The 142,664-nt window shown below is 45.9% G+C and overlaps 9 protein-coding genes, 1 long non-coding RNA gene and 1 other non-coding gene across 20 annotated transcripts; 5 read left to right on the top strand and 6 right to left on the bottom strand.

Annotated features, from left to right (window-relative positions):
* The first annotated feature begins 32,958 nt into the window (after positions 1-32,958).
* On the top strand, positions 32,959-34,014 carry LOC125556159. 2 transcript variants are annotated; one of them, XR_007305023.1, is made up of 3 exons: positions 32,959-33,290; positions 33,368-33,441; positions 33,518-34,014. It is a non-coding gene; the product is annotated as an uncharacterized LOC125556159 (long non-coding RNA). The 2 variants fall into 2 exon arrangements; XR_007305022.1 differs by having other exon boundaries at positions 33,368-34,014.
* A 901-nt stretch (positions 34,015-34,915) lies between these two features.
* LOC125509559 (disease resistance protein RGA5-like) lies at positions 34,916-41,815 on the top strand. 8 transcript variants are annotated; one of them, XR_007284144.1, is made up of 6 exons: positions 35,084-35,255; positions 35,343-36,247; positions 36,945-38,847; positions 38,980-39,075; positions 39,163-39,267; positions 39,372-39,755. XR_007284144.1 is itself a non-coding variant. In XM_048674548.1 (4 exons), exons 2-4 carry the CDS (start codon positions 35,430-35,432, stop codon positions 38,986-38,988), a joined length of 2,730 nt encoding a protein of 909 aa, XP_048530505.1. In that variant the 5' UTR covers positions 35,084-35,255; positions 35,343-35,429; the 3' UTR covers positions 38,989-39,755. The 8 variants fall into 8 exon arrangements, 1 of the variants encoding a protein (XP_048530505.1); XR_007284148.1 differs by having other exon boundaries at positions 39,144-39,267; XR_007284145.1 differs by lacking the exon at positions 35,084-35,255 and adding an exon at positions 34,916-35,072 and having other exon boundaries at positions 38,980-39,267.
* On the bottom strand, positions 39,897-41,323 carry LOC125507093. The gene is made up of 2 exons (XM_048671787.1): positions 41,262-41,323; positions 39,897-41,162 (listed from the first exon to the last, which is right to left on the bottom strand). The coding sequence occupies exons 1-2, from the start codon at positions 41,321-41,323 to the stop codon at positions 39,905-39,907; spliced, it is 1,320 nt and encodes a 439-aa protein (XP_048527744.1). The 3' UTR covers positions 39,897-39,904.
* On the top strand, positions 41,322-42,904 carry LOC125507092. The gene is made up of 4 exons (XM_048671786.1): positions 41,322-41,413; positions 41,732-41,891; positions 42,029-42,248; positions 42,527-42,904. The coding sequence occupies exons 1-4, from the start codon at positions 41,322-41,324 to the stop codon at positions 42,688-42,690; spliced, it is 636 nt and encodes a 211-aa protein (XP_048527743.1). The 3' UTR covers positions 42,691-42,904.
* On the bottom strand, positions 42,878-46,003 carry LOC125509560 (probable LRR receptor-like serine/threonine-protein kinase At1g67720). 2 transcript variants are annotated; one of them, XM_048674549.1, is made up of 9 exons: positions 45,531-45,995; positions 44,884-45,436; positions 44,336-44,805; positions 44,081-44,216; positions 43,924-43,995; positions 43,770-43,838; positions 43,557-43,628; positions 43,336-43,404; positions 42,878-43,220 (listed from the first exon to the last, which is right to left on the bottom strand). In XM_048674549.1, exons 1-9 carry the CDS (start codon positions 45,607-45,609, stop codon positions 43,187-43,189), a joined length of 1,554 nt encoding a protein of 517 aa, XP_048530506.1. In that variant the 5' UTR covers positions 45,610-45,995; the 3' UTR covers positions 42,878-43,186. The 2 variants fall into 2 exon arrangements, 1 of the variants encoding a protein (XP_048530506.1); XR_007284150.1 differs by lacking the exon at positions 42,878-43,220 and having other exon boundaries at positions 43,928-43,995; positions 45,531-46,003.
* A 792-nt stretch (positions 46,004-46,795) lies between these two features.
* Positions 46,796-46,869, top strand: TRNAN-GUU. Its single transcript has one exon. It is a non-coding gene; the product is annotated as a tRNA-Asn (tRNA).
* A 917-nt stretch (positions 46,870-47,786) lies between these two features.
* Positions 47,787-49,798, top strand: LOC125509558 (galactoside 2-alpha-L-fucosyltransferase-like). Its single transcript, XM_048674546.1, has 2 exons — positions 47,787-48,054; positions 48,157-49,798. Exons 1-2 carry the CDS (start codon positions 47,856-47,858, stop codon positions 49,629-49,631), a joined length of 1,674 nt encoding a protein of 557 aa, XP_048530503.1. The 5' UTR covers positions 47,787-47,855; the 3' UTR covers positions 49,632-49,798.
* Positions 49,799-49,994: 196 nt separating this feature from the next.
* On the bottom strand, positions 49,995-62,078 carry LOC125509557 (protein WEAK CHLOROPLAST MOVEMENT UNDER BLUE LIGHT 1-like). Its single transcript, XM_048674545.1, has 3 exons — positions 61,408-62,078; positions 52,063-52,702; positions 49,995-51,975 (listed from the first exon to the last, which is right to left on the bottom strand). Exons 2-3 carry the CDS (start codon positions 52,630-52,632, stop codon positions 50,173-50,175), a joined length of 2,373 nt encoding a protein of 790 aa, XP_048530502.1. The 5' UTR covers positions 52,633-52,702; positions 61,408-62,078; the 3' UTR covers positions 49,995-50,172.
* Positions 62,079-69,546: 7,468 nt separating this feature from the next.
* On the bottom strand, positions 69,547-70,545 carry LOC125556157 (ethylene-responsive transcription factor ERF109-like). Its single transcript, XM_048718942.1, has one exon. It carries the CDS (start codon positions 70,488-70,490, stop codon positions 69,759-69,761), a length of 732 nt encoding a protein of 243 aa, XP_048574899.1. The 5' UTR covers positions 70,491-70,545; the 3' UTR covers positions 69,547-69,758.
* A 12,822-nt stretch (positions 70,546-83,367) lies between these two features.
* Positions 83,368-84,758, bottom strand: LOC125556156 (GDSL esterase/lipase At5g33370-like). The gene is made up of 2 exons (XM_048718941.1): positions 84,336-84,758; positions 83,368-84,249 (listed from the first exon to the last, which is right to left on the bottom strand). The coding sequence occupies exons 1-2, from the start codon at positions 84,705-84,707 to the stop codon at positions 83,515-83,517; spliced, it is 1,107 nt and encodes a 368-aa protein (XP_048574898.1). The 5' UTR covers positions 84,708-84,758; the 3' UTR covers positions 83,368-83,514.
* Positions 84,759-98,363: 13,605 nt separating this feature from the next.
* LOC125509554 (alpha-amylase isozyme 3A-like) lies at positions 98,364-100,200 on the bottom strand. Its single transcript, XM_048674543.1, has 4 exons — positions 100,012-100,200; positions 99,791-99,923; positions 98,891-99,696; positions 98,364-98,800 (listed from the first exon to the last, which is right to left on the bottom strand). Exons 1-4 carry the CDS (start codon positions 100,102-100,104, stop codon positions 98,522-98,524), a joined length of 1,311 nt encoding a protein of 436 aa, XP_048530500.1. The 5' UTR covers positions 100,105-100,200; the 3' UTR covers positions 98,364-98,521.
* Between the last annotated feature and the right edge of the window lie 42,464 nt (positions 100,201-142,664).

Genomic DNA, 142,664 nt, shown 5'->3' with positions numbered 1-142,664 from the left:
TGTATGCATTCCTCGCTAACTGTCTCCAATTAATGTGTGTTTCATGCGGGGTTTTTTTTTACTTCTCAAACATGTATAATGTGTTTCACACACGCAACATATAGTGTAATCCCGTTTATACATTAATTGCATATAAACCATGCATTGTTTGTAATTGAAGAATCTATGGATCACCAATATTGATAAACTATATAACATTACACGTGTGCCCAAATTCAAATGAATATGCATGTTTGATACACCAATTTGCGTTATGATATTATCGATGTCGTGATCTCCAGTTTAAATATTTGAATCCCCTTTAATCCAGATATTCGTCTCATATAGCTATTACTCATGCTTATATAGGACTGTCTCTCTGGACCTATACGTGTTCATCGTCTCTCAGGTATCTCTCGTGCTACCTGTATGTCGACAATGATCTTTTATCTTTGTAACACACTGACGGTACTCTCTCCCTCGACCTTCATCACTCTATCTCTCTCTAAGTATATCTCGCTCCCTGCTATGTGTCTCTAACTATGATTATCCATGTGGAATCTCTTTCTCTCACACAAACACAAAACTTTGTCTCCCGGGGTCTCATTTCTCTCTACTATTCCCATGTGTGCCACTCGCACACCCCTCATACAGAGATGTCTTTCGCTCCTTAGATATGGGAACCTACGACTCTTCCTCATCAATATCTCTTTCTCACACACAAACACAAACTCTGTCTCCCAGGGTCTCATATTTCTCCATTGTTCTCTTGTATGTCGCTCACACACACCCTCTCTCCCTAGAGATATCTTGCGTTCCCTCGTATGTCTCTCTAGCTATCACTTTAGTTGTGAAATATCTTTCTCTCTCGCAGACACAAAACTCCGTCTCTCTAGATCTCATTTCTCTCTGATATCTGTTTGTATGTGACTCACATGCACCCTCTCTCTATCTCTCTCACACCCACACACATAACCCAGCCTTCTGATCCACTCGACTCCTATCTCTAACGCACACTAGCTAGCATCTTTATCTTTCTATTTATTTGTTTATCCATCAACCTTCTTTCTCGCCCTCACTCTTGATTCCTATCACGCACACTACATATGTTTCTCTCTACATGCAGTCAAGTGCCCTCTCACACACATATATAACTTCACCCTTTGAACCACCCGACAGTCATCTCCAACACCCAAACTAGCGGATGTCCCTCTAGCTAGCATCTCCATCTCTCTATCTATCTGTAGTTTCTCCGTCAACATTTCTTTCTCGCATGGAGTCTTGCTTCCTATCACCCACACTATATATGTCTCTCCATACATATGCATTTATAGGTTGGTCCCTTTTGCACAATCGTTGCGCCTCACTCCCTCTGCTCGCCATAGATGCATGCTCCAGCCCACGCCACTATCTCTTAAAGACAAAAGCACATGCTCAATTGTCGGGACTTCTTCCATGCATTCTCACATGCATGCATATTGTCATATCGATCCGTCTCTCCCATGTCGTTGATCTTATGACTTATGTCTTCTTTCTTTTATCTCGATCATGCGCGCGCACACACACACACATCCCACGTATACATGTATACCTCTCACACATGCACGTTCAAGGTCTCTATGTCTCCATACGTAGTTAATTACCCTCAATCCTAACGCCACATCGAATCGTTCTCCTCTTTCGTGCACATAACTTTCGCCTGGATGGGTAAAACACACACTCACACTTAACAATCTCCTTCTAGCTACCCCCCCCCCCGCCTCTCACTCTTCCCCTATATCCCTGAAACCAATAAGACCATCCCTTAGTTTAATTCCCGCCTACATGCACCATCGATATATAGTAGTCTTCCTCGGTGTCTCTCGAACAAACACGTTCTCTCGAAGTCGACTCCTCTCACGCACACACACCTTCTCTCCGCTCTCTATGGGCATTTTCTCTCTCACACCCCATCATTGGTGGCCTCTACCATACACATCACCTCTCTATGATGAAAGCCATGCACACTTAAATTATATCTGCCACAAAGGACCCCGCGACACACACACAAACACACACGCACCCCCCCAACACACACACACACACTAAGACTCCATCTCTCTCTATCTCACACACACACACACAAACACACACACACACACACGCAAGCACGCACGCCCCCCCCCCACACACACACTAAGACTCCATCTCTCTCCCTCTCTCTCTCACACACACAAACTAAGACTCCATCTCTCTCCTCTCTCTCTCTCTCACACACACTAAGACTCCATCTCACACACACATGCTCTAGGCGGAGCATTTGTTCCAACCACCCTTCATCCAACCCTACCCGTATGATAAACAATCACCTTTATTTACTTGCATAACATGGACAAATTCCACTTTACTTTAGTAGTCAGCAAACTTATCGTCTGTACCCTTATAAACAAACGAGTTGGTGGTGATGGTGTGCCTGCCATCTTGTAATACATACCATATGATCTATATCTGAGGATAGAAAGCAAACTATGATAATTTTACAAAAGATACTGGCACCTCTCTCCACATCATTATCTCTCGCAACCTCATTGCTCAGCAATTCAAAAAGGAATAAGTCTCTGGAACAATCTAGCATGCATGGTGGCCGCTACCGCCTGCCGGCGCCGTCCATCCCCATGCCTCCACCCATTCCGACCACCAGTCACCACCACGCTCCACTCCTCCTCGCCTTATCTCTCATCTTTCATTTTTTCGATGACATTCTCGAGATACCAGTTTTCTGATAAAATTCTTGAGATACCACTAGTTTTTACACATGGGATTACTCCTGCATGGGTCAATCACAACAGGTGTTCTGTAAACAAAATGCATATTGATGTTCCGTGCAATGCACGACAATCTTGCTTGTAATCATATAACGCAAATCACGAGCAGGAAGTGACATTTTTTTGACACAACCACGTTAACATGGCCACGTAAATCACTAGCTAAAGTAAATACCATTATACTTATATCCCGATGCAAAAGGTTGAGTACATGTCCGAAGAGTAGAGTCGCACACACACACACACTCTGTCTCTCAGAATCTCTCTCTCACACACACACCAGTTACATGATGCCCACTTAAGAAGACACGTATGTTACAATTTGTGCACCCGCGGGTACACGTGATGCTGCGCATTTATTTAAGCCGGAAGGCGAACCCAAACAGTAGCTGCATTCATTCCCCTCCTGCCGCCTCTTCTCTGGTCGCCATCGCCCGGTAGCCATGGGCCGGCCGAAGGTAACAACATACGCCATACTCCCGCTGGAGCGGCGCTTTAATATGGAAATTTTAGTGGTCATGCATGCATCTTTTTGTGCTAGCACTCCTATATAAGGGTTGACCGGTCGCTTCCCGTGGACGTGCGCGAGCGGTGGAAGAGGAAGGAGAAGGGAAGCAGGCTGTGGAGTAATGTTTTTTACCACAATTTCTTAGGAAACTGAGTGCAATAATTGAGTAGTTTTGCAAACTACCAGTACTACACCTGAAACGGTTCGAAACCTATACTCCCTTGCCAGCGCGCGCTTCCTGCATGAAACGGTCAGCGTCCCCCTGGAGCGTCAGTGCCGCATTAATGCCCGGCCAGAGCGGAGGCGACCTCTCACTGGTGCCGGCTTTGAAGTGGCGCGACGGCCGAGAGAGCGCCGCTTCCCGGTGCACATGACTACTCCGCGTCAAGACTGGCCATAGGCCCTGTTTGGATCCATGGGTTAGAGTTAGTTTGAGCTAGTTGGGGCTCAAATAGCCCTAAACTATCCAAGCATGAGGGCTTAAATTGGAGCAAGTTGCACCGAACCCACCAAAAAAAATTATCCCACCCAAGAGGTGCTAACTGGAGATAGTTCTCATTGGGACCACTGAAAAATCACTTTTCTCTCTCCATGAAGTGCATTTATTGTCAATCTAACCCTGTCGCCCAAACACCTCTTTGGCTACAGTTAGTTCAGGGTTAGTCATGAGTTCGTCTAACCTCTAGCTAAGTTAGAGTATCAAACAGGAGCAGTATAGAATATGCAAGTTGCTCAAAGCATACAGGCAAATTCGTACGTGAAAGGATTTTTTCTTTTTGAAAACGGAACGTGAAAGGAATTTTTTTAGAATGCTCTTGGCATGTCGCTAACATGTGATAGTTAACCGACCTCAATAGATGGCAGAAACGCCAGCCCGCCGCACTTTGATAGAGACGAGGAGGGAGAAGCGATACAGGCTGCTGGATTACTAGAGATAGGTGTCGCATGGAAGCCAAGAAATATGGTGATAGCGTGGGTTAGCCATGTACTAGTATGATACTACACTAGGCTGCCGTGTTTCGTACTCTTCCAGTCCATTGTGGAGATGATTGGTTAATTTTATATCGCTGAATAATATTAAATATTATGAGTGCAGACGCTCCACCACGAGGTTCCTTGCTCCTTCTCGGTCGTCCGGAATCTATGTTCTTCCACTATTTTTTTTACGTGAGCTTTGTTCATCCTTTTGCCAACACGTGAGACATCTAGCATCAAGGTGCACGTGTTATGCAAGGATAGTTCCATCTATATGAAGAACACGTGGGACTGGAACTATGAGACGAACATGTACCCAGGAGTGGACATATGAACCTGAGTAATGTAGCGCAGTAAGTGAAGTAGAAAGGCACAAATGGTATGAACATGCGTGGCATATAGGGTGTGTTTGGTTGCGTTCTCGTCTCAGCATAGTTGTTCCCTCTTCATGCATGCTCAACTCAACACCCCTCTTCATACATGCTTCTAGTGTATTTGTGCTAAACTAGTGTGGACTCATGCACCCTCCATACACTCTACCAAACACCCAAAAGTAGGTCGAGAAGGGAACTCTTGGGCGGCATTTGTCTCTTACTACGTGCTACCACTAAATGTTGTACGTGCAATGCACGGTGATGTTATGGAGTACGTGCCTAAGTACTCTACTACTACTATATTAGTTGGAGGCACATATTAACTTTTATATTTGTTTACGTGTATGCCCCGAGACCTTCCAACTAGACGTGTCTTTGTCTCCAGGTCGCACTTTGTATCGTTCATACCACTAAGTACTACTACGTGTGGTCTCTGACCCAGAAGTGGAAGAAGTGGAGACGCTCTACCACGCTGTTTTTTTAGGCTGGGTTCTACCACGCTGTTCATGTCCCACTCCTTTCACTGACGTGTGGGACATCCAGCACGTGCCGTGTTTGGCACCCTTCGTTGTACGAGTTGAAACGCTAGCATTCATCAGAAATAAAAAATAATTATAAATTGGCAGTGATACTATTTTTTGCAAACCAATCAGCAATGATACTATACCACGCGGTTTCCTTGCTCCTCGATATCGGAAAGAATACTTCCGTTCGCCAACATGTGGGACGTCGACCATCCTGGTCCACTTGCCATGCACGCATAACTCCAAGGGAGTCACCCATGTTGTGCCCCGCAGTAACAATGACTAATGAACCGTCAAATCATAGGCCCACTTCCCACTTTGAAGTTGCTTGGACGAAGGAACCATCATGACTTCGTTGAATTCCGCTTCTTGAAGAAAACTACTGTACCAGCAGTACTGCTAGCTACAGTAGTTACTCCAACAGAGGCCTCCTTTCGTTCATAGGATAGGAATATGAAAATCATAGGAAGTGAGATGACATGCATCTCAATTCCTATAGAGAAAGAGATGCCATTTGATGCTTAGGATAGGAATTTTTCCATTTAGTCTAGGCCAATGTACTGGTAATTTGCTCTAAAAACTACAGTAGTAACTAGTAGTACTGGTACATGCTCGTACTCAGACACACACACACTAACTACTAGTACTACTACTTCTCACATGCTGGCCAGACGCCGTCGTTCTCCTTCACGGCTTTGTCGGCGACACCCCACCGTGCTTGGATCTCCGCCGACCTCTCTGCAGCAGCGCGTGCGTCCTTTTCTTTCTTGCGGCGGCGGGCCTCTCTTTTCTTAAGTGCTTTTTGACTATTCCGCTTCCTCTGTGCGGCTTTGGCCGCTTCTTGCTCTAGCGCCCATTCGGCCTTGGCATCTTCAAATTCCTCCCACATAGTTGTGAGGTCGCGAGCGGCGATGAACTCGGCACGGCAGGATGCCATCGCTTCCCTACCATTTTGTGTGCGGTCGTGGGCGGCGAGGAACTCGGCGCGGTGGGATGCCATCGCTGCCTTACCAGTTAGTGTGCGGCGCGGTGGGATGAATGACGCTTGGTGAGAGCTCTGGGGTGGAGTGGCCGGACAACCGTATAGTGCATTGGTTTGTCAAGAGCTCAAGGACAGAAGACAAAGCAAATTTGGATTCCCCTTAAATCCTGGTCATTTATTACCGAGTAAAATGCATTGGCGGTCATCGAACTTGTCTTGATAGCTCACTTTGATCATTGTATACGAGATATGGTAATTATACGGTCATTGGCTCAGCGTATAGCTCCGTATTTGTCTGGTTGACCAGTCAAACAGTCCGCATGCGCCTCATCAGCTCGTGTTCTTTATCTATCTATGCGGGCCTACCTGTCAATGGAGAAAGAAATACTGTAAAAACCAAAATTATGCTAGAGTCCGGACCGCTTCCGGAGCCCGCTCTCACCGCCCTGGCCCCTCAAGACGCCAGCTGCCCGCCGCATGCATGCATAGCAAGTAGTACTCCTTATGTGGAGGAGAGAGAGGCATTGACAAAGTCAAGGAGTGGGCTCTGCAAGAGCCCGTCTCTACACGTGCTCCTAGGTACAAAAAAATAATTCTAAAAAAGGCATAAAAACAATTGTGTCTTAAAAAAGAAAGGTAAAAACATTTGAGAGGAAATAGATAGAGAGAAAGTGAGAAAAAGCTATAACATGGGCATTACATGAGGAAGGAGGGAGTGGTGCACATGCCAAGTTCACTGGGCTGCCGTGTTTCACACTCCTCCGTCGTAACAGTGGAGACAATAGCTTTCATCAAAAATAAACAATGAATACTCGTTGCTCGTCCTCTATATCGGAAAGAATACTTTCATTCGCCGACATGTGGGACGTCGACCATCCTAGTCCACCTGCCATGCACAAAATTATCCTGGTCTACCCCGGTCGTATCGCAGGCCCAACCTTTCCCACTGTAAGTTGTTCGGACGAAGGAACCATCATGACCTCGTTGAATTCCGCTTCTTCACGAAAACTTACTGTACCCGCAATACTGCTACCACACGCGAAGACTAGATGGCACTGTACCATGTCATATCACTGAAACCCACTAGGGCAAACTAGCCCGCCTAGGTCATCTATTTTGGAACGGAGGGAGTACGTCTCTGCACTGCTATGATTTTGTGTTGCATGTCATATCACTGAAACCCACTAGGCCAAACTAGCCCGCCTAGGTCATCGATCGCTAAGCCTACAATTTTAGGAGCTAGGGCTATTGGTCGATCAACGAGGGATAAGTATAAGCGTACCACGAGCTCATCAGCCCCAACGTTTCTCTTCTGTGAGAGTTTTGCAAGTACTATAGCTCGCACAGTAGCTAGCCTACTAACACCAAGAATCATTAAACAAGCCCTGCTGATATGATAAACAGTTCAAACTTACATCTAATCATGTCATATATTACATCAAAAGCTGGTGAGGATACATCTGTTTCCATAACTCGGAGAGGGTTCACATGATTCATCGCACGATTCACTATCAAACAAAAGTAGCAAGATCCGCCCACACAAGACAGTGCACTAGCCCTAAGATGGTTTGATAACACGCATCGTTCTGGTAATTAAACACAGGGCAATGCAAACTACCCTGAAGGATTAGCCTGACCAACTATTTCTTGTCATCGATCTCTCGGGCAATGACCACAGCACGGACAGCGGCATGGGAATCGATTTCTGGGGTGATGTCCGCAGGACTGACCGCGACATCGGAATCGATCTCTGGGGTGATGTCCACAGGATGGACAGTGGCATCGGAATCGATCTCCGGGGCGATGCCAACAGGACGGGCCACGACATCGGAATCATCAAGGACGTCCACCGGCACCTGCACAACCCTAACATATTAGCAAGCACATTGCAAATAATCAAAAATGACAACTATGGTAATAAGCCATTATTTTTTACCTTGTGCAGCTCACCGGGGGATCTCATCCCTCCGGGGGCCATCTCCTCGTCCTCGATGGGGGCCATCACCTTGCCAGGGGAATACTGCTTCTCAACGGTGACTATCTCCTCAAACTCGGTCTTGAGCCTCACATAGGTGGCAATCAGAGTTCCTGGGGTAGGCACGGTGGGGCCCTTGCCGTTCTTCCAACTTCCTTTGAGGAGTTCGTCCGCCAACGTCCTCAACTCTTTGGCCAATGCTTGTTTCTTGGAGTTCTTCGTCTCCATGGGTTGGCCCGCCAACATGGTCAACTCATTGGTCGGTGCTCGCTTCCTGGAGATCGTTGTCTCCAGTGGGTTATCCGCCGGCAACTCTTTGCCTAGTGCTCCAGGATCCATCAATGAACTGACAAACAAAAAGCAATCGAAAGGAAACCACAATCGCAATGAAAACGGGAAAACAATAGGATGTGAGAATCGGTCGGTGCTTCGCAAAAATAAGATTCTTGGAATCAAAATATAGCAGCATAACTGATTCGCCCACCTTTCCTTCGTCGGTACAGAAGAAAAATGGCAGAAGTGAGTAGCCTGGAGCTTCCCTTTCTTCAAGAAAGGGAAGAAAGGGCTTGAACTAGCGTTCCAGTGAAATGATGGTTGCTTCGTCCAGTCCAACTTGGAGGCCACCTTACCACTGCTGGTAAAGGTGTGGGTTTTGTGATATGAAGGGTCATGAAGGCCACACGAGGGTTATAGGTGAGTCTCGACTGTAGCACCTCGCTGTGATTTGGTGGATGGCACGCGGGCCCGGATGCTTTGAAATGTCCCGCATGTAGATAGACCGGCTAGTCATATAGGAGTGCTCAATATTGTGCACCGCGACCAAGGCGGAGAGGAAAACGAGAGAACTACGTAATTAATGCATGAGTTTAATTAGGGTAGTTTTGTAAAGTACGAGATACATTCCTCCAATCGCAAAATGCCTTGGTTCATGAGATTTGAGATTTGAGCCCTATAAACCGGAAGGGAGGGAGTACTGCACACGGTGTAGTCTAGTCACTTGTTGAAATCTCTAGAAAGGCAAATACTCCTTTCCGGTTTACAGGGCTATACTACTCCCTCCGTCTAGGTGTTTAAGTCATCTTAGGCTAGCCATTGTGGGAGTAACTTAGCTAGTAACATAGGGCACTCCAAGAATTTTTTGCTTATGTGGCAAGTAATTAATGAGAGGTGGTAACATAACATGTTACTGTAACATAGCGCTTTTCAAGATAAGATGAGTCTACAAGCTAATAAATGAAGCCATCTAAAATACTACTATTATGTTACTTTGCATTATGAAGGTAGTAATTTAGGCTAGTGTCATATGCATGACACTAGTCTAAGTTACTCCCCACTATGACCAGCCTTACGAAAACCAAAGAGTCCCAAAACACTTAGGCGCAGTGCATTAACTTCTACCTTGTTTCTTGTTTCTTGACATATCAACCAATAAGAGATGAGAGGTGTGCATGCTTTTAATGACTTGCAATGGCTAGTCCATTGCATGCAATGCTATTAATTAGCAAATAAACATTGGTGACCCTAGGAGGAAACGGTGCTAAGCGCATGGACCTATGCAGAATGAGTATCAACCAATGGATAATGGAGTTTAATTGTTAAACAATATCAATTTTGTCTCATGCAAGAGCTTGGCTAGTACTCCAAGGAACCGCACCACGCGAGCGTTCGCAACTGCCACGTTCGGGTTGCTCTTGGCTCTTCGCCTCTTCGAGAAGACGAACAATAATGATTACTCCTACTTCTACAGTATCGGATGCACTGATGCATGTCTGTCCACCTTGTGCGGGAAGGATAGCGAAAGCTTCAACTTATTGATCCTGCCTTTGCGTCCATGACAGGTGGGCCCAACAGGTGCTTGGCCCTCCTGTCATGCAGCCAAAGGCAGGTGCAGTTAAGGCACCGGAGCTCAGTCCGCGAGGGAGAGGGCGTTGAAGTAATGAAATTTCTCGGTCTTGTATCAGTTGACGAAGATAGGGGTTGCTTGCTTGCTAGGGTTGCTCACTACGTATATATAGGCCAGAGCCTCCACGCTTGCTTGCTAGGGTTGCTCTATTCACACACTCTCATCCTCGCCAGATTTAAACAAGATAGGGGTAGTAACACCGTCTTTCCCCCTTCAAAAAACACTGGCTTTCTATCCTCACCGCTGGTTATAGATCCGGACGTATCCCCCTCCGCCGGTGAAGGGGAGGTGGGGCAGCGTTTAGGCCGTCGTCGACAGCGAGGGAGGAGACCCACTGCCTACCGCACCGTTATCTCTGGCCGAGTGCCGGCGTGGGAGGTCCTCCGATCCCTTCGTCATTGCCTGTGGGCGGATCCGGCCTCCCGCCGCCCACCTATCCACATCCCGACGACCTTCAGGTATATCTTCGTTCGAAACCGCCTTAGCTCTACGTCCCCAGCTCGCTACGTCGCTGCATGTGCATCATTTTCTACCTCTCAGCCCCTCTCGATCGGATGGTCCAACGTCACATATTTTTTCTTCTTCTATTGTTAGAGGTAAAGCTACTTCATGGAGTCGAATCTTGTACTCCCTCCGTCCGAAAATACTTGTCATTGAAATGGATGTATCTAGATGTATTTTAGTTCTAGACACATCCATTTTGATGACAAGTAATTCCGGATGGAGGGAGTACTTGGTTCAAACAAGAAATAAAGTGGGGGTGGGGGAATTTAGTATGTACATCCAGTGGTGGAGCTAGCACAGGATCATTGGGAGGGGCAGTGGCAAAATATGGCTTTATGAAGGGGTAAAAGTCCCTATTTTTCTCAATCTATGCCATCTTAAAAAAATTCTTCACAAAAGCTACCAGGTTTGGGGGGGCACAGCCCCCTCAGCCATACACATAGCTCCGCCTATGTGTACATCGGACTTGGTACAAACAGGAAGGAAAGGGGGTGAAAGTAGTACAGACTGGTCATCCAACCGGTCTCTTGGTCGAAAAGGGAAATATAGGGGTAACACTATACACAGTGGTATGACCAGGACTAGATTTGCTATCCACACATAGGAGTAGGTGGCTAGAGTGAACAAAAATGGGACCAACCCAGATATGTTTCTTGGAAGTTTGTTTCTCGGGGCAACAAACTATGAATCACCACTTTATGCCCCTGTTTACGTACATGGTGCTGGACTGCTGGTGCACCCACTGTTATAAGCCATGACAAGTTTAGCCAAATGTTTTTGCCTGTAATTGTTTGACTCTGACTATTTCCTTTGTGCCTTTTTGTACAAACAAGGATATCCAATTCACCTGGTTGCTGTTGTGACCTTTTGGTGCACTGCACAAAACTCTTCTTAAAAGAAGTGACTTTTGTGCTGTTTAACTGGAATGTCAGAATGGAACAGTTGGTTCATTTTGGTGGAACTGCACAAAGGGATATCTGTGTTCCAATCCTCATCATCCATATTGGCGCCATAACCTTCCTTTAGGTAAGAATGATATTTAATGCATGTGTTCATCTCTATTTTCCGACTGCCATGAGAAAATAATGCTGTTTTTACTAGTACACTTGTACTCCCTCACTGACAAAACCAATTCTGAATTAGAAGGCCAATCATGTACTTGGTTTCACCAACTGGTGAGGAGAAAGAGAAACAGAGCATGAAGAGGAAGACGAAGAAGAATAAATAGTGCCAAGGCGATCTTGCTGAAGCCAGAGGCCCCAGTCGAGGCCATTCAAGGGCTCCGGCAATGACTACGTTACATGTGAGACGATCCTCGAGGGAGCCCTTCCACTTCTGTTGTCTCACTTAATTAATTAGGAGTACTTAAGTACCACTAATTTATTACTGCCTAATTTTCCTATTGGAGTTAAACAAATCTTTAGTAGGACCCTATGCTGAATCATGTACGTGTGTATTTTTGTCTATGGAGGTGAATCATGTGGTGCAGCAGGGAGGGAATATTATTAGTGTCATGACATAATAGTGCTATTGTTTTGCATGTCAATTTATTGCCATTGGTTCAATGAGGCAATGTTTTGCGTATTGTCCATCATGAATTTGATGCTACTGGTTGAGTAATATGCTAATGTCTTCCTATCCTTTCTCACTAAGCTAATGAAGGTTTCACCTTGTTCCTACTTGTGCAAACAGGGATCATGTTGTGCCAATCATACATTAAATGGAACTACACAAGACAATACAATGAATTGTATCCCAGCCAGTGCTTTAACTCTACTAGAAGTTCTTGATAATCTTTCGATATAATCTCAGCACTGGTAAACAAGAGTGATTTCAACCATACATTTGAAGTGCACAAAAATATATACTATTGTGTGATTCCAGTGAGTGCTTTATCATCTCTTATGGGACTACATGAATAAGCTTTTTTTCTCAGGTTGGTACGGGCCTAAGGCCTTCATCCATATTAGTTTGCTGTCATCTCTATTTGTATCGTGCTACTGTCATGAGAAACTCCTTTATCTTTGCACGTTAAAGTTTTGCAACCTATGATAAATGGCAATGCTTTGAGTGTTGAGTTGAGCTAATTGGCACTGATTAAATAAACTAATACCTCTCTTTAAGCAAGACTTCTATGTTGCTAACTTTACCCATTAAGATAATGAGGGTGCTTCTATTTGTTAGTGTATGTTTCATAAACTAGTCCCACTATTACAGTAATCTCACTCTCTCAATATATGTGCCAACAGGGATGCTCGATTTTGGTGGAACTGCACAAAAACTTTGGGTGCTTCATTGCCTCGACAGCTTCCATCCTTTCATGTCAGTTGCTAAACTCCGCATGCTTTCTTCCTTTGCTGTCAGTTGCTTGGCTTATCTCGGCTTCCAGTCAAAGGAAATAGTAATTGATATGCTACCTCACACCAGTTGGTACTGGTCTTTATCCTGATTACTGTGCCTGTCATATGTATTGGTAATTTGGTATTGTGCTACTGTTTGCCGATTTCATAAAGGAGTAATTTGGAGCCTGAACTCGCAGGCAAATCATTACATTGGGTGATTTCAGTAGAACTGCACAAAATGATCAGATGGACAGGTACTTATGCTGCTGCTATGTACTCCAAAGTTCACTCAGACAAGCATCGATGTTGACAAGAAGTGCCTATATTCATTCGAGTATCAACTGGCGTCAACCAATTGTCAAACTCCAAGTGTTAGGAGAGTGAATGCCAAAAATATTGCTTGGTGCATATCCCAGAAAAACGCAGTCCAGTCTTTGGTCCCAACTTGTGCCTTTTGGTTATCGGCACATATGGTAGCGAACTATATGGCATGGAGTCTAAAGATTCTAGACAAGTTGGTTGACGCGTATATTCATCTGGCACTTAATCAGTCTGCATGCCAAGTATGCTCCATTTCAGTTGAACTGCACAAAAAATTTGGGTGGTTCATTTTCTCAACCGCCTCCTTTCTCGTCTTCAATGTAGAATTTTGGCGAGATACAGGACCAAGATGACCCAGTAAACTGGTTGGATGAAAGTAGTGGCCAAGTTGCTCAAACCTCCCTGGGCACGAGGCCACTATTTGAGGATAAACCTACAAGCAAAGTTCAGATTGTCTGTGCTGCCTCTTATGTACTCGAAAGTTTACTCATACAAGAACTAATTTTAGAAAGAAGTACCTCCGATTGAACACCATTTACGAGTCTATACCCTAGGTAATTATAGTTCGTCCATGGATCATATTGGTTGTGATCTCAATCATTTGGATGCATAAACATACTGAACATGCGTATATCTGAATCTTTTTGTAAATTATGTATGAATATTGTCGTGTGATCTATCAATCATTTGGATGCATAGATATGATGAGCTTGTGTATATATGAATCTTTTGAGTTGTTGATTGTGAATGTTGGCTATGGATATGAACGTGTCCTGTGAACCTGAGTTTGATATGAATGTTTACCTTTTCTATTGTATTTGTGTGTGAACTTGTTAGTATGCCTACTGTGGGGTATAAAACACAGGTCTCTTATAAAAGTAATGCCGTGTCCAATTTATGTTTTCCCTTCTAACCACCGCGGCTGTGCTGCCGCGCACCCGAACCAGTGCAGTTTCCCACTCCTCTCCATCTGCGACTCCACTGCAGCTTAATAAATAGTAACGTCTTCGGTTTTAGCCCGGTTTTCCGTAGATTAACCAAACAATTCTCTTCTTCTTAATTAATCGATGAGGCAATTCTTTTGCCTCCGTTTCGAAAAAAAATAGTAACGTCTAACTGAGCCAGTTAGTTAGATGTGTACACTTGGTGTAGTAGGATCTTTATTTAGTTTGATGCATACGCTTGTTCTTTTGTGGTAGCCCTTTTGTAATGATGCCTGATGTTTGGTTTGGAAGAGAGAGCTGCGTCTTCACTCTTCTGGCCTGCTTACTGCTTCTGTTGCACCCCCAGCCCTGGTTGCTGCTGCTGTTTTCAATGTACAATCAGTAGTATATTTCGTCTGTTGGTTGAATAAATGTGTTGTTAGAACGACAAACACATTGTTTTGGAAGTCGTTGCACGGTTCGATCCTTTAGTGCCCCGTACCGTATGTAGCGCATACTATTTATTGTACGGAACACATTTTTTTTGAAACTCGGAACACATTTTCCACTTGTTGATAACATGCAGCCCACTGATGAAGGCCCAATAGAGAAGCCCATAATTAACTGGAAGGGAGGCTCTCACATGAATCCGGTCGAGGTACATGCTCATGGTCCCCTAAACATAAATAAGTAAATAAATAAATAAATAAAGCTAAATGCTCATGCACCAGTTTTTTTGAAAAATAGGTAGCCCAGTATTTCTTTTTGAAGAATACCCAAGCTAGGCCTATTTGTTTTCTCCGAATTACTAGGCTGCAAATCTTTCAAGACAAGAAGGGATGCATTCCGGCCTGGCTTAAGAGTATGGTCAATGTCTGTTAAAAGTAATATCAAAAAGGGTTGAAAATTCCAAAAAAATTATAGCAAATGGGATATAAGTTTCTTTTTTTGTTTTTGTTCTTCACTGATATCTTATACGTATTTCATTGGATTTAACATAACATAGTACTAATTTATTTTTAAATTTGTTTTAGTATGGCTATTAATTTTTGGATTAAGAATATTTCGTTTCCCAGCAAAAATTTGCGAATTTTCAAAATTTCCCACATATTTAGTTAATTTTTTGACCCTCGTACTGACCAGAAAATGGCCAGCAATTCTAAAAATGGAAAATAGGCTGCAATAAATTCCATATGAATTAGAAAATAAGAAAATTATAAAAATAATAGCAAATGGGCTGTACACGCAACAGATTTCGAGGCTGACTTGTTTATGCAAGGCTTTGTCAGTGAACACACGATTCTAGCAGCAGTGACAGTTGGATGTCCATCCAACGGCCGACGTGCTTCTTCAATCTCTGATCTTCCTGCTCCAGCCGCCTAAACTAGCACCGACGGGACTGCCTGCTCCCTCCTCTTGTGGCCCGCCGTGATGCCGCGTAGGCTTCCCCGGCCCACCCTACTCCCTCCGCTGGCCTGGCTGCACGCAATCAACTGCCTCCTTATTACGCGAAAAAAATGATTCCTCCCACTGACATCTGGGGCGCACCGGTTGGGAGGCTGACCTGTGGGCCTACTAAGTTGACGCGTACGCATGGCTTGTCAACTTAGTCAACAAACGATTCTAGAAGCGGTAACTGTTGGATTTGAATCGAACGGTCCTGCTGCTTCTTCAATCGCTGCTCTTCTTGCACCAGCCACCCAAACCAGCACCGGGGAGACCGCCTGCTCCTGCCTCCAGTGGCCGGCAGTGCTGCCGATGAGGCCTCATCGCCCCCTACTATTCCCACCGCTAGTCAGGCCCTGCGGCGACGGCAGCCTCACACCGCAGCCGAACCAATAAACCCTCGTACTCCTATCCGCATGGGCATCCACTGTCGCGTCTTCCCTGGCTCCGTGTCGTCCCCTTCCTAGGCCTCGCCGTCGTCCACAGCCTTGGTGCTCTCGGCGCGGCGTGGTCAACGTGCTCAATGACATTCCATCGGAAGAGTACTGTACATGGAGAGGCTGACAGCTGGGTCCACGGCCACAGCCCAGTTTTTTTTATTTGCCAAGTAAGTCGCTTTGTCAGGCCTGTTGGGCTGCAAATCTTTCAAGACAAGGAGAGCTTTCATTCGGCTGGTCGAGAAAATGGCCCATCAGTAATGAGAAATGGGCTGTACATTTTTAAAACACATCAAACCGGCAATTAGTTTCAAATATCTTTTCTTCATTTCGAGATTTGAAATTACATTAATTTTTATGCGTGGAGAATTTGTTGGATTTTATATTGATATACATATATTTTTAAAATCAGTTTGAATGTGAGTCGAAATTTCGGGATTAAAAACAGTTTGGACCGCACCAAAATATGCAAAATTTCGTATAATTTTTTAACCGTGGCCACAATATGGGCTGTAATGCTAACAAAAAGAATATGGGCTCCAAAAAAACATTAATAATTAGCAAATGGGCTGTAAATTATTAGAAATAATGGCAGATGGGTTGTATGCTGTTTTCCACAGATTTGAGGCTTTCCTAAAAAAAGGTTGACGCACAAGCAGTGATTGTTGGATGGCCATCCAACGGCCGTCGTGCTTCTTCAATCTCTGCTCTTCCTGCTCCAGCCGCTCAAACAGGCGCCGGCGGGACTGCCTGCTCCCTCCTCCCCGCGGCCGGCTCTGCTTCCGCGCAGGCCTCACCGCCCCACCATACTCCCATCGCTGGCCTAGCCATCCCTCTACTCACCCACACCTGCTGTTATTCTCCGGCGATGGCAGACAAACCAGTAAACCCTCGTATAGTCGTACTCCCCTCCGCGTGGGAAACAACTGCCGAGTCTTCCCTGCCTCCGTGTTGTTCCCTTCCTAGGCCTCGTCGTCGTCCACCTCCCTGGTGCTCCCAGCGCGGCCTGGTCAACGTGGTCAACGACCGACATGCATCTGAAGTGGACTGTACATGGAGAGGCCGACAGCTGGGTCCACGGCCGCATGCAAGGAAATGTCTCCTTATTACGCGCAAAATAATGATTCCTCCACCTGACATCAGGGACCCACCGAAAGGGCCTCTGTATTTCGCGAAAAAAAGTTACCGCCGCTGACAGCTCGGACCCACCAGCTATATCTTTGCACGCAAGGAAGTGCCTCCTTATTATGCTCAAAAAAATGAATACCCCCCTGCTAGCTGGGACCCACCTTGGTGGGAGGCTGACTTGTGGGCCTACTAAGTTTACGGGGACGAAGGGCTTTGTCAACTTAGTCAATATGCACGATTCTAGCTCCAATGACCGTACGATGTCCATCCAACGGCCGTAGTTCTTCTTCAACCTCTGGTCTTCTTGCTCCAGCCGCCCAAACCAGCGCCGGTCGTGCCTCGTGCTCCTGCCTCCCATGGCCGGCTGCGATGCGGCGGAGGCCCCACCGCCCCCTACTACTCCCACCGCTGGCCAGGCCATTCCTCTACTCACCCACACCCCCTGTTATTCTGCGGCGACGGCAGCCTCACACCGCAGCGAACCAGTGAACCCTCGTACTCCTCTATGCGTGGGCATCCACTGCCGCGTCTTCCCCGGCTCCGCGTCGTCCCCTTCCTAGGCCTCGCCGTCGTCCACCGCCCTGGTGCTCTCGGTACGGCGTGGTCAACGTGGTCAAGGAACGGCTTCCATCGGACGTGGACTGTACGTGGAGAGGCTGACAGCTGGGTCCACGGCCGCAGCAAGGAAGTGCCTCCTTATTACGTGCAAAATAATTATTCCTCCACCTGACAGCAGGGACCCACCGGACGGGCCACTGTATTTCATGAAAAAAACATTTCCCCTGACTGCTGGGACCCACCAGCTACATCTTCGCACGCAAGGAAGTGCGTCCGGGCAAAAAAAATGATTCGCCCCCTGACTGCTGGGACCGACCAGCTACATCTTCGCATGCAAGGAAGTGCCTGACAGTCAGGACCCATCTGGTCGAAGCGTACGTAGCGTTGTCATTCTAGTCGCGAACGTGTACGTACATACTGGTCGATGTAGAGGCGTGCACGTGTCATAGTAGAGGCGCGCACGTGTCGTAGTAGAGGCGCGCACGTAGCATTTACACGTACGTACAGCGGGCAGGGTGCAAGGAAGAAAATACGGCCACGTATGTGTACATACGGGCGGGGTCTCGAACGCCTACTCGCGCATACGTATGGCCAGGGCTCGTGTACATGGCTGGGTCGGAACGAAGAAACAGCGTCGTCGTCGTGTTCATGGGGAGGCAACGGAATGCGTCGTGTTCACCGGGAGGGCTTGGACGAAACAGGCAATGGAAACGAGGTCTGGCGTACCGCAGAACGGAGGAAACGGCCTTGTGTTCGACCGGCCACGTTTGAAACGCGATCCTGTTCATCGGGAGGGGTCTGGCGTACCGCAAAACGGAGGAAACGGACCTCCTACGGTCGAAACGGGGGTCCTGTTCATCGGGAGGGGTGTGGCGTACTGCAAAACAGAGGAAACGGACTTGTGTTGGAGCGCTACGGTCGAAACGGGGGTCCTGTTCATCGGGAGGGGTGTGGCGTACCACAAAACGGGACTCCACAGGATACTGTTCATCTCCACCGTCGACCCCCTCCAGCCTCCACGAGCTACTGTTCATCCACCATCGACCTCCTCCAGCCTCCACCTGCGACTGTTCATCCACGGGCTCCTGTTCATCCAGCCTCCACCGCGCGCTACTCCACCGGCTACTGTTCAACCAGCCTTCTCCACGGGCTCCTATTCAACCACCCCTCCACGAGCTACTGTTCATCCTGCCCTCCACCATCTACTGTTCATCCTGCCCGCCACGGGGTGGTCCTGTTCATCCAGCCCTCCACGGGGTTCTGTTCATCCAGCCCCAACTGGCCCGATCGATCGGGGTCCTGTTCATCCAGAGGCAACACCACGGGGTCCTGTTCATCCACCCCCACTGGGAACTGTTCATCCACCCCCCCCCCCCCCCCCCCCCCCCCGCAACGCGCTCACTGTTCATCCAGAGGCAGCATTGATCGGCTTCAGTTAGCAGCAGTAGCGAAGGAATCGCTCGATCGGGTTCAGTTAACAGCCATCGATCGATCGCTCAGGTTCAGTAACGCGTAGCCTGCAGTGCCATCGCTCGGGTTCAGTTAGAGCCCAACGCCTCGCTCGGGTTCAATTAGAGCCAACGCCTCGCACACACGCGCGTACGTGTACGAGAGAAACGCGCATCGCTCGGCCCCCGACCTCCCACAGTAACCGGGAACTCCCCGAAATTTTCCTCCCCCTCGCTTCTACCACAGTTTTTTCCGTCATGGACGGCCCAAAGAATGTCATGCAGCTACATCTCCGGCCCACCCAGGAAGAAAAGCCCATTTTCTGTCATGATTTTTTGTCATAGAAGTAGGAGCCCACCACATCTATGATGATACCGGGTTTTGTCACAATTATCGTCATAGAAGTGTCATATGTATGACAGAAAAAAATTTCGTTCGGCCCAAAATGTCACGAATGTGTCTTTTTTTGTAGTGTAGGATACAGAGTAGAAACATGAATTCTACCACGATTTTGAACAGGAAGGACAGAAACACATACGGTGCAACAGGAGCAGCACCGTTGGCGTTGAGGTTGTCGCCCATGTCCAAACACCACGTAGACACGGTCTTTGAGCACGGTTCGTAGTCGTTCCACGCTCGGGCATTGAAGTTTGTAACTATTTTAGATTAGAATATACTACTCCTCCGGTGCTAGTAGTAGAGCAGAGTCCTACTCTACTACTTACTCAAGAAAGTTAGGGCATAGCACTGTAGGGAGTACCAGTACTGTGATCACTCAAGCAAGTTGGCTGGCATCGACATGACCCTACGCTGCTAGTATGTGTCTCGTAAGTCAAGCGGCGTGTTGTAGTCATCACCACCCGTCCACTTCCCGCAGCACATATTCGCTTCTCCATCTTTGTCCGCACATAATCTCATCCAATCTTCCATCCCCGCTAAGGCGCCTCCCCCCCCCCTCGTCCGAAACCCAAGCACTAACAATGGCAGAACCGAGCAGCGTCCGCCAAAAGAGTGGCTGGAATTTGCTCCCCACAGAGGTAATCAAGCTCATTGTTTCGCGTGTGGACAATCTCAGTACCATGCCGCTCGCCGCGTGCTCGTCGGGGATGTACCATTTACTCAAAGCCCTCAGGCCGGAGCTTTTTAAGCCAGCTCCTTGCTTGCTGATGCCGCCTGATCTTCAGAAACGGCGTGTCATGCAGCATAACGATCGTAGGGTGGCGAGCATCAACCCCCTTGACTGCGATCCGATCCCTGTCAGCCTCAACTACATTAACGGTATGCACTGGGTCGGCATGAACACGTCTTGGATGGTGCTCGTCGATGGTCGCGGCAGCTGGATGCTCGTGGAGGTCTACACCCGGCGATTGATCCCCCTTCCTTTAATTAACACTACATTGCTTTGTCACCGCGGCCCAGAATACTCAGAATCTTACAGTAGCCAACACGATACCAAGTTTGATTTGCTCAAGGTTGTAATCTGCCAAGTGCCCACAAGATCTGCGAACTATAAAGACTTCAGGCTAATTGCGTTCTTCAACCGCGGTCTCGCCTATCTGACAGGTCACTGCGGTAAGTGGATAAATATGCACGTCCATCGCAGGATCATACATCCTCCATGGTTCTCTGATGCCATTGAACACAAGGGCTTCATTTACACTGCCGACTCCTTCTATGGCTGGACGTATTGCTGGCCTACTCCAGTCATCGCTACAAACGGTTGTTACAGCAGTATGTTACTTTCCTATGATATCATGATGGCTTGCTTATATTACTGTCAACATTTTCTGAAAAAATATTCATGCTCATAACATGCTGTTCTTAAGATTGACTAAATCAAGAGCCCTTTTTTATTTGACTCCAACTTGATATGATGTTGTAGGCCACCTGGTGTCCCTACCCTTCCTAATCCCAGAACCTTTCAAAGAAAAGCGGCATGGCAGTTGCAGGTGGTTCCTGGCTCGATCAGACAACGGCGAAAGATTGATGATCGTTCGCACGTACCGGACGTGTTGTTTCGCGGAATACAATCACAGTCACTGTAAGGTCTTTGAGCAGGATCCCAGCTTCTCTAGGCCTTCAGGAATTTTTGACTGGAGGCTGGTAAGTAGCCTTTGTACACGCTCTCTGTTTGTCGGACTGAATTATCCGATTAACCAGGAGATAACTGACGGCAAGGATCATGATGGCGATGCAGTTTCGTTCATCGGGAAAAACTGTGTGTACACAGCGTACCATGCGTCTCTGCATGCACCATACCCTGATATGTGCCACCACGCTCTGCAGCCCAAAGTAGGAGAGAGGGTCGCAAGTATCAGACTTCGACCTGCTGGCTGGAGTTTCCCCCGTCAGGCACCCATCTGGTTCAAGCCGTCAGCCAATCTCCACAGCTTAATAAATAGTAACGTCTAACTGAGCCAGTTAGTTAGATGCGTAGACTTGGTGTAGTAGGATCTTTATTTAGTTTGATGCATACACTTTGTTCTTTTTTGGAAGCGCTTTGGTAATGATGGTTGATGTTTGGTTTGGAAGAGAGGGTTGCGTCTTCACTCTTCTGGCCTGCTTACTGCTTCTGTTGCACCCCCAGCCCTGGTTGCTGCTGCTGCTGTTTTCAATGTACAATCAGTAGTATATTTCGTCTGTTGGTTGAATAAATGTGTTGTTAGAACGACAAACACAATGTTTTGGAAGTCGTTTCACGGTTCGATCCTTTAGTGCCCCGTACCGTACGTAGCGCATACTATTTATCGTACGGAACACATTTTTTTCGATCGGCTTCAGTTAGCAGCAGTAGAGAAGGAATCGCTCGATCGGGTTCATTTAACAGCCATCGATCGATCGCTCGGGTTCAGTAACGCGTAGCCTGCAGTGCAATCGCTCGGGTTCAGTTAGAGCCCAACGCCTCGCTCGGGTTCAGTTAGAGCCAACGCCTCACACACACGCGCGTACGTGTATGAGAGAAACGCGCATCGCTCGGCCCCCGACCTCCCACCGTAACCGGGAACTCCCCGAAATTTTCCTCCCCCTCGCTTCTACCACGGTTTTTTCCGTCATGGACGGCCCAAAGAATGTCATGCAGCTGCGTCTCCGGCCCGCCCAGGATGAAAAGCCCATTTTCTGTCATGATTTTTTATCATAGAAGTAGGAGCCCACCACATCTATGATGATACCGGGTTTTGTCACAATTATCGTCATAGAAGTGTCATATGTATGACAGAAAAAAATTTCGTTCGGCCCAAAATGTCACGGATGTGTCTTTTTTGTAGTGTATTGTTAAAGATCTCTTGGCTGATAATATTGATGGGCGTGTTATTTATTTCTGTAATGAAACTGCTAGAATTGCTAAACCTTGTGCTAAAGATAAACATAGACCTGTGGTAGGCATGCCTGTTATTTCTGTTAAAATAGGAGATCATTGTTATCATGGCTTATGTGATATGGGTGCCAGTGCTAGTGCTATACCTCATTACTTATACAAAGAAATTATGCATGATATTGTACCCACTGAGATAGAATATATTGATGTTACCATTAATCTTGCCAATAGAGATACCATATCACCCATTGGAATTGTTAGAGATGTTGAAGTCTTGTGTGGGAAAACTAAATACCCTGCTGATTTTCTTGTTCTTGGTTCCCTACAAGATAGCTTTTGTCCCATTATTTTTGGTAGACCCTTCTTGAACACTGTTAATGCTAAGATAGACTGTGAAAAGGATGTTGTTACTGTTGGTTTAGATGATATGTCTCATGAGTTTAACTTTTCTAAATTTAGTAGACAACACCGTGAAGAAGAATTGCCTAGTAAAGATGAAATTATTGGTCTTTCTTCCATTGCCGTGCCTCCTAGTGATCCTTTAGAACAATATTTGCTAGACCATGAAAATGATATGTTTATGAATGAAAGAAGGGAAATAGATGAAGTGTTCTTTAAATAGGGACCTATTTTGAAACACAACTTGCCTGTTGAAATCTTAGGGGATCCCCCTCCACCCAAGGGTGATCCCGTGTTTGAGCTTAAACCATTGCCTCATACTCTTAAATATGCTTATCTTGATGAAAAGAAAATATATCTGGTTATTATTAGTGCTAACCTTTCAGAGGAGGAGGAAGAAAGATTATTGAAAACTCTGAAGAAGCACCGTGCTGCTATTGGATATACTCTTGATGATCTTAAGGGCATTAGTCCCACTCTATGTCAACACAAAATAAATCTGGAGAAAGATGCCAAACCAGTTATTGATCACCAACAACGACTGAATCCTAAAATGAAAGAAGTGGTAAGAAAAAAATACTAAAGCTCCTTGAGGCAGGTATAATTTATCCCGTTGCTAATAGTCAGTGGGTAAGCCCTGTCCATTGTGTTTCTAAAAAGGGAGGTATTAACGTTGTTCCTAATGATAAAGATGAACTGATTCCGCAAAGAATTACTGCAGGTTATAGGATGGTAATTTATTTCCACAAATTAAATAAGGCTACTAAAAAAGATCATTACCCCTTACCATTTATTGATCAAATGCTAGAAAGATTATCCAAACATACACACTTTTGCTTTCTAGATGGTTATTCTGATTTCTCTCAAATACCTGTATCAGCTGATGATCAATCTAAGACCACTTATACTTGCCAGTTCGGTACTTTTTCTTATAGACGTATGCCTTTTGGTTTATGTAATGCACCTGCTACCTTCCAAAGATGCATGATGGCTATATTCTCTGATTTTTGTGAAAAGATATGTGAGGTATTCATGGATGATTTCTCCGTTTATGGATCCTCTTTTGATGATTGCTTAAGCAACCTTGATCGAGTTTTGGAGAGATGTGAAGAAACTAACCTTGTCTTGAATTGGGAGAAATGTCACTTTATGGTTAATGAAGGTATTGTCTTGGGGCACAAAATTTCTAAAAGAGGTGTTGAAGTTGATAAAGCTAAAGTTGATGCTATTGAAAAGATGTCGTGTCCCAAGGACATCAAAGGTATAAGAAGTTTCCTGTCGGTTTTTATAGGAGGTTCATTAAGGATTTCTCAAAAATTTCTCGGCCTCTAACTAATTTATTACAAAAATATATTCCGTTCGTCTTTGATGATGACTGTGTAGAAGCCTTTGAAATACTTAAGAAAGCATTAATCTCTGCACCTATTGTTCAGCCACCTGATTGGAATTTACCTTTTGATATTATGTGTGATGCTAGTGATTATGTTGTAGGTTTTGTTCTAGGGCAAAGAGTTGATAAGAAATTAAATGTTATTCAATATGCTAGTAAAACTCTAGACAATGCTCAGAGAAATTATGCTACTACTGAAAAAGAATTCTTAGCAGTTGTATTTGCTTGTGATAAGTTCATACCTTATATTGTTGATTCTAAAGTAACTATTCACACTGATCATGCTGCTATTAAATATCTTATGGAAAAGAAAGATGCTAAACCTAGACTCATTAGATGGGTTCTCATTAGATGGGTTCTCATTGATATGGTCTATCATTCCGGTGCCATAAAAATCAACAACTTCAAAGGCACAAATCCGAAGGTGGTGAACGGTCAAAGAATCAAACATTATATCTCAGGTAATCCTATAAATGTTGAACCAATGTTATTGAATCCATAACCCCAGAGGAATACATAAGTGACACTTTCCGAAACGTTTCAGACTCCGAAAAGGAATAGGTATGTGGTACGATAAGTAAACCGACTCCAAAACAGTTATTATGGCAATTTTCCTCTGTTTTGGAATATTTAGAAAAATAGAAGAATAAGAAGCAATCCGGGAAGGACACGAGGGCTCCACGAGGGTGGAGGGCGCGCCCTACCCCCCTGGGCGCGCCCCTGCCTCATGGGCACCTCGTGTGCTCTCCGGACCCCGTTTTCTTGCACGTTACATATTTTGGTCGGTAAAAATTCACTATATAATCTCCCGAAGGTTTTAACTCCCGTATCACACAAATATCCTTTGTCTTTGTTTCGAGTTGTTCTTCTGACAGATCCAGGTCGTCATGTCATCTTCAAGTGCCCCCAAGGACCAGCTCTTCGAGAAGGTCATCAACCCCTACCTCGCGGAAGTGCTGCAACACCCTCAAACCATTGAGATGCGTGAGGGATTGTTGCACATCCGCGATGCTGAGGGACCAAGGAAGACCGGAAGCACGGAGGAAAGGTTGGAGGCATTGGATCAAGAAGTTTTCAAGTGTCAAGAGATGGTGGAGTGTGGACTCGATTCCAATCACATCATGATCACGGAGTTCACCAACAACCACAAGCTGGACGTCAAGGACATTGGGGAGGCCATCTTCAAGCTTCATGAGAAAATCGAGCACCTCCAAGCCCAGATCTATGACCTGCAAAATCAAAACTGTGAGTATGAATATAGATTCAAGAGGATGAGTTTGGCTGCAGATTTGAGGTTTCAGGAGACTTGATCATCCTTCTATGATGGTGAACCTATGCCTTGGAAGAGGGACGACAAGCCTACGCCATCAACAAAACGATCAACTCCTTCACCGGCAAAAGAGACATAATCACATGGGTATGGGCACTCCCCTTGGCAACTGCCAAGCTTGGGGGAGCGCCCCGGTATCGTATCACCATCACACTCCTATCTTTACCGTTTTTCTTAGTTTGATCCTTTTGGTAATATCTTGATCTAGTAGAATAAAGTTTTAGTATGATCTAGTTGTGAGTTTTGCTTTATGATCTCTTCTATGTAATCGAGTCCGTAAGCTATATATATAATAAAGATTAGTGTTGAGTCAAGAGCTTGATTATTTTGCTATAATCTTGAGTGAATAAAAGAAAAGAGAAAAAGAATAAAAAAGGAAATAAAAGAGATCATATGGATCTTATGGAGAGTAATGAGTTCACATAGAAAGAGTATGATGAATAAAAGTTGTTGAGAGTTGACAAACACAGTTTTGGTCATCGCTGCAATTAATAGGAAGTAATAAAGAAAGAGAGGTCTTCACATATAAATACACTATCTTGGACATCTTTTATGATTGTGAGCACTCATTAACATATGACATGCTAAAGAGTTGACGTTGGACAAGGAAGACAACGTAATGGGTTATGTTTTCTTACATCTGAGATAAATCATATTGTCTTGGATCATCCAACATGTTTGAGCTTGCCTTTCCCCCTCATGCTAGCCAAATTCTTTGCACTAAGTAGAGATACTACTTGTGTTTCCAAACACCCTTAAACCAGTTTTGCCATGAGAATCCACAATACCTACCTATGGATTGAGTAAGATCCTCCAAGTAAGTTGTCATCGGTGCAAGCAATAAAAATTGCTCTCTAAATATGTATGACTTATTAGTGTGGGAGAAAATAAGCTTTATACGATCGTGTGATATGGAAGAAATAAAAGCAACAGACTACATAATAAAGGTCCATATCACAAGTGGCAATATAAAGTGATGTTCTTTTGCATTAAGATTTTTGTGCATCCAACCATAAAAGCGCATGACAACCTCTGCTTACCTCTGCGAAGGGCCTATCTTTTATCTTTATCTCCTACCTTACATAAGAGTCATGGTGATCTTCACCTTTCCTTTTTGCATTTTATCCTTTGGCAAGCACAATATGTTGGAAAGATCCTGGTATATATGGCTAACTGGATGTGAGTTTTCATGAACTATTATTATTGACATTACCCTTGAGGTAAAACGTTGGGAGGCAAAACTATAAGCCCCCATCTTTCTCTGTGTCCGATTAAAACTCCATACCCATAAGTATCGCGTGAGTGTTAGCAATTGTGAAAGACTATATGATAGTTGAGTATGTGGACTTGTTGAAAAGCTCTTATATTGACTCATTCCTATGTTATGATAAATTGCAATTGCTTCAATGACTGATATTATAGTTTGTTAGTTTTCAATGAAGTTTATGATTCATACTTGAAATTGTGATTGAATTGTTACTCTAGCATAAGAGATCATATAACAAGAATTATATAAGTCGTTATTCTAAGAATGACATGATGCCCTCATGTCCGTATTTTATTTTTATCGACACCTCCATCTCTAAACATGTGGACATATTTTTCGATTTCGGCTTTCAATTGAGGACAAGCGAGGTCTAAGCTTGGGGGAGTTGATACGTCCATTTTGCATCATGCTTTTATATCGATATTTATTGCATTATGGGCTGTTATTACACAATATGTCACAATACTTATGCATATTCTCTCTTATTTTACAAGGTTTACATAAAGAGGGAGAATGCCGGCAGCTGGGATTCTGGGCTGGAAAAGGAGCAAATATTAGAGACCTATTCTGCACAGCTCCAAAAGTCCTGAAACTTCACGGAAGTCATTTTTAGAATATATAAAAAATAGTGAGCACAAGAAGTTCCAAAGGGGGCCACACCCTGCCCCGAGGGTGGGGGCGCGCCCTACCCCCCTGTGCGCGCCCCTTGCCTCGTGGGTCCGCTGATGGCCCTCCGATGCCCATCTTCTGCTATATGGAGTCCTTCAATGAGAAAAAAAATCATAAGAAAACTTTCGGGATGAGACTCCGCCGCCACGAGGCGGAACCTTGGCGGATCCAATCTAGGGCTCCGACAGAGCTGTTCTACCGGGGACACTTCCCTCCGGGAGGGGGAAATCATCACCATCGTCATCACCAACGATCCTCTCATCGGGAGGGGGTCAATCTCCATCAACATCTTCACCAGCACCATCTCCTCTCAAACCCTCGTTCATCCCTTGTATCCAATTCTTGTCTCTAAGCCTGGGATTGGTACCTGTGGGTTGCTAGTAGTGTTGATTACTCCTTGTAGTTGATGCTAGTTGGTTTATTTGGTGGAAGATCATATGTTTAGATCCTTTATGCATATTAATACTCCTCTGATTATGAACATGAATATGCTTTGTGAGTAGTTACGTTTGTTCCCGAGGACATGGGAGAAGTCTTGCTATTAGTAGTCATGTGAATTTGGTATTCGTTCGATATTTTGATTAGATGTATGTTGTCTCTCCTCTAGTGGTGTTATGTGAACGTCGACTAGATGACACTTCACCATTATTTGGGCCTAGAGGAAGGCACTGGGAAGTAATAAGTAGATGATGGGTTGCTAGAGTGACAGAAGCTTAAACCCTACTTTATGCGTTGCTTCGTAAGGGGCTGATTTGGATCCATATGTTTCATGCTATGGTTAGGTTTACCTTAATACTTTTGTTGTAGTTGCGGATGCTTGCAATAGAGCTTAATCATAAGTGGGATGCTTGTCCAAGTAAGGGCAATACCCAAGCACCGGTTCACCCACATATCAGATTATCAAAGTACCGAACGCGAATCATATGATCGTGATGATACCTAGCTTGACGATAACTCCCATGTGTCCTCGGGAGCGCTTTTCTCTATATAAGAGTTTTTCCAGGCTTGTCCTTTGCTACAAAAAAGTATTGGGCCACCCTTCTGCACTTTATTTACTTTTGTTACTTGTTGCTCGTTACCAATTATCTTATCACAAAACTATCTGTCACCTACAATTTCAGTGCTTGCAGAGAATACCTTACTGGAAACCGCTTATCATTTCCTTCTGCTCCTCGTTGGGTTCGACACTCTTACTTATTGAAAGGACTATGATAGATCCCCTATACTTGTGGGTCATCACTCATAAACTAGGGTTTGAGCTTCTGTCACTCTAGCAACCCATCATCTTCTTATTACTTCCCAATGCCTTCCCCTAGGCCCAAACAATGGTGAAGTGTCATGTAGTCGACGTTCACATAACACCACTGGAGGAAAGACAACATACATCTCATCAAAATATCGAACGAATACCAAATTCACATGACTACTTATAGCAAGACTTCTCCCATGTCCTCAGGAACAAACGTAACTACTCACAAATCATATTCATGTTCATAATCAGAGGGGTATTAATGTGCATAAAGGATCTGAACATATAATCTTCCACCGAATAAACCAACTAGCATCAACTACAAGGAGTAATCAACACTACTAGCAACCCACAGGTACCAATCTGAGGTTTTGAGACATAGTTGGATACAAGAGATGAACTAGGGTTTGAGAGGAGATGGTGTTGGTGAATATTTTGATGGAGATTGGCCCCTCCTGATGAGAGGATCGATGGTGATGACGATGGTGATGATTCTCCCCCCCGGAGGGATGTTTCCCCGGCAGAGCCGCTCCGCCGGAGCCCTAGATTGGTTCCACCAAGGTTTCGCCTCGAGACGGCGGCGCTTCGTCCCGAAAGCTTCCTTCTTATTTTTTTTTCCAGGGCAAGAGAGACCTTATACTAGAAGATGGGCATCGGGGGGGGGCTTACGGGTGGCCCACGAGGCAGGGGGCGCGCCCTCCACCCTTGTGGATGGTGGGTGGCCCCCTTCTGGTGCTTCCTTCGCTCAATATTTTTTATATATTCCAAAACTGACTTTTGTGGAGTTTCAGGACTTTTGGAGTTGTGCAGAATAGGTCTCTAATATTTGCTCCTTTTCCAGCCCAGAATTCTAGCTGCCATCATTCTCCCTTTTCATGTAAACCTTGTAGAATAAGAGAGAAAATGCATAAGTATTGTGACATAATGTGTAATAACAGCCCATAATGCAATAAATATCGATATAAAAGCATGATGCAAAATGGACGTATCAGGACACTATTGGCTTAATGGCCATGCATGCGCCCATGGTGAAACCGCTGAGCTGGAGGACCTGTCCTGAAGTTAGGCTCCTTCTAGAAGTGATATCGTCGTTGATGATGAGGCGAGCCATAGATCGCTTTTCGTGACCACACAACGGAGCTCTCAATGAAAGCACCATTGTCGGTGTCAAAACCGGCAGATCTCGGATAGGGGGGCTCAAGCTGTGAGTCTGGGATCAATGGTAACAAGGGACAATGGGGACACGATGTTTACCCAGGTTCGGGCCCTCTCAAAGGAGGTAAAACCCTATGTCCTACTTGGTTGTATTCGATGAGTATAGGGGTTACAAGAGTTGATCTACCTCGAGATCGTAATGGCTAAACCCTAGCAGCCTAGCCTATGATTATTCAGATGCCCTCTACGGACTAACCTCTCCGGTTTATATACATCCTGGAGGGGCCTAGGGTTATACAAAGTCGGTTAAAAGGAAAGGAGTATTATACCCGGACACCAAACTTACCGTTCTACGCACATAGGAGTCCTACCCGGACACGGGAGGTGGTCTTCTGCTTCGTCTTCACGACCCATCAGCCTGGCCCATATCGAATAGGCCGGACACCTGAGGACCCCCGAATCCAGGACTCCCTCGGCAACTACTCAAGGAGGAGACCGACCGCAAGGCTTCCATTGAGGAGAGAAGAGCCATGGCTGACGAGAACAAAGCCATGGCCAAGCTTCTTGCTGAAAGTGCAACTATCCCTGGGTGGTTTTGGTAATTCCTAACAACATATAGCCCATTGAGCTAATGCTATTTCAAGATGAATATTTCAGGAAAGCTCAATGATTGGCATGGCATGGATTAGAAAGTGGACCCCTCAAAATACTAAGAACACATGTCGGCTCAAGCTCAAGACTCTACATTTTACTTTTAGCGATCCAAGATCACATTGAATCCATAGGAAAAGCCAATACTATTAAAAGGGGATGAGGTGTTGCTTAATGAGTTACTTGCTCAAAATGCTTAGTGATATGCTCCAAAACCCTCAACTACTTTCTCATATCCACATATGTCCCAAACCAAAAGTCAAACTCGACCCCACCGAAATTTCCTACCTGGCGCCACCGAGTTCACTTGACATAGCCACTACCACAAAACCCTAGTCACTTCGGTCTCACCGATTGGGATCTCGGTCTCACCGAGATGGGATTGCAACCTCTCTGTTTCCCTTCATAACGTTTTGGTCCAACCGAGATGAGCGATCGGTCCCACCGAGATTGCAATGCAAACTCTCTGTTTTCCTTCGTAACGTTTCGGTCTAACCGAGATGAGCGAATCGGTCCCACCGAGTTTGCCTGGCCAACTCTCTGTTTACCTATTACCAAAATCGGTCTCACCAAGATTACGTTATGACCTAACCCTAATGAAACCGGTCCCACCGAGTTGACATGTCGGTCCCACCGAAAATCCTGACATTCACATTTTGAACTAAATCGGTCTGACCGAGTTTCATGATTCGGTCCCACCGAGTTTGGTGATATGTGTGTAACGGTTAGATTTTGTGTGGAGGCTATATATACCCCCTCCACCCACTCTTCATTCATGGAGAGAGCCATCAGAACATGCCTACACTTCCAACATACATTTTCTGAGAGAGAACCACCTACACTTGTGTTGAGGTCAAGATATTTCATTCCAACCACATAAATCTTGATCTCTAACCTTCCTCAAGTTGCTTTCCACTCAAACCCTCTTTCCACCAAATCCAATCCTATGAGAGAGAGCTGAGTGTTGGGGAGACTATCATTTGAAGCACAAGAGCAAGGAGTTCATCATCAACACACCGTCTATTACCTTTTGGAGAGTGGTGTCTCCTAGATTGGTTAGGTGTCACTTGGGAGCCTCTGTCAAGATTGTGGAATTGAATCAAGGAGTTTGTACGGGCAAGGAGATCACCTACTTTGTGAAGATCTACCCTAGTGAGGCAAGTCCTTCGTGGGCGATGGCCATGGTGGGATAGACAAGGTTGCTTCTTCGTGGACCCTTCGTGGGTGGAGCCCTCCGTGGACTCGCGCAACCGTTACCCTTGTGGGTTGAAGTCCCCATCAACGTGGATGTACAATAGCACCACCTATCAGAACCACGCCAAAAATCTCTGTGTCTACATTGCGTTTGCTCCCTCCAAACTCCTCCCTTTACCTTCATATGCAATTGTTTTACATTCCGCTGCTATACTCTTAGAATTGCATATGTAGGTTGTTTACTTGACTTGTGCTAAGTTGTTAAAATCTGCCAAGAAGTAAAATTGAGAAAAGACTAGATTTTTATTTGGTCAAGTAGTCTGATCACCCCCCTCTAGACATACTTTTGATCCTACACTTGCTGAGGATAACAAGATCATGATGATGAACCGGAATGAGATGGACGAGGTCACCAAAGAATGACATGGCATGGCATGGTTGGAGATCTTAGAGAGGAGGAGGCTAGCCAGAAGAGGCCATGAGGTGCCAAGGTTCGATGAGCATGGTGGTTAGGCAAGTGGTGATGGCAATGGTGGCATCTTGTGATGATGATGATGATGATGATGATGATGATGATGATGATGATGATGGAGTGATGACGGATGGTGTGGTGATGTATTTTGGGTTGTGGTACAAAAACTATGTTCAAATGTCGCCAAAACTGTGTGGTAGTGTCAAGATCATGTTTGAATTCTCAACGTTTATGTTTTATTTGCTCAAAATCTTGGTCAATTAATTTGTGTGCTTTTACAGTTTGCGGGACCGAAATCGATGGCAGCGGAACAAAACCCGCAAACCCGAGCGGTAAAAGAGAATACTCGAAAACGTGATTTTCTCAACCCTTATCCCGCTTTTAAGGGTCACGATTTAAAGGTGTCTGCTAGAGTTGCTCTTAGTACCACATGTTTAGACCAATTTATAAGGAGGCATCTCATGCTTCACATAGATGAAGTGACAGAGGAAAGCTATGCTAGATGTACATCATATCTAACATTCTTAAGAAGTTGCTCTCCACTTTTACCTATTCTCTCAACATGCACACTATCCACATCATCATCATGCCACATCATCGATACTAAATAGGAGCAACACATGCAACATGTCCACGTCAGAATCTAGCCACCTCAGCAATTTTCCCACCCATGCCTCTTCGTTATTTTCTGTACTCCACCCTCACACCCGATCGCTTGCTGGCTTATTCCTTGATGAAGTGTTTTCCCATCGCGTCCTTTCCTTTAATCTTCGAGCCACCATACCTTTATTCCAAAGGATTAATTGACAAGGCAGTCGAGCGGCCGGTCGGCCGGAGATCGTACTTTATAGCGCTATGTTCCCAATTCCCATGCGTCTTCCTCCCCGGCTCACGCCAGTGAATTTCTACTTCGGCAAGGAGATGTCAATCCCATATTTGCACTACATAGATCGACTAAATTGAATATGTGGAGCTGAAGCAGCCGCTGGTGTGGAATTAGCCAGCCTACCTTCTTAGCGCTCTGGTTCTCGGACCGCCCGTCATCATCGTCGCCGGCGAGCCCCTGGTAGTACTTTCCTCCGAGTCATCAGCTTTCATATTCCTTTCGAACGACCGGAGACACGAAAAATGATGAGCGAACAGACATGCAGGCAAGACAAAAAAATCACTGGCGGCGCTGGCGAATCAACAACGGCGTGAAGGCTGAGCATGGGCAAGTCTGTTTTTGTTTCCTTTTTCTTTCATAATGTTGGCGTTCGTTTTTGAAGGGTCACCTCTGACTTCCCTTCTTAGCATGTCAGGGGATCTGATGGGTGCTACAACATCCAGTGCCATCCTATCAGCCTCAAAGATCTTCGTCATCTGCCTTAGAAGTTTATGATTAATTTGTTTTCTCCATTCACTAATGGTTGTGACTTGGGAGTACTAATCATTATGTTTGCTTCAGCTCAGGATTCGCCATGCCAAGACGTTTGGCAGCGGTGCTGAAGCTGGGAGTGTTTAAGTCAGCTCAAAGGATGGGATGTCCCATGGGGATACCGTCGACGGGTGTCCAGGAGTTTCTGTTGGATGTGTTCTTATTCCAGGACATGAAGCAGTTCTGTGAAGTGATTAGCATATCAGACTTGCAAACCACGTGCTTGCTTCTTGAAATGAAACTTTTTGGTGTTAATACTCTCCTTCCGTTTCTCATATGTGGCAGCTAAGGGCACACCTCTTTTTAGTTCATTCAAATACCTTTGTCTTAGTATATTCTTATAAATATTTTTCGAACAAGATCCTTATCAATATTCAATCAGTAGAATTTGCATGGATTTGAAACCAGGCTCTTCATATATATGTTGCTAGGTCTAGGAACAATGGGCCAACCTGCCAATATGTATTATGAATACAGGTACCAAAGTACTTTTATGATACTTTAGGGGAACACTACTTTCAGGTATCATTAATATCCAATATGTTCTCAAATTTTTGGTGCACTGATATATAGTGTTTTTTCGTATGGAAATGGATCTTAATGCTTTCACCCCTTAAATATGATTATTCTATCCGAAAATAAGTGGTTGGAATCCCGCAGCAACGCGCGGGATATCTTCTAGTTTGTATAAAACGCTTGGCGCGACCGACCCCCCCCCCCCCCCCCCCCCCCCCCCCCCCCCCCCCCCCCCCCCCCGCCCCGCCCCGCGTCTTATATCAACCTTCTTATTTTATTTTATTTTTTGCGTCTACTATCCATTCATGGGGCGGTGGCGGATGCCTTATTCATAGAAGCTTTGATTCAACCTGAAGATGTTGGGAGTTGGTAATAAAGCGAGCACTTATCGTGTATGATAGTCTGCTTGACCTCATCACCTCCCTTTCAAGCCAAGAGAACTTCGTGACAATAGTAGGTGGTTTGCGTTTTCATTTTCATTTTACTAATTTCTGTTTTCATTTTCGTTTTCATATTTCCTCTCCGTTTCTATTTTCACCGCTCCATTTTCTTTCTTTTTTTTCTTTTTTTGAGGGACACCGCTCCATTTTCACACCTATCACAACGGCACGGCGACCGGTGCGGTTGGCAGCGAGTCGCGGCGAGAGGCGAAATTTCTCTTCCCGCAAAATAAAAAAAGAGAGGCGAAATTTCTCACGGCCGCAGCCCGCAGCCGCACGATAGATATCGCCAAGTCTTTCTCGGTCACGACTATTGTGTCTCGTGTTTCCACCTAGTGAAAAAACATCACTTGGCTCATTGGGTGGTGGGCCCTAGGATTGGACCCACCGCCGGAGTGGTGGCCGGCAGATCGCACCATGCGGTCGCCGTCGGCGGCACTGCTCGCGCGCGGGACGACTTCCTCCGACGATGTAGGTAAGGTACACCTCCCGCTTGGCTCCATTTATTGCCATCCCCTGCATCCTTTCCTCCCACCCATCCATCTAGTCACGGACCACCCATGTCCTCGTGCTACCGCGTGTGCCGCCGTCGCCGATAGCTTCGCCAGCAGGCCGGCGAGCTTCCCAGGAGTCGCGACCGCCGCTTGACTTGCCACAGGTCCGGTGGTTTCGATCGCCGCGTTGTCCGTTGCGCCTGTACTCCTGTCCCCATGGCCTGATTTCGGGTTTTCTTCGGATTTTGCAGCTTCCCCTCTCTGAACTCTGAAGCCGCGTAGGGAGGTGCTCCAGGAGGGCCACCTGCGCACAACTCAGCGCGAGCTAGCAATCGAGGATGGAGGTCGTGACGGGGGCCATGAGCACCCTCCTGCCCAAGCTGGGAAACATGCTCAAGGATGAGTACAACCTGCACAGGAAGGTCAGGGGCGAGATCCTGTTCCTCACGGCCGAGCTGGAGAGAATGGAGGCTGCTCTCATAGAGGTTTCGGAGGCCCCGATTGACCACCCACCTAGTAAACTTGTAAAGCTTTGGGCCAAGGATGTCAAGGACCTGTCCTACGAAATTGAGGACAGCGTCGACAAATTCATGGTGCATCTCGGCCGTGCAGAGGAGAAGGCGCAGAGCTTCATGGGTTTCATCCACAGGAGCATCGACCTGTTGACGAGGGCCAAGACGCGCCACAAGATCGGCACCGAGGTCAAACACATCAAGAGACGCATCCAGGAGGTCAGCGCGCGGCGCGATAGGTACAAGGTTGACAAAGGTGTTGAACGGCCTGTTGTCACGAGTGTTGATAGCCTTCGCCTGTCAGCTCTCTACAAAAAGGAGACAGAGCTCATTGGCACCGAAGAGAAGATCCAAGAGCTAGTCAAGACGATGACCGAGGCGTCTAAGCAGCAGCTGAAGATAGTCTCCATTGTTGGTTTTGGGGGATTAGGCAAGACAACTCTTGCTAATGCGGTGTATCAAAAGCTTAAATCACAATTCGATTGTGGGGCTTTTGTTTCCGTGTCTCTTAATCCGGACATTGAGAAGATTTTCAAGAACATTCTTCATCAACTTGACAAGCACAAGTATAGTAACGTCAATGAAGCGGTGTGGGGCGAAGCACAGCTCATCAGTGAGCTAAGAGATTTTCTTCTAAAAAAGAGGTATATATCTTAGCATCAACCGCACTATTGAAGTGGTCAAACTTTACGAGTTTAGCAGGTCATCGATGTTTGCTCAATTGTTTGAATAACAGGAGTCGAAGTAGACTTAAAGTTTTTACAGAGCTATTCCATGTTACACAAGTAGTTAATTAGTGGATATATCTAATATTTGCTTGACACTTTTCTAATCAAAGACATTCAGTCCATAAGTATATCACCCAAATAAGCAAGTCACAGGGTTTGAGTGTTCTTATCATTCTTAAAGTATGATCCTTTACTAATATGATATTTTAAATAAAATGTAATCCCTTAAGCACGAACGACTTCTAATTTAACCATGAATAAGAGGATCCAATTCTAGAAAGATGATATGCTTTGTTTCCTCAGTTTGTATCTTCATTATTCTGATGTTTCTAATTTCTTTTGTTCTAACTCGGAGGCTCATGTCTAAGCAATTAGAGGTTGACTAAATACTGATAATACTCCCTATGTCCTGAATTACTTGTCGCAGAAACGGATAAAATGGGTGTATTAACTAAAATACGCCTAGATACATCGTAATTCCGGACGGAGGGAGTACATCACAGCTAACTCCCTTGTTTCCTTTCTGTTGATATGCTTTCACTTGTGTGCACTCGAAAAAAGAGAAGTTCACATATAGGTTACTAATGTATGGTCCTTCGGTATCCCCTTGTAGGTATTTCATTGTGATTGATGACATATGGAACATTTCTGTATGGAAAACAATCAAACATGCTTTCATTGAGAACAGATGTGGAAGTAGAATAATCATAACAACTCGTATTCTTGATGTTGCCAAACAAGTTGGTAGTGTTTATGACCTAAAGCCTCTTTCTCCTATCGACTCGAGAAAGTTATTTCACCAAAGAATATTTGGTATCGAAGACAAGTACCCTCCTACTCAATTAGCTGAAGTATCTGAGAACATTTTAAAGAGATGCGGTGGAGTACCATTGGCTATAATGACAACAGCTAGTATGCTAGCTAGTAAAAGAGGAAATGATTGGCCCAAGGTGTACCAATCTATGGGTTCCGGGCCACAAGATAGTTCTGATATGCAGGACATGAGAAGGGTATTATCAGTGAGTTACTACGACCTACCTGCACATCTGAAGACATGTTTATTGTTTATCAGTGTGTATCCAGAGGATTATACCATTGTTGCTGAAGATTTGATATGGCAATGGATTGGTGAAGGTTTTGTTCAGGAAGAGCATGGGAAGAGCTTGTATGAAGTAGGAGAGGAATACTTTGCTCAGCTGATTAACAAAAGTTTGATTCAACCTGTAGATATTGGGAGTGGTAATAAAGCGAGGGCTTGTCGTGTACACGATATGGTGCTTGACCTCATCACTTCCCTTTCAAGCGAAGAGAACTTCCTAACAAAAGTAGGTGGTCTGCAGCCTGTGTCTGCATCAAGCAAGATACATCGACTGTCTGTACAAACCAGAAATGAAGATGATTTTAAAAAGCTGGCAACCATGAGCTTGTCTCATGTGAGATCACTTTTTGTATTTGGGCAAGATATCAATTTACTGCCAGCCCTCTCAAGCTTTCCAGTCATACGTGAATTGGATTTAAGTTACTGTCTGAATGTGGATAATCATCATGTGAAGATTATGTGCAATCTGCTTCACTTGAGATATTTACGGCTGTGCAATACATCCATAACTGAGATCCCAGAAGAGATCGGGAATCTGCAGTTCTTGCAGGTACTGGACATAAGTCAGACTGGAATAGAAGTGTTGCCGCCGCAATTTGTCCGGCTAACGCAGCTAGTGTACCTGCATATTGACAGGCGGACCAAGCTGCCAGATCAGTTTGGCGATCTGAAATCCTTGCAAGATTTTCCAGTTATCCCCACTATAACGTCTCCATCCATGCTGCATGATGTAGGGAAGCTGACGAAACTGAGAAACCTTCTCATCAGTTTCGATGAATGGAACGAGAGCTACGAGGGACCTTTCTGCCGGTGTCTCTCGAATCTGGTCAATCTCAAAACGATAAAAATAATTGGTGCCCATCTCGGCTTAGACTCCGGAAGCGACTATTTGTTGCCGCGGCCTCGATACATTCAGACAATTCATCTGATCAACAACATCAACTGTGCACTGCCAAGATGGATGTCGTCCCTGTCCTGCCTCTCCTTCCTCGTAATCCATGGCCTAAGAACGCTGCGAGCGGAGGACCTTCGAGTGCTTGGGAGCATACCATCGTTGAGTTATCTTGACATATGGGTTGTTGAACCCACACAAGAGAGACAAGATAGGTTATTGATCGACATCGGTCATCCATTCCCTTGTCTAACAACACTCAAGGTCGCCAGTCACGTCATGGAGTTACGGTTTGCCCAGGGAGCCATGCAGAAGCTCCAAACCCTCAAGCTACGGTTCTCGGCGTGGCAAACACTGGATCAGTTTGGCGATTTGGATTTCGGCCTGGAGAATGTCTATTCGCTTGAGCATGTGTATGTCGGGAGGTGGTCCAAGCCTGAGCCCGGGGAGATGGAGGCTGCGGAGACTGCAGTCAGGGAAGCGCTTGGCATGAATCCCAACCGGCCGACACTCGAGCTCAGCAAGGTAACTGTACTGATTCACCCTTCAAAGTACGACATATTTAGATGGTTAGCTGTGTCAGCAATTCGTGTTTCTTTACCTTGGGCGTGTATTAATTTCTTACTTCATCTACTTACTTTGACGTCCCATTTGAAGTGGCGATGATGGCGTCCAAGTATCTAGCTGGCCAATATATACATAAGAGACAGAAAGAAGAAGCGATGAAGTAAAGAAAGATGTGGAGCGAACGAGGTACAGAGTTGGGAGTATGTGCTTAGTTTTTTGTGTGGTTAAGCACCATGGATTATTTTAGTTTGTAGCGTTCTGTTGTCGCTGTAGGGCAAAGAGGAAATACCCTCTTGTGGGGGAGGTGAACCCTTTGGCGTGCATGTGGCTTGTTTTATCACATTTTCAGTGATAAAAATTTGGAGCGATGCACCTCGGGTAAAAGAAATTGTAGCAGTGTTGACGTCCAAAGTGCCGTCCGGTTCAGAGGACGCCGGCCACTCTGCTTGAGGCACTGTATTTACTCTTTTTTTTCTTTGCAGTGGCACTGAATTTACTACTGCAAAGAAGGAAGTTTGCATCTGACACAACGTCGTTACTTGGATCGGCAAAAAGGTGAAACCCCCAAGTCTGCATTCTCCGTCAACTTTACTCGGCTGGGCTCGGTTGAGCTCCTGCACAAGGCGCTCCATCGCGGCCAAGGATGAGTATATGCAGCAAACACTATCGATTCAGCAAAGCTACAGAATGATATACGACAGAAACTCCAGAACCACACAACTCAAAAGTGTCAAAACCTTTCTCGGTTTATTGTGTAATCTAAACAGTACGCATGGACAAGATTTTAGAGGAGAAATGAGAACCATGGTATGCAGCAAACATAATTAATTCAACACAACAATGTAAAGACGAACTTCAGAGCGACACGACTCAACTTTCAAACCCATTCGTGATGTCTTACATATAAGCTACACAGTATATGTGTGTTAATCCATATAGGTAAACTATGCAGCAAACATAACCGATTCAGAAAACCAAACAATATTATCTGGCGCAAACTCCAGAATGACATAGCTCAAACTACTAATACATTCTCGATTTCACATGTAATCTGGGCAGTATAAACGGATGGCATTGTAGATGAGTAATGGTACCTAGACTTTGTGGCACACAAAATCAAGTCAGCAAAGCAACACAATAACTCAAACGGTAACAAGTAATGCCGAGCAGTTTGCAAAAACACAACATTTATATCACCTGATGATGAAACTACCGATGTCGGAAGATTCCAAGTGAGAACAAATTGCGAGGACCCCCGGTCTATTTTCAAATTTGTGGTAGGGCTGAAAGCCACACACAGCTCAACTCTTTTGGCACAAATGTTAACTTCGAGGGGATTACCCTCCAAAACGAAGTAAAGCACCTCAGGATCATCAGGGTTGATGGCTACCAACACAGGCTTCTTCTTCGGCAGTCCAGTTTCTTTGTAGCTGCTGTCAGCCCAGATATCCGCAAACTTGAATTCGTAATCGCGAGTCCATTGCCCTTGATTGCCCAACTTCCACATCTTAACGAGCAGCGCACGGCGGTGGTGAGTCATCTCCACTAACCACAGCGCACCATTGCTCAGATTTACGCAGCGACGGTTGCCGACATCTCTGTCTCGAGTGTGTGTATCTATATCATCAGGGAGTGGCACGAAGAGGAGCTCCGGCTCTTCAGCAAAAGGATCACAGCAGAGAAGACCTTGCGAGAGATCCAACCACCAGAGCTTCCCTTGGTGCGAGAATGTACGGGCACCAGACCACCGGCATTTGAGGGGAAAGGGAAGAATTTTCTTCACCCATTCACGACCGTATGACCAATAGCAGAGTAGAGTGGCGCGGTCGCCGTCGCCGGCGGGCAGGAGCTCGGCGACCATGAAATTGTACTCGTCGCAGTCTCGAGGGGCGACGACGAGGCCGACGTTGCCGGTGTGCTTTACAGAGTCCTCATGCGGCGGGAGGCGGTGGGTGTAGCCGATGGCGGCATTCCAGGCGAAGTAGTTCGTCGTGTAATTCCCCGCCTGCTCGTCGGCGGAGGGAGGGCCAATGGAGCAGCGGCCGTAGGTGGCGGAGACGAGGAGGATTCCGGACGGATCGGCGGCGTGGACCAAGGGGAAGCAGTCGGTAGAGACGCCGTCAGGGGCAAGATGCGGGGACACGGCGAGCTCGGTGAGGCGCGGGGGCTCGCCGAGCGTGAGGGAGAAGTCGTCGTCGAGATCATGGCACACTTGTGGAATGCGGCGCAGTATAACCCACCTCGGCGGCGCCGGCCGGAGACGGCGATCCCATCTGGGCCAGCATATAAACGCCTAGCTAGCGGCCGCCTTAAAATAGCCTCGTCCCTCGTCCCGATGAGTTCGTTTCTGTTTCGTGGGATCTTCCTAAAACGAAACCCTCGTCCCTCGTTCCCCTTCCACTAGACGAACCCTCGATTCCGCGGCGTTCGCCATGAATCGGCTGGCGGCGGCAGAGCCGCGCAGGAGCGCCCGACTACAGTCTAAGCGTGCCCGGGATGCGTCCCCGCCGGCGGGCCGTTCCGTGTAAGCTGCTGCCCCTCCGTTCAAGTTGGGCCGTTTGGTCCACCCTCTTCCCTTCGGTAGCTAATATCAGGGCTGAAACCTAACGACGCCAGATCATACTATGGATGTTGCGTGAAAGCACTCAGTGCTTCAAATAGTATTTTAGGAAGGAAAACAATAAGTTTGCTTTTACCTTTGATTATAAGTTCAGAAACTCTCAGTCTTTTGATTCAAATTTCCACCATTAGCTGCCTTTATCCAGATATTGAAATTGCATCATATTGGTGCCTGCAGCAAACCTGTAACCGATGCAGAAACATCAGGAGCCAAACCTGCCTGAGAGAGCGAAACAGAGGAAGGCGGTGCATATGATGCCGGAGCAGAGTTTACGGGTCTTCAGCTACTCTTTTTGACACCGGATGAACGGATATCCCGTTGGAGGCGTCTATACAAGAAGAGAGCTAACATGTCCTTGGTTTTCTATCATAAGAGTCACCCTGTAAGCTCTTGTTTTGCTTCATCTATTCCTACATGTTTCTTCCTTCATCTGCACAAAAAAAAAAAGTTCTGTTCATATCCGTCCTTTTCGCTCACATTCTCCATTTTGACTTCCAACTTGTATCTTTTCATCCGCAGGATCGCTATGAGTTTACACACGTGCGCTTGAACAATGTTTTTGATTTCATCGAGGGCTACTTCGCCTATTTGCACATGAACTTCAAGGCGAGGAACGTTGCCACGGGGTCAGAGCAAATCTTCTTTTCTGAGTTGATGGCAGAAATGGATAATAACGACAATGCCTCCAATGGATATTATCGCGTCAGCGCATGCGAGATTGTTGATGATAACTCTGCTGGTAAGCTCCTTTTCTTTTTATCCGCAGGCTTTGATGCCATCACATTATTTTTATTTTATTTGCAGAAACTCTGGAATATGCATTGCTCTTGTACTAATTATTATGTTTCTGACCGTTGTGTAATATGCTGAACTAGTTTTGGACTGAAGTAGACCCTTTTTCTGTACCTAATTGTCATGAAAGAATACTATTTCCTTGTAGAGTACCATTGATGGAATGTTTGGCATGACTGGTTGTATTTACTTCTTGGAACCCTAACGCGGTTATTTTTTTCATAGGTGGCCGTAAACAAGAAGTTGAGTGTAAGTACATCCCAGGATATAAGAATGACATGGAAAATTGCTATGTATGTGCTGAGAAAATCAAGCACCCTGTCGGAAGTACATACAAAGGAGGCCATTCTGTTTTGGACTATGATGTGGAAGAAAATTCTACCGAATGAACCATACAAAACTGCATTGAGGAAGAGTGCCGTAAGAAGATGTGCACACGGTGTCAGATCGTTTCGACGCCAGCTGCATCAGAGCAGAGAACTTTGTTATGTGTACTTGGGTCCGTCTTCCTTGTAATCGTGAAAAAATGAGGCCTTAAACTTTCTTTGAATAGAGAGGTTGCCTCTAGCATCCACATTGATAAAAAAAAGCATATTATCTTCATGATTGCCTCTCTAACAAATTTACAAATTTACATATACACATAAATAAATGGAATCAAGTGCGACGAAGTTCATAGTGTACAGTTGGCATATACAATAGTAACACCTTTGTCTCCCAAAAAAATTCAAGAAAGAACAAAAACATTGGCAATACCGAAAGAGAAATAAGCCAACATTGTCTTCTGCCAATTAGATATGCATGTGCAGTACTCATTCTCACACTGTTGTCTGTCGATGGCTTCTCACTATCCCATGAACATCTGATGTTCTGTTCCTTGCGACGTTATTGTTGGTTAAGGTTATTCCCAGGTGTGTACCTGTCAAAGTATGAATTCGTAATTCGCTGCAAGACTATATGGTATCACAAGCTCTCCAAAAATAGAATGCTCCACTAAAATATAATACTGTAGTACAATGTCGGTGATCACTCACTTGAATGTAATGCTCGTTCTGTTGAGGCCGATCGGAATGTTGCCCTGTAAATTGTTGTTCTGCACAAACCTGTTGAACAAGAATTCAAGTTGTCAGAAATTGCAACAGAGCTCAATTGTAACATAGCTCAATTGCAACATGTATGTCAATTGAGCAGCATCATGACTGGATAATGCAGCAACAGCCTGGCAAAGCATGGACTGCATGTTGAAGCCACTTACAGCTCCTGAAGTCTTGGAAGTTCTCCGAGCGACGGAGGAATCGGCCCTGCCAATTGGTTGTCCTCCAGGTGCCTTCAGGTCAGAAATGCAACCCGGATTAAGTAGTGAAATGGAACAGACAGCATCTTCATTTTGTCGACCAGTAGTAGTATAATTATGAACCTACAAAAATTCATTTTTGCGCAAATAATCATGTAGTATGTTTCTACTTACAGAGATGCCAAATGATGCAGGGAGCTCATAACTGGAATTTGTCCTGTCAGATTGTTCCCCACAAGCCAGCTGCAGCAAAACATTTCTTCAATCAAAACACTCAATCTTTCATTTGGCATGCAGATCTGACATCAGTTTGTGTCAAGAAGCTTACACACTGGAGATTGCAGTCAGATTAGCAATGTGGTCAGATATCGACCCTTCAACACTGAAATTGGTGAGGTTGCTGCAGCAGCAAATGCACAAAGCTCATTCTCCATAGTTGAGAGACTGAAATTGGCAAGAACATACTGATCTTGTTTGCAACTTACAGAGCAGTTACTCGAGCAAGTGCGCCTTGGCTGCAGGAAACACCGGTCCACGAGTTCCCCACGGGCAAGCAAGGATCGCCGCTCCAGTCCGACGGCGGGTTGGCGAAGCCTCTCGCGAGCCCCTCCATGCCGATCACTGCAGCAAATCGTTCATAAAATGCACGAATGGTTTACAGAGTTGTCGTGAGGAAAGGGACTGGATCAGCCATGGCGAATGGAAGGTGCTGCTGCATTGATCGGATCTGTTAGTACTACCATCTCTAGGATGCGTCCTCCCTCCGAGCGGAACAACCATCATGACCTCCGCCGCGTTGATCACCGGCCCGACCGGCGACCCCGGGGCGGGCGTCAGCGTGATCTTGGTCTGCCCGGACAGAGGCCATGCGGCGCCGTACAGCATTGACCCCGCCGTCGAGACATTCAGGCCGGCGAAGAAGGCCTGGCCGTTGACGGCGACGTCGAAGACCCTCCAGCTGAGCGGGCTCGGCGCCCGGTTGTCCTGGAAGTAGAGCGCCAGGTAGTAGCTGGCCTTGGGCAGCGGCGCCGGCGGCCACTGCAGCTCGAGGGTGTCCCCGCGGCTGGCCGTCAGTCCTCGCCGGAACACCTCCTCCGGTGGCTTGTTCCAGAACGCCGCCGGCGCCACGCTCCCCTGGCTCTCCACCACCGGGGCGCCGTCGCTGTACGGCTCCCAGTACCGGTTGAACTCATCTCCTGCATCTGGATGGCTGCAGAATCGCGCATTTCGCATGATCAAGAATTCATGATCGAAGAGAAACATGGCGGCCATGGTGACTGACCGTTACCTGAGGACGTCGGCGTGGTGGCCGAAGCTGTGGCGCGCGATGGTGCTGAGGGCGTAGGAGGAGAAGTCGGTGGCGTTGTAGACCGAGTCGTCCAGCGGCACCACCTCGAGCGCGGAGATGAAGGGGCTGGACGTGGCCGCGGTGGCCGCGTTCCTGGCCAGGCACACGCTGACCTGCCGGCCGGTGGCGCGCACGACGGCCTCGAAGAAGGTGGCGCGGCCGCGGGCGTAGTCGGCCGCCGTGTCGACCTCGCTCCACCGCGTGCCCTCGATGATCTGGTCGAACACGGGCGGCCTGTCGCCGCCGTCGAACCCGCCGTAGTAGTACGTGGTGCGGACCAGGTACGTGGCCTTCCTCGCGGCGGGGAGCACGTAGCAGTGCTTCCCGGCGGACGCGTCCGGGAAGTAGCGGAGCGAGGCGAGCATCGGCGGCATCCCGGGCGGCGGGGACGGGACGGCGGCGGCGTTGCCGGCGCGCACGAACGGCCCGTCCGGGACCCATGTCACGTTGCCGGCCACGCGCTCGCCGCGCGCGCCGCAGTTTATCTGGTACCCTGCGGCGAACGAACGAAGGAATGCCGGTGAGGTCCATGAACGGATGCCGATGAGGCTGGAGCAAGAACCTGGGATGATGGCGGATTACTCCACCTGAGAGAGCGTGGGCGGCGTGGACATGGAGGCCGATGACGAGGAGGGCGGCGAGGACTCGGGAGAGCGGGGCGACCATCGGGGGGAACGCGCCAACCGCGGGGGCGGCAACTGCGATGAGGGTCGAGGAGCCGGCGACGACTGGACAAGAGCTGTGGGCTGCCGGCTCGCGACCCCTGCGTCGTTTTGCCTCGGCGGGGCGGCAGTTTCTTCAGAGGTTCTCCGTCCAAATAAACAGAATATTTCTCGGTGGTTGGTGGCCCACAAGTTGAGACCCGTTCCGGGTGAGTGCGTCCCACAGCTAGGAGTCTGCTGCCGTGCGACGCAGTGTCCACGCACGATCTGCGCCCAGTTGGCGTCTCCCTGGTGTTTGCTGCTGCTGTGCGTGTGACCGTAACGCTGGGTTTGGGTGTCGTGGAATCGCCATTTGCCGTGAGGGTGAGGGTGAGGCTGCTGGGGTTGATTCGTTGCGTCTGGCGTTCCTCCCTGGACGTGGGTTTTTTGTTCCTTGCTTGTATCGATGGAGCCAAGTCCATGTGTATTTTCCCCTTGCTTTTCTGTGATACGTATATGTGTAGAGGGTGCTGGTCCGATCGTTGGTTCCGTCTCAGGAGCAGGGCGACGTGCTCGCATCAACTGCCCAACGAACCTCCAGTGACCAAGGCAGGCAGGGCGTTCGCCGTGCGCGCGGCAGCCGAATCTCTGTGAAGATACTAGACGCGGATAAGACTTTGCACAGGCAGGCAGGCAGCAGCACCGGTTCGGCCCGCTGTACGCGGCGCGGAGATGTGTCAACACGACCCCCAGGGGGGTTCCATCGGTTCAACTGAACGTGGCAATGATTGGCACCGCAATCTCAGCCCCGCTGCCGCCGGAAACGCCGGACTAGGGCAGATTTTTGGGGCCAATTCAGCCTTGGACCCTCACCGGCCACCACGAACCCACTTTTTCCTCTTCATGCTTCTCCTCTCCTCTACCCATTAGACAAGCGGCCGACCTTTGATGAACTAGAGGGAGGGATCCAAATCAGAATGAGGCAGGTCATCAGTAAGAATGCTAGAAACACCGGCATTAGAGAGGTTGCCAGAAATCTAAATCTTATACATATCAAAAGCATCAAATGCATACCCATAAGTTTCAGAAGGGCCACGAACCCTTGAAAGAGCCACGTGTCCTTAAAATGTTGAACGGTAAACTTTCGAAATCATGCAAAACAAAAATGTCTCGGCTATCAAAAGTCTTTAAACATAAAAAGGGAAACTAAAGCTGGAATAGCTCAGTTGGCTAGAGCGTGTGGCTGTTAACCACAAGGTCGGAGGTTCAAGCCCTCCTTCTAGCGTTTTTGCTGGTCCAATATTTTACCCCGCAGAAAAAACAGTTGGTCTTATAAGTAAATGATTTTTTCTCCCAATAAGAAACATAAAAGTTGCCCGCAGAAAAAACAGTTGGTCTTATAAGTAAATGATTTTTTCTCCCAATAAGAAACATAAAAGTTGAAAATAATGTCTAAAGAAACTGTAAATAGTTCTTCAAAGGGCCTTAGTTTCATGAGCCGAACATTCCAAATTATGAGCAGGAGCATACGAAGGACTGTATTCTAAATCAACATGAGTTCATCCTGTAGCTGTGCTAATGTCCAGGGAGAGGATAAATAATTTATCAGCAAGAACTTAGACCATAAAGTGTTTCCATAAAGTGTCCAGGGAGACCATAAAGTACAGCTTATGCCATAAAGTACAGCTAATTGGCTGCCGATCGATTAATTGATCTCTGTTTACTCGTATCTCTGTATGATTGCTCAGTGATCTTGTGGAGCGAACGTGGATCCACGCTGGAAATCATTGATCTTGTGGATATCATTTCGTGATGAAATTTGTCAAACTTACAAAACATTTGTTGAAGTTTGCCCAGAAGAAATTTAGATTTTTTTTTCTTTCTTCATTTTTATTATTTTACTATTCATCCCCGAGCTCGGGGGCGCAGAAGAGGACTTTCACGAGCTTTGGCCTTTTTGAAGAAAGAGAAAGCAACTGCGTGCGACATGACAGCAGCTCGATGTTCACAGAGAACACCGGCCACTCACTCAGCTCGAGGCGCTGAATTCACTGCGAAGCAGTTGAAAGAAGAGAAATGCGAGAGTCTACGCATAAACAACGCAAGTTTGCATCTGACACAACGTCGTTACTTGGATCGGCAAAAAGGTGAAACCCCCAAGTCTGCATTCCCCGTCAACTTTACTCGGCTGGGCTAGTGACTTCCAAGCATGCTCGGTTGAGCTCCTGCACAAGCAAGGCGCTCCATCGCGGCGAAGGAAGAATCCGATCAATGGAGAGCAAGCCGGCGACGACGCGGGTGTCCCGCCGGCCGCCGCCGCCGCAGCCACCGGCAGCCACGAGGAGCGCCGTGTGGCTCGTCGTCGGGCTGCTCCTGGCGCTCTGCTTCTTCTCCCTGCCGCTCTTCCTCGCGCTCTCCCCCAACCTCTCGGACGTGTGGCATCTGGGCGTCAGCGTCACCTCGCGCCACGGTACATGACACAACGATCGCATTTTCACACATGACCATGATCATATGGCATATATATGTCCACTTACTCACTCACTCCTTGACGAACGATGGTTTCCTTCAGAGAATGCGACGGCTCAGCCAGAGTCTTCAGCGGCGAGCCGGGACAGGCTGCTCGGCGGGCTCCTGTCGCCGGACATCAGCGAGGGCGCCTGCCTGAGCCGGTACGCGTCGTCCCTCCACCGCCGCAGGGCGTCGCCGCACTCGCCGTCGCCGTACCTGGCGTCCCGGCTGCGCAAGTACGAGGCGCTCCACCGCAAGTGCGGCCCGGGCACGCTCTCCTACAACAAGTCGCTGATGCAGCTGCCCTCCCCGCACAGCATGGGCCTCGTGGAGTGCCGCTACCTCGTGTGGGCGCCCACCTCGGGCCACATCGGCGACCGCGTGCTCTCCATCGCGTCCGCATTCCTCTACGCGCTGCTCACCCGCCGCGTCCTCCTCCTGCAGCTCGCCGACGACATGGCCGGCCTCTTCTGCGAGCCCTTCCCGGGCGCCACGTGGGAGCTCCCCGCCGGGGGCTTCCTCGCCGACCGCATCAAGGGGCTCCGCCGCGGCAGCGACCGCAGCTACGGGAACTTCATCCGGCCCGCCAACAAGGACAAGAGCGACGGCGAGCCCACCGCCGGCTTGGGGTTGCGGGCGGAGTCGCTGCCGCCGTACGCGTACGTGCACCTGGAGCACGACTACCGGCAGGCGGAGCAGCTCTTCTTCTGCGACGACGACCAGGCCGTCCTCGGCAACGTCAACTGGGTGATCCTGCGCTCCAACCTCTACTTCGCGCCGGGGCTGTTCCTGGTGCCGCGGTTCGAGGAGGAGCTCCGGTGGATGTTCCCGGCGAGCGACACGGCGTTCCACCACGTCGGGAGGTACCTCTTCCACCCGTCCAACGAGGTGTGGCAGCTCATCACGAGCTACTACACGTCGTACATGGCCAGCAGCTTCCAAGAAAAGATCGGGCTGCAGATCACCACCTTCGCCTGGAACCCCGTGCCGTTCGAGGAGTACTTCAAGCAGGTCTCGGCATGCACGACGAGCCAGGAGAAGATCCTGCCGGCGGTCGACACGACCCCGGGCGTCCTCCATGAGGCGGCGGCGTCCAAGGCGGTGCTCGTCAGCTCAGAGCACCCGGAGTACGCCGAGAAGCTCAGGTCCACGTACTACGAGCACGCGACAGTGACCGGGGAGACCGTCAGCGTGCTGCAGCCCGTCGGCGGCGGCGCTGGGAACCTCTCGCGCAACCAGAAGGCGGTGGTGGAGATGTTCCTGCAGAGCTACTGCGACGTGTCGGTGGTGAGCGGCTGGTCCACCGTGGGGTACGTCGGGCACGGGCTCGCCGGGGTGAAGCCGTGGCTGCTGCTGGCGCCGAGGAACCAGACGGCGGCCGACCAGCCCTGTGTGCAGGCGGCGTCCATGGAGCCGTGCTTCCACGCGGCGCCGAGCTACGACTGCAGGGCCAGGAAGAAGGGGGACCTCGGCGCCGTTCTCCGGCACGTCAGGCACTGCGAAGACGTCGGCGATGGCCTCAAACTATTTGACTGATTTTTCAAATGGCCCCATAAATTTACAAGCAGGAAAGGGCTGCAGAGTGATTCAACGGTGTTGTGTGAACTTCTCTTGTTCAACCAAAAATAATAGTGTAGTTGTTTTGCTAAATGTTCTTACTTACTTTAAGCAAAAGGAATATAGACCCAACACATTTCATTTTATTATGGCTTTATAAATTCTCAGACAGCTCTGATGCCTTACTGTTTTTTGGACTTATTAATTTGCATTCTGGGAGCAGTAGAGCCTCTGGAAACCATCAGAGACAGAAATGCTCATGTGAGAGATAACAAATCGTCAAGCTAAATGACGAAAAGAAAACACTGTCAACAGGTTCAGAGGTATGCTTCTTCTGATTCTAACGAAGACAGCTTCATTGACAAAGAGAAAAGATTGCAAGGTTGGTGACAAGCTCAGACCGACGAAATCAGATTTCATTTCTGAACGATAAGTACAATCGGTGTAAAAAAAATTGTGTAACCTACTTGATACATGTACAGAGGGATCATACCATAGGAAATCAGCAAACTACGGAGGTTCACTTCGAATGTGTCTTCTTCCTATTCATGAACATCATCGCTATGGAGCGAGGGAAGAAGGACTTCCGCGCCTTTGGCTCTGCTGCTGCAGTTGTCGCGATGGTGTCGGCTCTACCTAGGCCTCCTCCTTGCGCATGAGAAGCAGACGATCCCGCTGCATCAAAAGAGCATGCACTATCATTCAGAAGGCAGACACCGGGAATCGCGAGATCGGCATCGCCCGCCGTGTAATGTTGGCCATGCTTGGCTCTTCTTTTCCTCAGCTCGTTCTCCATTGTCAACTTGTTGTCTTGTGCTGTGATGACTTTCTCATGCGCGTCCCTCAGCGCCTCCCTCCTTTCATCAATCTGTTTGGTCAGCTGATGCAACTTATCCAAGCTCCTCACCTCTCCCTCCTTGGCCTCCTTGATCTTCTCAACTGCCTCCATAACCCGCTTCTTAGCTCGGTCATCGGCTTCCTTTGCTCTCTTGTTCAACGCATCGTAGTCTTCAAGTGGTACCATCATGCTCTTGTCACTTCCTCGGTTAGCTTGGGGATCTATTTCTCCCTCCTCTTTGTATTCTTGCAGTGCATTTGCTGAGGCCATTGCAATCTCTTCTGATGCTTTAACCGCGAGTATCTCCCTTGAAACTGCTTCTTGCTTCAACTGGACAATGTTGACGTCTGCCTTAGCTCGGTCTGCCTCTTCACTAGCCCTTGTAACCTCATCGCAGGCCAACCGAGCCTTCGCCTTTGCTAGTTGTGTTTCTTGAGTAGCCTTCTGTAGCTCTATGGGCATTTTAGCCGCTTCTGTTCTCTCCTGTACAACGCTGAGTTCACGCATCGTCTTTCTCAGTTCTTCCTGGAGAGACGAGACAGAAACTGTTGCATGATGCACTTTATCTTTCAATGCTGTGAGGTCTGCCTTCTCCTTCTCTAGATCAGCTCGTAATGCAGCAGCAGTATTCCACAGCCCTTTCACCTCATCCTTGGCCGTTTCGATGTTTGTCCTCATATCGTCAAGCTCTTTCCTGGTCTTTGCCAGCTTCATCTGGACACTAACCATGGATCGCACTTTCTCTCCAACCTCGCTTTCCTTCTCAGGCAGTATCCCTTCCATATAAGCAGTAAAGTCACTTTGCAGATTTGCCAGCAACGCAGAAGCAGCTTCTAGCTTAGACTCAAGATCTTTATTGGCCGAGATCTCGCCATTCAGCTTTTGAATCTCCTCCTCAGCTTGCTTCAACTCATTCTGCGAATCCAGCTTTTCTTGCTCATACGCCAAAGCCACATTTATTCTTCGCTCCTCTGCTATAATGTGGGTAGCGTGCGAAGAGGTAAGTGACTCTTTCAGTGAGATGAGCTCAAGGGTAAGGTCCTCCACGATCTTCTCAATCTCCTGAGACGCGGCAGTGGATTCATGTGCTCTAATCTCAGCATTCTCCCTATGCGTAATTAAAGCTGTGTGTTCCTTCTCAAGCTGCTCTAGCTCCTCTTTAACTGACTGCAAGTCTGCTAAGGCAGTCGCGTAGCGTTCTTTGGCAAGAGCAATCTCTGCCTTCACTGCAGCACTCTCTTTGCGAGCAATACCCTGTTGTATCTCTTTGTATCGTATCTCAGCGAGCTCTGCATCTTGCTGTGCTTGCAATGCTCCAGTTTGTGCTTTCTCCAGGCTTAATTTCAGCCCTTCTATGATCCGCCTGGTGCTACACAGCTCCTGCAGAACTTTGCTTTTCTCAACTTCTTCAGCTATGAATCTTCTCTGGTACTCGGGGCCTTCTTCCCGCACCTTGTCAAGTTTGAGTTGAACATTTTTACGCCTCTGAAAAAGGTATTAAAATCATAAGCTTGTAGAGCCAAGACAAGGCAATAAGAAGTACAATAAACATTTGAGAAAAAGAGCCATCACCTCTTTCCAGTCAAGAATCCCTCCAAATTTACTAACAGCATCTTTAACAGATTCAATCGGTGCTGCAGTTTCAACAAGAACTCTATTATCTAGAGCCTGAATGAAACGTTCGGCGATCTCCGCTGCCTTAAAAATGTTTCTTTCAGCTGAGTTATGGCGACTAATTTGTTGTTGTTCCTTCCCTTCAAGCTGGTCATGACAATTTTCCTCTACTTTGTTTGCACGACATTCATTAATTGTAAGGGAACCTATATCTTCACTGAAATTTCTATTGTGACCATTCCCCTTAGATTGGTTGTGGCAAATCTCCTCCCCATTCACACGTATATTATTAATTGTAAGCGAACTTAAATCTTCACTTAAATGTCTGTTATGACCATCTGGGGAACTTTCAGTAAAAACAACAGAAACAAGAGGCTTTGAATCAGTCAAGTTTTCCAGTGAGCCGGCAGTGTCTGGAACAACAGCTACTTGATGTACCCCTTTAACATTCAGTTCCTCCTCTTGCTGCACCCCTTTGACATTCAGTTCCTCCACTTTCTGCGCTCCTTCAACATTCAGTTCCTCCATCCCACGGCATGCAGGAATTACGCGATGGTGAGTTCAAATAATTATCATGGATAGCATTACTATTGGGTACCTGAAAAGTAACTAGCAAGTTAATAAATGAAACATTATGCTGATATATGTTCAGGAATCATGACTACCAAAATTATATGAGGTAGGTTAGCATTGCTTGACTGGCAACCAGAAAGGACGCATACACTTATAAATCTTAATAATTTCGTATGAGTTCAGCACTTCTCATATATCAAGTCAATTTATGTCAACTTTCATAAGAGGACAAGAGCAGTAGAGCTCTACCAGAAAACTCCATGCGCACTTTTAGTATTTACATCAATAGAATTAATCAAATATATATATATTTGATGGCAGAGCGTCTGCCCAATTCTTATTTGTGTTGTTAGTTGGCCCTTTGTGCTGGCAAAAATACACATCTAGTCAAGTTGCTAGGTGAACTGCGTGCTGGCCATCTGATCTCCAAGCAGACGAGATAAGCTATGCATCTCGATGAACTCAGGATAAGGCACTTATATTTTGCAAATACTTTAGTTTCTAAGACGATAGCCACCATGACCTTTTGAGGGCTACTCTGGCTTATCTAAGCTTGTGCATCCACTTACATAAGATTGTGTAATACCAGGTAAAGAGCTTATAGTTTGAAAAGCATCAACCTGTACAGTGTAATATCGTGTGCAATCCTCATCTATCATTTCACATTCTTCCTTACACTTAAAATTGTTACCGAGATTGTTAATTTTGTTTGAAAAGGACTAACCAGGGGTCCTAGGCCGAGTGTTTGACAAAACACTACCACTTTAGGGGTCGTCGTCCCACAGAACTACCACTTTTTAAAAAGTGGTCGAAAACTACCAAAAAATCTTAATTTTGTGACTAAAAACTACCAGTTTCAGGTAATAGACAGTTTAGACGATTTAAACATGTTGACCGTTCAGTTGACCGTTATTACAGGTGGGACCCACACGTTATTCTTCTTCCTCCTCTCTCTATCTTTCTTTGGCATTTTCACAAACAGCTTCTGTGCATGGGAGGGAAGGAGGTCAAACTCCGGTGACGCGCCCGCCGGGGAGACGCCCCTGCTGCACGCTGTGGTCGCCAGCTCCTTGCTGCCCGGCGAGGCGTCCTCCACGTCGTCGTCATCCTGGTTGCCGCCGAAGGCCGGCTCTCCCTCCCCCGGAATCAGGACCACCGTCGCGGCGAGCCCTTGCTGCCGGAAGCTAGTCCGTCGGGGCTGGCGGCGAACAGGTTGAGCAGCTCGTCGCCGACCAGATCCGCTGCCTCGCGTCCGCCGCCTCGCCGGAGTTCCCTTCGGTCGCCCCTCATCTCCGCCTCCCGTCGCTGGTGCCTAGCGCCGTCGCCCGCTTGTCTTGGTGCGCGAGACAACCCATGCCCCTGCGCCTGGAGAGCTATCGCGTGTGGGCACTGGGCGGCGGCGGCAAGTCATCGGACTCGCGTCCTTGGCAGCCGGTCCGGGCGCGTCCGCTACAGGCCGGTGGCGCGCCTGCTTCTTGGGGGCCTTGGGCGCGTCCGTGACAGAGACGGGAGCAGGCGTCGGACCCCGGGAGTCCATCGGCGGCGAGACGGGGGGACGGGTCCGGCGGCGAGACGGGGAACAGGTCCGGCGGCGTCGATCTGCAGCGCGGGTGGGGGTGAGAGGTGGGAGGCGACGGCTGCGGGTGGGCCAGTCTCCCCTGGCATTGACTTTTCAGCCACATTAGCCCTGACGGGTGGGCCAGTTTTGTCAGTTTTCTATTTAAATCGTCTAAAACGATCATCAAGTGAAACTGGTAGTTTTTAGTCACAAAATTAAGAATTTTTGGTAGTTTTCGACCACTTTTTAAAAGAGTTAATACATGTTTTAGTACATAAACTTGTGGTGGTGAGAACAGTTTCATACAAAAACTAAAAAACCGCAAAAAAGTAGTACATGAACTCTACTGCCGTAACAAACGCATACAAATCTGTCCGAACTAGTCCGCGTGGAGTGCCACGTCAACAACCTGCATTTATCTAGAAACCCCCCGGACTTGTCGCAAAATTCAGTCTTTCGTCCTCACTCGCGCCAGGCTGAATAGAGTTAAACAAAAACACCCTCGACGGTTCAGATATACAGCCGACGCCCTCGTAACCCCTCCCCAAACCCCTCCCCTGTCTCGTCCTCGACGGCGACCCAGGGTGACACCGTCTTGGGCGTGGCGGCGCCGGCGATCGATGGAGCCGCGGCTTCGCGAACCAGGGGAGTTCCCTCCCGAGTACGGTATGTACCGAATCCCTTCCTCTATACCGCAATTGGGAACCTAATTGGCCTGGGTTTGGTTAGGTTTAGGTGGCCCAGATGATCAATCCATGTTCGTCATATTTAGTGCTGAACAGTAGGTGTTTCCTGTGTGGATTGGTATGAGTTTCCTGTGCGGATTGATGGTAGACTAGGTTTTTGGGGATCGAGGCTGCAATCAGGAACCTAATCGGTGTGGGTTTGATTCTGTAGTTGATGTGCTGCTGTTGTAGTTTGTCTGGTGCTGTTGATGGGGATTAAAGAGGTGATTTTAGCATTCAGATGCCGTTGAAGATACCAATATGGAAGTGTAGTTTGTCTACTACTATTGATAGGAATCCATGCCTCTGTACTGCTGTTTATAGCATTGTAATGCTGTCCATGTGTTGAGTCCATGTCTGCTGATGAAAACTTCAGTTTTTAACTGCACATGTCTACTGCAATTTCAGATCAAAAGAGTGTGTACTGCAATTTCAGTTCCAGTTTAAAAGAGTGGGCAGAAAACTAAACTTAAGATCACTGCAAAATGAAGTGTGTACTGCAATTCCAGTTTAAAAGAGTGGATTTTAATTTATGGAAGTGTGCATTTGTCAGAAAGAGTGCATTTTTAACAAGTGTTCATTTCTACTGCATTTTTAAATTACTAATATGTTCGGGTGCACATATCTTCAGTTACAAATATGTTAGTACATTTACTGCCATGTCTCTCTTCATTTAGAGTTATCTTCACTGCCTATGTCCATTTTCACTTATATATTTCTCCAGTTACAGTTTTATTCAGTGCATATGTCCACTTATGTGTTGAATTGCATACATAAGTAATTCAGTTGCTGAGTTTTGAAATGTTCCGCTTTGTGCAGTGACAAATGGAGAAGACACTCAGTTGTTTTCAGTTGAGTTTGAGCACAATGGGATATTCATAGGGCAGGGTACAACTACAAACAGATCATATACAAATATTGGATGTACACATGATGCTTTCGACTGCTGCCATGTTGATACATGGTCATTGGGCATGGTGAAGTACTGTTTGTCCAGGTTGGATTATGATCCCACTGATCCATTGGTCAAAGTGTATTGGGTTTTGCCAGGGAAAGATATTATGGATGGCCTTGTCTGTGTGGACACTGAGGAAGCAATTGCTGCTATGGTCACTGCAAGCAAAGAAGATAAAACATTGGATGTAATAGTGGACGAGGAAAACAAAATAAGGACTTTGTATGGCGACGATGTCATACTCAATAGATGCCCAACACTACCTAGAAAATTGCCAAGGTCTGGTCAGTTTGGAGAAGGGACTTCTGGTTCATATGCAGAGGAGGCGAGGGAAGAGGAGGAAACAGGGGAGGAGGAGGAAGCAGGGGAATCAGGGGAAGCAGAAGATGCACAGACCGACTCGGACTTTTATGAGAGTGACTTTGACTGCGAAGATGGGGATGATGATCTGTTTGCTGAGAATGTGGATCCAGAGTTGAATGACAATAATGAGAAGCAAGCTGAAATATTTGACGAAGAGGACCCATTAGATTACGATGACCTCAATCTGTCCAAGGAAGAGCTTGAGAAGCTTAATTACAGATTTAGAGTATTCAATCCAGAGCTGGATAGCAACAACCCAATGTTCAGGGTTGGCTTGGTATTTGGAGAAATGAAAGAACTAAGGGCTGCACTCACTGCATACAGTGTCAAAAATAGAGTTAAAATCTATAAACCAAGGAATGAGGCAGAGAGGTTAAATGCATCATGTCAATCTGATTGTCCTTGGAAGCTTAAAGCTTCAAAAGACAATAGAACAGGCAGCATTGTTGTGAGAGAGTACAATGGAGACCACACATGTCAGAAAATATGGAACTCCAAGTGCTTGACAGTTAAATATCTCACACAAATGTTCATAGATGAATTTAGAGACAATAAGAAGATGGACTTGGTTACATTTGGAAGAAAAGTTCAGAAACAGTTTAAGTTGCTACCAGACAGAATGAAGTTGGGCAGAGCCAGGAAAGAAGCATTGAGGATCATTAATGGAGATGAAGCAGCTCAGTATAGCATGCTATGGGATTATGGCCAGGAATTGAGGAGAAGCAACCCTGGAAGCAAATTTATAGCTTGCACAACAAAGGTGAAGGAGAAGGATGACCTAGAGCCAAAGGATCATCTATCATCACTATATTGGTCTTATGATGCATGCAAGAGAGGCTTCTTGAATGGTTGCAGGCCAATAATCTTTGTTGATGGATGTCACTTGAAGAGCAAGTATAAAGGGCAGTTGCTTACAGCTGTGGGCATAGACCCAAATGACTGCATCTTCCCAATTGCCATGGGCATGGTTGAGGTGGGAGTCCACATTTACATGGGAATGGTTCCTCACTACACTAAAAAATGATCTAAATATTCTCAACACTTCTCCATTCACTATCATGAGTGATAGGCAAAAGGGATTAATCAATGCTGTTGAAAAGGTCTTCCCAGATGCAGAACACAGATTTTGTGTTAGACACTTGTACCAGAACTTTCATCAAAAGTTCAAAGGTGAAACAATGAAGAATATGCTTTGGGCCATTGCTAGGTCTACAAATATGGACAAATGGAAATTGAATAGAGACAAGCTCAAGGAGGAGAATGAAGCAGCTTACAATTGGTTGGATGGGAAGCACCCGAACCAGTGGGTCAAAGCATTTTTCTCAGATTTCCCGAAGTGTGACATACTACTGAACAACATGTCAGAAGTATACAATAGGTGGGATTTGATTGAACTTTAATGATTTGTTACTTGAGCATTTGTGTTGTCACTTCAACACTTGTTACTTGAGCTAATTATGTATTGTGTCATTTGTATGTACTTGCAGCTACATCTTGGATGCAAGGGAGCTTTGCATTGTGTCTATGCTAGATTGTATAATGCACAAGATGATTGTAAGGCATGAGAGTAAGCAGAGGGAAGCAATGGAGAAGTGGACAAGAAGAATCTGCCCCAAGATCAGGAAGAAGTTGGACAAGAATGCGGAGTACTCTGGTAACTGCTATCCAACTCATTGTGGTCTTGGAGTATATTCCGTTGAGTCTGGAAACAACACATACATTATAGACATTCCTGCTAGGTGTTGTGATTGTAAAAGATTTCAACTTAGTGGGGTGCCCTGCAATCATACAATTGCTTGCTGTAGAGCTGATAGGATAGATCCAGAAGAGTTGGTCCACAAATGCTATAGTATAGAAACCTATCTAAAGGCATATGGTCACAACATCATGCCTATGAGAGATAAAGCTCACTGGCAGAAAATGAATGGGATTAGAGTACACCCACCAGTTTTCACAAAGGTAATGGGCAGGCCACCAAAGAATAGGAAAAAGACCCCAGAAGAGAAGAAGAAAAAAGATGGTAGTATATATCTCAACAAGAAGGGTGTGACCATGCATTGCTCTATCTGTGGAAAATCCGATCATAACAAGAAAGGGCATGACAAGTACATGGCAGCAGAAGTTGAAGCTCAACTAGATGAAGAAGAAGAAATAGAAGATCCTTCAATTCTTCAGGCAAGTCACTGAATTTTGCAACATATATACTTTTTGCAAGTTACTTAATTATGCAACATAGACAATTCTGCAAGTTATCCAACTTAATTATGCATGCATTATCTTTGCAGGACATAATGCCAGCAAGACTAAATCCCAGGTTGGACCCAATGAATGTTAGAACTAGCATGGTGTACATGATGGGCCATGAGGTAAAATTCATAAAGCAAGCACTTGTTTTTTTAGTATCACATAACTGTATTTCTTGCACTTCTCCTAGCACTTGCACTTGTATAAATCTAGTTATTTCTCTTGCTTATTATAAATCCAGTTATTTTGTTTGCATCTTCACATTTGCAGGATAGAGCATATGTGAGCCAAGTGACACCACCAGGACCGTTGCCAGAGCAAGCAGCTTTTGTGCTTGATGCTATAGACTCAATTCCTCAAAGGACAAGAACGACCACGACAACCAACAGAGGAAGGGTGAGAGCCAGAAGAAAATCAAGAACTATAAGTGAGCAAACACATCTAGATGAACCTGGTTCTAGTGCACAAGCAGGAAGACAAAACAAAAGAAAAACAACAACATGCAGTACTGAAAGTGGAGTTGGGAGAGGAGCTGGCAGAGGAGGAACAAGAGCAAAAGGAGCTGGGAGAGGAGCTGGCAGAGGAGGAATAAGAGCAAGAGGAGTTGGGAGAGGGGCTACCAATGGAGCTGGCAGAGAAGTAGATGCCAATGGAACATACATTGGAGGGGCTGGCAGTGAAGCAGGCATAGGAGGAGCTTGGAGTGGATTTGGCACAGGAGGATTTGGAAATGGAGCAGGCATAGGAGGATTTGACAATGGAGCAGCCATAGGAGGTGCTTGGAATGGAGCAGGCATAGGAGTAGGGGGGGCTTGGAATGGAGCAGGCATAGGAGGATTTGACAATGGAGCGGCCATAGGAGGAGCTTGGAATGGAGCAGACATAGGAGTAGGAGGAGCTTGGAATGGAGCAGGCATAGGAGTAGGGGGAGCTTGGAATGGAGCAGGCATAGGAGTAGGAGGAGCTTGGAATGGAGCAGACATAGGAGGAGCTTGGACTGGATCTGGCATTGATCCATCTCAGTATCCACTATATAGACTCATGTTTGGAGATGATGGAGCTAGGCACATGATCCCAGACCTTAATGCCACGGATGAAGTACCAGTTTCACATAATGCACCTCCAGGAGATCAGTGCTAGAGTGCTTGAAGTTCTTAAATAAACTTCAAGCTACTTTGTAGAAGTTCATGTATGAACTTTATTTTTTTAAGTGCTCATTTTGTAATGGTGTAGCCACTATTTTTGTAATGATGCACCCACTTTAGTGTTGTGTGCAATCTGCTGTGATCAAAATTCAGTAAAAACTTGATCAGTTCTGCAATATACTGTGATCATATTCAACATTTAAATGTTGTCTTGCTTACTGAATTTTTTAGATGAATGTTTCTACCAAATTCAGACTTGTCTGAATTCAGTAAAAACTTGTTCTGGAGATGCATGTTTCTGCCAAATTTACTGCACTGGACTGAATTTTAACATCTATTTTTTTGCTGTCAAATTCAGTGCAAACAGAAGTTTCTACATCTGTCCAATTTTAACATCTATTTCTGACAGATTTTGCTTCTGCTGTCAACATGACTGAATTTTGCTTCTGCTGTAACATGACAAAAAAAATTGTAGGTACTGGGACTCGAACCCAGGATGAGCAGTGACATGCAACAGTCAATATACCAGTACACTATCAGTGGATTTCGCTCAAACTACGTGTTATATCTCTTTTCTACGCTGAGGACGCGACCTCACTACAGCCTTCCACGGCCGCGTACTCCAGTTTTTAGTGAGCACTGCAGCAAGCAAGGAGGCCACCCGGCGTTTCGTCTGCGACGCACGTCCAACAAGGGAGGAAGCTGTACTAGCGCTGCACGTCCATGTTACGGCCGCACACTCTGACCGTGTGTGTAGGGTGGCGGCACACCACGAGGCGGCGCGTGACGCATATATGGCGCGCCAACAGTTTGACCAGCAGCTGAGGATGGTCGCACGCAAGCCGGCGGCGCACGACGGCGAGGCTGGCTGTACCCGTGCCCTCATGCCCTGTCGTCGGACGACGAGGAGTAAGCATCTAGTCTGAACTTTCGTCAGTTCAGTTAGTGCAGACGAAAGCGCAGTTACGTCAGTGTAGTTGTACTGCCATCAGTGAGTCTTGCATCAGTAGTTTGTGCTCTCGCCGGCGATGAGAGATCAGCGGTGTTGAATGAGAGCGACAATGGCGGCGAGGGCAAGGGGCGAGAGAAGTTATTAGGGACTGAAATTAGGGAATCGCCGCGAGCAGAGGATTTGGAGTTTTGTGTGCTACTGACCAGGGGACCTAATAACATAAATAATATATATAGTGGGGGGCTTTCTAAAAAATAACAAGACACCGGGCGCGTGCCTTTATCCGACGTGGCCTGCCAAATGTCACGTTGTGAGCAATTTGTATGCGTTTGTTACGGCAATAGAGTTCATGTACTACTTTTTTGGGGTTTTTTAGTTTTTGTATGAAACTGTTCCCACCACCACAAGTTTATGTACTAAAACATGTATTAACTCTTTTTAAAAAGTGGTAGTTCTGTGGGACGACGACCCTTAAAGTGGTAGTTTTTTGTCAAACACTCGTCCTAGGCCCAACTGAACAATTCCCATTAGGCCAGTGAAACGGCCAAAGTTAACAACAAAAAAGAGCAATTATAGCACAAAAAGGCAAGATTGTTAACTTCGCATGGGTCTTGCAACGATTTGACAGTTTCCAGCAAGAGAAAGCCCCACTCTATCCAGGTGAACTGCACAAATTCATGGAATTTGTGCCCGGATTGAACAAATGCAGATCATGTTGTAACAGAAAACTACAACGAGCAAACAAATCAAGCTAATAGAAAGGCAGGACATGGAGAAAATTGCAATACCTCACATGAATCCCTTCTCCTTCCTCCCCATCTTGCCAAGAAGCTCCTCGATGGATGGGGAAAGGAGACGATTTTGGGACTGGAATCGGGGCTGGGGGAGGACGGGCGGAGAAAGAGAGGGGGATGGTGAGGAGGCAATGCCGCGCGCCAAGCATGGAGGCCCCCGAATCCACCAAAAGATAAGCGTTCGCCTATTCTTGGGGTTCCACAATTTAACCATGCGAATATGGGCAGGAGGCTGCCTTGTTCGCCCGCTTGTTCCATGCTCGAACTCCACCACAAGCCTAACCCCATGTGCGGAGCGAACGGAGACCTTGAGATGCGCCGCCGCTTCCCAGGCCTTCGCCGCCGTCGCCACCCCCCTACAACATTAATCCCTCCTGTGCTCTCCGCCGCTGCTGATACTGCCCCCCGCCGCCGCACCTGCTGCCGATGGGTGTAGTGGCGTCTGTGCTCGGCATCGGCGCCGATAGCGTCGGCGAGGAGATTTGATGGGTGGACGGGGAGAGTGCGGCTTTAAGAAGTGCAACATCGGGCGAGGCAGCAGGCCGGCGTCGTGGGACGGCATGAGAAACATCGGCGGCGGCGGCGGCGGCCCTCGCTCCCTTCTTCGCGATTGGGCGATGTGGGGGAAAAACAGGACATGGAGTCGAGACGCTTAAGGTCCACACTGTTTTTTCTTTTGGCAACATAGCCAAAAATATACTTCTACCACTCCAAAATATGTCTATATATTCCTAAAAATATTTGTCTTTTTAGATATTTTAACAAATGACTACACACGGAACAAAACAAAACGAGAAAATCTACACTCTAAAATATGTCTATATAAATCTGTATGTGGTAGTCCATTTGAAAATTCTAGAAAGACTTATATTTAAGGACATAGGGAGTAATTAATTAGGGTGAGCTGATAATGTGAATTTAGTTGGCCTTTTAAAAAGGATTGAATAAATAAAAAAGTTATTTCCATTTTGTTAAGTTATTTCTAAATCCATCAAAATTTACACCCTCAATATTGTTTTTTTTTAAACGAAGGCACAAGCTTCACCCTCAGTACCCATATAAGTCAGGGCTAGGCTAGTCGATAAGAGAAGAGCCATATAGTTAATACTTAATCTCTCCATCGTTATTGTACAACCATATACTCAGTCAATACATGCGAGAAAGAAGTAGGGTTTTACCTCCATCGTGAGGGCTTGAACCTAGGTAAATCTTCTCATGTTCCCTCTATGCTCTACTCGCCTAGCCATAATACCATAGCGAAGGATCTACCAAAAAATATTTCGACAGTGGCGCTCCAGGAACGAGATGTGCTAGGCGAGCTCGGAGATCAGATGAGTTATACAATTCACGTCGGCGTCTTCGCGCTAGGGCAGATGTTTGCGTCCAACGTGATGTGCTACATCACTGATTTGGTGGGCCGTATCGGGCTCGCCAAACCCTTCGTTGTAGGCTGGATTGTCGACTTCGGCAATCAGGAGTTCATCGCGGCGAGCTCATCCTCCAGGGCATAGCTTCTAGTCATGGCTAGGAGGAGCTGACAACCTTCAGAGTCTAGAGGGAACCAACAGGGTGGTCAGTGCAGTCCTAGTGGTTGAATGCGAGGAGGAAGGACACACATACAAAGTCTAGAGACCAGTACTATGTTTTTAGAGATGCTTTCTCCGTGCAAAACCAGATATTTACAATATTAAAAGATCACATATGTGGAGTTTATGGCATCCCGAAAACTGTAGCACTTTTTTTCAGGCCTGCCCCATAACGGTAGAAAGCAAAGTCCCCCTGTCTGATGTAATCAACAACAGGGATGCGGCTGGCCTAACCGCTAAGTGGGCCTTGGAATTTCTGCCTTTCGAGATCAAACTTCTGGATATACTCAAAACCTAGAATTTTATCTCTCTGCATTTGCCATGGCTAATTTACGATAACAACATTTTATAGTTTGCCAAGTGACCCTCTTTTTCTCAAAATATATACATTTACCATGTCACCAATGATTTTTATTTCCCCATTACCATGTCCTATATAGATTATTTTTTAAAAAGTTGCCATATCTATTTTGTGATCTGTTTTTCCTAATTTTGCCATCATGTGTCCTACTCACATGGCAAAATTTACAATTTTTTTGTTTTCTACAATTGGCATGGCAATTTTTTTAAAGTAGCCCATGTGAACCTATTTGTCAAAATTTATACATTTGCCATGTCATCGATCGAATTTTTTTCCGCATTTGCCATGACTTATAAATATTTTTTTTAAGTTGCTATATCTTTATTGTTATTTTGTGTTTCCTAATTTTGCTATCATTTTAGAGAACATAAATTATAATGTTGGATTTTTTAAATAATTGTGTACTACTCAAATGGAAATTTTCATAAATTTTCCACATGGCAAAAATTATTTCCATAAATCATTGCAATTTGTTTTGTGTTCTTTTGTGTGTTTTGCTCAACGTATGAGTTCTATAGTTTTTATTACATATATAATGGAAAATTAATCATCACAATGATGGCAACTATTATTTCATGGCAATGTCCTTGTGCATGTTTTTTTGTATCTACTGGACCACGGGCAAATTATTTGTAAATAACATGGCGATTGATTTATTCATACCATGGAAATTGCAGATATCATAGTAATAATTACTGCATATGTCATGTTTTTTTTATAGGGCATAGTTTCAGATATATTTGTCTTGTCTATTCTCAAAATGAACTTCGGGAAGGGTGAGAGGGGGAGAGGGAGGGCAAGAGTTTTGGTGATGGCAATTTTTCCTTGAGATCGGGCCCTGGTGAAGAATAGATCAGACAAAAATAATTTTACATGGGCAAATCTCCCATTTTTCCCAATGGAAATGGCTTTTTGTAGGGAGTAATCACCTCCATGCTACATTTTTCAGGGATGATTAAGGGTGTGTTCGGATACCCTATAAGTTCACAAAACTTCACAGATCCAGCTTCTCTTCGTAGCTTCTCACTCCATGCAGCGATTTCCTTCCGTTCAACAGCTAAATCAGCTTCTCCAACTGGCAGTGGTTGCTGAACTGTCTAGCACCATTTTGGACCGGACAGCCCCAGACGACCGTCAAGGAGAGATGCGGTATCGATTCGTGGCGATACGTGGCCGGTGAGGTGTAACGCCCTCGATGCGGCTATATCTCCCACGTGTCGAAGCACGACTTAGAGGCATAACCGCATTGAAAGCAATGTCGCAAGTGAGGTAATCTTCACACAACCCATGTAATACATAAGGGAAAGAGATACATAGTTGGCTTACAATCGCCACTTCACACAAATACAAGAATAAAGCATTACATCATCCAGATACAATCAAGGTCCGACTACGGAACCAAAATAAAAGAAGAACCCCAAATGCGACAAAGGCCCTGATCGACCCCAATTGGGCTCCACTACTGACCAACTAGAACGAAACAACACAAAGGACAAGATCTTCATCGAGCTCCCCCTGAGCCTGGTTGCGTCATCTGCACGAACTCATCGGCACCTGCAAGCTGGTTTTGGAAGTATCTGTGAGTCACGGGGCCTCAGCAATCTCACACCCTCGCGATCAAGACTATTTAAGCTTATGGGTAAGGTAAAGGTATGAGGTGGAGCTGCAGCAAGCGACTAACATATATGGTGGCTAACATACGCAAATGAGAGCGAGAAGAGAAGGCAAAAGCACGGTCGAAAATCTATGATCAAGAAGTGATCCTAAAACAACCTACGTCAAGCATAACTCCAACACCGTGTTCGCTCCCGGACTCCGCCGGAAAGAGACCATCACGGTTACACACGCGGTTGACTCATTTTAATTAAGTTAAGGTTCAAGTTATCTACAACCGGACATTAACAAATTCCCATCTGCACATAACCGCGGGCACGGCTTTCGAAAGTTCAAATCCCTGCAGGGGTGTCCCAACTTAGCCCATGACAAGCTCTCACGGTCAACGAAGGAATAGACCTCCTCCCGAGACATTCCGATCAGACTCGGTATCCCGGTACAACAAGACACTTCGACAAGTTAAAACAAATCCAGCAACACCACCCAGATGTGCCGACAAATCCCGATAGGAGCTGCACATATCTCGTTCTCAGGGCACACCGGATGAGCAAGACGTCGGGTAGGCCAGCCCAGAGTTGCCCCTGGTAGCCCCGGACATCGCTCGGTTGGACCAACACTCAGAGAAGCACTGGCCCGGGGGGGTTAAAATAATGATGACCCTTGGGCGCGCGACCCCCAAGGGAAAAGAAAAAGCTAGGTGGCGAATGGTAAGACCAATGTTGGGCATTGCTGGAAAAGCTTTAATCAAGACGAACTATCAAGGGGTTTCCATTATTACCCAACCGCGTAAGGAACGCAAAATCCGGGAACATAACACCGATATGACAGAAACTAGGGCGGCAAGAGTGGAACAAAACACCAGGCATAAGGCCGAGCCTTCCACCCTTTACCAAGTATATAGATGCATTAATTAAATAAGATATATAGTGATATCCCAACAAGTAAACATGTTCCAACAAGGAACAACAACTCCATGTTCCGACAAGGAACAAACTTCAATCTTCACCTGCAACTAGCAACGCTATAAGAGGGGCTGAGCAAAGCGGTAACATAGCCAAGCAACGGTTTGCTAGGACAAGGTGGGTTAGAGGCTTGGTTCAACAATATGGGAGGCATGATAAACAAGTGGTAGGTATCGCAGCATAGGCATAGCAAAAGAGCGAGCATCTAGCAAGCAAAGATAGAAGTGATTTCGAGGGTATGGTCATCTTGCCTGAAATCCTGCAAGGAAGAAGAACGAGTCCATGAAGAAGACAAACGGACGTATACGAACGGGTCCTCACAAACGCGACGTTACCGGAACCAACCCGAAGAAGCAAACACCGGAAAGAAGCACACAACATGGTAAACAACCAACATATGAACATGGTATGATATGCGGGATGCGGTATGCGATGCGTATGCATGATTTGCAAGGAAATGAAAGAACCTGGCCTCAACATGGAAATCCAAGTGTGCCACTGGAAAGATGAGATGAAATCGCTTGAAAACGATATAAAGAACGCCGGGATCGGAGTTACGGTTTGGAAACGGCAAGCAATTCAAATATGACCACGTACTGCGATTTACAGCAAGTAGCCATCTAAATGCAACGAGATGAACATGCTACACCACTCAAACATGGCATAAAAATACATGGCAGGGATGCATTCAAGATGCTTAACAAAAGATGAACACTGAGCTACAGTCAATTCATCTCTTAACAGGTTCAAACAAGCATGGCAAAAATGCAAACGGTAAACAGATCTCAGACTTTGTGAAATTAACACTTGTCTGGAATTTCAGATCAGGTAGCACACTTTGGAGCATGAAAACTAGATGCTACAGGAACTGAACATGGCAAAGTAAAGCATGGCATGGAGCTACTCAAAGAGCTTAACAAAATTCTCTCAGTGACCTTGAGCCAAAAGGGATCAGAAAATACATTTGCAAGCATGTGGACATGGCAAAAACACAATCAGTTCTCACACTTAGTGAAAACTGGAGCATGCTGAAACAGATATCAAGTAGATATGTTTACGAGCTCGATGCACTCACTACAGAGCAAGTCATGACAATCTAAGCATGCACCCATCAAGAATACACAAAATACAAGCTAGACATGGCAAGAACAATAACATGGCATACACGGATCAACTACAACATCCTCAGCAAAATCGCTAACAAGTAGACAATCTGCCCAGATTCACGAAATAGCAAAAGTAGAGCTCGATTGACTCAAGCTAGGGTGATCCATAATTGCAAACAAAGACATGGATGGATAGAGCACTACAAGATTAACAAAACATCCTTACTGATCATCCTCAAAAGAGGCACGGGTCACTAGGAAACAACATGAACATATGGCATAATGAGATAAACAGATCAAGGACTTAGTGGAAATGCCAAGTCCCTGAAATCAGCATTACCAAGTGCCTCACTTTGCAAGCTTGTGCTAGTCACCACACACATCACAAAAATACATGGGTTGCACCTCTGGAAATATGGAAAAACCCTTAACAAAACATATGTAGAGCTCATGGGCATATCATGCACACAATAATCATGGCAAAAATGACAAATATCTAAATGGAGCAGCAGATCTGACAAATAACTCAAGTAGCACTCTTATAACAGCATTTCGGGCATCAAAATGCACTCAAATGAAAATGATGCAATGAGATGAAATGATGTGCTCTCTGAGACGAACATTTTGATATGCTATATGCCCAAAACGGAGCTACGGATGCAAAGTTACGGCACGATGAACAAGGGCATATGGATCTGGGAATTTCAGGGACTTAGTGGGATTTATACCTCCGCGAAAGTCAACGCGGGACGGAGGGATCCGGGACATGGGGAAGGAGCCGTTTGGTTGGAGGGATGGGTGGATCTGATCCATCCCGACAAAATCTCGCCGGAGTTGGCCGGAGTTGCGCCGGAGACGAAGGAGGAGGCCGGAGACGAGGAGGAGGCCGGAGGAGGGCCGGATCCGATGGCCGGAGAGGACGCCGGCGACGAGGAGGTTGCAGGCGGCCGTGGCGAGGCCGGGCGGCGCCGGAGTAGCGCGGTCGGGGCGGCGGATGGCCACGCCGGCGATGGCGCCCGAGGCGGCGAAGGGGCTCGCCCGCGAGCGGGAGGCGGCGCAGGCATGGGAGCCGGGCGGCGGTGGTTGCGGGCTCCTCCGCGGAAGGCGGTGGCGGCGGGCCACGGCTCCGGTGGCGGCTGGCGGCGGCGGCGAGCACGAAGGGGCGCGGTGGCGAGGCACCCCGGCGAGCAGGCGGCGCAAGTCCGGCGAGGAGGCGGCGGGTCGAAACGGGCGGGCGACGGCGGCGGTGTGGGCTCGCGCGGGCCCGATCTGGGCTCCACGGGCCGGCGACGCGAGGATGGCGGAGGAGGACAGGTGGCGCGACGCGATTCGCTGCGGCGGGCCGTTGGACGTGTCCGGCCGCCGGGCGGACATGTCCGGCGGCGCGGGGAGGAGTGGATCTAGGGTTCATCCGCGAAATGATCTGAAATTTCGGGGAGGGGTGCTCTTTTATAGGTAGAGGGGGCTAGGAGAGTCCAAATGAGGTGCGGTTTTCGGTCACGTGATTGTGATCGAACGACCGAGATGATGGAGAGGTTTTAGGTGGGTTTTGGGTCAAATTGGAAGGGTGTTGGGCTGCAACACACACGAGGCCTTTTCGGTCCCTCGGTTAACCGTTGGAGCATCAAACGAAGTCCAAATGGTACGAAACTTGACAGGCGGTCTACCGGTGGTAAACCAAGGCCGCTTGGCAACTCTAGGTCCAATCCGGAAATGTTTAATCCCCACACACGAAAGAAAGGGTAGAAGTGACCACCGAAGGAGAACAGAGCGCCGGAATGCAAAATGGACAACGGGGAAAATGCTCGGATGCATGAGACGAACACGTATGCAAAAGAAATGCACATGATGACATGATATGCAATGCATGACACGCAAGCAATGACAAGGCAACAACAACGAATAACTGGACGACACCTGGTACATCGGTCACGGGGCGTTACATGAGAGGATGAATCATTTTCACTCCAGATTCTCGTTCTGATGGTGTTGGGCTTTCCTCACTCCAGGGTTTTGCACTTCGATCGACCACAACTTTCTGAAGCTAGTTTCATGGAGCTAGATCGTTCGACTTGGCTCCGCACGAGAAGTTTGCGAAGCGTGGAGTGAGAGGAATTCAGAACGGCCCCTAAATCTAGAGTTATTCACGTCCTCAAATATTACTATTAAAAAGAAATAGTTTGATAGATGTGATGTATGTCTAGTTTGTTTGTTTATTATAATTAATATTCTGAGAAGACATGTACTCCCTTTGTAAATTAATATAAAAGCGTTTAGAACACTAAAATAGTGATCTAAATGCTCTTATATTAGTTTACAAAAGGAGTATCTTCATACGAGACAACATGATATATTTGAGTGGCCTCATTCTTTTCACGAGTTACCATTTGAGTGGTAGGTTTTTCGTACAACCCATGATATAACACAGTGCGTTCATTTCTTCATTCAGGTGATAAACAGTACTTTCTTTATAAACTAATATAAAATCGTTTTGATAGCTAAAATAATGATAAAAATGCTTTTATAATAGTTTACGGAGGGAGGGGGAGTACTCGTGATGCTTAACAAGTGTAACGAACTAACGACTGTGTGCTGGCAATGCTTTGTCTCAACAAATCGAACGAATAAATCACTACGATTCTCAGTTAGTCTGTTCCCAACAGCTGGTATCTGTCACTATAAGTAATCACCCTTATATACAAGATCTCAAATACACCTATGCTGGACTCGAAAATGGCGCGAACCACGGGTCCTCTCCATCTATCGTCATGAGATCCTGCAGGCCTTCCCACAGCTGGTCGCCGGCTCCGCCCGCACCCAGCTGCCACTCTCCCGGCGTCCTCTGGCCGGCGTCCGTGCTGCACGGCGACGGCGTGGCCAGAGTCTCGTTCTGCGGCGCCGCGCCAGCGTCACCATCGCCGCCATTGCCGCTCCCGTGCTCACGCAGGGGCCCGTCGGAGCACGGGAAGTTGAGCCTGGCGCGCGGGCCGCGGAACTCGAGCGCGGCGAGGTCGTACGCCCGCGCGGCCTCCTCGGCGGTGTCGAAGGTCCCGAGCCACTTGCGCACCGCGCGGCGCGGGTCGCGGATCTCCGCCGCCCACTTGCCCCACGGCCGCTGCCGCACGCCGCGGTAGACGTTCTTCTTCCTCCGCCGCTTCCTCTGCACCCCTCCCGCGGGCACGGCCGCCGCCGCCGCCTCCGGCTCGGCGGCCCCGAAGAAGTCGCACCCGAGGCAGCCGTCGATGCCGCACCGCCCGCACGCCACGGCCACGACGACCTCCGGCGGCGCCGTGGTGTACCCGGAGACGACGTGTCGCAGCGCGGCCACGATGATGCCGTGCTCCTGCTCGGAGGAGATCGTCCGGCCGTGGAGCCCCGTCGCTGCCGTGCCTCCGCGATGGTCGTGGAACTGGAACGTCGCGGCGCAGTCCTGGTTCGCAGTGGCCATGGCTATGACTGTGCCCTGGGCGCTTGGAGGGTGGCGTACGTGCTTGAAATTGGAGTGAGGCGGGAGGCGCTGGCGAGGGGGGGCGGTTATATACCACCCTGGGAACATCGACAGCAACGCGGCGCGGATGTCGTTGACAGAGCGGCGCCAGGAGGATGGATATGCATCGTCGATCTTCCCATTTTCTGCACAGGAGGAAAACGTGTGGACGCGGAGCCTCGCTGCCTCTCCTTCTCGATGGTCTTGGGCAGTGGATGGATGGACTGCGACGCGCGCGCTGACGTACGTGCGTGGCTACCTACGTTCGTTCGGCCGAGGAGGGAGGGGGCTGACTTCGTTGTGGGGTCGGACCGTCAGAGAGAGGCTGGACATGGAGACAAGTGTGTGATGGCTAGTATACTATAGTCAGACGGAAGAAAGTCAAAGGTCAACTCGCTCATCCGTAGCAGCTCCTGTTTTCTTTTAGCTTAAGCAAATCATTTTTATTGCCACGTTTACTAGTATTACTACCAGTGATGCATAGATGACGTCAGAAAAGCTTGGCAGTGGCTTATATTCTGCAAGATGGCTGTCGAAATTTCTTTCAGAAGATTCGAGAACATCAAATTTAGATATCCATATATTCTTTCCTATTGCTGGGTGCAGGCCAGCCTTTTCATCACGTAATGCTGAAAACCCATGGCCATTTTTTTTCCATTCTTTCTTTCTGATGATGATATGACCTCTACGGCCTAGTTTGGCAGTATTCACAAACCTTGGTATTGCAGTGCGTGGGCAACAGATGCTACAGTTTCTAAAAACTGCATTTTTCTCAGTTTTTGGAAAACTACGGATATGTTTGGCTGGTGCTGTTTTACCGTAGTTTTGACCGATTACTACACAGCTGAACCTAACTTAGCTACACCTATGGAGTTACATGACCGGTTCAATCAGCGTGTGCAGGACGCCTAGCTGATTGTTGACCTAGAAAGTCGTGGGCGCAATCAATCATGCTACACGAGTGCACATGGAATTGTGTTGGGGCCTTTTCGGTTCAAGGGATTTTAACGGAGATTGACAGGGATTGTGGGGGATTAAATCCCCTACAAGCCAAATTCCCCTCCAATCTTCTCCAAACCCCTTGGGAGGAGGTTGGACCGAACAAGGCCTTGATGGGCCCAATCAATTGAGCGGGTAGTGCATATCTTTTTCGTGAGCTTCATTTGTCCATGGTAATAGAGAAGACGGATGAATTGCACATGAGGATGGGTGGACGACGGGATCACGAGAAAAAATTGCAGGGGAGAGCAAAGTAACACTCATGTTTATCTTTTTACGAAAAAGAAGTCCCAGCCTCTTTTTCCAATACAGCAAAAGAAAAAACCACGATTTCAAGAGAACCGTAGTTTCTAGAATTGATGTATTTGTTCATGCCAAACACATCTAAGTATTTAAAACAATGGTTTATTGAAAACCACGATATTTTTTGTAAAACTGCAAAAAAAATACTTTGTTGCCAAAGGCAACCTACATGTTTACAACTTGTACTCCCTCCGAGGTCCTTTTTACTCTATGTGGTATTAGATTTGTGTAAAGTCAAAGTTTGCAAAGTTTGACCAAATTTGTATTAAAAAGTATCAATGTCTGCAATACCATACATGTTAGGATCCAGCTAGTTGATTCACTCAATCACCATGATCTAGCTGTAATTCAAGGATTACAAGAGGATGAACCAGAGAAGGGAGGTGACAGAGGAGGAAGAGGAGCTGTACGGGAAGAGGAAGAAGGAATCACACGCCTCAACATGCCTAGGCCGAAGCCCACCCGTCCAAGCCACCTCTCCACCTATTTGTACTTGTTGTCCCTTATCCTTCCAAGCAGGTCTAGCCCAAGGTTGACGGCCCGCCGTCCGTAGATTAGATAGAGTGGCTGACAAAATATATATACTATGAAACTACAATTCATAATGAATCTAACAATATTGATTTGGCATTGTGAATGTCGATACTTTTCTCCATTGGTTCCCGGTTTGGATTTGGTAGAGAAGCAAGGGCGACTCAGCAAGCAAGAATCATCCATCAAGGCACGATCTGGAGTTATTCATACGGTTTTTAGCTGGTCAGAGGTACATGACATTATTCTGGGAAATGATTCCAGCTAATTGTTGCTGGGTGTCCTTATCACTCTATTTTCCTCTGCCAACAAGGCTGACACCAAATCATGCACATGACACATGAAATCTCTGTTGTGGCCATTTTATTTTCAAAACGGAGGCAAAATATTGGGTTTGTCTAGGGCACATATAGATGTGCCCTAGTTATTGCACATCTAAGTGGCTCAATCAAACTAAGAAGGAAAAGAAAAAAGAGGAAAGGAAATGTTTGCACAAATCTCCGTGTAAAATTAAGGACATGGGACTTAGATGTGCAATACTTAGGGCACATCTAGATGTGCTTTAGCAAAACTGCAAAATATTTGTCTCATTGGTTAATTAAGAAGAAGATAATAGTCCGATTAATTTATAGTAAATCAAGTAAAACCGTTACAAACTGACCGTAAGAGGATTACTCACAAAACATGAAACCCCACGACCTCACAAGCAGCCTACCAAACGCTCCACACACAACAACTCTAACCCCCAACACTTGTATAACACAACGGAACCCCGGTCAAGTACACCTCAACAAAAGGCAATAGGCAACACCAAAACCACGGTAATGACCAAAACCATGAGGACGAGCCATGAACCCGAAGATCATCCATCAAGCATGAGTGGTTTCTCCTTCTGGATGCTGGTCGGAGGGCAATTGTGTTGGGATTCGTAGTAATTTCAAAAAAAAAATCTACGCACACGCAAGATCATGGTGATGCATAGCAACGAGAGGGGGAGAGTGTGATCTACGTACCCTTGTAGATCGACAACGGAAGCGTTAACTTGGTTGATGTAGTCGTACGTCTTCACGGCCCGACCGATCAAGCACCGAAACTACGGCACCTCCGAGTTCTAGCACACGTTCAGCTCGATGACGATCCCCGGACTCCGATCCAGCAAAGTGTCGGGGAAGAGTTCCGTCAGCACGACGGCGTGGTGACGATCTTGATGTACTACTGTCGCAGGGCTTCGCCTAAGCACCACTACAATATTATCAAGGACTATGGTGGAAGGGGGCACCGCACACGGCTAAGAATATGATCACGTGGATCAACTTGTGTCTCTAGGGGGTGCCCCTGCCTCCGTATATAAAGGCTCAAAGGGGGGGGGGGGCGGCCGGCCAAGAGGAGGCGCGCCAGGAGGGGAAGGATTCGCGGGGGGAAAGAGGAGAGAGAGGAGGAAGGGGGGCGCCCTCTCCTTGTCCTATTCGGACCAAGGGGGGAGGGGCGCGCGGCCCATCTCTGGCCACCTCTCCTCTCTTCCACTAAGGCCCACTTAAGGCCCATATACCTCCCGGGGGGTTCCGGTAACCTTCCGGTAATCCGGTAAAATCCCGATTTCACCCGGAACATTTCCGATATCCAAACATAGGCTTCCAATATATCAATCTTTATGTCTCGACCATTTCGAGACTCCTCGTCATGTCCGTGATCACATCTGGGACTCCGAACAACCTTCGGTACATCAAAATGCCTAAACTCATAATATAACTGTCATCGTAACCTTAAGCATGCGGACCCTACGGGTTCGAGAACAATGTAGACATGACCGAGACACGTCTCCGGTCAATAACCAATAGCGGAACCTGGATGCTCATATTGGCTCCTACATATTCTACGAAGATCTTTTATCGGTCAGACCGCATAACAACATACGTTGTTCCCTTTGTCATCGGTATGTTACTTGCCCGAGATTCGATCGTCGGTATCCTATACCTAGTTCAATCTCGTTACCGGCAAGTCTCTTTACTTGTTCTGTAATACATCATCCCGCAACTAACTCATTAGTTGCAATGCTTGCAAGGCTTAGGTGATGGTGCATTACCGAGAGGGCCCAGAGATACCTCTCCGACAATCGGAGTGACAAATCCTAATCTCGAAATACGCCAACCCAACATGTACCTTTGGAGACACCTGTAGAGCTCCTTTATAATCACCCAGTTACGTTGTGACGTTTGGTAGCACACAAAGTGTTCCTATGGCAAACGGGAGTTGCATAATCTCATAGTCATAGGAACATGTATAAGTCATGAAGAAATCAATAGCAACATACTAAATGATCGGGTGCTAAGCTAGTGGAATGGGTCATGTCAATCAGATCATTCAACTAATGATGTGATCCTGTTAATCAAATAACAACTCTTTGTCCATGGTTAGGAAACATAACCATCTTTGATTAACGAGCTAGTCAAGTAGAGGCATACTAGTGACACTCTGTTTGTCTATGTATTCACACATGTATTATGTTTCCGGTTAATACAATTCTAGCATGAATAATAAACTTTTATCATGATATAAGAAAATAAATAATAACTTTATTATTGCCTCTAGGGCATATTTCCTTCAGTCTCCCACTTGCACTAGAGTCAATAATCTAGATTACACAGTAATGATTCTAACACCCATGGAGCCTTGGTGCTGATCATGTTTTGCTTGTGGAAGAGGCTTAGTCAACGGGTCTGCAACATTCAGATCCGTATGTATCTTGCAAATCTCTATGTCTCCCACCTGGACTAGATCCCGGATGGAATTGAAGCGTCTCTTGATGTGCTTGGTTCTCTTGTGAAATCTGGATTCCTTCGCCAAGGTAATTGCACCAGTATTGTCACAAAAGATTTTCATTGGACCCGATGCATTAGGTATGACACCTAGATCGGATATGAACTCCTTCATCCAGACTCCTTCATTCGCTGCTTCCGAAGCAGCTATGTATTCCGCTTCACACGTAGATCCCGCCACGACGCTCTGTTTAGAACTGCACCAACTGACAGCTCCACCGTTTAATGTAAACACGTATCCGATTTGCGATTTAGAATCGTCCGGATCAGTGTCAAAGCTTGCATCAACGTAACCGTTTACGATGAGCTCTTTGTCACCTCCATATACGAGAAACATATCCTTAGTCCTTTTCAGGTACTTCAGGATGTTCTTGACCGCTATCCGGTGATCCAATCCTGGATTACTTTGGTACCTCCCTGCTAGACTTATAGCAAGGCACAAATCATGTCTGGTACACAGCATTGCATACATGATAGAGCCTATGGCTGAAGCATAGGGAACATCTTTCATTTTCTCTCTATCTTCTGCAGTGGTCGGGCATTGAGTCTGACTCAACTTCACACCTTGTAACACAGGCAAGAACCCTTTCTTTGCTTGATCCATTTTGAACTTCTTCAAAATCTTGTCAAGGTATGTGCTTTGTGAAAGTCCAATTAAACGTCTTGATCTATCTCTATAGATCTTTATGCCTAATATGTAAGCAGCTTCATCGAGGTCTTTTATTGAAAAACTCTTATTCAAGTATCCCTTTATGTTATCCAGAAATTCTATATCATTTCCAATCAGTAATATGTATCCACATATAATATCAGAAATGCTACAGAGCTCCCACTCACTTTCTTGTAAATACAACCTTCTCCAAAAGTCTGTATAAAACCAAATGCTTTGATCACACTATCAAAGCGTTTATTCCAACTCCGAGAGGCTTGCACCAGTCCATAAATGGATCGCTGGAGCTTGCACACTTTGTTAGCTCCCTTTGGATCGACAAAACCTTCCGGTTGCATCATATACAACTCTTCTTCCAGAAATCCATTCAGGAATGCAGTTTTGACATCCATCTGCCAAATTTCATAATCATAAAATGCGGCAATTGCTAACATGATTCGGACAGACTTAAGCATCGCTACGGGTGAGAAGGTCTCATCGTAGTCAACCCCTTGAACTTGTTGAAACCCTTTTGCGACAAGTCGAGCTTTGTAGACAGTAATATTACCATCGGCGTCAGTCTTCTTCTTGAAGATCCATTTATTCTCAATTGCTTGCCGATCATTGGGCAAGTCAACCAAAGTCCACACTTTGTTCTCATACATGGATCCCATCTCAGATTTCATGGCTTCAAACCATTTTGCGGAATCTGGGCTCACCATCGCTTCTTCATAGTTTGTAGGTTCATCATGATCTAGTAGCATGACTTCCAGAACTGGATTACCGTACCACTCTGGCGCAGATCTCACTCTGGTTGATCTACGAGGTTCAGTAGTATCTTGTTCTGAAGTTTCATGATCATTATCATTAGCTTCCTCACTTATTGGTGTAGGTGTCACAGAAACAGTTTTCTGTGATGCACTACTTTCCAATAAGGGAGCAGGTACAGTTACCTCGTCAAGTTCTACTTTCCTCCCACTCACTTCTTTCGAGAGAAACTCCTTCTCTAGAAAGTTTCCGAGCTTAGCAACAAAAGTCTTGCCTTCGGATCTGTGATAGAAGGTGTATCCAATAGTCTCCTTTGGATATCCTATAAAGACACATTTCTCCGATTTGGGTTCGAGCTTATCAGGTTGAAGCTTTTTCACATAAGCATCGCAGCCCCAAACTTTCAGAAACGACAACTTTGGTTTCTTGCCAAACCATAGTTCATAAGGCGTCGTCTCAACGGATTTTGATGGTGCCCTATTTAATGTGAATGCGGCTGTCTCCAAAGCATAACCCCAAAACGATAGCGGTAAATCAGTAAGAGACATCATAGATCGCACCATATCTAGTAAAGTACGATTACAACGTTCGGACACACCATTACGCTGCGGTGTTCCGAGTGGCGTGAGTTGCGAAACTATTCCGCATTGTTTCAAATCTACACCAAACTCGTAACTCAAATATTCTCCTTCACGATCAGATCGTAGAAACTTTATTTTCTTGTTACGATGATTTTCAACTTCACTCTGAAATTCTTTGAACTTTTCAAACATTTCAGACTTATGTTTTATTAAGTAGATATACCCATATCTGCTTAAGTCATCTGTGAAGGTGAGAAAATAACGATATCCGCCACGAGTCTCAATATTCATCGCACCACATACATCTGTATGTATGATTTCCAACAAATCTGTTGCTCTCTCCATAGTACCGGAGAACGGCGTTTTAGTCATCTTGCCCATGAGGCACGGTTCGCAAGTACCAAGTGATTCATAATCAAGTGGTTCCAAAAGTCCATCAGTATGGAGTTTCTTCATGCGCTTTACACCGATATGACCTAAACGGCAGTGCCACAAATAAGTTGCACTATCATTATCAACTCTACATCTTTTGGCTTCAACATTATGAATATGTGTGTTACTACTATCGAGATTCAATAAGAATAGACCACTCTTCAAGGGTGCATGACCATAAAAGATATTACTCATATAAATAGAACAACCATTATTCTTTGATTTAAATGAATAACCGTCTCGCATCAAACAAGATCCAGATATAATGTTCATGCTTTACGCTGGCACCAAATAACAATTATTTAGGTCTAATATTAATCCCGAAGGTAGATGTAGAGGTAGCGTGCCGACCGCGATCACATCGACTTTGGAACCGTTTCCCACGCGCATCATCACCTCGTCCTTAGACAATCTTCGCTTAATTCGTAGTCCCTGTTTCGATTTGCAAATATTAGCAACAGAACCAGTATCAAATACCCATGTGCTACTGCGAGCATTAGTAAGGTACACATCAATAACATGTATATCACATATACCTTTGTTCACCTTGCCATCCTTCTTATCCGCCAAATACTTGGGGCAGTTCCGCTTCCAGTGACCAGTCTGCTTGCAGTAGAAGCACTCAGTTTCAGGCTTAGTTCCAGACTTGGGTTTCTTCTCTTGAGCAACAACTTGCTTGCTGTTCTTCTTGAAGTTCCCCTTCTTCTTCCCTTTGCCCTTTTTCTTGAAACTAGTGGTCTTGTTGACCATCAACACTTGATGCTCCTTTTTGATTTCTACCTCCGCAGCTTTCAGCATTGCGAAGAGCTCGGGAATAGTCTTATTCATCCCTTGCATATTATAGTTCATCACGAAGCTCTTGTAGCTTGGTGACAGTGATTGGAGAATTCTGTCAATGACGCAATCATCTGGAAGATTAACTCCCATTTGAATCAAGTGATTATTATATCCAGACATTTTGAGTATATGCTCACTGACAGAACTGTTCTCCTCCATCTTGCAGCTATAGAACTTATTGAAGACTTCATATCTCTCAATCCGGGCATTTGCTTGAAATATTAACTTCAACTCCTGGAACATCTCATATGCTCCATGACGTTCAAAACGTCGTTGAAGTCCCGGTTCTAAGCCGTAAAGCATGGCACACTGAACTATCGAGTAGTCATCAACTTTGCTCTGTCAGACGTTCACAACATCTGGTGTTGCTCCAGCAGCAGGCCTGGCACCCAGTGGTGCTTCCAGGACGTAATTCTTCTGTGCAGCAATGAGGATAATCCTCAAGTTACGGACCCAGTCCGTGTAATTGCTATCATCATCTTTCAACTTTGCTTTCTCAAGGAACGCATTAAAATTCAACGGAACAACAGCACGGGCCATTTATCTACAATCATACATAAACAAGCAAGATACTATCAGGTACTAAGTTCATGATAAATTTAGGTTCAATTAATCATATTACTTAAAGAACTCCCACTTAGATAGACATCCCTCTAATCCTCTAAGTGATTGCGTGATCCAAATCAACTAAACCATGTCCGATCATCACGTGATATGGAGTAGTTTCATTGGTGAACATCACTATGTTGATCATATCTACTATATGATTCACGCTCGACCTTTCGGTCTCCGTGTTCCGAGGCCATATCTGTATATGCTTGGCTCGTCAAGTATAACCTGAGTATTCCGCGTGTGCAACTGTTTTGCACCCGTTGTATTTGAACATAGAGCCTATCACACCCGATCATCACGTGGTGTCTCAGCACGAAGAACTTTCGCAATGGTGCATACTCAGGGAGAACACTTCTTGATAATTTAGTGAGAGATCATCTTATAATGCTACCGTCAATCAAAGCAAGATAAGATGCATAAAAGATAAACATCACATGCAATCAATATAAGTGATATGATATGGCCATCATCATCTTGTGCTTGTGATCTCCATCTCCGAAGCACCGTCATGATCACCATCGTTACCGACACGATACCTTGATCTCCATCGTAGCATCGTTGTCGTCTCGCCAATCTTATGCTTCCACGACTATCGCTACCGCTTAGTGATAAAGTAAAGCATTACAGCGCGATTGCATTGCATACAATAAAGCGACAACCATATGGCTCCTACCAGTTGCCGATAACTCGGTTACAAAACATGATCATCTCATACAATAAAATTTAGCATCATGTCTTGACCATATCACATCACAACATGCCCTGCAAAAACAAGTTAGACGTCCTCTACTTTGTTGTTGCATGTTTTACGTGGCTGCTACGGGCTTAAGCAAGAACCAATCTTACCTACGCATCAAAACCACAACGATAGTTTGTCAAGTTGGTGTTGTTTTAACCTTCACAAGGACCGGGCGTAGCCACACTTGGTTCAACTAAAATTGGAGAAACTGTCACCCGCAAGCCACCTATGTGCAAAGCACGTCGGGAGAACCGGTCTCGCGTAAGCGTACGCGTAATGTCGGTCCGGGCCGCTTCGTCCAACAATACCGCCGAACCAAAGTATGACATGCTGGTAAGCAGTATGACTTATATCGCCCACAACTCACTTGTGTTCTACTCGTGCATATAACATCAACATATAAAACCTAGGCTCGGATGCCACTGTTGGGATTCATAGTAATTTCAAAAGAATTTCCTACACACACGCAAGATCATGGTGATGCATAGCAATGAGAGGGGGAGAGTGTGATCTACGTACCCTTGTAGATCGACAACGGAAGCGTTAACTTGGTTGATGTAGTCGTACGTCTTCACGGCCCGACCGATCAAGCACCGAAACTATGGCACCTCCGAGTTCTAGCACACGTTCAGCTCGATGATGATCCCCGGACTCCGATCCAGCAAAGTGTCGGGGAAGAGTTCCGTCAGCACGACGGCGTGGTGACGATCTTGATGTACTACTGTCGCAGGGCTTCGCCTAAGCACCGCTACAATATTATCGAGGACTATGGTGGAAGGGGGCACCGCACACGGCTAAGAATATGATCACGTGGATCAACTTGTGTCTCTAGGGGGTGCCCCTGCCTCCGTATATAAAGGCTCAAAGGGGGGCGGCCGGCCAAGAGGAGGCGCGCCAGGAGGAGTCCTACTCCCCTCCTTTCCTAGTTGGAATAGGATTCGCGGAGGGGGGAAAGAGGAGAGAGAGGAGGAAGGGGGGCCGGCCCCCTCTCCTTGTCCTATTCGGACCAAGGGGGGGAGGGGCGCGCGGCCCATCTCTGGCCACCTCTCCTTTCTTCCACTAAGGCCCACTAAGGCCCATATACCTCCCGGGGGGTTCCGGTAACCTCCCGGTAATCCGGTAAAATCCCGATTTCACCCGGAACACTTCCGATATCCAAACATAGGCTTCCAATATATCAATCTTTATGTCTCGACCATTTCAAGACTCCTCGTCATGTCCGTGATCACATCTGGGACTCCGAACAACCTTCGGTACATCAAAACGCATAAACTCATAATATAACTGTCATCGAAACCTTAAGCGTGCGGACCCTACGGGTTCGAGAACAATGTAGACATGACCGAGACACGTCTCCGGTCAATAACCAATAGCGGGACCTGGATGCCCATATTGGTTCCTACATATTCTACGAAGATCTTTTATCGGTCAGACCGCATAACAACATACGTTGTTCCCTTTGTCATCGGTATGTTACTTGCCCGAGATTCGATCGTCGGTATCCTATACCTAGTTCAATATCGTTACCGGCAAGTCTCTTTACTCGTTCTGTAATACATCATCCCGCAACTAACTCATTAGTTGCAATGCTTGCAAGGCTTAAGTGATGTGCATTACCGAGAGGGCCCAGAGATACCTCTCCGACAATCGGAGTGACAAATCCTAATCTCGAAATACGCCAACCCAACATGTACCTTTGGAGACACCTGTAGAGCTCCTTTATAATCACCCAGTTACGTTGTGACGTTTGGTAGCACACAAAGTGTTCCTCTGGCAAACGGGAGTTGCATAATCTCATAGTCATAGGAACATGTATAAGTCATGAAGAAAGCAATAGCAACATACTAAATGATCGGGTGCTAAGCTAGTGGAATGGGTCATGTCAATCAGATCATTCAACTAATGATGTGATCCTGTTAATCAAATAACAACTCTTTGTCCATGGTTAGGAAACATAACCATCTTTGATTAACGAGCTAGTCAAGTAGAGGCATACTAGTGACACTCTGTTTGTCTATGTATTCACACATGTATTATGTTTCTGGTTAATACAATTCTGGCATGAATAATAAACTTTTATCATGATATAAGGAAATAAATAATAACTTTATTATTGCCTCTAGGGCATATTTCCTTCGAATTGCCCACCTTATTGTTTCGCCCCCTGATTGTCGTTCCCATCAGGAGGCAAGCAACCACCCTTCCCAATCCAGGGCTAGGAACCTCCAAGTTGTTTAGCACATCGCAAAGTTCTTTTGCGAAGAGAGAATCAACATTATTTGCTGATGGGGTGGAGTTTGAGCGAAAGGCACAATGGCCTAGGCGTGTTCGTGTGCACCTGCTCCCATGACAAAGGAAAATCCTAAACCACACATTAGGTCGCCGGCAAGTCCACATTTGTATGCCCCACTGTAGGATGAAAATAGAGCGGAAATAGGCGAAATTAGGTGCAGAAACCCAAAAATAATAAGGAAACAAATATTACCAAAAATGAAAACAAAGCGAATACCGAGCGGACATGGACACAAAAGCGGCATAGAAAAAACACAAGAAAACCAACAATATTTTAAACTTTGGCAACATAAAAACTTGAAGGCATCAAGCAACCAAAAGCACTTGCATGGTAGTGCAACTCAAATCACAATAATGCTCCAGTGACACACTCACGTTTAGGGGCGTAGATAGGCCCCAGGCCACCCTAGCCTTGGCCCGGGGCGTGAGCCTAAAACCTAGGCTTGTTTATTCCTACAGTCGTGTACTGTACCATACTGTAGTCACAGTGCCCTGAAGCTGGCCCGGGGCGTGCCGACATCCTTGCTACGCTACTGCTCACGGTAGTAGTAGTAGTAGTAGTAGTAGGGCCACACATGAGCAATTCTTCTCATTGTGTGTTTGTTGGGCTATAAAATAGCCATATGCGAATATCTTCCATTTCTGTTTTCTTTTTCATTTTCCTTCTCTGTTTCCATTTCCCACCAGAAAAGCTAAAAGTTTACGCTTTATTTTCATCAGTTTGCCTAATTCACATCTAGATGTTTTCTATATCTAAGCTCTTACAAATACATAACAACAAGAAACAAAAAAAAAAACTGGAACAAAAAAAATAAATCACAAACATAATTGACATCAGGTTAGATGTGACATAATTATGTCACATCTAAATGTGTCCTAGACAAACCCTATTTTCATCCCTACTCCACTGATAGAGGCAAAGCAATGCCGCACTAGCTTCTCAAGGTCGGGCATGATCTCCAACACCGGAGAAAATACCACAACGATAGCCTCGCCCTCAGCGGTAGACACTGAAAGCCACATTGATTACTCTGTGTCTTGATTACACTTGAGTTGCCTTTCCATTTGGGATCACTTCTTATAATATTGCAGGAGTGGTTCCTGTACTGGAAATGCTACAGAACAGAGTGGTATACTCTATACTGTCCCCAGGTGTTTCCATTTGGGATCATTTCTTATATCCAGTGACTGATCATAGTTAATATGATTGGAGGCAGAATTTTCGAGATATAAAATAAAATCAGGCAAAGGATGATCAACAAAAAATAACATAGTTGCTTTATTATTTTTATTGACTACTCGGTCGAATTAAGAGGACGGATACTCTGCTAGACATGGCAGAGGATGATAAATAAAAATCACGCAGATAATTTTTAGTGCACACGGATGCACTGGCACACTTAGAGAAAAATAGTAGGGTAATGGATTATGGCATTGCGGCGGCGTCCATGGCGAGGATGGTGGAGAGGTTGAGCGGGTGCATGTAGTCCGGGGAGCCGGCCATGAACTGGCTGACGATGATGCGGTTGGCCCTCTCGGTGGGGTGGAAGTTGTCCCAGAAGGCGTAGAGGGAGCGGTCGGGGCAGACGCTGGACATGGCGGTGCACAGCCCCACGCCGTTGTACGGGCCCTGGCCGCAGCACGCCACCTTGGACGTGACGAAGCCGTACGCCGCCGGGGCGGAGATGAAGTCCATGTGCATCCGGTACGCGTTGACGGCGACGAACACGTCGGCGCCGAACTGCGCGTTGAGGTCCTTGGTCATCTGCACCAGCTGCGGGTTGTAGAGCGCGGCGGCGCGCTGCAGCTCCAGGTCGCACTCGCCGTTGGCGCTCCGCGTGGCGAGCTCCGCCGGCGCGCAGCCGATCGGGCCGGAGCCGGTGACGAGGACGCGGCGGGCGCCCAGGCCGTGGAGCTGCTGGAGGATGGTCTTGTACTCGGCGATGAGGTAGCGCACGTAGTCCGGGAGCGCGAACTGGCGGGACCTGGCGGAGAAGGGCAGCAGGTAGTAGTTGTTAACGAAGTCGTTGCCGCCGAGCGTGATGAGCACCAGCGCGCTCCGCACCAGCCGCTGCGTCGCCGGCTCGCCGATCAGCCGCCGCACCCTGCTCTGGTACTGCTCGAAGTAGCGCAGCTGCTTCTGGATACGGATGATGTTCACCTGCAACGCGTTCGTTCGTTGCTTGTGTTTGCAATTTGAGGCAGGTGCTACAAGAGGAGAGGTACGAAGTAGCTGACTGAGCTTACAAACTGGATGCCGGTGTCGTTGAGGATGCCGACGCCGGCGGACGCGAAGTTGGCGCCGCCGAGCAGCTTGTGGCCGTCGAGGTGGGGGCTGAGGTAGGGCAGCACGGGCTTGGCCCCGAGGTGCTCGCTGATGATGTCAGGGACGTTGAGGCCGTTGGAGAAGCGGCCCGTGGCGCGGTGGGTCGGGTAGTCGAGGCCGTAGGGCGGCGAGTCGGCCCGCGCCGTGGTGGCCAGGTAGTTGTTGTTGCCGCTGTCCACCAGGGAGTCGCCGAACACGAAGAAGGGGCGAGGAGCGCTCGCCGTTGCTGCTGCTGCCGCCGCCGCCGCTACCATGGCTGCTGCCATCACGAGGAGGAGGCCAAGCGCACCCATGTCCTTGTGTAGCTTGGCTTGATCGCTGCTAGCTAGTAGCTGCTCGATCGACTGCGCCTTGCACTGCATGGTATGTCCATGGGTAGCTGTATTTATAGCCTGTGCAGTGCACAGCATGCGTCGCTGCCGATGGAATGCGTTGGCCATCTTGAGTAGTTTTCATGGCAACTTTTTGAGGACCCTCGAGAGGGATGCTCTATCTTTCGGTTTACCATAGTACAATCCACGAGAAGGCTATACTCATATCTGAGATGGGATCGTGCAGCATGCAGGGTTGCTTCTGATTCTGATGTGAGCTAACGAAAACTTATGCTGACAGTGACCTTAAGATTCCATTGAGGCGACAATGACCTTTGTTCGGAACTCGCTGGTATCACTCTCAGCACAGTATCACTCTCAGGACCTATGCCGACGGCCCTGGGCCGTAGGCATAGTCCGCGAGTCCGGTAGTGAATGGGATGCTGCACCATGCAGTAGGCCTTCTGATTATGATGTTAGCTAATGAAAACCGTATGTTGACAATGACCTCAAAACTCCATTGAGGCGACAATGACCTTTGTTCGGAGCTCGCTCCTGTCATTCTCAGCACAGTATCTAGTGCCAGGGGAAACTGAAGTGAATGACACTTCTATGCATGATACGCGCGACTTGTGATTGATACACGCCCGAGATCACCACGCATGCATGATGATAACTACTCCAAGATGGAGGCCGCATCATATCTCGTATTACTGTCCTCTTGAAACTGGCACACGACACCAATTATTACCATTTGCTCCATTTCCACCGACACCAGTAACCTGACAGTAAAAGAGTAAGGAAAGGCAGATGTACGTACATGCCATACGTGTTGCTACCTATACACTTTTGTGCATGTTGAATTGTGGTCGAAAGGCTAGGTGTAATTGCAGGCCTATCTCAATACAGGAGAAGCTGTCCTTGCGTAACAAACCGGCACCGCGTTTTTCAGGCCATTTAATCGGATTCCACGGTTCCCCTTCTTCCTCGCTTCATGTCTGCCCGCCTGCCCAGCCCGGCATACCATAGATAGATAGGAGCCCCGACTCAAACAAATCGGTGAATAACTGCATGCACACATGCCGCCGCCCGAACGCCGACTCGAACAAATCGGTGAATCATCCATGGAAGAGCTGCTTTCCATCCGGTTAATGTTAAGTGCTGTCGTGTTACTGTATTTCAGTGCAGAAAGCAAATCAGAATATGCATCGACACATTGACAGTATAGGAACTCAGATTTGCGAGAGAGAGAGAGAGAGAGAGAGAGAGAGAGAGAGAGAGTTTGTGACACGGGGGCAAGCATGCATCCAACTGAGTTTAACTACTATATGTATGATCATGCAGCTTCCATACAACTTTTGGCTCTCCACGCACCCACCTCTTTTTCTTTTGACTTGTAAATTTAAATCTATTATATTTTCCGAGTGAAAGATAAATTTATATTTCATTTGCATATTAGTGTTCCTTGTGGCGAGGGCTTTGAAACAAACTCACTTTTGAATACTTTTGACAAGTTTTAAAAACTTCAGAAAATTTCATCTATGAAAACTTAATATAACAATACTTGAGGCAGTGTGCAACAGCGGATGTGTGGATTGTTTAAATTTGTTAACAATACTTGATGAGATGCAAAATATATACAACTCGATATATCTTGACTGTAATTTGTTAATGCCATTTACAGGTTCCCATGCCAACCAAAGTAGAAAACATGAAATTCAGTGATGATGAGGAGCAGAACAGTGGTGATAAAATCTACTACAGTGGTCCGTCTGATTCTGAATATGAAGCTGAAGTTAATGACTACAACAGATGCATTGGGGCAAGAAGGGGTAAAGTTATATATGGATAACATTGAATTCATGTATGCAACAATGTATTACTCTCCAAAATTTATTTTTCTTTCTTGTAGGTCTTTATATTCAGGGGGAAGTACCGTTCGAAAGGTACATCTTTTACGTCGACTGTGTGGGTGTATCACCTAGGAGCTGGAATTTTCTCGAGAAGCAAGTCAGCAAGAACAAACCTGACATACCTTTCTCTGTCTGCGAGATCACTAAGTCTGCGGTCAAGCATATGGTAAGAATTTTAACTTTCTTTTCATATCTCATTTCACCAATCAACGTGACATAAACTTGTGATCTATGATTTCTTGTGCTTTCAGTATTTCTAAGACTCGTAATTTCCCCAAGTGTTATCTGCATAAGAAAAGACTTGTGTGCGTCATAAACGAGTCCACAGAGGCTCTCATCAAGTCGGGTTATTGATTGACACGCATGACGAGCGTGCGGCCTTCACTACAAACTAGGCACATGTTATGAGGGACACCTAGTAGCTATGTTGCATCTTCTCTCCTAGCCGAGTGAAAATTAATGGCTATTACATATTTATACAAAACAATTCTACTTGTTCATGGATCATTACACCACTAAATGTAGTATATAATTTTTATTCTTGCTACCTGTAACACACAATATTAAGAAATCTTACCATATTGTACTTCACACCATTAACCGCTAGTAATATTAATAGTGTTAAGATTCAAATGTTAAATATTAGAAATACGCTAGTCCTAAAGTAGAACCTTATTTTTGATGGAAACTATGTGCTCATATTTTCAACATTTCATTAAACTAGATTTTATCCAAATCGAACTAAGCATAAAAACATGACAAAAGCATATCCATCTATGTAGATGTATATGTGTTGTGTCTATTTCATGGAAATATCTTGAGCTAACAAATATCCCAATGAAAGTTGTGTAGTACGCTTGCCCAATTTAGTTGCAATTAGCTGGGAATTCTAGAGTGTATGAGGCGTTCAAGTAGTTTTTCCTTGAATTATCCTCTTTGTTCTTTGTTTTGTTCGTCGTCAAATATCCGCTCTTTCTTTCAAGGATTTAATGGGTAAGCGGGCATGTGTACTCCTTCCATGGTAACGGAACGTTCCAAGCCATTTACTTTTCAACTGAAAATGGCTTTAGCTTAATACAAGACCAGATAATGCATATTCCATTAGCCATATAAAAGTAAGTTGACCAAACACCAACATATGATTTTTAACAAACTAATACATTTGTGTGAACAATAGGGGTTCTAGCTTATTTCATGAAGTTAAATGAGAAGGCACTAGAGAATTGCTTCTATCGGCCATGTCTGTTCAGGCTTTTCGGTAATTTAACACCCTTCAAGGTATCCTATAACTGGCATAGTGAGAAACAATTCTACTGATAGATGTGCACACTCCTGAAAATTTCCAAACTACTCATCTTTGAAAACGCGCAAGGCCTTTAGGCCAAAAAAGGAAGCACACTTCGTGTCTAAATGGCTCTAGAAAAATGCATGTCAACTGAAGCATAAGATCCTATTCTGGTTATCGCTCCATGAGAAAATAAATACCATGGATCAGGTGGATAGAAAATCCTTCCATCTTTCAAATTAGAACCGTGTCTTGTGTACCTCATACTTTGAAGAAACTCGCATTGATCTGTTCAGGGGCTGCTCTTTGCCCAAGCTTGTTGTCACTCCAGTAATAAGGGGCCTATATATCATTCATTAATGAATGCATTTTCTCAAGCCAGGAATTATCAAGGAATATTTCCATGGACATATTTATCATGGGATGAGAACGGCAAGATATTGAAGAAAGGAACTCCTATCATTGCCTCCCGAAAAAGAAACACAAAAGGGAACCTCCACCTTGTAAGACATGATGCCAAACAAAAGACATCAGAGAGCCTTGATTCTCAGTTAGATAGTTCTCCTTAGTTTATTTTCCATATCTCTTTTTGCACTGTCCTTTTTTATTTGGCTTTTATTACATGTTCATGAATTAAAAAAATTACACAGTAGGGCTTGTGCCTTACTATTCTAGCGAGGGCACGCATACGCGTACATATTTCAAAGTTAAAAGTATATTATGCTAGAGACCAATGGAGTACCCCGAAATGTTAGGCCAAGTTCATAACCGTAAATTTAGAATCATATATGAGGAAAAATCCCAGTATTGTGTACTTCTGTTTGATGCAATTTGCCAAAATTTACATTCTCCATCAAATGCACACAACTAATACATGTGTGCGTCATGGTATGATCTCCATGCACGTGTTAATTGTAGGCGTTGGCATATACGTTTTTTACCCGAAACTATATGAATCTCTTCCCGCATTATATTTTTATATATTTTCTCATAAAGCCAAATCCATGTATAGCAAAAAGGAAGAAGAAATAAGCAAATGAAAGCGAACTGACCAACAAAGGCCTAAAGGCTAGAGCTGCAAAAAGTTACATCAACAATTACAACAGAGGATAGAACGAGCAAGTAAATTGCTTATCTGAAATTAGGCACCTAGTCTGCTAGGGATCTATAGGACTTCCGTTCGGCCTGTAACACCAGCCATTGCAACTCTTCCTTGAAGTGTCTTCTGCAAGCATAAAGACTTGGTGCAGTTGCCGTACAGATGAAAGCATTCCTAGTATTCCAAGTACCCATGCAATCGGAATGGTGATGTACATAGCAAATGGCAGAGTCAATAAATTTCTGAGGTTGCCAACTTGATCTTGTATCCCAACTAACAAAACTGACCAAGTGGGGCAGATGTTCCTCTAGTAAATTTTAGTAAATATAGCGGCGGATCTAGGATTTGAAGTTACCTGGGACGGACTTTTTAAAGGAAAAAAAACAAGGACACGACGCAATCAAATAAGATAATCGAGAAGATTAATGGATGAAGTAGTTGCATTCAGGCAATACAATCAACACAGTTAATTGCTCAAATTAGTTTCATTCTCAGAGAACTAGGCAAGAAAACTATATATGCAATAGAAAAATCATATAAAGTCTAACTGGACACACGCTGGTTGAATCTTCCATTCTTTATCACAAACTGACGGTCTGGACTAATTACTCTGAGAAAAGAATCAAGCCGCTTCTTCTTCTTAAGTTCCCAAAACATCAAATTTCGTAATTAATCTTCAATAATCAACTTTCAAGAACTAGACCAGTGTGATAAGAAATTAAAGAATGATATGACAAAAGAGGAGAAGATTAGGGGATAGCGAACGAACCTGCTGCATGTGTTGGCCGCTCGCTGGATGTTTCTATTGGGGCGATGTATCCGGTGCACCCGCACTTGTGGTGCTACCGGTGCACCAGATGTCATAGAATATTTTAAAAAATCTGGGGAAAAAATCTTGCATGTTAACCCAGAATCAATGTATGATGTCACAACATTTCGTATAAAAATTTGAAATATTTTTTGAGATGCAAAAAAGATAAATTTGACATCAGTGTGATAATGGGCCAAATCTAAAGCCCAAGTTATGTTATGTACTACTCAGTGTTGAATTTGTCAGTTTTGTTTTTCGAGTTATGTTTCGAATTTTGACTTGAAATTTTATGACAACCTACATTAATGTTGTGTGAGTGTGCTAAACTTTTTTTTCAATATTTTTGAACATTTGAAAAGTACAATCTAAGTTTGGTGCACCGGTAGCACCACAAGCTCTGGTGCACCGGATATTTTCCCGCACGTGATGGAGCCAATGGCATTGTTGTCCGTGCGGACGGCACGAGCGGTTGGACTTGGAGCTGGGGAGCGCCACAGCAAGGCGGCGCGAGTGTAATCGCTTGATGCTAGGTATTTTGAGACATTGCTTGATGCTAGGTATTTGATCGATTGAAAATTAGAGGGAATTGGATACGGCTGTGTATAGAGATAAAATAAGGGGCTTCTGTTTAATTGGGCTTTACTTCTTACCTCATAGGCCCATCTCACAAGAAACAAACGAATCATTTTCTTTTCTTCTCGTCTTCCTTCCTGCTCGACCTCAGTACCTCACCTCCAACCAAAACGTACAGGAAAGCATCTCTGCCTCCCATGCGGCTACTGGCCAAAGCAGTAGGGGTACCCTAGGTTCTAAAACTTTACCCGGGGCGTTCGCCCCTACACGACCCTACGCTGGATCTGCCCTTGTAAATGGACAGTGGAAGAAGAGAGGATCCCTTGACTTCAAAACAAATTGGTCATACATGACACAAGCGTAATCTAAATTAAGAAAATCTTCCTCTGTAGAAGCTGCCTGGTGTTCAATCGATCATTCAGAAGGAGCCAAAAAATATTTTGTGCTTGAGTTGATCACAAGTTTTAAGCCAGGAAATAGCAAAAGTTGGTACGGAATCCCCAATCAGGAGTTTATATGCTTGGTCCACCTTGAGATGCTAAGTGTTTGTTGGGAATTGCCAAGAATTAGGGTCATCACCAAGGGCTATGCCATCTTACAGAATTTCCAATTGTTGAAATTGTGAAAATGCCTCTACTGACAAAGGTAGGTGGAAAAGTGACACAACATCTTCAAGTGGAGGAGCTTGATGCATAGACAAATGTAGGCTCTTTGCAAAAGAAAAAAAGGTGTGACCAGACAAATTGTAAACTTTGTCTCTGCCAGGGGTCCGTCCAGAAGGACACGGCCCTGCCATTTCCAAGCAAACATGGAGCATGAGTTTTGTAAGTTCCCAATTGCTTCAAGCAGTCTTTCCACCAAAAGGAAAAGTTGGCAAATTGTTCAGGAGGTAGCCCTGATTGGTAATAAAACTCCCATACTAATTTAACCCACGGAATATTTTGGCAATTGAGGAATTTATGTACCATTTTTAATAGCAAAGTATCATTCTGAGCTTCAAATTTTAGAATGCAAACCCCTCCTTGATAGTTAGGTTTACAAATGCGGCCCCAAGTTGCCAAGGGAGGGTTTTTCTTTTCCAAGTCTTTACCCCTCCAAAAGTAGTGCCTCGTGTATTTATCACACTCAAGAATGGTCCCGTTATATAGCTTAATACAACTGATTAGAAATGTTGGCAAAGAAGATAGCACAAAGATGTGAGGAATCTAGGATTAAAATTAATCCACAAGCATCTTCTTCTAGTACGACTAGCTCAACCGGCACAAAGATGTGCCATTTGGTTAGCCTCTCGCCTTACGTTAGAGCATCTCCAGCCGTTCGCCCCCTGAGGGGGCTAGAAAATGCACCGCTTGGGGGTAAACCCGTGATTTTTTCGCCATGGGGGCGATCGGGTTCCCAGCCACCGCCCCCAGACGCCCTCTTTTAAACGTTTTGTAAAAGATATTCGGTCAAAATTTGGCAAACAGGACATAGATTCGGCAAACACACCATAAATTTGGCAAACACGTCATAGATTAGGCATTCCATGGTTTTTTACATAGAAAACATAAAATTTACTAAAAAGACAAAAGGGCCACGCCTACAAGCCGAAGAACTCACTGAACGCGGCGTAGTCGCTGTCGCCGCCGTCGTCGTCGCCCTTCTCCTTCTTCACGCGGTCGTCCCTGCTGGACCCCTGCCCGGGGTCGCCCTGGCGGACTGGTTTGGCCGGCGGCGGCGCATCGTCGTCGTTGTCCTCAAGCACCATGATGTCGCCCTCGTCGCACCCACGATGGTGCGCGGCGATCTCCTCCAAGGCGCAACGATGGCGCTCCATCTCCAACCGGGCCCAATTTTCCTGTGCCCACTTCATGGCCGCCTCGTCGTCGAGCACATCATTGTGCTCTCTCTTCACGGCGGCGAGCCCCGGCTCTGTCTTCGGCTTGACGAGGTGGGGAGGAGCCGAGGAGGAGGCACGGCCGCCCTCGTTGATGACGAGGGCAGCACTGCAGGTGCGCTGGTCGAGCGGCGTTTCCACGGGCTCGGGCTTGACGCTGACAACCGCCGACGACCCGGAGGAGTGGGAGGAGGATCGGGAGGAGGAGGAGGAAGACCCGCCTAGCATTCGCCACGGCAGCCACGGGCCGACACTCTGACGGGGGCCGAGGCCGTCGGGTACTGTAGCGGCAGATCATTGTCGTTCTCGAGGTACTCGAGGACGGCGTGCAGCGTGCGGCCAGGGACGCCCCACCACAAGCGGCGGCCGTCGCTGTTGTTGCGCCCCCTGACCACCGGCGTGTTGTTGACGAAGGCGAGCTGCTCCGCTTGCCGGTGTTCGAAGAACGCCGCCCACGCCTCGTGGTTGCCGGTGTCGTACTCCGGGAGGGCGCGCTCCTCCTCCGTCAAGGAGGTTCGCACACGCTCGATTTCAGCGTGGAAGTATCCGGGGTGTTTGACGTCGGGCAGAGGGGGGACTGGGACGCCCCCTGGCGCTGAGCCTCCACCGCCCCGGCGTGTGCATGTCGGGGGCGTCGGGTAGTTCGCCTCATGGAGGAGGTGAGCTTCCCACTCATGGAGAGAGCGGCGGCCGAAGCCGTTGGCCGCCGCCGCATCACCGGGGAACCGTTCACCCATCGGGGTGTGCGTGCACGCGGTGGCTAGACGGGAAGAGAGGGCGTCGGCGGCGAGAGAAGGGGGGCTGCAGGCGGGTGATTTCACCGGTGAGGGAGGGGACGACTTTTATAGCGGCCGGGGGCGGCAACGCATGTGTACGTGTGACGGGAGGGGGCGCGTCACCGCACCATGCCACGCGTAAGGAATCAATGGAAGGCTGACTGGCGGCAGCCTTGGCATTGATTCCCCATGAGAAACCGAGACGACGAGTACGACGAGGCTCGGGGGTCACTGACTCGGCGGGCCCGCCGTTCTTTCGCGCCAGTTTCGGGCCGCGAAAAATGGGTTTTTGAAAGTGCGACCGGACCTTTTTTGGGCCGGTGCCAAAAATAAGGCCTGGGGGTCTGTTGGGGGCGCTGCTGGAGATGCTCTTAGCCACATCGAAGCTATGAAAACCTTTGGAGATACCTTCAATATCCATCAGAATAGAAGAAATTTCAGATCTCCCTTCATCCCTCTTTTTTGATAGGTCGACAACACCTTCAGCATCCGTTTCAATAATGACATTCTGAAGCGTGTCACATGCTAATCACACTCCATCCCGCACAACCAAGGCCTTAGTGGTCAGATTATTTGGCGCATGCTCAACCCACATGGCATGGGCTCGGACGAAGGCTCCATCATGTCCATGAACAGTAGCAGCAGTGTAGTCTGATTCACAAAATCATAATTTTTCGTTAGGTGTTTGACCAAATAGGATCGTCTACCTTTTTAAGTCAAGAAAAGAACGGAAAAAAATAAAGCTTGCATCTACATTAACCTTCATCAAGTTTGGTAAAGGTGGTTCGCAGTGAGTCATTTAGTTTACAGCCACAACATCTTTCTCCTTTTCAGACCGGAGTTTGACTCCCGTTGAGGGCGGATTTTTTATGATCTCATCCGGATGGATTTCTTTTATAAAAATAGTGCCTATGGATTTCAACTTTTTCCCCCACGTATCTCCTCTTCCCAACGGAATACGCTTGATCATTTGTACGAGGAAGCAAGCCAAGTGCCCGTGTTTTTACACTCAGTTTACATCGAGCCACATGGCGACATGTACCTTCCCTGTAGTGCTAGCAATTCTAAGAGCATCTCTAATAGGTGCACAGAAATTTCACATCCTAAAATAATTTTAGCGCGCCACTGTAGCACATTTAGTGCGCTGGACCCAACATTACTTTAGTAGATGCTCAGAATCGCGCGCCCAAAAGAACACATAGTGTAAATCGTGAAGCGCGTGCAATTCGGCGCCTCAAATTTACAGCTTTTGATAGCGTTTCTCAGCGCGCGCACAACCCTTTTTTGCGCGCACTCTTTTATAGTTTCTGCTGGAGCTGTCCGGCGCACAAAAAACCTGTATTTTAGCGCGCGGCCCAGTTTTTGGACGCCTGTTGGAGCTGCTCTAAGTGAACACATGATTAATAATGTACGAATATCAAAGGGCCACGCTACGCGTCGGCCAACTATCATTTGTACAGGTATCCAGCATCCAACACCGTTCTCATTATTGCAACAAGGGCAGTGTTACAGAAATACTTTACAACAAAGGTTCTGTTGCAGAAATCTTTCTTGACATAGTCGATGTTGCAGATTTTTTTTTCATCACTATTTTTGCAACATGGGTATTGCTGAGGAAACCAAATAGCAAGACAGACAATGTTGCAAAAATATTTGTTATTTTTGTTGTCTTCATTTTTTCGCTTTTTTGTCTTTATTTTTTCGCAACAGAAGTGTTGTTGCGGAAGATAGTTTTGCAACACACATGGCGTTGGAGAAAGAGAGACGCCAAAGGTATGTGTACACGTGTCACATAGAGGAGGCAGCGGATGGCTCGCGTGTGATCCGTCGGGTGAAGGAAAGGGGACCGGCTGGAGATCAATCAACTGAAAACGAAATGGGCCAGTCGATTGAACCAGATTTGTTTCAGTCAATTTGCTCCTAGTGGGAATGGAGGGACAGAGCGCTGCATGAGTCAGTCTTGAGAGTCTATCCATGCATGATCTTTAGCCGGTCATTATCCGAACTGAACCAATCATTTGTTCACTTCCATGGGATACATGCATGCACACAACCGCACAATCACATAAACAATATTTAGTTCATTAAGATTGGTTGTAATGACGAGTATCATATACTAGTATCATGTATATGATACTATCTCCCTAATGCATAGTATCATAAGTTAGTATCTTAGTTTGCCTTATTAATTGCCATGCCTCACAAAATAGTACAACATTTAATATGATACAGTATCATGATATGATACCACACTCTCTCTTTCCTCATTTAATTGTGTGCCACATCATTCAAAAAATCTAGTTGGCATGCATGGTACCGCTTATGATACTACCATTATGATCAGCCTAAGCACCAGCCATTAGCATTTAATTAATCACATGGAAAACAAGCCGTCATAGCTATTATCCGAATGGCAACGCAATGTGTGTTGTGCAATCATTAGTGACTATATGTGTAATGAAAAAGGGAAAAAAATCAAAACTTGCATACAATTCACACTGAAATTGCACTTTTTGAAATATGCAAAGAATAAAGCATATAATAGTGCATTTTTTGCATTCTACTATAATTTACACATAGTGGAAATAAAAAAATTGTATTTCCTTTAATAAGAAAGAAAATTAAGAACAGCTTGTGCACAGCTTTGCACCGAAATTGCACTTTATCGTAATATGCAAAAATAATCATATAATCACGAAATTTGGCACATATTATATAGTATTTGTTTGTATATAATTACACCCAGCCAAAAACCCACATAAAACAAAAAATAACCAATAAGGAAAGAAAATGAAAAACAAAAACACATGGAAATAGAAAACAGAAATAAAAAAATTGCGCATATTGTAGTGAGATTTTCGCAAAAAAAATTAGTAATGGGGTAGTGACATTGTTATTACCCTTACAAAAGAAAAGAAATGAAAACTAAAACAAAATAAAAATGAATTAAAAACTAAAATAAAATTAAAAATTTATGTTTTCTATGGAAGAATGAATTTTTGGCATTGATATTAACCTTTCAGGAAAAAACTAAAACAAAATCAAAATAATGAAGTTTTCTAAGAAAGAATGAAAGCCTTTAAGAAGAAGATGAAAAAGGAAAAAACTTTCAAAACTTGCACATAATTTGCACTGATATTACACTTTTTGAAATATGCAAAGAATAAGCAAAGTATAGTGCATTTTTTGCATTCTGCTATAATTCCCACATAGTGTAACTGAAATAATGTATTTTTTAAGAAGAAAAACAACTAAAAAAACTTGCGCACAACTTTGCACCAAAATTACAATTTATCGTAATATGCAAAAATATCCATATAATCATGAAATTCTGGCACATATTATATATTATTTGTTTGTATATCATTACACTCGGCCAAAACCCCGCAAAAAACCAATAAAGGAAAGAAAAAGGGAAAAGGAAAACCCCATAGAAACATAAAACATAAATAAAAAAGTGAAGCAAAAACACCCTTAAATAGGAAAGAAAATGATATAAAAAACTAAATCAAAATAATGACCAAAATTGCACAGAAACTGCACATAAATTGCGCTTTGTTATAATATGCAAGAATAAACACATAATAGTGAATTTTTTCGCAAAAAGAAAATTTTCTAAAGAAAGAATGAATTTGCAGCATTGGCATTTGATCCATGGTGTCTCTACTTCTCCGGATCAAAATAATGAATTAGTGGTATAAGTATTACAGTTTAAGAAGAAAAAGAAGTAAAAAAAGACAATAATGACAAAATTTGCACACCATTTGAATAGAAATTGTGCTTTTTAAAATGTGCAAGGATAAGCACAAATAGTGAAATTTCACAAAAAAAATCCTAGGTAGGAATGAATTAGAGGTATTGGTATTAACCTTAAAGAATAAAGAAAATAAAATAAAAACTTAAAGAAAATTAAAATATTGAAGTTTTCTAAGAAACAATGAATTAGTGTCATTGGTTTCCCGTTAAGATGAATGGACATGGAAATAATAAAAAAAATAATGAAATATTTGGCAAACAATTTGCACAGAAGTTGCACATTTTTATAATATGCAGGAATAAGAATATAATAGTGTAATTTTCAGAAAAGGAAATTTCCTGATAAGAAATGCAGCATTGGTATTATCACCAAAGAATAAAGGAAATAAAATAATACTAAAAAACTGAAATACCAGAGTTTTCAAGAAAGAATGAATTAGTAGCCTACATATTACTCTTTAAGGAAAAATAAAATGAAATAAAAACTAGAACACAATCAAAATAATGAGGCATTCCATGGAAGAACGAATTATTAACATTGGTATTACCCTTTAAGAAGAAGAAATAAAATAAAATAGAAACAAAAACAAAAATCGAAATAGTAAGTTTTTCTAAGGAATAATTATTTAGTGTCATTAGTATTACCCTTTAAAGAGAAAAAACAATTAGTTAATTAAATAAGAAAGAATGAATTAGTAGCATTATTATAACTCATTGAAAAATTAAGAAAAAAAGTTCGCAAAACTTGCAAACAACTACGCTCTTACATTACACTTTTTTAGTACACAAACAATAATCATATAGCAGTGTAATTTGTGCACATATTGCAAATTATTTATGTGTGTACATTACACTCACCCAACATCCCAAAAAATATCCACAAAATAAAAATCAAACCAACTAATAAAGAGAAACAGAAAAACAAAAACAAAAGTACATAAAAACAAAAAAATATTAAAAACGAAAGAAGAGAGTCAGAGATGGATCACACTATTAACGGGCTTCGGCCCAGAAGAAAGTCAACTGGCCGAATTAAGGGGTCAGTCAAAAAAAAAAGCCCACACAACAAACAACACAGGTCAGGGGAAAGAACATAGCACGAATCTTAAAGAAAAGGGAAAACTTTGTTTTTGCCACTCTAGTTTTTGCCAACTTTGATTATGCCACTCTAGAATTTGACATCTCACTTTTGCCACTCTTAGCTTTTGACAATACATCACAAATGCCATTCCGTGGCAAAAACGATAATTTTTTATTTTACTTTTGCCACTCTTAACTTTTGACATGTATCACAATTGCCACTCTAAATTATTTGTTTTTGCCACGGAATGGCAAAAGTGATATATTGTCAAAAGCTAAGAGTGGCAAAAGTGAAATGTCAAATTCTAGAGTGGCATAAGCAAAGTTGGCAAAAACTAGAGTAGCAAAAACAAAGTTTTCCCTAAAGAAAAATCCAATGACCCCAAAATCGACTGACCCAAAAGTGAAATTTCAGCTGACTGAAATGTAGCTAAAGTGGAAGGAAAGAGTTTCCCAATATCAAACTTGTAAAATTAATATATTTGATAGCTCACGCTCCTTCCGCAAAGTTGGAAGGAGAGCGGTAGGGGTACAAACTTTATTGCGTGGTCTACGAACTGGAACAAACATTTCTTGTAGGAGTACAACGGTCTGGCCGCCGGTGCGAAGTTGCTAACGTCTAGCTAGCTAGCGCCGCCCGGCTGGCACCCTAAGGCCGCTCTTCTCCCAGACGCAGTAGTTATTGCCGTGAGCCACGACGTGGAAGTCGGACGGGATGACGCTGCCAGCGTCGAACCTCGGTCCGAGCTTGACGATAACTTTCTCGTCAACCGCCGCCACGTACATGTCGCTCTCCGCCGCCAGGATGCGCAGCTTGCTCCCGGCGTTGATCCCGTTGCGGTTCCTCACCGCCGCCAGCGCGTAGATCTCTTGCTTCAGGTTCCAGTCGAAGACATGATCGTAGAACTGCACAATATATAAGAGTATTGGACATTGATCATGCGTGACCATTCTAGAAATGCAATAAGAAAAGGTATGGCTCGATCATGCACGTACGATGCATGGAACTCCAGGGTGGGTGAGGATGTAGGCGTAGCCCATCATGACCTTGTCGGTCGGGAACGGCCATTTCTTCTGCGACGAGCCCGTGTCGTGGTTGTCCACGAACGTGACCGCCTTCTCCGGCAACAGGCCGATCATCCCGGGAGCGTTGCCCTCCTTGTCCCGCATCCTCCACAGCTCGCCCTGCACCGCCGACTGCAGGATGCCCTTGGTCGTGAAGTCGAACGCCATGGCAGGGCCGCCGACCGCCTTGGCCCAGTTCACCAGCTCCAGCCGCTCCGCGTCCTGGTTGACGGCGGGCTTCCCGTCGCCGTCGTAGCTGAGGGAGTTCCATATCTCCGCGACGACGAAGCCGGGGCTCGTGTTCTGGACGTACGTCCTGGCGACGTCGGCCGAGTAGCCCTTGGCGAAGTCGAGGCGCCAGCCGTGGAAGCCGAGGTCGGACTTGAGCCAGTTGAGCCAGTCGGAGAGCTCCTTCTGGACGCGCGGGTTGAGGTGGTCGATGTCGGGCGCGGCGGCGAAGTCGGCGCCGGTGTCACGGTTGCCCGTGCCGTCGGAGAACTTGGTGTCGTCGCTGCAGATCATGCCGGGACCCCAGTCCAGGAGGCCCTCGGGTCCTCCGCCCTTGAAGATGCAGTAGATGCCGCGGCCGTCCTTGTCCTCGGCGCAGCGGTGGTTGATGACGACGTCCGCGACGCACTTGATGCCCTTGGCGCCGAAGGCGGCGATGAGCGACCTGAGCTCCGCCGCCGTGCCGTACTTGGACGCGTCCAGGTCGTAGAGCCGGCCCGGCATGTAGCCTGCATGCACGTTCGTTGCAGAGTTAGGAGGCGTGGCATGCACTGAGGCAGCAACAGCACACGTGACCCGTAGAGGTGTAGATGGTGGATTTGCCTTGAGATGAAACGGAGTGCGAAGGTGGCGGCAGCCAGACGTGTGTGACCCCGGCGCCGGCGATGTCGCCGACCTGGGCCTTGAGCATATTGTACCAGCCACCTTGCTTGTTCCACGAGTCCCAGTTGAACCCCTGCATGCATGCACAAGACCGATCGAACACATCAGTGGTCTAGCTAGCTGTGAATTTACGTGGAGGCGTCCGTGCATTCGTGCATCACCTGAAACAGGATCTCCGTCTGTGCATTGACGCCGGACGTGAGCTCGAGCAGCACCACGAGAAGGCCGCACAGGGCGGCGATCTGCCTCCCCATAGCTCTGGTGCGTGCGCACACTCGGATGTCCGTACGTGTGTGTAGCGCTAACACTGTACGTGCGTAGTACTTGTGGCTAGTCAGCTGGATATAGAACTTGTTTGCTTTTTGTGAAGCAGACATTCTCCCAGGGGGTATTTATAGGGGGACGGCTAGGACGCTCCGGCCGCCGGCGAATGTGTTCTGGATGACCCGAACGGAAATGGATAAGGCAATCGCCGTCTTCCGCAGCGCACAATCGTCTAGTACGTACGGTTGTGCTGCTGGCTAACACTTGTAGTACCAATCCGTTATCGTGCTACTCGAGGAGGAACGAAGCGGCGAAAGGCGGGCGTCCAGAATCCACGTACTCCAGTACTACTATCTTGTTGAGGCTCGATCGCGTACGACCGAGACACTTTAATTTTCTAGTGGTTTCCTCCGAACGAATATGCCTGCAGTTGTCCTATGTATTTGCAATCCTTTGTCTTGCACTCAGAAGCCAGTTAGATTCATGTGTATTATCCATTGGATAAATAAGCAATTTCCGATTAATTTAATCCATTGGAAAAGCAATCTCCGTGTCTTGGTCGGGGCGGCGAGGCGGCAGCGTAACCCCAGTTTTTGAATAATGTTCTCCTCGTCTTATCCCAGTTTCATCCGTGTAATTAGCATCGGTGGAGGATGAGTTATGTGTGTCTTCGCGGATCTTCCTAGACTTGGTCGGCTTTGATGTCTGGTGGATTCACACGAATCTGGTCGGTGTTCATGCTCTTTAGAGTATCTACATGCTTTTTTTTGTGCCTTCTTCTCTGTGGCGGCGATTTGCTACGCTGATCGCCATAGTTACGTCTTCTGGTCTACATCAATGACTTCCCGACCATTGCTTCTATAAGTTTGCTTTACCAAGGCGGAGGCCCAGAGGCGGCATCGGGCTTTGTTCACGGCGCAACGTCGGTGGGTGCAAGAGGAAGAAGATTTGGGCACCCTATGAATTTGGTTGTAATCTTTTCTATGAAGATGTGTTAGAGAACTTGTGATACTTAATATATGGCTTTAGACCTTTAAAAAAAACTTTCCACTGAAGTTTCCATACATGTGTACTGCATGAGCGTAGACACGAACCTATGAGTCAACAAGAACGCACATAGATAGTTCGCCGAGTGGTTATGCGGCAAGATCACGGATGGAGCTAGGATTTAAGCATAGAAGGTACAAGAAAAAAGTCCATTTTAAACCCTGAACTCGTAGACGTTCGGCGAAACGAACCCTCAAGTCGAAATCCTAGTCGATTGCACACTGAACTATGCAATCCCGGTCTAAATCGAACCCTGGCAAATGTTAACCGGGATTTGTCTAGCTAGTGGACCAATGAGCACCCGTCCTCTGCGCTGGGCCAACCCATTTTTTTTGTTAGAAAAAAATTCTCTTTATTTTTCTGTCGCTCTTTGCGGCAGAATTACGGAAGTACGCACAGACGGAAGTCTGTACTGCGAGCCTGTAACGCTAAAAAATCGCACGCTTGGAAAGCTTCGAACCTATGAGTCAACAAGAACGCACATAGATAGTTCGCCGAGTGGTTATGCGGCAAGATCACGGATGGAGCTAGGATTTAAGCATAGAAGGTTACAAGGAAAAAGTCCATTTTAAACCCTGAACTCGTAGACGTTCGGCGAAACGAACCCTCAAGTCGAAATCCTAGTCGATTGCACACTGAACTATGCAATCTCGGTCTAAATCGAACCCTGGCAAATGTTAACCGGGATTTGTCTAGCTAGTGGACCAATGAGCACCCGTCCTCTGCGCTGGGCCAACCCATTTTTTTTGTTAGAAAAAAATTCTCTTTATTTTTCTGTCGCTCTTTGGGCCAGAATTACGGAAGTACGCACAGACGGAAGTCTGTACTGCGAGCCTGTAACGCTAAAAAAATCGCACGCTTGGAAAGCTTCGAACCTATGAGTCAACAAGAACGCACATAGATAGTTCGCCGAGTGGTTATGCGGCAAGATCACGGATGGAGCTAGGATTTAAGCATAGAAGGTACAAGGAAAAAGTCCATTTTAAACCCTGAACTCGTAGACGTTCGGCGAAACGAACCCTCAAGTCGAAATCCTAGTCGACTGCACACTGAACTATGCAATCCCGGTCTAAATCGAACCCTGGCAAAGGTTAACCGGGATTTGTCTAGCTAGTGGACCAATGAGCACCCGTCCTCTGCGCTGGGCCAACCCATTTTTTTGTTAGAAAAAAATTCTCTTTATTTTTCTGTCGCTCTTTGCGGCAGAATTACGGAAGTACGCACAGACGGAAGTCTGTACTGCGAGCCTGTAATGCTAAAAAAATCGCACGCTTGGAAAGCTTCGAACCTATGAGTCAACAAGAACGCACATAGATAGTTCGCCGAGTGGTTATGCGGCAAGATCACGGATGGAGCTAGGATTTAAGCATAGAAGGTACAAGGAAAAAGTCCATTTTAAACCCTGAACTCGTAGACGTTCGGCGAAACGAACCCTCAAGTCGAAATCCTAGTCGACTGCACACTGAACTATGCAATCCCGGTCTAAATCGAACCCTGGCAAAGGTTAACCGGGATTTGTCTAGCTAGTGGACCAATGAGCACCCGTCCTCTGCGCTGGGCCAACCCATTTTTTTGTTAGAAAAAAATTCTCTTTATTTTTCTGTCGCTCTTTGCGGCAGAATTACGGAAGTACGCACAGACGGAAGTCTGTACTGCGAGCCTGTAATGCTAAAAAAATCGCACGCTTGGAAAGCTTCGAACCTATGAGTCAACAAGAACGCACATAGATAGTTCGCCGAGTGGTTATGCGGCAAGATCACGGATGGAGCTAGGATTTAAGCATAGAAGGTACAAGGAAAAAGTCCATTTTAAACCCTGAACTCGTAGACGTTCGGCGAAACGAACCCTCAAGTCGAAATCCTAGTCGATTGCACACTGAACTATGCAATCCCGGTCTAAATCGAATCCTGGCAAATGTTAACCGGGATTTGTCTAGCTAGTGGACCAATGAGCACCCGTCCTCTGCGCTGGGCCAACCCATTTTTTTTTGTTAGAAAAAAATTCTCTTTATTTTTCTGTCGCTCTTTGCGGCAGAATTACGGAAGTACGCACAGACGGAAGTCTGTACTGCGAGCCTGTAACGCTAAAAAAATCGCACGCTTGGAAAGCTTCGAAACCAGGATCTGCAGCTACTAATGAGGTGGTACTACAATTCGAGCTAGCTACCAAATCCGTTTACAATAGCAGCACAAAGAAATAAGAATCGTCTCCAGATTCGAATATTTTAAAATTTTCGGTCTCAAAATATTTTTTTGAAAAAAAAGATGAGTGTTTTATGAAAAGCAACCACTTTTCAAATTTGTAAACAAATTTACCAAACTAAATTTGGAAAATTCAAGAAAACTTTTGGAACATGCACATGTTTCAAAACTCCCGAACAAAATTTCAAAACACGAACGTTTTTTAGAATTTGCACTCAATTTTGAAATTGAACATTTTTTAAAACACTATTTTCTTATTGAAAACACGAACATATGTAGAATTTTGTGAAATATAGGAATATTTTTTAATCTCTGAAACAAAATTAGAACACACAAATATTTTCTAAATTTGTGAACAATATTTGAAACAGACACTTTTTTCGAAATCCCGAATATTTCTTTAAAAAGTTATAAGAAATATAGAACGAAAACATTCTGAACAAATTTTCAAAATAAGGAACTCTTTCTTCGTGGAAGTTTTTCAATCTTTCACTTTTTTAAATCCGCGAACTCTTTTTCAATTTTGCTGTTTTTTTTAAATCCATGAATTTCTTCTCAAATCCGAGGACTTCTTCTCAAAAGTGTTGAATTTTTTCTAAAACCGTGAACCTTTTGTTCAAAATTCGTGAACTTTTTTCTTTTGAAATTCTGGTTCACAAGGTTCTTTTTTATAGTTTGCTATTTCCTACTAAGATAGCCACTGGTTTTCATATATTTTAAAATAATTCAAGCATTCAAAAAATAAAAATAAATGTGGGTTCGAAAATAATATGCAAATTTGGAAAAATGTTCGTCAATTTCAAAAGAAATCACGAATTTAAGAATAAAAAAGAAACTAAAAATAAAAATAAAAATAAAATAAAAAGGAAAGAAAATAAAGAAGAAAAGAAGAAAAAGGGAGCTGTTAACACAACGTTGTGTCCCAGGTGGTTAGTTGCGTCGATCAAACAGCATCTACTTGGTCGCCTGTTCGAGCCACGCCACACCACACCGTACGTCTTTTCTAACGAAAAAACAAAAGCGGGCCGGCCCAGCGGGAGCAAGGTGTAGCGCCCTTTGTCAATTTTTATTTCTTAATGGAAAAAAAAACTAAAGCGGGCCGGCCCAGCGGGGTGCAGGTGTGTGTAATCAGCGAAATCCCACCATCCCGGCCATCCAAACGACTCGAATGTTCGATTTAGACCGGGATTGCATAATTTACGGTGCAATCGACCGGGATTTTGACTTGAGGGTTCGTTTCGTCAAATGCCTACGAGTTCAAGGTTTAAAATGGACTTTTTCCAAGGTGCAAAAGATGATAATCAAGGAAGAAACATAACAAACATACTGATTATCCCCTATAGTAAATATGATCACCGATTCATTGGCTTGTTTTGTTTCCGAGAGAAACTTCCATTTATTCATAATCAATCATGGTAGTACAGAGAACACTAGAGGAAACAAAAATTATAACTTGGTTCATGGACCATCTAGCAATGACTACGAGCACCAGAGAGTGAGCCGAAGGCGCATCACCGTGATCGCTCCTAGCTCACCGGAGCCACGCAAATCTTTTTGTGAGGTTGGAGTCTTGTACCAACTCCCATTCTGGCACTCCCAAATCACTAAATTGGTGGGCATTAAGCAGACCCGGAGTTGAAAACTAACTGGAAAAATCTCATAGTATGTAGCTAGTGAGAAACAAATCACAATTAGTAGTGCTAAACCTAGTATGTAAACTTCTCTTTTGAGGCAACCCTGACAAACTTAATTCATTGCTCAAAAACATTCATAGGTACAAAGGATAAATTATGAGGTGTGCCGAGCCAAACACGAGGGTCAACACTCAAAGATAAAGCACGTTTAGCCAGATTGTGGGCTTCGAAATTGAAATTTCTCATCTCGTTGAACAAATGAGCAGGATGCAAAACTTGACACCCAGGCATTGATCTCTTTGATGACTGCTCTGTATCTTTTCAAAGATTCTTCTGTGATTTCTTCAACAACGGCCTTACTAAGGATGCAAATTTTGGAACCTTAAAGGTACCCTCTGACCCTCTTTACTTTTGAAATTTTAGTTCATTTGGTTGAACTAAGTAGGGTCGCGGTTCCAGATTTGCATGCCTAGGCCTTACGGTCATACGCCACATGAATTAAAAATCATCCGTTAAAGCCACCAAAATACCAGGATAAATGACACCATTAAAACTACTTCCTCTATAAAGTAATATAAGATCTTATGTTAATTTACAGAGTGAGTTCTGCCATCACAAGAAACTGCACAATCGACATTTATCTTTGAAAAAAAAGTTCTGGAGGCCACAGGCAGCGAGCAGAGATGTCGCGAGGAGCTCTCTTAGAGGTTTGGCAAAAAAGTGAAGGTCCGAAAGATATTACAAGACGAACTGGTTTGTAGCATGTGGGTCTTGGAAAACAGCTTCATGAATGGCCTTGAAGTTCACGTACGTTTCAGCAGGACGTACCCCCTGACAGTCACGCACCCGTGGCCCGTGGCCGCCAATAAAACTGCGTGGATAAGCTTGTCAGCATACCTACGTGGACTTAGTTTCGGCAAGACTATCCTACGTGCTTCGATCGCTAGCCGTCGAAATACAAGACTGGATCAACTCCAACGTCGTCGACGGGGAGCATACGCTGCATGGGAAGCTAGCACCTATAGCTGCTCGATCTCATCCGAACTCCAGAGAGCTCGAGCGACTCCGTTGGTCGTCAAAGTTATCATCTCCTCTCTTGTCACATGCGTGGAATTCTTGAGGATTTCATAACCTAACAGTGCAGCAGCTAGCGCGGCCGTTGCATGTACCGGTCGTCGCCATAAATTGCATCTAATCCGGTAGTCGACGTAAGCCGAACGGCCATGCATGGAGGTCGTGGTTAAGTTTCCGCCACCGCCCGCCCGCCCGCCGACAGGCCGGCGTTTTCTGACCCGGCCGCGGCTCTATCCTTTTGGATGATAATGGCGGCGGCACTGTCTGAGTGCATTTTTTCTCTTCTTTTTGAGAGCATTTGTCTGAATATAAGTGGCGCCGCTTATCTGTATAAGCTCTGTTCTCTGACTATGGCCGGTCGCGATCACGACAGAGGTATTGCACATTTGCACGAGGAGTAGCTCTTGCAGTTGTAGGCCGGCCCAGGATAAGAATTATCTGCGTCATATTTATTCCTCGTATAGGAACATGTGCCGATTTGTTTGGGATGAAATGGGCACTCCCATACGCCTGTAGGCCTAGATCAGAAACTAGCCCCAAGGTGGAAATGCACATTATTTGGACGCAACTATTCTCAGCTCAGGTTCATATGCTCGAAATCACTAATTAAGGAGTACTCATTGCAAAGATCACTCCCACCTTTCCAGGTGGTGACAAGTGGTGCGCTGTATGTGCGCCACTTGCCGCAATTTGAAAGTTTTCCTTTTTTCGTAGATTTGTTTATTCAAAATGTTTTCTCTTAAACCGTGCTTCCAAATCTAGAACCATTTTCACCGTTGGATTCCTCACGCCGAGGTCTTCCAAACTAGATCCCATGTTGATAGGCTCTGACGAACTTTTTTCACGAAAAAACCGAACCGGGAGCACATGTTTTTTCCCTTTTCGAAAGAGGCACACCATGCCTCTCGTGAAATCACAAACCGTGCCTCTCGCGAAAGCAAAACCATGCTTCTCGCGGAAGGAAAAAGAAGAAGAGAAAACATATTTTTTTCGTTTTCGAGGAGGCATGGTTGTGCCTATGGCGAAAGCACAACCATGTCCCTTGCGGAAGCAAAACTGTGCCTCTCGCGAAAGGAAAAAAAACAAAAAAAACATGTTTTTTTGATTTTCGAGAGGCACGGCCATGCCTCTTGCGAAAGCACAACCATGTCTTTCATGGAAGGAAAACCGTGCCTCTCACAGAAGGAAAAAAAATAGAAAACGTCTTTTTTTATTTCCGAGAGGCACGACTGTGACTCTCACGAAAGCACAATCGTGCCTCTCGCAGAATTTTTTTTAGAAAATGCGTTTTTTTTCGTTTTCAAGAGGCATGGCCGTGACTCTCACCGAAGCAAAATCGTGACTCCCGCAGAAGAAGAAAAAACATGTTTTTTCACGCAAAAAGTTTCTTTTTTCCAATTTTTTTTATCCAAAAGCTAAGGAAGACCGGTGGGAAATCGAAACGACGAAAAAACCAGGAAAAAAGTTTTAAAAGCCAAAAACGCGTGCGAAAAAATCCGGAGGGAGCGCCAAGTGGCGCTCATCGTTGTGAGGCTCCCGAAGGAGCGCTCGTCCACTAGTTGCTCCCTCATATGCTTCCTGATGAACAGTAAAATTGAAAAAAGTAAAAAAAAATTGGTGCAAACTTTGACAAATGTTTTCGGTTCTTGGAAATTTTCATCCTAAAATAACATTCATCGAGGTCATGGTAAAAAAAACAACACTCCAAAAATGCTATTTTCTAAATCATTTTGGAGTGCTTTTTTCGTGACTTCAACGAATGTTATTTCGAGATGAAAAATTATAAGGGCTGAGAACATTTGTCAAAGTTTGCACAAAAAAAAATTCAGAATATTTCGAATATCTTTTCTTTTTTTTTCAAATTCACTATTCATTCTGAGCTCAAATGAGCTGGGGAATAGAAGGGGACTTTCCATTATTTGCTTCCTTCTTCTCAGAACAGAAGGGGAGCTGATATGTTTCGCCTACAGCGAGACGAGAGGAAGTCTCGCTGATGGCGAGCTCTATATTAGGCCGGCCCATCACAGGCCATATTCTCGGTTTTTCTATGTTATTTTTTCGTGTTTTGTTATCTTTTAATTTATTTACATTTCCAGATAGTCTATGTTACAAAACATAATTTGCCTTATTTTACTAAAAAATGTTAATCAAGCATTTAAAAAAAATGTATATATAAATGTTTTTATCATGTATACAAAATATACAACACGAGATTTGTATTGAAAAAATATTTACCATGTACTGAAAAGATTTTAATCCAAGCATTTTAAAATAATATTGAACAAGTGTATGGAATATGTTAAAACTGTATTTGAAAAAAAATTAAATGGTGTATATGACAAATGTTGACCATGTGTTAAAAAAACTTGTATTTTAAGATTTCTAAATGTGTACGAAAAAATGTGGAAAATATATTCAAATGTTAAACTTGTGTTTGAAAGATGTTAAATATGTATAGAAAAAATGTTGACCATGTATTCAAAGAATATTGAACTTGACTTTAAAAAATGTTAAATGTGTACAGAAAACATGTTGACCATGTATTCAAAGAATGTTAAACCTGTCTTTGAAGAATGCTAAATGTGTATAGAATTTTCTTTTACCATTTATTCAAATAAAATGTTGAACTTGTATTTTAAAAATATTAAATGTTTCTAGAAAAAATGTTGACCATGTATTAAAAAATGTTAAACTTCTTTTTAGAAAATGTAACTGTGTATGAAAAAAATATTGACTATGTATTCAAAGAAATATAAACTTGTCTCTGAAATTTTTTAATCAAGCATTTGCTTCTTAAAAATGTGTATATAGAAAATATTGACCATGACTTAAAATAATTTAAGGGCGCCCAAATCCGGATATCCCCACAACACAACACATCCGCTTCGCATCCTCCTTTCCTCCACATCTACCATGACCGCCAGTGGGACAGTCTGTCACCGGAGATGAAGCACGCGGTGGTTGCCCTTGCCGCCGCCTGGCAGAGCCGCGGTGCCGGCAGATCGAGGTCGGCTTGCCGACCAGCTCGCCCGAGGTCTCTGACGATGAGGATGACACCTCAATGGAGACGGGCTCCGACGACTCCGCCCCGGCTCCCGTGCCTCATACGCACGCAGATTCACCATGGAGCAAGCGCAAGTAGTGATACAACCTGTTCCTTCTGAAGCAGCACTGGCTGGAGGAGGGCCAGATCTACGGCGAGCATGCGAGCGAGGAGGACGTGGCGCAGAGCAGCGTGCCATCTACGATGCCGTTCGCAATCAAACCACCGCTTGCTGGAAGTGGTAGCCATGAAGGCGCGGTTGCAGGCGATCGCAGAGGAGGACAACGCTAGCTGCGCCTCTTACATGCCGCCGACGAACCATCAGTCGGCCCGGTGGGATGAATACAGCGTTGACGCCACCATTTTCATTGTGGACCTCTCGTCCATCTGCAGCGAATAGGTCGCGGACTCCTTCAAGGATAAGTAGCCAACAGGTGGCGACAGTGCCTTGTATCTCATGTGGCTGGTCCGTCTCCTGTGTTCTACTCTTCCTCGTCGGAGACCGCACCTTTACTTCGTCGCTCCTATTGCGGGTGCTCAAGGAGACGGCGGACGGAGGAGGACACGGACTTGGATGCTGGACGCCGCCGTCGTAGGATAGGTTTAGGGACGGGTCTTTTTTTTTCTAGATATTTGAAATGTAATAAAATATGCCGTGCTTGTACGGAATCTGTTATGTTTATAAGAAATCCGGCTGTATCCGACTTGTTGAAACGGAGTTTCAAATGTATGCGGCTAATGTTAAATGTCTTCTAACATTCGTGTTCGTGGACTGGTCTTCTTCTATTCACGGACGGATGCTGAAGAAATTTTGCGGGTTGGCGTTGAAGTCGACTAACGCGGCATTCGTAATGACTCGCGTTACTCATGGGTACCCACGCATGCACCCGAGCGAACGCGAGGCGCCACAGCGATGTGTGGGCTATACTACGGATGACACACACACGCACAGGTCGATCTTCGCGCGCGCGAGCATCCTCGTCGGACGCATCCGCGACTCCAGTCGTGGTCGAGAGCGCGAGTTCCAACCAAGAGATGCGATGCTGCTATACGTGGTCCGGAACGCTGGCTCAAATCTTTGGACCTCGTAAGCAGAAAAGAAGATAAGAAGATTTGTCCTGAGAATAGATCCCCACGTTTCCTTATGGAGAAGCCTTGCTCCATTCATCCTGCTAATCGAGCGAACACATACTGCGCACCGAGGAGGCCAGAACGAGCGTGGTCACCGGAGCACGGCGCGCCTCGTTCTCGACCGGGAGCGGGAGGTCGCCACGGCATCCGGCCCCAAACCTGCTCACGTTTCCCCGCGCCACCGCACAGAGACAGAGGGCCGTTCAAATCTCGGGATCTTTGTTTCCCGCCTTTGTGGCGCGCATATCTGTTCCTTCTTTTGGGAGTTCCTTGGAACCTGGACATCGCCGTATTTGGCATGCCAAAACCATGTGAATTATCGACCAAAAAAACCAGTTGAACTATCCGTGTTTTTATTTTGTAGATAATGAAATATCCGCTTTGTTATCCGTCCCTCGTATAACTGTAGCCGTTCGAGGTTACGTACGTGTGGCCATGACTACGGATTGGACTCCCTGTTTCGGCGGCGAGCTCGACCGCCGGCGACGTGCGCGTTGAAATTCTGGAGGAGATTCTTGTCGACGACGGCGTGTACACACACTGGAAGACGGAGCTGCACGCATCTGCTCTCGGCGTTGCAAAATGGTGGCTGGAGTCATGGATTGAGGAGATATGGATTTTGGTCGTGCAGCCGACTCCACACGACCACTGAGGCACGGACCACAGGTAGTGCGTCGCCGTGTACCAGCTCCAGCCACTCGCTTGTATATCAGAGGATCGAGAACTAGGGTATGTACGATAGAAAGGATAGAACCAATGACATAGAGTGTGTTGTTTATAAAACGTCTATTTTCAAGCGTAAGCGTTTTTCCTTGTGAAAATTATAAATGTTTGTTAGTTAAAACCTGGACCCCCAATACGATGTGACCTTCGATCGAATGCGGCTCTCGAGCGAAAGAAAGGTTCGCTACAAGGGAACGAAAAGCCCTATTTGTCAAGAAATCACTAGTTAAGGGTTACCATTTGCAAATGTTAGGGTTCGTCGTCGTCGCCTGAGTCAAAACTTGCAATCGGCTGGGACTGGTCGGGCCAGGCGTATTCCACCGCTCCGTACGATGGCGGGTCGCGGAGGACCCTTGCCACCGGGGAAGAAGACGGTGGTGCCTCAGGGAGCCGGCCGCACTGGGACTGTGCCGCAGCAATGCAGCGGCGGAGGCCGCGGCGCTGTGCTGCCGCCAGCCGCGGGGGCTGGTATGCTTCCTTCGGCCACTGGCAGTGGCCGCGGCGCTGCGTTGCCGGCGCCTGGGGCTGGCCGCGGGGGAGTGCTCGCTCAGCCCGTCGATAGGGGCTCGGCTCCGGTCGAGACTGCTGTGGGCCGGGGCGGCGTGTTGCCCGGTCCCAGACCGACGGCGCCAGCTCCGGTGGGTCAGCGGCCTCCGGCTCCGGGTGCTTCAGGAACCAGCAATGCGGGCCGGGGAGGCGCTGCGCCGCGGCCCCCTGCTCCGGGGTTGCAGACCGGCCAGCCTAGGCCAGCACCGCCTCCTCACCTCGTCGCCAGGCCTCCGCAAATCAGAGCCGGGACGGTGCAGCAACAGGCAATTCCAACGACTCAAGCCACAGTTGCGCCTCAGGGTCAGTGGGGTGATGATGGGGTCAATGCGTATGGAGCTGGTAAGCACCGTGGATCCTCGTCGACTGGCGGCTGTCGAGGCTATGCTTGGCAGAGCGATGGCTCGGCGGAGCGCCCGTTCATGGGGCCCCCAAGAGGTTTTGTTGAGGGGGCGTCTGGCCCTGGTCTCCGGCCGCGGGGTGGTTTCCGCGGTCATCGTGGTGGGCGTGGGGGTCGAGGTGGCTGATACCGCCCACGACCGCATACTACGTCTGTGATTGATCCGATGGTGGTTGATGGGGCTGTTGAGCAGCAGGTTTTGACTGGCCAAGTGTCGGAGGTGGTCTCGGCACTTGCCGATGCTGAGATTCCCGGGAATGAATCCGGGTTGACTGTGTCAGCGGAGGATTGTTCTAGGGCTGAGTCTGAAAGAGCATCCAAATATGCGTGCAAGAAAGAGAAAATGCTCTGTTATCGATGTGGTGGTAAGGGACATTTTATTGTTGAGTGTGTGGCTGAGCTGTGTGGCACTTGTGGCAAACCAGCACACGATTCGGGGGACTGTCCGTTTCTGAGATATCAGGCACCATCACTCATGATGTATGGAGTGTACTGTGCTGAACTTACGTTCTTTGAACCTCCAACGGAGATGGAGGTTCCTGACGAGACTTTGAGTTTGACGACTGGGTTAGTTAAGATTGCTAGAGGAGAGGTCTCGGAGGCACAGATTATTCAGAGGCTCAAGGAGTTAGCCCCTGGGGATTTCAGGTGGGAGCTTGCTAGTGTCGAGGACAAACTGTTTCGGGTTGAGTTCCCGTCAGTTGAGGACCTTCAGAGACTACTGAGTTTCGGGATGTGCAAGGTGCCAGGTACTGATGGCGTGCTTGAGTTTCACGAGTGGAAGAGGATTGAGCCTATGGGCAAGCTTCTGACTCAGGTTTGGCTGCGATTCTCTGGGGCTCCATCCAAGCCGATGCTGGATGCACGGGTAGTGGCCAGTTTGGGTATCATGGTGGGCAGACCAGAGCGCGTGGATATGGACTTTACCAGAGCCCACGGGATTGCCCGTTTACTGGTCAGTGTGCTGAACATCGAGTACGTCCCTCAGGTGGTTAAGTTGGCATATCGAGGCCACATATATAACCTTGTCATTGAGTTCGAGGATGAGAGTCTGTTTGCCGAGGCGGCCAACGGGTCTGATACTGATATGCACGAGGATGATGATAGTTCGACACTTAAGGAGGCACCACAGCTGACAGTGGACGTGAGTTGTCCACTCCGCAGGGTGCTGACTCTCACACGTCTGCGGATGGGACGGCTCCTCCTTCTACGGTGCCTACGACTGCTCTCAGATTCGGTTCTTTCGAGCCGGCATCTGCACCCCCGAGACTGTGGAGTGATCGGGTGGAGTCTGATGAGGTGTTCGAGCACTCGCTTCCGGTTCTGGAGCTTGAGTAGCCAGTGATTCCCCTTCTTGGGGAGTCGTCGATCTCGGTCAGGGCTGAGGCGGAGGAGGTCGTTCTTGCAGGAGAGGGTTTGAAGCTGGTGACTTCGGATTCCTCACCTCCGGTCGTGATTTCGCAGGTGCAGCCGATGGTGCCGGCTGCTAATGGGGGCGTGGGGCAGGTGGCCTCGGTGCCCTCATCAGGGCCTGCTGTGGGTGAGCTACCGATGGTGCAGATTGATTCTTTGGGAGGAAGGTCAAGGCTGCTAGATCCGGCACCTTCCTCCCCTTTTACCGGGCCGGCGACGCTGGCGCCGGAGTCGCTTCTTGGAGAGGACTCGGGGCAGGTGGCCTCGGGGTCCTCTTCTCTTGTGGAGCCTAGAGGGGCTTGCTCGCCGACGCCGCCGGTGCCGCCAGTTGGCCCTTGGGCCGGGGTGGATGGGGAGCTCGGGTAGGAGGCCCTGGCTCCACCTTCCCCCGGCTTGGGACACTCCAGTAGAGCTTCTCGGGAGGAGGTGATTGTTTTTGGTGGTATTCCGGATCCGGTCTCTGAGGGGCGATGGTTGAGTAGCCGTCTCTAGGACTATCCGGAAGTGGACGACATTCAGCAGTGGTGCGCTATGAGGGCGGCCAAGCTTCGTGACGTGGAGGTCACTACTGGTATGTCGATCAATACCTCTAATTCTATTTTGCAATTTTCAAATGATGAGATTATAAACAATGCAAATAAGATAGGAATTTCACTAGGTAGTAATTATAGTGAAATTTCAAACTCGGTTAATGATATGCTGGATTTAGAGGCCGAACGGGCGCTTGAGATGATTCGTAACTTACCTGCGGTTAAACCAATGAATAACTCCGAGATTGATGCTTTGGGGGTTAGGGTGCTCGATAACTTTTGTGCGGATCTTGCTCATCCGTCTCCTGAACCTGAGGAGGAGGATGAGCGAGTGGACTTTGTAGAGGTGCGCGCCTCTGAGACTGGTTGTGAGGACCAGCTGGAGAGTTTCAATATTCCTAAACGCAAATGGAAGCGGAAGATCTACCCAGACTCTGCAGTGCGTAGGAGCGCGCGGATGAGAACGGCTAAAAAATTCCATGACGAGATATGAAAGGAATCTTTTGGAATAGCAGAGGTCTGAAAGACTTGGCTAAAAGAAGGTTTCTTGCTGAGGCTTCTATTGAGCATAGGTTGGAGTTTATCGCTTTATCGGAAACTGGTAGAGCCGACTTTTCTCCTCAATTTCTCAATACGCTTTCGGGAGGTATTGATTTTGATTAGCATTGTCTACCGCCGCGAGGAAGATCGGTGGGATTTTACTCGGAGTTAGATGTGATTCGTTAGAAGTCCGAAGCGTGGTCATGGGGGATTTCGCTGTTAAGTTTAGGGTGAGGTCGAAGTCCGATGGGTTTAACTGGGCTTTGGTGGCGGTATATGGAGCCGCACAGCCCGAGCTTAAACCGGATTTTTTGGCTGATCTGGTTAGGATTTGTGGTTCTGAACAACTTCCTATCCTGGTGGGGGTGATTTTAATATCATCAGAAGGCGTGATGAGAAGAATAATGATAATTTTGACGGTAGATGGTCGTTCATGTTTAACACAATCATTGAAAGCCTAGGTCTGCGTGAGATAGAGCTTTTGGGCAGGAAGTTTACCTGGGCTAACGCCTTGCCAAATCCGACGTTCGAAAAGCTGGATCGGGTTCTGGCTAGCGTCGAATGGGAACAGAAATTCCCATGTGTAACAGTCCAGGCACTTTCTCGTGGTATTTCTGATCACACGCCGTTATTCCTTGACTCTGGGGAGGCCACCCATGTGGGAAATAAGAATGTTTTCTCTTTCGAGCTTGCGTGGTTTGAGAGAGAAGGTTTCTTAGATCTCGTAGCCAGAGAATGGGCTAAGGATGCAGGAGGTAGAACTGCACTTGAGCGCTGGCAGAATAAAATTAGGCACTTGAGAAGTTTCCTACGTGGGTGGGCTAAGCATCTTAGTGGGGTCTATAAGATTGAGAAGGAACAGCTCCTTACGCTTATTCAGTCCCTTGATGTAAAAGCTGAGACCATGATCCTGCCAGCCTCGGAGCTTCATGCCAAGATCGACGCGGAAATGAGGCTGAAAGAGCTCTTTCGTGAGGAAGAATTTAAGTGGGCGCTTCGGGCTAAGGTCCGATGGGTCGTCCAGGGGGACGCGAACACACAATTTTTTCACATGATCGCCAATGGTAAGTATAGAAAGAAGAGGATTTTTCAGCTTGAACAAGATGAGGGAACGATTCTTGGTCAGGAAAACTTAAAGCTTTATATTACTGAGTATTACAAGCAACTGTTTGGGCCTCCAGAGGATAATTTTGTGTCGCTGGATGAGTCTAGGATTGAGGATGTGCCTCAACTGACGGCTGTTGAGAATGATATTTTAGTTGCTCCTTTTTCTGAGAAAGAGGTGTATGACGCCATTTCCCAGATGAAGAATATTAAGGCTCCTGGCCCGGATGGTTTCCCGGCAGAATTCTACAAGAAGTGTTGGCACATTATTAAAGGAGATCTATTGCCTTTGTTCAATGATTTATTCTCTGTCCAGCTTCACCTTTTTCAGCTGAATTTTGGAATGATAACACGTCTTCCCAAGAAGACAGAGGCAGTGCGGATTGAGCAATTCCGGCCAATCTGTCTTCTTAATGTTAGTTTCAAAATTTTTACCAAGGTCGGGACGAATAGGCTCACACAGATTGCGCATACTGTGGTGCAGCCTACTCAAACTGCTTTCATACCGGACAGGAACATTCTTGAAGGGGTGGTGGTACTGCATGAAACGCTCCATGAGATTCACACGAAAAAACTGGATGGAGTGGTTTTAAAGGTGGATTTCGAGAAAGCGTATGATAAAGTCAAATGGCCTTTTCTTCAACAGGCATTATGCATGAAGGGTTTTGATGAAGCTTGGCGACGCCAAGTAGAATCCTTCACGCAAAAAGGGAGTGTTGGAACTAAAGTGAATGGCGATATAGGTCATTATTTCCAGACACACAAGGGCCTCAGACAAGGTGATCCAATGTCTCCTATTCTGTTTAACATTGTCGTTGATATGTTGGCAATCTTGATAGGTCGGGCAAAGGAGGCCGGACAAGTAGGTGGCTTGGTGCCTCATCTAGTTGATGGTGGTGTGTCCATCCTACAGTACGCCGATGATACAATCATCTTTATGGAGCACGACTTGGCTAAGGCGAGAAATATGAAGCTGGTACTGTGCCTTTTCGAGCAATTGACCGGTCTGAAGATTAACTTCCATAAAAGCGAGTTGTTCTGTTTTGGTAGAGCCAAAGAGGAACAAGATGCATACAAGCAACTGTTTGGTTGCGAATTGGGTCTCTACCGTTCACTTATCTAGGTATCCCCATTCACCATCGTAAGTTGACTAACAACGAATGGAAGTGTATCGAGGATCAGTTTGAGAAGAAACTGAGCTGCTGGAAGGGCAAACTCATGTCGTATGGAGGCCGATTGATTCTCATTAATTTGGTGCTCACGAGTATGCCTATGTTTCTTTTATCCTTTTTTGAAGTACCAGTTGGAGTTAGGAAAAGGCTGGACTTCTATCGGTCACGTTTCTTCTGGCAGAGTGATGAACTTAAGAGAAAGTACCGTTTAGCCAAATGGGATGTCATCTGCCGACCAAAAGACCAAGGGGGTCTTGGGGTTGAGAACCTTGAAGTCAAGAACAGATGCCTTCTCAGTAAGTGGCTATATAAGTTATCTGCCGAGACTGAGGCAACTTGGGCGCAGATTCTTCGTAACAAGTATCTGTACTCTAAGACCTTGTCGCAGGTGACAATTAGACCAACTGATTCGCCTTTCTGGAAGAGGATAATGAGGGTCAAAGCTACTTTTTTTGATAGAACAAAGTTTATTGTCGGTGATGGCAATAACACTCGATTTTGGGAGGATACTTGGCTTGGTGATACGCCGCTGGCTCTTCAGAATCCGTCGCTATATCATATTGTGCAGCGACGTGATGCTCTGGTTGCAATGAGTTTGCAATCCGCTCCCCCTTAATATTCACTTTAGGAGGGTGCTTGCTGGGGACCGGTGGGAGGCTTGGATTCATCTGGTGAGTAGACTAATGGAGGTTCAGCTTACTCATCAGCCCGATCAGTTATGTTGGAAGCTTACTAGATCTGGGGAATTCACAGTCAAGTCGATGTACATTGATGTCATCAACTCTAGTGTTATTCCTAGTTCAAAACATGTTTGGAAAGTTAAGGATCCTCTGAAAATCAAAGTGTTTATGTGGTTTGTACATAAACAAGTCGTTCTAACAAAAGATAATTTGATTAAGCGCAACTGGACGGGTTCTACTAGGTGTAGTTTCTGTGATCGGGATGAAACTATCCAGCATCTTTTCTTTGATTGCCCGTTGGCGAGAGTGTTGTGACGCTCGGTGCAAATTGCCTTTAATATTACTCCTCCGAATTCGGTCAGGTCGTTATTTGGAACGTGGCTTGTTGGTATAGAGGCCGAGACAGCGAGACAAATTCGAGTAGGAGCATGTGCGTTGTTATGGGCAATTTGGAACTGCAGAAATGATTTGGATTTTAACAGAACAACAACTATTCATTTTTTGCAGGTTTTATTCCGGGCTACTGCGCTAATCCGTATGTGGTCCTTACTCACTCCGACGGAGGCTAGGGAGCGTTTGGTTACTGGATCTGTCCGGTGGGAGATGGTAGCACGGGATATCTTCAACCGGTTTGGATGGCGGTCATGTAAAAGGATAGGCGATTAGTTTACCTATCTATCTATCTTATGCCAGCCGGTTGTGGCTTTTGGGCCTTTTTTGTTTTTCTAGCTCTTTGTGAGCCAGCCTACTTTTTTGCAGCAGATTGCAAGACTTTGTTGAACTACTTTATTTATTTATAATTGTGGCCGTATGCATCGCTCTGATGCAGAGGCCGGGGAGTCCCCCCTTTTCGAAAAAAAAACCATTTGAAAATGTCACTCCCACCTTTTTAGACGCTCAAATGGTGCAGTGCATGTGTGCCACCTGTCGCAACATGTGAGTTTTCTTTTTTTGTCACAGATCCGTTTATTCAGAATGTTTTATCTCTTAAATCATGCATTTAAATTCTGAACCGTTTCAGCGTTGGCTTCTCGCGTAGGGATCTTCGAAACTAAAATCTCATGTTAAACGGATTTTGGTGAACTTTTTTTTAATGAAAAAGTCCGAAAAAACTGAAAACAAAAAATATACAAAAATGAAAACCACGAAAATACCAACAACCAAAAAACCTTGAGCCAAAAGATTTTTTTTCACTTTTTCCTCTATAAAAAGCACAACCATGCTTCTCACGAAAAAAAAATATATGCCTCTCGTGAGAACGCAGATGTTCTTCCCTTTTGAAGAAGCACAACTCGCGGAAGCAAATCTATGCTTCTTGCAAAATCACATATTCTTTTTCCCGTTCCCGTAGAAACAAATATGTGCCTCCACAAGAAACAAATTGTTCTAATTTGCTTCTTGTGGAAACACATTTTTTTCTTTTCGAGCTCGTTGAAGCAAATTTTTGTATGCAAAAGAAAAAATCAGGCAAAAACCAATTTGTACTTCTCATGAAACCAAAACCGGGCAAAAAGCAAAACGTCAAAAAAGCAAAAAAATCTAAAACCTGAAAAGGCGTAAAAATAATTAAAAAAGAAATCCAGCAAGAGAGCCCAAAACACGACGTGTAACGGGGTCGGACGCATCACTTGGCGTGCTATCAGCGCATAAAAAGTAACAACGGGAGGTCCCACAAGGGTAACCTTAAAAACAATTTGAGGGGTAACCTCTAGATTTTTTTTTTGACAATCGGGTAACCTCCAGTTAGTTCCTCTCTCTTTGACGTGTGTCGCGTCATGTCATCAGGGCTTCGCATGCGGCGGCCATGGATGGGCTGGCCCATTTCTGTTTTTCTATTTTTTTATCTTTCACGCTTCTTTTATACTTTTAGTTTTTAATTCAAATTTATTTTTTTGTCTTTTCTCTTTTTCCATAAATATATATAGTATAAAAAATTGTGCAAATCTTCAAAACATGTTCATCTTTCAAAACAAATCGTAATTTCAATTTTTGTTTGCGTTATAAAAAAAATCAGAATTTTGAAAATTGTTTGATCTTTCATAAATGTTCCAAATTTTTGAAAAACATCCAATTTTTAGAATTATGTTTGAATGATTCAAAAAATGTTATTTTTTGAGAAATTTGTTCATATATTCAAAAAATGTTCACGTTTTGGAAATTGTTCACAAATTTGGAAAGATGTTTAGTTTTCAAATTATGTTAAAATTTTCAAATGTTGTTTCTGTTTTAGAAATTTGTTCACACATTAAAAAAAACGTACTTTCTGATTTTGTTCAGAGTTTCAAAAAATGTTCCTGATTTTCCAAAATTGCTCAAAGATTCCAAATTATTTATTTTTTGATTTTTTTGAACTTTGAGAAAATGTTCCCATTTTTTTTAAAATGTTCAAAGGTTCTAAAATGTTCATGTTTTTCGAAAACATATTTGATATGATTGGAAAAATATTTTTGTTTTCAAAACCTATACATGTTTTTCTTAAATATTTTTTAAACGGTTTGCATTTCAATAAATAACAAGTTGCAATTTTCAAGTCCCAAAAAGGTCTCAAATCAGTCGCTCGTGCTATTACTTAGCGATCCGTGCTGTCTGTTAGCCATGAAACCTCATCAAATCAGGTGACTAACGACATGTATTTAGAAGCAGGAGGTCTCGTGTTCAATCCCATGCGCGCTCACCTGTTCTTTGGATTTTTCACAATGCGATGGGAACTCCCTTAAGGAACGTATTCGTTTGATCTAAATCCCCTCCCAAATCGAACGTTTCAGGCTTTTTGCTAGCCTCCTAGCCCAACAGAATTCCCTTTTGCACAAAATAAAATAAAATTGCAAAACTGTCCATAACTATTTAATATGTAGAAACAAAAAGAATCACAAATGACCAATGTAGTAACTATTGCCATCAAGTGTGCAAAAATTTATTACCATGTTATATGCAAAAAAATTGTCGATGTCTAGTGCACTATAAGAAAAAATGTATAGTAAATTGTCATGGCCAATGTAGAGAGATAAACTCGTAGAAATTAGCCATGATGTAGAGCAAAAGAAGGAGGTAATTTTTCCATGATAGTGGGGGTATGTTTGAATATAAGTTTTCCTGATCTAAAATGACATACATGAAAGTAAACAATTGCCATGAATGTGAAACTAAACATTCCATATATTAAAACATAAAAAGAAAACCATAAATCATAGGAAAGATATGAAGATGTACAAAAATTCAAACGAAATTTGACATGGTGAACCAAAGGAATTAACCATGGCCGATTTAACAAATGTGTACCCCAAAAAAGAAATTTGCCATGGTCTGCTCAACAAAAATTGTCATGCTCTAAAAGAATAGTTGCCATGGTCTAACAAATAAAATTGGCATGCTAATTTTTTGCCATGGTTTTAGTTAATTTTAATTGGTCAAAATATAAATATTACCATGGTAAAAACATCTAGGTCCCAACAAATTGCAATGATCCATAGAAGAAAATTTTCCATGCTCCATGAACTAAATTTGACATGATCTATAAAATGAATTTGCCATGATGCATGCAAATCAATTTCCCATGATACTTAAAAAGCATCAACTAAATTGCCAAGGTGTAAATATAAAAATAGCCATGGTAAAGACTAAATTTGCCATGGTCTCAGGAAAGTAATTTTGCCATGCATCTATTTGTTCCTTAAAAAAATGTAAAAATACCGTGGCAAAAGTACCTCTATAACATCAGGGCAACTATGCATATATGAATTTGCCATGCTATTTGAAGAAATATTTGCCATGGGATGTTAAACAAATTTCCCATGGTCTACAAAGTAGGGTCATGGCAATGTCACAACCTAATATCATGGCAAATGTTGTTTTGCATGGCTAAGTTTGATAAAAAACACATGGTATTTGCAAAGAGTTAACTTGCCATGCTAGTAAGTTGAAACTGCTAAGGTCTTATTAATAAAAATGTCATGGTCTAAATAGATAAAAATGGCGTATTACCTACAATGAAACTACCATGGTCTAATTTGATGGAAATATGCCCTAGAGGCAATAATAAACTGGTTATTATTATATTTCCTTAATCATGATAAAGGTTTATTATTCATGCTAGAATTGTATTGACTGGAAACTTAAATACATGTGTGGATACATAAACAAATACCGTGTCCCTAGTGAGGCTATACTAGACTAGCTCGTTGATCAAAGATGGTTAAGGTTTCCTAACCATAGACATGATTAGAAGAATGATGTGATGGACAAGACCCATCCGTTAGCTTAGCATAATGATCATTCAATTTTATTGCTATTGCTTTCTTCATGTCAAATACATATTCCTTCGACTATGAGATTATGCAACTCCCGGATACTGGAGGAATGCCTTGTGTGCTATCAAACATCACAACGTAACTGGATGATCATAAAGATGCTCTACAGGTATCTCCGAAGGTGTTTTTTGAGTTGGCATAGATCGAGATTAGGATTTTGTCACTCTGAGTATCGAAGAGGTATCTTTGGGCCCTCTCAGTAATACACATCATAAGCATGCAAGCAAACGACTAAGGAGTTAATCATGAGATGATGTATTACTGAACGAGTAAAGAGACTTGCCGGTAACGATATTGAACTAGGTATGAAGATACCGATGATAGAATCCCAGGCAAGTAACATACCGATGGACAAAGGAAATTACGTATATTGTCATAACGGTTCAACCGATAAAGATCTTCGTAGAATATGTATAAGCCAATACGAGAATCCAGGTTCCGCTATTGGTTACTAACCGGAGAGGTATCTTGGTCATGTCTACATAGTTCTCAAACCCGTAGGGTCCGCACGCTTAATGTTCGTTGACGATACAATGTTAGATGTTTTGCTGACCGAATGTTGTTCGAAGACCCGGATGACATCACAGACATGAAGAGGAGTCTCGAAATGGTTGAGAGGTAAAGATTGATATATAGGACAATGGTATTTGGACACCAGAAGTGTTTCAGGACGTACCGAGAAGGAATCGGGTCACCGGAAGGGGTTCCGGTTACCCCCGACAAGTTATGGGCCTTATGGGCCAAAGGAGGGGACAGACCAGCCCACAAAGGGGCTGGTGCGCCCCTTCCCTTGTTTGGAGAGTCCTATGGAAGGAAAAGGGGGAGGACTAGCCTCTCCTACCTTTCCCTCTCATGGGAGAAAGGAAGGGGGGCACCCTCCCCTGCCTTTCCCCGCACTTCAAATAAGGAAAGGGGGGCGGCTTGGGAGGGACCCCAAATAGGATTCCTCCTACTTGGGCGCCTCCTTTGGCTGCTCCTCCCTCCCTCCCACCTATATATATGTGGGGAGAGGCGCCACACAAGGACACAACATTGTCTTAGCCGTGTGCGGCGCCCCCGTCCACCGTTTAGTCCCTAGGTCATACTTTCGTAGTACTTAGGCGAAGCCCTGCGGAGATCACATCACCATCACCATGCCGTCTTGCTAGACCAGGAAGGCGAGGGATGTCACTGAGCTGAACGTGTGCAGAACGTGGAGGTGTCGTGCGTTCGGTACTAGATCGGTTGGAGCACAAACAAATTTTGACTACACCAACCGCGTTGTGAAACGCTTTCGCTTACGGTCTATGAGGGTACGTAGACACACACTCCCCTTCTTGTTGCTATGCATCTCCTTGGACATATCATTGCGTGTGCGTAGAATTTTTCTTGTTTTCCATGCAACTATTCCCAATAGTGGCATCATCAGCCAGGTCTATCAAGGTTGGAAAAAGCGATAGGCATAAGCGGGGCGGTTGGCCTTTGCCTAGTGCCTAGGCGGTGCCTAAGCGCCCTAGGCGCGGCCTAGGCGGTAATATAGTTTTTACTTGAAGTGTTTTTGTGACTTTTATATGGGTGTTGATATTAATTTAGGGCATATGGATAAGGTAATTACTGGGTACTCCCACTAGAATATAACCTTCTTGGCATATTTGTGCAGTATGTGGCATGATTTCTTGCTTGGTAGGCAATTCCTTGCTTTCCCTGCCTAGACCTCCATTTATGCCGTAGGCGAGGCGTTTGGCCATTGCCTAGCACCTAGGCGTGCCTAAGCGCCTCCTAGGCACTGCCTTTTCCAACAGAGGGTCTATGCATAGATGATATGCACAAGTAGAACACAAAGAGTTGTGGGCGGTGATAGTCATACCGCTTACCACCAACGTCTTATTTTGATTCGGCGGTATTGTGGGATGAAGCGGCCCAGACCAACCTTACATGTCCACGCACATGAGACCGCTTCCACCGACTGACACGTAACTAGTTTTGCATAAAGGTGGCTGGCGGGTTTCTGTTTCTCCTACTTTAGTTGAATCGAATTTGACTGCGGCCGGTCCTTGAAGAAGGTTAAAACAGCAAACTTGATGAATCACCGTTGTGGTTTTATGAAGGTAAGAACGGTTTTTGCTAGAAGCCCATAGCAGCCACGTAAAACTTGCAACAACAAAGTAGAGGACGTCTAACTTGTTTTTGCAGGGCATGTTGTGATGTGATATAGTCAAGATATTGTTGGGGAACGCAGTATTTCAATTTTTTTCCTATGATCACGCAAGATCTGTCTAGGAGATGCATAGCAACGAGAGGGGAGAGTGTGTCTACATACCCTCGTAGACCAAAAGCGGAAGCGTTTAAGTAACGCGGTTGATGTAGTCGAACATCTTCGCGATCCGACCGATCAAGTACCGAACGCACGACACCTCCGCGATCTGCACACGTTCATCTCGGTGACGTCCCTCGAACTCTAGATCTGGCTGAGGTCGAGGGAGGGTTTCTCCAGCACAACGGCGTGGTGACAGTGATGATGAAGTTACCGACACAGGGCTTCACCTAAGCACTATGACAATATGACCGAGGTGTGTTTTTGTGGAGGGGGCACCACACACGGCTAAAGCAATTGTCAACTTGTATGTTCTAGGATGCCCCCTACCCCCATGTATAAAGGAGCAAGGGGGAGGCCGGCCGGCCCTATAGGGCGCGCCCAAGGGGGGCAATCCTACTCCTAGTAGGAGTTGGACCCCCCCTTTCCTAGTCCTACTAGGAGAATAAGGAAGGAGAGGGGAAGGAGAAGGAAGGAGGGGGCGCCGCCCCTCCCCCTAGTCCAATTCGGACTAGGCCCATGGGGGGCGCGTGGCCAGCCCTTGGCTACTCCCTCTCTCTCCCTTAAGGCCCAATAAGGCCCATAACTTCCCCGGTGGTTCCAATAACCCTTCCAGCACTCCGATAAATACCCGATACACCACAGAACCATTCCGGTGTCCGAATATAGTCATCCAATATATCAATCTTTATGTCTCGACCATTCCGAGACTCTTCGTCATGTCCGCGATCTTATCCGGGACTCCGAAATACCTTCGGTACATCAAAACACATAAACTCACAATACCGATAGTCATCGAACGTTAAGCGTGCGGACCCTACGGGTTCGAGAACTATGTAGACATGATCGAGACTCATCTCTGGTCAATAACCATTAGCGGAACCTGGATGCTCATATTGGTTCCTACATATTCTATGAAGATCTTTGTCGGCCAAACCGCATACCAACATACGTCGTTCCCTTTGTCATCGGTATGTTACTTGCCCGAGATTCGATCGTCGGTATCATCATACCTAGTTCAATATCGTCATCGGCAAGTCTCTTTACTCGTTCCGTAATGCATCATCCCATGACTAACTCATTAGTCACATTGTTTGCGAGGCTTATAGTGATGTGCATTACCGAGAGGGCCCAGAGATACCTCTCCGATACACAGAGTGACAAATCCTAATCTCGATCTATGCCAACTCAACAAACACCATCAGAGACACCTATAGAGCATCTTTATAATCACCCAGTTACGTTGTGACGTTTGATAGCACACAAGGTGTTCCTCCGGTATTTGGGAGTTGCATACTCTCATAGTTAGAGGAACATGTATAAGTCACAAAGAAAGCAATAGCAATAAAACTAAACGATCATTATGCTAAGCTAACAGATGGGTCTTGTCCATCACATCATTCTCTAATAATGTGATCCCGTTCATCAAATGACAACACATGTCTATGGTCAGGAAACATAACCATCTTTGATAAACAGGCTAGTCAAGTAGAGGCATACTAGGGACACTCTGTTTGTCTATGTATTCACACATGTACTAAGTTTCCGGTTAATACAATTCTAGCATGAATAATAAACATTTACCATGATATAAGGAAATATAAATAATAACTTTATTATTGCCTCTAGGGCATATTTCCTTCAGATATGACGTGATATATGTTGATGTATGAGATGATCATGTTTTCTAATATCGACAACCGGCAGGAGCCTTAGGGTTGTCTCTTTATTGTATGAAGTGCAAGCGCCATGTAATTACTTTACTTTATCACTATGCATTAGCGATAGTTGTAGAAGCAATAGTTGGCGTGACGACCTCGACGCAATGATGCTACGATGGAGATCAAGGTGTCAAGCCAGTGACGATGGAGATAATGATGTTGCTTTGGAGATGGAGATCAAAAGCACAAGATGATGATGGACATATCATGTCACATATTTTGATTTCATGTGATGTTTATCTTTTATGCATCTTATTTTGCTTAGAACGACTGTAGCATTATAAGATGATCCTTTCACTAAATTTCAACATAAAAGTGTTCTCCCTGAGTATGCACAGTTGCTACAGTTCGTCGTTTCCAGACACCACGTGATGATCGGGTGTGATAGACTCTACGTTCACATACAACAGGTGTAAGAAAGTTTGACACATGCAGAATATATACTTGGGTTAAACTTAACAAGCCTAGCATGTACAGATATGGCCTCGGAACACTGGAGACCGAAAGGTCAAACGTGAATCATATAGTAGATATGGTCAACGTAGATATGTTCACCATTGATGGCTACCCCATCTCACGTGATGGTCGGACATGGGTTAGTTGATTTGGATCACGTATCACTTAGATGACTTGAGGGATGTCTATTTAAGTGAGAGTTCTTTAGTAATTTGTGAAAGGATCGATATGGTTGACTAGAGGGGGGGGTGAATAGGAAACTACCAATTTTTACTTTTCTTTACCAAATTAAACTTTGCATCAAAGTAGGTTGTCTAGATGTGCAACTAGGTGAGCAACCTATATGATGAAATAACAACAAGCATACAAGCAAGCAAGGGAAGAAACACTAAAGAGCTTGCACAAGTAAAGGTAAGAGATAACCAAGAGTGGATCCGGTGAAGACGAGGATGTGTTACCGAAGTTCCTTCCTTTTGAGGGGAAGTACGTCTCCGTTGGAGCGGTGTGGAGGCACAATGCTCCCCAAGAAGCCACTAGGGCCACCGTATTCTCCTCACGCCCTCACACAATGCGAGATGCCGTGATTCCACTATTGGTGCCCTTGAAGGCGGCGACCGAACCTTTACAAACAAGGTTGGGGCAATCTCCACAACTTAATCGGAGGCTCCCAACAAGACCATGAAGCTTCACCACAATGGACTATGGCTCCGTGGTGACCTCAACCGTCTAGGGTGCTCAAACACCCAAGAGTAACAAGATCCGCTAGGGATGAGTGGGGGAATCGAAAATTTCTTGGTGGAAGTGTAGATCGGGGCCTTCTCAACCACTCCCGAGCAAATCAACAAGTTTGATTGGATAGAGAGATAGATCGGGTGAAAATGGAGCTTGGAGCATTTAATGGAGCTTGAGCAATAAATGGAGCTTGGGGGGAAGAGGTGAGTGAGAGAGAAGAAGGGGACTCCCTTTTATAGTGGGGGCAACAATCCCGTTGCCCCCACTAACCAGCCCCGCACAGGGCGGTACTACCGCTGAGAGTGGGCGGTACTACCGCCAGGACACGTACTGCCGCGCTGAGGAGACTAGTAGGGAAAGGACCCAAATGCGGTACTACCGCGGAGGTAGGGGCGGTACTACCGCTCCTAGAACGGTACTACCGCCTCTACAACCGTAACTAGTGCCGCAAAACCCGACACGAGAAAAAGACCTCTCGAATCGAGGCGGTAGGAGCCAGACTGCCCAGCGGTACTACGGCAGTGGGGTCACGGGCGGTACTACCGCTGTGGAGCGGTACTGCCACTTGTGACCCTTCGGCCGTACTACCGCAGGCAGTGCGGTACTACCGCTGGGGCACGCGCGCGAGAGAGAGAATCTCTCAAAGATGCTGAGGACAAGGCGGAGGTGCCAAGCCCCCAGCGGTACTACTGCTGTGGAGCCACGGGCGGTACTACCGCTGTGGAGCGGTACTGCCGCCTGGCTCCTCAGCAGTACTACCGCTGGGTTGCGCGGTACTACCGCTTGGACCCAGACAGGACAAGGAAGAGAGGAGAGATCTCTTCAATGGAAAGGAGATGCTCGGAGGGTGAGAAGCTGATGTGTACGTGATGATTCCACCCATGCAATACCCCAGCGGACCCCCTCTTGATAGTACGGTGCCCTCTACGCAACTAGTCCACCGAGAAAGAAACGAAAGAGCTACACCGTCTTGAAATACACTCTGAGGGGAAGAAAGCGTCTCGTGCCAGGGGAGAATCTGTGAATTATTCAAAGCACAAGATTAGTCCGCAAACATGTTGTCATCAATCACCAAAACTACCTTGAGAGAGATATGCCGTAACAATCTCCCCCTTTTTGGTGGATTGATGACAACTAGGGATTTGCGCAAAGAAAAGAAATAAAACGAAGAAAACTAAGAACTACAAAATATAGACGGGCTCCCCCAGAATGTGTGCACCAAGATATGGCACGACACACACATTCGGATCAACACTCCCCCTATATTTTATAGTCCAACAATACTAAGCACAAGATATATGAGAGAAGAGAATAAACAGGACAAGCATGCATCTCATAATAAACTACAGTACTTTGAAAAGACATAAGTAATAAGGTAGCGATAGGGAGCATATGTCTCACACCATATGACTAGAACTTAGGTCTCACACCAAACCAAACCAAATAAAGACACCGAGGGAACACACAAGAAACCACAAGACGACTCAACGACTCAAAGCACGGCAATAACACAAATCCCTACACTCTCTCCCCCTTTGGTAGCGAGACACCAAAAAGGGCAAAGAGTGACGCTACGACTCCAGGTGACGGGAAGAAGACGATCTTGAACATCACATATCTACATCTTCATCGTGGGTCGAAAAACTGCTCGGCATCGGAGTCGGTCCAATGGCAATTCTGATGAATCCAGTCCTCCTCTTCAGTGATCTGACCCTCAGACCCACTGGCAACTGTTGCTCCCATCTGACGCATGAGCTCCTTGTGGCGCGTCCTGGCATGCTTCTTCGCCACATGAGTCATGTACTGACCATGAGACTCCATGCAGAAAAGCTTCTTCATCTTGCGCTTAAGCTTCTGTGCCCACGACGGTTCTGTACTAGAGGGGCCAAAGTCCTCCTCATGATCATCAGTAGCAGCCCCACCCTCGGTCCCCATGGCAGCAGCAGCAGCAGACGGACCCCCTGCGGCAGCAGTAGCAGATGGACCCCCTGTGTGAGGCGCTGTCCAATTGTCCTTCTTCCTCAGACGCTTGATCTCATGAGAAACCAAGTCTCCAGTTTCTAGCAACACTCTGGGATAAGTCTGTGCCCAGGCCCTCTCAATGAGCCTCATGATGAATGTACCATATATAGGGCACTTGCGCTCAGACACGGCAGAGAGAAGTTCAGACCACATGACATGAGAAATATCCAGGCTCTCTCTAGTTCTTGCTTCCTTCTCATGCTGACAGAAAAGGAGCATGTCCACAAGGTAAGAGTGGACCATATCCAGATTCCCGATCCGAGGGAAGAGAGTCTCACGGAAGATGCGATGAAGAATGTCCAGATACGGAGACAGCTTATAGGTCTTCTTCTCAGTTACTGGGTGAACTTTCACAGTGCAGTAGGGCCAAAGGGCTTGCTTGTGGGTGGACGTAGCGTTGCGGTGAGGGCGAAAACCGACAGGAGTCTCAAGCCCGTGATCCACCACATCAAGTAACTCCATGAAAGCCTTCCACTTGACCGAAAACAGCTTGCCATTGGTCATCCATGTCAGAGTCCTCTCGACATCCGTCCCAAGATGGACGGTGGCATATAATTGAGCCACTAAATCTGCATCGAAATCCTTGTTGAATTGCATGATCCTGAGAATGTTCAACTGAGTGCACATCTGAAGGGCTTCGCCAAAGTACTCTGGGTCCTTCTCCATAGCATCAGTGTCAATGGAGCGAACATCAACAAAAAGATTCTTCTTGGCCTTGATCACATCAAAGTAGATGGCAAACTGAAAACGGTTCCAGAACGGGCGGTTGACCAAAGTGGGTTCTTGGTCCACCGCATAGGGGTTGCGGCGACGCTTCTCCCAAAACTCCTTGTTGGTCATCTCAGTCACAGTCTTCCCATTTGGCTTGTTGGAGGATCGCTTCGATTGCTGAGGAGGTGGAGGAACACTTGCAGATGCACTTGCTGGAGGCGGTTGGGTGCTCGAGGAACCACCGGCTGGCTCTGAGGTGCAGTAGCGTTTTGATGTAGCACGCCCGGGGTTGATACGGCGACCTTGCTGCTCGGAATGGTCATCACCTGGAGCCAAACACAAGAACACGCAAAACAACCAGAAAGAACGAGCATAATCCAACAAACTCAACAAAAAAGATCAAGGTAAGGCAGGAAAATGATGGAATTTGGCATGCAGCGGTAGTACTGTGACATGCCCGCGGTAGTACCGCCCCAAGCGGTAGTACCGCCCCAAAGGGAGCGGTAGTACCGCTCCAAAGAGAGCGGCAGTACTGCTCGAGGTGGAGAAACAACAGTTTCCTACAGCACGAGGCGGTGAAACAGCGGTTTCCTACTACCGTGGTCAGATCTGGCACTACCGGCCTACCAAATTCAAAAATAATCCTACCAAACTCTAATCGAGATAGTCTAGTTGCCTTCTCCAACCAACTCAAGCCTAGATTTAGCCAAAAATCTAGAGATGCAACCACCATTGCCCCTAAGAAACAAGATCTGAAAACGAGACAAAACGAAAGAAGGAACGGGGGCAATACCGGCATCCATGGCAAGAGAACGAGGTGGGGATCGACTCCACCAAAGGAAATGGAGAGGGACGCCCCGGAGATGGAGATCCGCCGGAGCCCTCCCGCGGCGAGTGGAGGCTGTAGAGAGGAAGAGAAAAGAGGGGGCGAAGTGAATGGGTATGGGGGAGAAGAAACCTCCCCCTGCCCCGACTTAACCCCCTGGTCCCGTCCCTCAGCGGTAGTACCGTGCCGGGGGGCGGTGGTACCGCTAACGAGCGGTAGTACTGCGCACCACCAGCGGTAGTACCGCCCAGCACACCATGGCAACTAAACAAACAAGGCTTTTGCTCGACGGAAAGACAAAAAAACGGCAAGATAAAGAGCACACCAGCAAACGACCCAGACACACCTCTTTAAAAGAGGGCGGTGGCCGAGGCCACCTATGTTTGAGTCAAAAGGTATGGCGCCGCGAAGATTTTAACCTTGGGCCCATGACCAAAACTCGTCTTTGAAGCACAAGTACCATCAACAATGGCTAAAGTGAAAGACTTGATCAATTTATGCATAATGGGGGGAGGGAGAGTTCATTGAGAGAACAACACTCCCCCTATGTCCATGCCTACACCTAAACTAGACAACAAAATGAGTGTGGTGGGGTGTGCAAGGGTTCAAGCCACATTGCTCAAATCAATGATATTTAGCTCATGCCTTAACTCGTGAAATCTTGCTTCACCCAAGGGCTTCGTGAAAATATCTACAAGGTTGTCATGAGTGTTGACATAGTTGAGCTCGATCTCTCCTCGCCTAATGTGATCCCGGATGAAGTGATACCGAATCTCAATATGCTTCGTCTTGAAGTGTTGCACCGGGTTGAGGGAGATCTTGATGGCACTTTCATTGTCACACCAAAGAGGCACTTTGTCACAAGTAACACCGTAATCCTTTAAAGTTTGCCTCATCCATAGGAGTTGTGCACAACAACTACCGGTGGCAACATACTCCGCCTCAGTGGACGAGAGAGAGACACAACTTTGCTTTTTGGAAGACCAACTTACCAAAGAGCAACCAAGGAATTGGCACCCTCCGGAAGTGGACTTCCTATCCACTTTGTCTCCCGCCCAATCGGAATCCGAGTACCCTACAAGCTTGAAGGTTGATCCTCTTGGGTACCATAAGCCAAAGTTTGGGGTATGAGCCAAATATCGAAAGATTCGTTTGACCGCCACATAGTGACTTTCCTTAGGTGCGGCTTGAAACCGTGCACAAATTCCCACACTCAACATGATGTCCAGTCTAGATGCACAAAGGTAAAGCAAGGATCCAATCATGGAGCGATATACCTTTTGATCCACCACTTTACCATTGGGATCTAAGTCAAGTTGGCACTTGGTGGGCATTGGAGTGGAGGCCGGCTTGACGTCACTTAGCTTGAATCTCTTGAGCATGTCTTGAGTGTATTTGGATTGATTGATGAAGGTTCCTTCTCTTCTTTGCTTCACTGCGAACCCTAGAAAGAACTTCAACTCTCCCATGGAGGACATCTCGAACTTTGAGGTCATGAGAGCGGCAAATTCCTCATTGAAAGCTTTGTTAGGGGAACCAAAGATAATATCATCAACATATAATTGGCACACAAACAACCCCCCTTTGACCTTCTTAGTAAAAAGAGTGGGGTCGATTAGCCCAACTTCAAAACCATGGTCTCGTAGCAACTCGGTAAGGTGGTCATACCACGCACGTGGGGCTTGTTTAAGGCCATAGAGTGCCTTATCGAGTTGATACACATGATCGGGAAAGTAGGGATCCTCGAACCCGGGGGGTTGCTTGACGTAAACCAATTCATTAATAAGACCATTAAGAAAAGCACTCTTCACACCCATTTGTTGTAACTTAAAGTTATGATGAGAAGCATATGCAATCAACATGCAAATGGATTCAAGACGAGCAACGAGAGCAAAGGTTTCACCGTAGTCGATACCCTCGACTTGGGAGTAGCCTTGTGCTACCAAACGAGCCTTGTTGCGAATGATAATCCCATGGGCATCTTGCTTGTTCTTAAATATCCACTTGGTTCCTATGACATTGTGATTCCCAGTCGGTCTTGGCATCAATATCCACACTTTGTTGCACTCGAAGTTGTTGATTTATTCATGCATGGCATTGAGCCAATCCGGATCTTCTAGCGCTTCATAGACCTTGTGGGGTTCCACACAAGAGACAAACGCGTGATGCTCACAATAATTTGCTAATTGTCTACGAGTGCTTACCCCCTTTCTTAAGCTTACAAGCACATTCGTCATGAGATGATCCTTGGTGGAGAGCTTGGAAGCAACCTTGGAGGCACGACGCTCTAATTCCTCCTCGGGGGTGAGACGAGGAGTGGTCACTTGATCATCTTGAGCGTCGTCTTGGACTTGTTCTTGTTCTTGAACTTGCTCGGAGGAGAGAACTTGACCTTGGGTATCACTTGATGTGTCAACACCGTCTTGAGCGTGATCTTGCCCTTGGTCATGTTCTTGAGGATGAGGGCCTTCATGTTGTTCTTCGGAAGCGTGTGGACCTTGGGTTGGTGATGGCTCCACTTGAGTGGAGCTTTGTCCTTCTCCTTCGTCCACAAGGGGTTCCTCAATGGGTAGGATAAAGCCAACACCCATTCTTCTTATGGCTTGGGGAGGAATTTCATCACCTACATCACAAGTGCCACTTTGCTCCACTTGGGAGCCGTTATTCTCATCAAACTCCACGTTACACGTCTCCTCAATAAGTCCCATGGATTTATTGAGGACACGGTAAGCATGAGAGTTTGTAGCATAGCCAACAAATATGCCCTCATAAGCTCTAGCCTCAAATTTAGACAATCGAACACCTTTCTTGAGAATGAAACACTTACACCCGAATACCCGGAAGTACTTGAGGTTGGGCTTGTTACTGGTGAGTATCTCGTATGGAGTCTTGTTCAAGCCCTTGCGGAGGTAGAGCCGATTGGATGCATGACACGCGGTGTTGATGGCTTCGGTCCAAAAGTTGTACGGAGACTTGAACTCCGCCATCATGGTCCTTGCCGCATCCATCAACGTCCGGTTCTTCCTCTCCGCAACACCGTTTTGTTGAGGGGTGTATGGTGCGGAATATTGATGCTTGATTCCCTCATCACTAAGAAATTCATCCAAGGTGTAGTTCTTGAACTCGGTGCCGTTATCACTTCTTATTGTCAAGATCTTTGCATTGTGTTGACGTTGTGCTTCATTTGCAAAGTCAATGACGGTTTGTTGGGTCTCGCTCTTCCTTTTGAAGAAGTACACCCACGTGTACCTTGAGTAGTCATCCACAATCACCAAGCAATACTTCCTACCTCCAAGACTATCGAAGGATGGGGGCCCAAAGAGATCCATGTGAAGGAGCTCCAAGGGCCTCTTTGAATAAATGATAGTCGTGGGAGGGTGAGCCTTCTCATGTAGCTTTCCTTCGATATAGGCACTGCAAGCACGATCTTTAGCAAAACTAACATTTGTTAGTCCACGGACATGGTCCCCCTTGATGAGACTTTGCAAAGATCCCATATTGACATGGGCTAAACGGCGATGCCAAAGCCATCCCACATCAACTTTAGCCATTAGGCATGTCACGGTCTTAGTGGGTCGCTCCGAAAAGTTAATCACATATAGACCATTCTCGACATGCCCAACAAAAGCTACTTTAAGAGTCTTGCTCCACAAGAGGGCCACGATATCGATATCAAAGAACATGGCAAAGCCCATGATTGCAAGTTGACGAACGGAAAGTAAATTGTATGCAAGGGACTCAACAAGCATGACCTTCTCGATCGTGAGATCATGAGAGATGACCACCTTGCCGAGTCCCAATACCTTAGAAGATGAGGTGTCACCCCACTCGACATTGGTGGGCATAGATGGAACTTTGTGCACGTCCACCACCAAGTCCTTGCTTCCGGTCATATGATTTGTAGCTCCGCTATCGAGAAACCATGATCCACCACCGGAAGCAAACACCTACAAGAGATCAATGCTTGGTTTTAGGTACCCATTTTGTAATGGGTCCTTTGATGTTAGTAACAAGGGTCTTAGGAACCCAAATAGACCATTCAATGTACTCATGAAGAGAACCAACAAATTTGGCATAAACATGCCCATCACTAGCACGGCATAACACATAAGAAGGGTTAAAATCGCCGGCTTTGTTGAGAGGGGTGACATTGCCCTTCTTGACATTGTTCTTCTTCTTCTCCTCGGGGGCACTCTCTCCCTCCCTCACAAAGGTTTTCATGAGGGGAGGAGGTCGTTTGATCTTGTCATTCTTCTTCTTGTTCTTGGAGTCGGGCACGTACCCAACCCCTTCCTTGACCACACTTCCCTTTTGGTTGATCAAGAGATCGTTGAGGTTCTTCTTGCCTTGTATGCAAGTCGCAAGACCTCTCTCAAGTTGCTCCTTCAACTTAGCATTTTCCTCAACAAGATGTATATGCTCACAACACGGGTTAGTAGCATTTGCATTATCAATTAAAACCATATGAGGAAAAGTTGCTTTCTCCTTAGTTAGCTTCACTTGGAGTTGATCATGAGACTCCTTGAGACTAGCGTGAATACCCTTCAAGGCCTTGTGGGCCTTGTCAAGTATATCAAACTCCTCTTTGAGTCTAGCAAGATCAACCCCGAGTTTGGCCTTCTCGGAATTTAGCACACGAGAAACAATGAGGACATGATCATAATCTTTCTTTAACTTAGCATGATCAACGTTGTGTGACTCCTCAAGAGCCAAACGAAAACCACGCTCTTCCTCAAGAGCATTGGAAAGATTCGAAATCTCATCGGCATAATCACGACTATGCCCTTCCATCTTAGAGATGGTGTCTTCGTGAGCCTCGATCATGTCATTGGCTTCACCAAGTTGTTCAAAGAGAGCAACAAAGTGCTTCTTGGATTTTCCCTTGAGTTTGACCATAAAGGCCTCAAACTCGTTAGCCTCCACATTAGCTCCCTCAAGTTCATTAATGCTATCCGTCGAGGAAGGATGATTAATGATGGTAGTTTTGATGCTGGAGGTTACCTTGTTGGTGGCTTTAGCCATGAGGCACTTGGCGGTGATGCTCTCATTGGGTGAGTCGAAGAAATACACCCGTGACGTTGTTGCAATGGCAACGGAGGCCATGGCAACCGACTCATCATCTTCATCATCGTCATCATCCTCATTGTACTCTTCTTGCACAACCAAAGCCTTGGGAGGAGTCTTCTTGGTGAAGTTGTTCTTGTTGGGGAACAACTTGGCCTTGTCCTTTCGGATGAGCTTGCCACCATTGTCTTCCCTCTTCTCATACGGACATTCCACAACGAAATGACTCACGTTGCCGCAATTGTAGCAAGTCCTTACACGTTGCTTGCCCCTTGTGCCACTCGAGTTGTTTTTGCTAAAGTTTGGCCTCGAGTTTTTCTTGCTGCAAAATTGCCTTGAAGCAAGTGCCATGTGTTCATGATATGCATACTTCGTATCTTCGGGGTTGCTCTCCTCTTCTTCCTCTTCTTCTTCTTCTTCCACGGTGAGCTTGGCCTTCAATGCAAGGTTAGGCTTCTTTGCCTGTTGAGAACGGAGCACCGCATTGTCGGCGGTCTTGTCCAAAATGTTCATGGCCACAAACTCATCCAACACTTCGCTTGAGGTCAAAGTGTGGAAGTCCGGTCTTTGACGAATGACGGAGGACATGGCCTTGTGATAGGGAATCATTGCCTTGAGGAATTTGCGCTTGATCCAATTGTCATCCGTGTCCTTGCTCCTGTGATCTCGTAGTGAGACCGCGAGTTTGGTTACTCTCCGATAAAGCTCACAAGGTTCTTCATCTTCTTTCATTGCAAACTCATCGGCCTCATCTTGTACCACTTCATAATTGAGCGTTGAATGCTTGCGCTTCCCCGGTAGAGAGAGACAACACAATGCCATGCATCTTTGGCCAAGGCGAAGGGACGAAGATGAGGTAGGTCTTCGGGTGGAATTGCATCTTGAATGATGAAGAGAGTATTCTCATTGAATTGATTGTCCGCGGCTTCCCGCGGAGTGAAGTTGCTTGGATCATGTGGATAGAAACCTTCTTCAATGATTCTCCAAAGGTTAGTGTTCACATGATTTAAATGACGTTTAAAGCGGTAAACCCAAGAATCAAAATCCTCATTTTTCACAATCTTAGGGGGAGGACCGGCATGATTCAAATGAGTAGAAGGAACCGGTCCACCATAAACAAGTGGTGGTTCCACATGGGCAAAGATGCCGGTGCCATTCTTACCACTAGAAGGAGCCTTTTCACTACTAGCTTCCCCCTTGTCGGGGATAGCATCCGTCACCTTGTTGGCGGGGTTACCCACTTTCAACGGTGCGGTGGATAGTTTAAGCCCCTCAAGAAATTTAGTAAACATGCTTTCAACTTTGGTCATCATGGAGGTTTTTAATGTCTCCAAGGACACATTGAACTCCTCACGAGAGACCGAGGTTCCCCATCTCCCGTAGACGAGATCGGATTCACACCGGAGTGTTCCTCCACACCGTCTATGGTATCAACCATACTCTTTGGACGGTAAAGTCCTTAATAAAGAGACGAGGCTCTGATACCAATTGAAAGGATCGATATGGTTGACTAGAGGGGGGGGGGGTGAATAGGCAACTACCAATTTTTACTTTTCTTGTGTTACCAAAGTTCCTTCCTTTTGAGGGGAAGTACGTCTCCGTTGGAGCGGTGTGGAGGCACAATGCTCCCTAAGAAGCCGCTAGGGCCACCGTATTCTCCTCACGCCCTCACACAATGCGAGATGCCGTGATTCCACTATTGGTGCCCTTGAAGGCGACGACCGAACCTTTACAAACAAGGTTGGGGCAATCTCCACAACTTAATCGGAGGCTCCCAACAAGACCACGAAGCTTCACCACAATGGACTATGGCTCCGTGGTGACCTCAACCGTCTAGGGTGCTCAAACACCCAAGAGTAACAAGATCCGCTAGGGATGAGTGGGGGAATCGAAAATTTCTTGGTGGAAGTGTAGATCGGGGCCTTCTCAACCACTCCCGAGCAAATCAACAAGTTTTATTGGCTAGAGAGATAGATCAGGCGAAAATGGAGCTTGGAGCATTTAATGGAGCTTGAGCAATAAATGGAGCTTGGGGGGAAGAGGTGAGTGAGAGAGAAGAAGGGGACTCCCTTTTATAGTGGGGGCAACAATCCCGTTGCCCCCCACCAACCAGCCCCGCACAGGGCGGTACTACCGCTGAGAGGGGGCGGTACTACCGCCAGGACAGCGGTACTGCCGCGCCAGCCAGCGGTACTGCCGCGCTGAGGAGACTAGTAGGGAAAGGACCCAAATGCGGTACTACCGCGGAGGTAGGGGCGGTACTACCGCTCCTGGAACGGTACTACCGCCTCTACAACCGTAACTAGTGCCGCAAAACCCGACACGAGAAAAAGACCTCTCGAATCGAGGCGGTAGGAGCCAGACTGCCCAGCGGTACTATGACAGTGGGGTCACGGGTGGTACTACCGCTGTGGAGCGGTACTGCCACTTGTGACCCTTCGGCCGTACTACCACAGGCAGTGCGGTACTACCGCTGGGGCGCGCGCGCGAGAGAGAGAGAATCTCTCAAAGATGCCGAGGACAAGGCGGAGGTGCCAGGCCCCCAGCGGTACTACTGCTGTGGAGCCACGGGCGGTACTACCGCTGTGGAGCGGTACTGCCGCTTGGCTCCTCAGCGGTACTACCGCTGGGTTGCGCGGTACTACCGCTTGGACCCAGACAGGACAAGGAAGAGAGGAGAGATCTCTTCAATGGAAAGGAGATGCTCAGAGGGTGAGAAGCTGATGTGTACGTGATGATTCCACCCATGCAATACCCCAGCGGACCCCCTCTTGATAGTACGGTGCCCTCTACGCAACTAGTCCACCGAGAAAGAAACGAAAGAGCTACACCGTCTTGAAATACACTCTGAGGGGAAGAAAGCGTCTCGTGCCAGGGGAGAATCTGTGAATTATTCAAAGCACAAGATTACTCCGCAAACATGTTGTCATCAATCACCAAAACTACCTTGAGAGAGATATGCCGTAACAATTTGATTAAATGAACTTAATTTATCATGAACACAGTCTTATAGTTTTGCATATCTATGTTGTAGATCAATAGCTCATGATTTAGCTTCCTTATTATTTTGATATGTTCCTAGAGAAAAATTAGTTGAAAGTTGATAGTAGTAATGATGCGGACTGGGTCCATGATGTGAGGATTATCCTCATTGCTGCATAGAAGAATTATGTCCTTGATGCATCGCTAGGTGACAGACCTATTGCAGGAGCGAATGCAGACATTATGAACCTTTGGCAAGCTCGATATGATGACTACTTAATAGTTTAGTGCGCCATGCTTTACGGCTTAGAACCGGGACTTCAAAGACGTTTTGAACGTCATGGAACATATGAGATGCTCCAAGAGCTAAAATTTGTATTTCAGGTTCATGCCCATGTTGAGAGGTATGAGACCTCTGACAAGTACTTTGCCTACAAGATGGAGGAGAATAGCTCAGCCAGTGAGCATGTGCTCAGAATGTCTGGGTACTACAATCGCTTGAATCAAGTGGGAGTTAATCTTCCAGATAAGATAGTGATTGACAGAGTTCTCTAGTCACTATCACCATGCTACTAGAACTTCGTGATGAACTATAATATGCAAGGGATGAAAAAAATGATCCCCGAGCTCTTCGCGATGTTGGAATCGGTGAAGGTAGAAATCAAGAAAGAGCATCAAGTGTTGATGGTTAATAAGACCACTAGTTTTAAGAAAAAGCGCAAGGAAAAGAAAGGGAACTTCAAGAAGAATGGAAAGCAAGTTGCCACTCCCATGAAGAAGCCCAAAGCTAGACCCAAGCCTGAAACTAAGTGCTTCTACTGCGAAGGAAATGGTCACTGGAAGCGGAACTACCCCAAATACTTGGCGGATAAGAAGGATGGCAAAGTGAACAAAAGTATATATGATATACATGTTATTGATGTGTACTTTACTAGTGTTTGTAGCAAACCCTGGGTATTTGATACCGGTTCAGTTGCTGAGATTAGTAACTCAAAACAGGAATTGCAGAATGAACAGAGACTAGTTAAGAGCGAAGTGACAATGTGTGTTGGAAGTGATTCCAAGGTTGATACGATCACCATCGCACACTCCCTCTACCTTCGGGTTTAGTGTTCAACCTTAAATAACTGTTATTTGGTGTTTGCGTTAAGCATGAATATGATTAGACCATGTTTATTGCAATACATTTATTCATTTAAGTCAGAGAATAATTGTTGTTCTGCTTACATGAATAAAACCTTGTGTGGTCATACACCCAAGATGAATGGTTTATTGAATCTCGATCGTAGTGATACACATATTCATAATATTGATGCCAAAAGATACAAAGTTGATGATGATAGTGCAACATGAAGGAAGTATGCCCTAGAGGCAATAATAAAGTTGTTATTTATATTTACTTATATCATGATAAATGATTATTATTCATGCTAGAATGTATTAACCGGAAACTTAGTACATGTGTGAATACATAAACAAACAGAGTGTCCCTAATATGCCTCTACTTGACTAGCTTGTTAATCAGATGGTTAAGTTTCCTGACCATAGACATGAGTTTTCATTTGATGAATGGGATCACATCATTAGAGAATGATGTGATGGACAAGACCCATACGTTAGCTTAGCATAATGATCGTTTAGTTTTATTGCTATTTCTTTCTTCATGACTTATACATGTTCCTCTGACTATGAGATTATGCTACTCCCAAATACCGGAGGAACACCTTGTGTGCTGTCAAACATCACAACATAACTGGGTGATTATAAAGATGCTCTACAGGTGTCTCCAATGGTGTTTGTTGAGTTGGCATAGATTGAGATTAGGATTTGTCACCCCGAGTATCGGAGAGGTATCTCTGGGCCCTCTCGGTAATGCACATCACTATGAGCCTTGCAAGCAATGTGACTAATGAGTTAGTCACGTGATGATGCATTATGGAGCGAGTAAAGAGACTTGCCGGTAATGAGATTGAACAAGGTATGATGATACCGACGATCGAATCTCGGGAAAGTAACATGCCGATGACAAAGGGAACAACGTATGTTGTTATGCGGTTTGACCGATAAATATCTTCATAGAATATGTGGGAGCCAATATGAGCATCCAGGTTCTGCTATTGGTTATTGACCGGAGATGTGTCTCGGTCATGTCTGCATAGTTCTCGAACCCGTAGGGTCCGCACGCTTAACATTCGATGACGATTTGTATTATGAGTTATGTGATTTGATGATCGAAGTTTGTTCGGAGTCACGGATGAGATCACGGACATGACTAGGAGTCTCGAAATGGTCGAGAGTTAATGATTAATATATTGGAAGGTTACATACGGACACCGGAATGGTCTGGGTTGATTCGGATAAGTTTCGGAGTACCGGGGGTTACCGGAACCCCCCGGGAGGGTAATGGGCCACCATGGGCCTTAGTGGAGAAGAGAGAGGGCCTACCAGGAGGTGGCATGCGCCCCCCTTGCCAATTCGAATTGGACAAGGGGAGGGTGCGGCGCTGATGTCTACTATGCAACTTTATTCTTGTAGACACGTGTTGGGCCTCCAAGCGCAGAGTTCTGTAGGACAGTAGCAATTTTCCCTCAAGTGGATGACCTAAGGTTTATCAATCCATGAGAGGTGTAAGATGAAGACGGTCTCTCTCAAATGACCCTGCAACCAAATACAAGAAATCTCTTGTGTCCCCAACACACCTAATACAATGGCAAATTGTATAGGTGCACTAGTTCGGCGAAGAGATGGTGATAAAAGTGTAATATGGATGGTAGAAATATATTTTTATAATCTGAATAAATAAAAACAGCAAGGTAACAAATAGTAAACGAGCACAAAAACGGTATTGCAATGCTTAAAAACAAGGCCTAGGGTCCGTACTTTCGCTAGTGCAATCTCTCAATAGTGCTAATATAGTTGGATCATATAGTTATCCCTCAAAGTGCAACAAAGAATCACTCCCGAGTTCCTATTGGCAGAGAACAAAAGATAGAAATTGTTTGTAGGGTACGAAACCACCTCAAATCTATTCTTTCGTTCGATCTATTCAAGAGTTCGTACTAAAATAACGCAAAGCTATTTTTTCCGTTCGAGCTATCCTAGAGTTCGTACTATAATAACACCAAAGCAAATTCATATTCATAATACTCAATCCACACAAATAACTACAAGGAGACCCCAAAGTTTCTATCGGAGAAAGGATAATAAAAACGTGCATCAACCCCTATGCAAAGATTACCCCAATATCACCACGGGAATCCGCAAGTTGAGTGCCATAACGTATATCAAGTGAATCAATAAGATACCCCAATGTCACCTCAGGTATTCATACCGCAAGACATACGTCATGTGTTCTAAAATCTGAACATTCAATCTGACATGACAAAACTTCAAAGGATAAATATTGAATTCATCACAACAAGACTATAGAGGGGAGAAACATCATATGATCTGACTATATTAACAAAGCCCATGATATAGATCACGAGAGAGAGAGATTAAACACATAGCTACTGGTACAAACCCTCATCTCCGAGGGTGGACTACTCCCTCCTCATCACGATGGCCGCCGAGATGATGAAGATGGCCACCGAAGATGATTCCCCCCTCCGACAGGGTGCCAGAGCGGGTCTAGATTGGTTTTCGGTGGCTACGGAGCCCTGCGGTGGCGAAACTTCTGATCTAGGTTAACCCCGAGGGGTTTCAGAATATTTGGGAATCTATAGTGCAAAGAGGGGGTGCGGGAGGCCACCGAGGTGGGCACAACCCACCTGGGCGTGCCAGGGGGCCCTGGCGCGCCCTGGTGGGTTGTGCCCCCCTCAGGGCACCCCCTAGGTGCAGCTCTGGCCCATTGGGTTCCTTCTGGTCCAAAAAAATTCTCGAAGAATTTTTGCGGTGTTTGGACTCTGTTTGATATTGATTTCTTGCGAAGTAAAAAACAAGCAAAAAACAGCAACTTGCACTTGGCACTGGGTCAATAGGTTAGTCCCAAAAAATGATATAAAGTCGCTATAAAATGATTGTAAAACATCCAAGAATGATAATATATTGGCATGAATACTTCATAAATTATAGATACGTTGGAGACGTATCAGCATCCCCAAGCTTAATTCCTACTCGTCCTCGAGTAGGTAAATGATAAAAGAAATAATTTATGAAGTGTGAATGCTAGCAAAGTGCACAAGTTTGATCAATGATA

This window comes from Triticum urartu, chromosome 5 (assembly GCF_003073215.2).
Source record: "Triticum urartu cultivar G1812 chromosome 5, Tu2.1, whole genome shotgun sequence".
Classification (NCBI taxonomy): domain Eukaryota; kingdom Viridiplantae; phylum Streptophyta; class Magnoliopsida; order Poales; family Poaceae; genus Triticum; species Triticum urartu.
Note: the sequence above shows the minus strand (reverse complement) of the source record. Positions and strands in the feature narration are given on the sequence as shown.

Excerpts from the sequence above, each read along its gene's own strand:
- LOC125507093 (XM_048671787.1), bottom strand. The coding sequence starts at position 41,323 with ATGGCGAACGCCGCGGAATCGAGGGTTCGTCTAGTGGAAGGGGAACGA. Across the intron at positions 41,163-41,261 it reads GAACGAGGGACGAGGGTTTC|ATGGGATCGCCGTCTCCGGC; the intron begins GTTTTAGGAAGA and ends ATGCTGGCCCAG.
- LOC125556156 (XM_048718941.1), bottom strand. The coding sequence starts at position 84,707 with ATGGGTGCGCTTGGCCTCCTCCTCGTGATGGCAGCAGCCATGGTAGCG. Across the intron at positions 84,250-84,335 it reads ACGACACCGGCATCCAGTTT|GTGAACATCATCCGTATCCA; the intron begins GTAAGCTCAGTC and ends AACGCGTTGCAG.
- LOC125509554 (XM_048674543.1), bottom strand. The coding sequence starts at position 100,104 with ATGGGGAGGCAGATCGCCGCCCTGTGCGGCCTTCTCGTGGTGCTGCTC. Across the intron at positions 99,924-100,011 it reads AGACGGAGATCCTGTTTCAG|GGGTTCAACTGGGACTCGTG; the intron begins GTGATGCACGAA and ends GCATGCATGCAG. Across the intron at positions 99,697-99,790 it reads GCACTCCGTTTCATCTCAAG|GCTACATGCCGGGCCGGCTC; the intron begins GCAAATCCACCA and ends ACGTGCATGCAG.
- LOC125509558 (XM_048674546.1), top strand. The coding sequence starts at position 47,856 with ATGGAGAGCAAGCCGGCGACGACGCGGGTGTCCCGCCGGCCGCCGCCG. Across the intron at positions 48,055-48,156 it reads CAGCGTCACCTCGCGCCACG|AGAATGCGACGGCTCAGCCA; the intron begins GTACATGACACA and ends GGTTTCCTTCAG.
- LOC125507092 (XM_048671786.1), top strand. The coding sequence starts at position 41,322 with ATGAATCGGCTGGCGGCGGCAGAGCCGCGCAGGAGCGCCCGACTACAG. Across the intron at positions 41,414-41,731 it reads CCGCCGGCGGGCCGTTCCGT|AGAGAGCGAAACAGAGGAAG; the intron begins GTAAGCTGCTGC and ends CAAACCTGCCTG. Across the intron at positions 42,249-42,526 it reads TGTTGATGATAACTCTGCTG|GTGGCCGTAAACAAGAAGTT; the intron begins GTAAGCTCCTTT and ends TTTTTTTCATAG.
- LOC125556157 (XM_048718942.1), bottom strand. The coding sequence starts at position 70,490 with ATGGCCACTGCGAACCAGGACTGCGCCGCGACGTTCCAGTTCCACGAC.
- LOC125509559 (XM_048674548.1), top strand. The coding sequence starts at position 35,430 with ATGGAGGTCGTGACGGGGGCCATGAGCACCCTCCTGCCCAAGCTGGGA. Across the intron at positions 36,248-36,944 it reads GATTTTCTTCTAAAAAAGAG|GTATTTCATTGTGATTGATG; the intron begins GTATATATCTTA and ends ATCCCCTTGTAG.
- LOC125509560 (XM_048674549.1), bottom strand. The coding sequence starts at position 45,609 with ATGGTCGCCCCGCTCTCCCGAGTCCTCGCCGCCCTCCTCGTCATCGGC. Across the intron at positions 43,839-43,923 it reads CTGACTGCAATCTCCAGTGT|CTGGCTTGTGGGGAACAATC; the intron begins GTAAGCTTCTTG and ends GTTTTGCTGCAG. Across the intron at positions 43,221-43,335 it reads AGAACGAGCATTACATTCAA|GTACACACCTGGGAATAACC; the intron begins GTGAGTGATCAC and ends ATACTTTGACAG.
- LOC125509557 (XM_048674545.1), bottom strand. The coding sequence starts at position 52,632 with ATGGAGGAACTGAATGTTGAAGGAGCGCAGAAAGTGGAGGAACTGAAT. Across the intron at positions 51,976-52,062 it reads GGATTCTTGACTGGAAAGAG|AGGCGTAAAAATGTTCAACT; the intron begins GTGATGGCTCTT and ends TACCTTTTTCAG.